This window comes from Artemia franciscana, chromosome 15 (genome assembly GCF_032884065.1).
Source record: "Artemia franciscana chromosome 15, ASM3288406v1, whole genome shotgun sequence".
NCBI classification, from domain to species: Eukaryota; Metazoa; Arthropoda; class Branchiopoda; order Anostraca; family Artemiidae; genus Artemia; species Artemia franciscana.
The window spans coordinates 39,677,157-39,821,335 of NC_088877.1; the positions used below are offsets into that span (position 1 = coordinate 39,677,157).

Below are 144,179 nucleotides of genomic sequence, written 5' to 3' on the forward strand. Positions count from 1 at the left end.
GGTTCTTTCAAAAAGAGAATAAAAAATTTTCTTGTTTTGAATTAGTTTAATTTGAATAAAGATTCTAAATAGAAAAGTGATTTTAACATTTATTGAGGTTTTTTGTGGGGATTGGGGTGGTTTCCTCCTGGATGAAGAGGTTGGGACTTGTAAGAATGGTTTTGTTGGTAGGGGCCATGGTTGTATCGAGGAGTGGAGGGAGAGCCATAGTGTGTATTTATTTTTGAGGTGATAAGAGACTCAGCATGCATTTTTTGCGTAGAGACGAGAGATTATGTATGTTATGACTGTTATAATTTTTTTAATAAACCCGAATGAAATGAACTGAACTGAAACTGATCCTTCACTAAGAGATTTTTTATTAACATTACAATTATGGTTCGGTGGAAGAATAATTCTAAAACTGATGAGTTCAATAATATGTCGACAAACAAAATGTAAAATAAGCAGAAAAGCTGCGAGAAAAGAGTGCGCTTTAATCAATTTTCTCTAGGCACCACCAAGCCTAGGAACGGCTCCGTATATTAGCATAGCATATAAATCTAAGTTTGAACTAGTTAATTGGAAATTTACAAAATGACGAGTATCTTCAAAAAAATAGAGAAAATCAAAAAATCTACCATTTGTTTAAAAAGACCTCCATATAAAGCTATGCAGTTTAATTTCGTAGCGACTGGCAAATTAGAAAAAAGAAACAGGGGTAAAAAAGTACCAAAAATAAGGTAAGAACATGTGGCGCCAGCAAGAGTATATCCAGGATTTTTGTTCGGGGACAGGGGTTATTTTTTTAGGGGGAAAATCATTTTTTTAAATACATCCAAAATTTGTTTATGCGCACTTTTTTTTTACTTTTTTATGGGTTGGGTAATTTTTTGGGGGGAGGGGGGTTCAAACCCTATATCCCCCTGGATACGGAATTGGGAATCAAACAGCTTAAGTTTTAAAAGGGTGGCTTTCCTTTGAAAGAGAAGTTTCTTTTGGGAATAAGCAGATTGCTAATTTTAATTTTTTACGAAATGCGTTGTCAGATTTGCCTAACTCGATTTACTTGTCTATTTTCACTGTCCAACGTGGCAGCAACGACGAAAATGTGTTACTGCCCTAAAAACTGTATAATTTTAAACAGACAAAATCAAAATCTTCGTAAAATCACTGCTTCACGACATGAAAAGACCTATAATGCGTCTAAGGGGTCAAAGTTTTCTTTTATTTATTTTGATGTCATTGGTCATTGTGGGTACTGTATTCGTCTCTATCTTCTTTACTTTAACACTGAGGTACTATAACATACATTAAATATTAATTCGAACCATCTCATTCCGTTCCAGCAATATATATATATATATATATATATATATATATATATATATATATATATACATATATACATATATATATATATATATATATATATATATATATATATATATATATATATATATATATATATATATATATATATATATATATATATATGTATATATTATGAAAAAAGAAACCACCAATGCAACAGCACAAACACATAAAAAAAAGACAGAACGAGAAAAGGAAGCCTGTTTTCCTACAGTAGTAATTAATATAGATCAGTACTTGAATGAGGCCTTAACCCTACTCATCCATCCAATTACATAGGTCAAACAGCATAGCCATACCCAATCAACCATAAAGAGTAATCCATGAACAGGCAGTCGTGTCGTAAGTAAGTATAGGTCGTCATTTACCAGATATTAAAAACAGTAAAAAAGACAAATAATTCAGAGGTGAAAACCCAACACAAGGGCTCATGAGGAGAATACACACTTGCCTATAGGGTTGCGGCCCTTTAAATTCCCTACCCAAACAAGTGGCGTGCCTACTATAAATTCCCCATGGCATCCCCGTGCTAGGTATCACCCCCAGAATATATGCCTATGAACAAACAAATGTAGAACAACCAAGTAACACCAAAACTAGCTTATAAAGCCATGGTTCTGGCCCTCGTGTATTTATGTTACCATTTCACAATCTATATTAATGCTAAACAATTATTAAAAGTATACTTATATATAATTTTAATTATTATAATTATAATATATATATATATATATATATATATATATATATATATATATATATATATATATATATATATATATATATATATATATATATATATATATATATATGGTAAATCTACCCATAAATATATGCCATAACTGAAATGACCATATAAACCAACTCGAAACAGCTCCGATTCCCCTGAAGTAGACAATTGTGGACTGAATGTTATAAAATTTAACATTCATTATTATTAAAAGTGAATTAAACACGGAAGTTTTTAATCAATAGAAAACAAAAAGAGAAGGCGGAGCTTATTTGCGTTGTTCTCCAGCGGTTTTTTCACATCTTGTCCAGCTAAAACAAGTTAGTTATCGTTTTGAACTGAAACTGGAAACATTTATTGCCTGGTGATAGGATTCAAAGCCTGGTTGTGACCGACTATGTATGTATTGAAACTTCGCTTTTATTATTGGGGGTAGACAGTGGAGTAATTTTTTCAAAATCTTGGGGGGCACAGTTGGAGCCAATTTCCCAAATCAAATGAAAATTGAGCCGTATAGTACCGAAAAGCCAAATATGTACTAAAAAAACTGACCTGTTTTTGAAGAAACTAAATTTCAGCTTATTTGGGCAAACTGGGGTCTTGTAGGAAAGTTGCCGCAACTTGTGAAAATATAATACATTATCAACAAAATTATGAAAACTATAGCAAAGAATCATGGAAGGGCGGTTGCCAAGACCGAATTATGTTAAATACGTAACCTAAACTATGCTAACCAAAACAAAATACCAACTAAATATTTAATTAAAATATCGGTCAATGTTCCTATTACCTGAATAATTGTTTAGGGTCATGAAACTATTGTTAATAGATGCATTTTGACTTTTGAACATCTTTTCTCTCTTGCAAAACTCACCGTTATGGAGTTATTCCGGTCCAAATACCCTGTATTTACACATATAGAATTGCAATCCTTTCCGTTTTCGTTGATCGGATATATGAAATCGCGAATCTGTAATAGTTTAGAAACAAATTTGGGCTATATATTTGCAAATTAGGGAGGTGGGGGTAAGGCATAGCATATATTAAATACGTAAACTAACCATTGCTATATTTAATATATGCTATGCTTTAACCCCCCCCCTAATGTGCAAATATATAATAACTCCATAACGGTGAGTTTGCGGTAGTTTTGCAAGAGAGAAAAGATGTTCAAAAAGTCAAAATGCATCTATTAACAATAGTTTAATGACCCTAAACGATTGTTAAGGTAATAGGAACATTGACCAAAATATCAAATCTGGGGTTTCTACAAGGAAAAATCCTTAGATTGCTCCAAGCTGAAATTTAAGGTAATAGTTACTATGTAGTATCCCACTGAGCCGAAGCTAAAATTGTAATGACAATGAAAACCGGTTATTGTCTCATCTTCCCAATAAAAAATCTTGAGTGTGGTGGCTATAAGACAAAGTACCAAAATTGAAATTACTTTAAAAAGCGTATAACAATTGAAGGTAGCGTGATTATCTGATTAATAGAAACATCCTGTATATTATAAATCACTTTAGTACTTTTTTATATATCCCACGGTTCTGTCTGGGAACATCAGGGGGGTGGGAGTTAGGGTGGGTACATTTAGAACACTGACCCTGATATTTGTAAAGAGCAAAAAAATACGGAATCTGAAAGTACTAACATTTTTGGCTGATTTCCTTCACAAGTGGCCAACTACTAAATATTTACCCGAAATTCCCCCATAGTAATCAAAAGTACTTAAATTTGAATTTGCGATAGAAGCGATTATTATATTCGTAAAAAACATAAAAAAAGGCCGAGCGGTATGTTCACTTTATTGGTAAGTCAGTTATATGAACTGTCATAATTTTACCAAATGTTTACACAAAATTCTCACTTAGCTTTTTCAAAATGTATTTTGACGTTCCCTAAGCACACACACACGTATTTCGTGAATTGACGTCACTGTACTGACCCAAATATCCCTTTAATATTCGTATTTAGGCTAATTTTAACCTGCAGCTTGCAATGGCTGTCGACCCATGCTCTAGAAGCTTTGGTTCAACATATTTCTATATATTTTTTTTAGATATTTATAGCAATTTAATTTTCCGAATACGTCGTTCCTCCTCTCTAGATTTTGAAGAACAAAATTTCTCCCCTCTAGATTTTGGAAAACACGTTTTGCCCCTCCCCCTCGTTCTCGTCAATTGATGTCCCTGGACATCTTTGCATCTTTTTAAGCCTTTCAGATTTATTCTCTCCTACCCTCAGACCTCGGACCTAATTACTTTTTTTTTCGCTAATGCTTCGAGCTTTCTAAAGACCCTGTTCTATATTACTAGACTACGGGTTAGGTTAGAATCTCTTACTTCTGGTTTGTTTATAAAGAAAATATTGGAAGTTGAGTTAAATTTTTCATTGAAAGAACAATAAAATTCCCTTGGAAGGATGGTAAAGAAACCACTGGAAAAACTGAACCAAAGATCTATTAAAATAGCATAATTCGATGTCCGTTAATTGAGAGGGCTTACTGTTCATTACCTGGTGTACATCTCAGTATCACTTCTTCTGCCACACATGGGAAACTACCACCATGAATGGTGGGGCCAAGTGAGTGAATTTATGAAAATGAAGGAGGGGTTAAAATGCATTTTTTTAAAACCGTAGGAGGAGGCAATTTAGTGGCTTTTTAGATTTTTTAAAATGAAAATACAAAAGTTGGATTTTGTTAATGAAAATACCAAGAAACGGTTATTTTAAAAATCCTGAGGGGGGGGACAATCCCCCATCCCATCTTCTGCTTTCCAATTGGCGTCTTTATGTCGTGCCAGACATGGCACACTTTCATGACATGAAACACGTGCCACCTTATTTTCACTAAAGTGCTAACACGTAGCTAGCATGTAAGTTATTTACCCCTACCCCTTTTTTTGTTCCTCGCACCTGTTGTTCTAAAGACACATAATCAGAAACAACGAATTATACAATTAGGAAGTATGTTGTTTATGCATACCTTAGCATGGTTATCAAGGCTGGTAACTTAAGTATAAACATGGAACCTGCTGCTCATTAACCTATTGCACTTAAAAAGAAAAAACATTTTAAAAAGGTATGGCCACGTACATGTTAAAAGGCGTATGGCCACGTACGAAGGAATTTTTCATTTAAGACCAACCAGAAATTGGTGTATTATGGGAATATGAGTTATAGGTAAAAATCGTTGATTTTTGGGAAGGAGAATGGGTACATACGCCCTCCTCCAGGTGTGTACTCGGCGATACTCGGAGATATTTAATCAGAAACAATTTATGCAATTAGGAAGTATGTAGTTTATGCACGCCTTAGCATAATTATCAAAACTGGTAATTAAAGCATAAACAAGGAACCTGTTGCTCATTAACCTATCAGAGGCAACGAACTAGTGATGTTTAAGCAAAGATTAATTAAAAGCACAAGTTTTTAATTAATGCACGAGTACGTGCTTGGCCACGTACGAAGTTGTTTTTTTTTTTTTTTTTTGTTTTTTTTTTAAGATCTATAGTCCTATAGGTTAAATTTGCCAAACCAAGAGAAACAGGACAAATAATTCCAGACCAGCAGAAACACGACAAAAACAAAAAGGGCGAATTGTGTGAGTTATAGTGACAATCGTGGATTTTGGGAAAAAGATTGAAACGTCCCTTCCCAGATAGTTACTCGACCGCACAAACATAAAGAGTGGACTGATCCATTGTTACGCGGCCTGAAAAAAAATACCAAAGTAATTGGCAAAAATAATGCCAATTCGGAATTTTTGGTGAAGTTAAGGCTGTTTCGGCTTATAATTACAATTACAAAAACAAAGATGACGAAAAAAAAAGTAAAAACCGAAGGAAATAAAAAATAAAGAGAAATAATTTAACTCTGTAACAGAAACATAGATTTTTTGCACAAAAGCATTTCTATATGTGAGAGCAGGTACGTACGCAGGAATTTTTTCGGGGGGGGGGAACCTTCGAAACAGCAGATATAAAGTAGCACTTTTCTATTTAGTAATGCAAAAAGCACGTATATCGGAAAATACAGATTAACTTTAATCTGTAGTATTGTAGTGGATGAGGGGGAAAATATTGAAGCCTCAAAAGTACGGTTTAGGCACAGGTTATGTTCATAGCGATTTAGAACCAGTGATTAATCTATTATATCCCACTGAAAGGGAAATTTTAGGGTTAACAGTGCAATATGGGTGCTGTGGGGGGGGGGTAGTTCTCCTATTGCAAAAACGTAGATTTTAATGAAAAATGATAGTTTCCAAGATTGATCCATTAAAAGCTGTACTTTATCCTGAAAAGGGTGGATAAACGCCCTAATAGCAAGGATAATACTATTTTGCTGTGGAAAGCAAACTCTCTTAAAAAAAAAATAACAGTACAATTGCTAATTACTTCAAAGAGGGTAAAAAGTTAGACAGAAAATGGGTTAATAATTTGGCAGTGACTTTGACCAGATAATTGCATGCTGTAAAATCCCCCCAAAAAGGCTTCACACATGTATCTAGATTCTTAGTAAAAGTCCTACTTTTGCCAGAAATCCAAGAAAATATGGGGAAATTAAACATTTCAGAAAATTTTGGGGGTGGGGGGGGCGGGCCCAAAGGCCCCCCCCCCCTGCGTACGTGCCAGTGTGAGAGCATTAAAAAATTACACTGAGTTTGAATATGTGGTTGAGATTCCAACGGATCCCAAAGGTTTGTGCCATATTCTAAGCTATTGTCTTTCTAACTATTCTAAGGTACTTTTTAAGGCATATTATTAGTCATTCTAAGCTATTTTTTCACTAGATGTGTGTTTCGGTTACAAACACATATTTAAAAAACTGGACTGTAGGTAAAATACAGGTGCGGTTATAGGATTTTTCCTGGTGGAGGAAGGAGGTATAATACTAAAAGATTTATGTGATAATTCAAAAACAGTTTTTTTTTATATTTGTCTGTATGAAAATCTGTCGGTGTTTAGGACTGGTTGTATACCTTTTAAGTCCGTAAACTGTCTATATTCCTTGTGCATATACTCTTTGATTGATAGCTCCATTATCTGTCTGTATTAGCTGTTTCTACATCTCTCACTTCCTCTTGGAAACTTAGGGAATTTTTCTCACTAACTAATTGAAACCATTTGTTTGTTCTTCCATTTCATGGGCTCATATTAATATTAATCGCTCAACAATAGGTGGCTAATTTCAGGCCATGCAGCTCTTTAAAGATTTGCCATCTGTTAGTGGAAATTCACCGAGACGGGTCGTGTCTTGCAAAAATTTTTAAATGTGGAAACACTGAGCAAGAGTATTTTTCACTTCTCTTCTGTTTTATAATGTTTTAGAGGTAAAAAAAAAGAGACTAGAAAAAAAAAATACTTGGCTAGAAAGAAAGAGAGAAGAATAAGAAAAGAATTGTCTTCCTTATCCAGCAATTGAGATACATGAACACTTGAACGAGGTCTTGGCCTTACTTATCTAGCCAATTACCTAGGACAAAACAGTATAACCAAACCGTCAACCAAATTGAAATGTCCAAATCCATACAAAGTCGTCATTAATAAATGTAAGCCGTTGAAAATTTACAAGCAAAAGCAACTTAAAGCTAACAAAATATTTTCAAGTGATAACCTCCCAATAGGGCTCCTCAGAGGAATACCACGTGCCTATATGAGTTTCAACGCTTTAATTTCCTTACCCGGCAAGGTGGAGCGTCTACCATAATGCTCTTTTATGGTATCCCTATGTTAGGTAAAACTTGTGAAATGCATGTGTACTAGTACAATTATTCAAAATATACCTACAAGATAAGATTATTTCTATACATATTAGAATCCCTTTCAAAACCTTTCTTTATTCGTAATTTCTAAACTCGGAAACGAATGGTGTTTCCTATGCTTAATAATGGAAAAGAACCTTGCAGTGGCTAAATTAGAAGGTAGACCTAGAGGGTCCAGAACCCCCTCCCCCTAGTGCCCCAATGTGAAATCTTATATTTAGTTTGTTTTTACTTCTGGCTAAAAATGGGTTGAAGAAGACCATTCATATGACTAGACACTACCCCAAGGATGAGTTTAACCCCTTACAAAATGGAAGTTGTATGCCCTTGTGTCTTTTTTCTTTTTATTCCCAAAATAAAAAGAATTTTCCAGAATAAAAAAAAGACGAATAATAATTCCGCTGTCTTGGGCGGAATTTTGAAGCTTAGAGACGTCTGACATTTCCCAAAAGTATCAATATATAGTAATGGAAAGGTATTTGGAAATTGTTCGCGAGAGACAGGGGCGAAATGAGAAGGTAGAGTTCTAAAGCCCCTGCCCCTCACCAATGTCAAACTTTAAAAGCTGTTTATGTTTTCGCTTCTGGATAAATGATGGCTTGAAAAAGGCCATTGCTGTGGCTAGACACTAACCCAAGGGTGAGTTAAAGCCCCTTCCAAAATAAAATTTGAAGATCTTACTTTTTTTTAATCATTTAAGATGGAAATGGGAGTTTTTGTATTTTTAGTTTCAAATATTATTTATAAGCGGGATTTTTAAACTCATAGACCTATGGGGCTATCCTAAAGTACCGATTTCTATTAAAACATACTCAGAAATTGTTCACGGGAGGCTGTAGTGCAGTTGGAAGGTATACAAAGTGGGTCAAGACCCTCTCCCCTGATCTGAATCTAAAACTGGAAAGATTTCTCTTAACTTCTGGCTAAGTAATGGCTTGGAAGCGACTATTTCCATGGCTAGACAATACCCCCAGAATGAGCTGCACCACTTCTATAACGGAATCCCAAATTTGGCTTCAATTCAGAATGCCTATAACTCTTAATATAATCATTTGCTATTAAGTTATAATATTTTATCTTTAGGTAGGTTTATTTTTTTATAAGAAAAATGAAAGAAGGGAATAAATATATTTAGCTGCCTCCCATCTAACCAAACTACATTTAAAATTAGGCCCTACAGAATGGCTAAATACTTCTCAAAATGGGATCTTAGCCCCGCTATTATAGGGGTGAGCAGATTTGTCCAAAAAGATGTATATTGCTACGATGGAAGAAAATTGAGATGGGCAAAGCCTGATATTGATGTATATAGTCTGGGAGGACTAAGCCAGGGGGTCTCTGTATATATCCCTCCTTGGCAACACGGAGCACACACATCAATTGAACATCAATTTTCTACTTTTTTGTAAGTATAGTGTTTCTGGGACGTTTGCTGTTAAAGAAAAAAAAAATCCATGATAACTTTCCTGCAGATAGGGAAGGGGATATAACGTGCCACCAAAAGGCGAAAGGACTTACCTATTAACATCTAGTGCCATAAACACAGTGTTTAGGCATCATATCCCCCCCTCTCAATTTTCCGGGGTCTTGCGTCTAGTCTCTCAGCTTTGTACCACCTCCTAGATTTTCTCCCTCCCCGTGGTTTTGAAAAAAATTCCTTTTTGGGGGTATTTTTGTTGGAAATGCTTTATTTTTGTGTTTTCATCGGAAAAAAGTAGCTTTACCCCTCCCCTCCTTAAATTTTGGAATATGTCTTGCCCCCCCCTAAATTCCACGAATTGACTCCACTGGTGTGTTCATCACGATCCTTATAACTTCATCCTTTTGAACTCTATTAATAAGGAGAAATCTGCCCGCAGAGACGACAGGGACACCTATGTTTGGCAACGCTTAATTTAGATTCCTCAAATGACTGGTCGTTTTTCTTCTCAATTTTTCTGATCCCGATGGTTCCTTTCAATTGCGGGTTCGTATGGAAATTAATCGTTCAACAATAGGTTGCTAATTTCCAGGGCATGTGCTCTTAGAAGATTTTCCATCTGTTCTTGGGAATTCTCTGAGACGTCTGGTGTTTTCCGAAAATCGAAAGAATATCTGCTAGACTTTTCTTATCTCATTAAGACCGATTTATGGTGTTGTTAGAGCGAACAGAAGAATTGGGGAAATAGACCTATTTTAAAGGGGAATCTCTAGTCATTTCCAATAGAAATAGGGGTGGTGCTGATAATAGATCCAGCTGATTCATTACTTAGGGAAAAAAGTTTTTAAAGAAGGGACTTCTACTGTTGACAGCTTGAGCAGAAAGAAAATTAAAGCTTATGTATTACTGCTGGTTAGAACATGTGCCAAATGGGACAAGGGGGGTTTATATTCCTCCCAATCGTGAAAAAAAATACCTTTTTTGGTATTTTCATTTTAAAAACAAGTCGTGAAAAACGAAAATGCACCCTCCTTATATTTCGACGAATATTTTTCCGCACCTTCATTATAACAAGATAAAACACACTCCCTGCTCCCCTCTACAGCTTGAGCAGAAAGTAAATTAAAACTTATGTGTTTTTGCTGGTTAGAACACGTGCCAAATGGGAAAAGGGGGAAATTCCTCCCAATCGTGAAAAAAACCTTTTCTGGCATTTTCATTTTTAAAAAAAGTCGCAAAAAACAAAAATACACTCCTCTTAGATTTTGACAAATGTTTTTTCTTAACCTTCATTATAACAAAATAAAATTATAACAAAAAATTATAACAAAATAGAAGAGGAAGATAAGAATACTCTTGCTCAGTGTTTCCACATTTTAAAATTTTTGCAAGACACAACACGTCTCGGTGAATTTCCAATAACAGATGGCAAATCTTTAAAGAGCTGCAAGGCCTGAAATTAGCCACCTATTGTTGAGCGATTAATATTAATATGAGCCCTGCTCCCCTTGTGTTTACGTAAATTGGTGCCAGTGAGGGTCTATAATAAACTGGCTTAAGAGAGTAAACTAAGTAACCCTATAATTGTGGATTTCTAATGCTCAGAATTACGAGGTTACTAGATGTTGGGGTGGCGCTTCGCGCCACCCCAACACCTAGTTGGTGGGGCGCTTCGCGCCCCCCAAGCCCCCCCGTGCGCGTAAGTCGTTACGCGCCATATTAATTACGCGCCATTGTAGTTGTGTCCCTGTGTCCCACCTGTGAATAGATATATATATATATATATATATATATATATATATATATATATATATATATATATATATATATATATATATATATATATGTTTTTAACTACGAATATACAACATTCTTCGCTGTCCCATTGTCTATGCATACAAATAGATTGTCATGTTTACTGACTCTTGAACATGCAACATATAATTGTCCATGGGAAAAACAATCCGTATTCAGATCTATACCTCATTATTCTAATGATGTGTCCCTGTGTCCCGGTCGTCATTTATATTCCCTGTGTCCCGGTCGTCATTTGTGTCCCGGTGTCCCGGTCTGTAATTTCTATTCGAACAACCCCTGTGTCCCGGTCGTCATTTATGTATCCCGCCTGTGCCCCCGGCGTCCCCCTTGTAGTTGTGTCCCTGTGTCCCGGTCGTCATTCAATTTGCTACGATCGGACAAGAAGAGCACCATCCCCATCATGCTTCTGTGGTCATATCGCCCAAAAGCCATCATTCGAAGAGCCAACCGAGTATTCCATATTTAACCTTGCTCTACCAATGAACTGTCTGTTATTCCGCTGTTCACTGAGTAGAATAGCCTGAGAGTTAGCTTAGTTTAGAAATGCCAAATATGGGTTTTTAGGTCCTTATTTTTTTAATTAAATAAAAAAAACTAATTTTTTTTTAGCTGAAAGTAAGGAGCGACATTAAAACTTAAAACGAACAGAAATTACTCCGTATATGAAATGGGTTGTCCCCTCGCAATCCCTCGCTCTTTACGCTAAAGCTTTTAATTGTTTTAAAAAGTAGAATTGTGGCAAAAAGTCAAACTTTAGCGTAAAGAGCGAGGGATTGCGAGGGGACAACCCATTTCATATACGGAGTAATTTCTGTTCGTTTTAAGTTTTAATGTCGCTCCTTACTTTCAGCTAAAAAAAATTAGTTTTTTTTTTATTTAATTTCTGAACGTTTTTGAATTAATGCATGTTTGGTTTTGGCTCTCCGCACATAAATTATTAAAATGAAATTTGCATATTAATTCCTTTTTTGGCTAAATGGCTTTCTCTTAGTTTTGATCAGACGATTTTGAGAAATATGGGGTGAGGAAGGAGGCCTAGTTGCCCTGTAATTTTTCGGTTACTTAAAAAGGCAACTAGAACTTCTAATTTTAAAGAACGTTTTTAGTGAAAAATATGCGTAACTTAAGAATTAACTTACGTAACAAACTTTCATAACCTTATATTTTTATTATGTATACGAGGGGGTTTGTACCCTCGTTAATACCTCGCTCTTTACACTAAATCGTAAGTTTTGTCCCAATTCTTTAAGAATGACCCCTGAATCAGAAAGGCCGTAGAATAAATGGTTGAAATTACTAAAAATACTTTAGCATAAAGAGCAAGGTATTTATCTCCTCCTAAATACCTCGCTCTTTATGCTAAAGTATTTTTAGAACCACTCATATGCGTAATAATCTCTGTTCGTTTTAAGTTTCAATGCTACTTCTTCCTTTCATTTGAAAAAAACGTTTTCATGTTTATTTTTCATTGTTTTCTTATAGTAATGCTAGAGAATCCTGCGCCCTTTTCATTGAATTTTTCTTCCCCCATGACAGATTCCTCCAAGGAAAGATCCTCCAACATAGCCCCCTCTCCTCAGCCCCACCCCCAAACAAAATAAAATCCCCCTGAAAACGTCTGTACACTTCCCAATAACCATTACTATATGTAAACAATGGTCAAAGTTTGTAACTTGCAGCCCCTCCCCCAGGGATTGTGGGGGAGTAACCCCAAAGACATAGTTATTATGGTTTTTGACTATGCTGAACAAAATGGCTATCTCAAAATTTTGATCCGCTGACTTCGGGAAAAAAATGAGCGTGGGAGGGGGCCTAGATGCCCTCCAATTTTCTGGGTCACTTAAAAAGGGCACTAGAACTTTTCATTTCCGTTAGAATGAGCCCTCTTGCGACATTCTAGGTCCATTTGGTCGATACGATGACCCCTGGGAAAAAAAAACAAACAAATAAACACGCACCCGTGATTTGTCTTCTGGCAAAAAATACAAAATTCAACATTTTTGTAGATAGGAGCTTGAAACTTCTACAGTAGGGTTCTCTGATACGCTGAATCTGATGGTGTCATTTTCGTTAAGATCCTACGACTTTTAGGGGGTGTCTCCCCCTATTTTCCTAAATAAGGCAAATTTTCTCAGGCTCGTAACTTTTGATGGGTAAGACTAAACTTGATGAAACTTATATATTTAAATCAGCATTAAAATGCGATTCTTTTGATGTAGCTATTGATATCTAAATTCAATTTTTTAGAGTTTTGGTTACTATTGAGCCGGGTCGCTCCTTACTACAGTTCGTTACCACGAACTGTTTGATAGTGGGTCTTCGCAAAAATCTTTTTTAGGGAGGGGGAATGGGTACCCTCATTTTTTCCATCTATATACAGATAAGCATATGAATGGAAATTCTTCTTTTCAAACGTAAAACATTTTTTATAAGAAGGATGATGGCAGGCGTTTAAACCCCAGCGTTAACCCCCCCCACCGTGAAAAATACTCGTCCCTGTAAAATATCCTTCGAAAAATACCCCCATCCGTGAAAAATACTCCCTATAAAATACCTCCCCCGTGGAATATAGCCCCCCATGGAAAATACCCCCCCTCCCCGATGAAAACACCCCTAGAAAATAACAAAATTTCTTCTCCCTACTTAAAATAAATAACAAAATTCAAATAAAATTTTCAAATTTAGAAAGCCTTATTTTCCGCGCGGGGGGGGGGTATTTTCCGGGAGGGTAACGCCTAGAACTAAGAAGGATATCTGTGTTGCACATTGTCCCCAAATACGCTCCTCAACTGATTGGGGTTAAGCGGCAAGGCTAAGTTTTTATGACAGGAAAGCTGAGGAGTATCTAGTGGTGGCTTAGAAATTAAGTTTATAAATTATTTATTAGATATTAGATATAAATTATTTATTATTATTATTTATTATTTAACATCTACCTGTCTTTCAATAGATATAAGCATGTCGAATGAGATTAAAAGACTATTCAAAAGCTGTATAAATACACTAGCTTTTAACGTAGCAGCCTTAAAAATGCTATTGCTTAAAAATAATTGAAAAAGAGCTACGGAAGAATATTCTAAGAAGCTTTTTTCTAAGGGGTCTGTTCCCTATATACAACGAAAAAGGTCTAAAGAATTTGATTTTTTAACAATGTAGTTTTGTTATGAATTTGGGAGTTAAAACCTTCCCCCTTTTTCCACCGGAAAAATGTGAAAATTCATGTAAAAATTTAATTTTTTACGTTTTAATGGAAAATAGTCAATCTTGTTTTCTTGGGTATTGAACCCCCAAAATACGAATTGACCTAATTAGCCCCCTCAGACCAAATCTTAGCTATGGTACAAATTAGTTTAATACTTTTCTGGATAAAAATTGTCTTATATCGAATCATGGAACATTTTCCTGCAATAAAATATTGGTTTCATCCTCCTCTTCCCTTTCCCCTCCAAGACCCGGCTTCCTGTTCAGCCCTGAATAGGGGTTTCGTGAATTTCTGGTGTTGGCTTTATGAAAATGCGTTACAAAGGGGTTGGTTTAAAGTCAATGGATTTTTTTAAGATCTATTCATAAGACAGTAGCTTATAATTTACTGTGCATTAATCTGTGCAATTTTGAATTCCTAAGCTGTCGCCTATAAAGATCATACTTTTCCACGTAACGTCTTGATATAATTGTCGTCCAGATTGAGATGTGTCTTTTTATCAAAGAAATAAATTTTTTTAAGCTATGATGGTGATACGATCTGGAATCGCTTTTATGTGAAAAGACAGCATGAGAGACTCGTCGTAAAAACTTGAAAGTAGGATTTTGGATGTTTTTCTCATGCCCCGTAAAACAGGCGTTATTATTTAATTTATTTGGGAACCAGTGTTGCCAGGTAGGAAGCATTTAAATAATTTAGGCATTATTTTGAAGCTTGGACTTTGGATGTTTTTCTCATGCCCCGTAAAACAGGCGGTTATTATTCAACTTATTAGGGGGAGGAGTTTTGCCAAATAATTAGCTGTTAAGTAATTTGGGCATTATTTCGAAGCTAGGAATTCGAATGTTTGTCTCATGCCCCGTGAAACAGGCATTTTTATTCAGGGAACCGGTGTTGCCGGATGGGGAGCATTTAAATAATTTTGGTATTTTAACTGAAGCTTGGATTCTAGACGGTTTTCCCATGTCACGTAAAACAAGTATTATTGTTCAATCTATTGCTCAATCAGTGTTGGCATGATGCCCCATTTATGTGGTTTTTTTTAGGTGGTCGCGCATTATGTTTTTAAAATATACATATAATACATATATACATATACATATACATATATACATATAAAAATATACAGATATGTTCATTTGAAAAATAGTACTTTCGGAACATCTTCGTTTTTACGGCTGTGCTGTTATGGAAAGTATATCTGGCAATACTATATGTAACTCGGAAAGATAAGATTTAATCTCGAAAATGAAAAACATTCATATATAATTTAGCTTTTGGGAGTAGCCGATTTGGATGAAACAGACCTGCTTTGAATATGTTAAGTTGATGTACTGATTCCCTTCTCTTGTTTGAGGAAAAGATGAAAGAAGCTAACAATAAGTTGCAAGTTATATGATGATAAATTATCATATAGGTGATCACTGCCAGCCAAGGGCGGGGATAGAACAAAATCTTGGGATGGGGTGGGGGCGATGTGAAAAGGGTACCAATAGGCAAAATTTTGTGGGGAGACAGTGTGACAAGGATGCCAATAATTGACCAAATTGAAAATTTTATTTTAAAAAATAATTGAAAAATAGAAAAAAAAAACAAAGAATGAGGGGCCAGAAAATCTTGGGGGCCTGGGGTCCCCTGGCCACCTTAGATCCACCAGTGGGCTAGACCGCTATTTTAATTATGCCCTCGTTCTTAGTATCTAATTTAAATTACCAAGGGCAGCAAAAGTGAAATCTGTTTGTTTGAATTGGGCAAGTGGAAAGTTTTACAACAATTTATATCTTAAAAATTTGGAAAAATCCAAAGGCCGATTTTTGACAAAAAATACCTCCACATACAGTTATGTATTTTTCGATAGTAGCAGATAAGGCCGTATCCACGGGAGTGTACCCTATCCCCTAAATCTTTGTCTGACTGGTCCGAGTGGAAAGTTTTACAACAATTTATATCTTAAGATTTTGGAAATATCCAAAGGCCGATTTTTGACAAAAAATACCTCCATATACAGTTATGTATTTTTCGGTAGTAGCAGGTAAGGCCGTATCCAGGGGAGTGTACCCTATCCCCTAAATCTTTGTCTGATCGGTCCAACTGGAAAGTTTTACAACAATTTATATGGTAAAAATCTTGAAAAATCCAAAGGCCGATTCTTGACAAGAATTAAATAAAAAAAACAAGTTTTTTTGAATGAAAGTAAGGAGCAATATTAAAACTTAAAAACGTACAGAAATTACTCCGTATATGAAAGGGGCTTTTCCTCCTCAACACCCCGCTCTTTACGCTGAAGTTTGACTCTTTCTCTTAATTCTATTTTTAAGACAGTAAGAAACTTTAGCGTCACCTATATTTTTATGGTCACCTAGCATATGGATCATAAAGCTATTAACCCAGGACATGTAATAAACGATATAGTTCAATTACGTGTTCTTTGACTAGATCTGTTTCAGTATATATTCTGAGCGTACTTTAGTTAGTTTGAGTCTAGTTTCATATCTGTTATAATGAAGATGTTCTGATTTGGTTGTGACTCAGAATCACAGTATTCTGGGGCTCTGATACTTGAGCTTGTATATTCCTGGACTTTGTCAATAAACAATTTTGTACAATTTCTGACTTTGCGTGAATAGCATTCGAATGGTTATTATATTGTGAGCACCATTTAATGAAGTAAGCCCACACCAAAGCAAGTCTCACACTACCCTAAAATTCCATAATTTTGAAACAACCAAAAGAAATATCATGGAAAATGTTGGTTTTCTGGTAGAAATAGACCTAAGATGAGCCAAAGGTTTTGATTAAGCGGGCGATATGTTTTTCAATATTTGGAAGGATTCGTACTTTTTCATTTTCATCAGTGAAAATATAAAAAATTATTTTTCAATGAAAGATCCCCACAAAAAAGCATTTCCAAAAATCGCCCTGCTCCCTAACCCCGAGTGGCGCCATTGCCCTGGGAAGGGGGGCGACGTTTTCATTAATCTCCTTGGTATTTTAAAAGGTAAAATGAATGTGTATATCTCTATTTTACGCGCAGTAGAGCCATGGGCTTGGAAGGTCGAACTCTTACAAGCAAGGGTACGTCCAGGAAAAAGATCAGCCTGGTATAGTAATTAAAATAATGAATATTTAAATTTTCCAAACTACAAGCTATTTAAAAAAGGTCTTTTTTAATATTTTAAAGAAGTAACACTTTTTTTAGGCTATGTTCAGTACATGGCGTCAATTCACGAAAATTTTGAGGGGAACAAAATGTATTTGTCAAAAACAAATTGGTCATTTGCTTCAATGAGAATACAACAACAAAAAATGGCATTTTAAAAATGTTGCCCAAAAAAGGTATTTTTTTTAAATCTAAGGGTTTTCTTGTTCTCCTTTACCAGCCCCCAATTGACCTCACTGGTCCAGTCTGCTGGCTGGAGTTTGCCAATTCCTCTTTCACCATTTGACATTTAGCCCTTGATTTATTGTACGTCTCTATAATATCTTTTCTTCAGTATTTTATTTCGTATCAGTTTCATAAGAACTGCTATATAAAAAAATTGTATTTTTCGATCTTAAAGGCTCACTGAAGATGTTTCGTATCTCATAGCTAAAATTTTCAGTTCATCGGCAACGCTGTCCTAAAAGTCACAGATTCACTGTTATAAAATGAATATATTGGATTACCAAAAAAAGTACGCGGTTTGTAAATATAAAATGAATTCAGCTGATAAATATCTAAGAACATTAAAAATGGTATTACAGTTTCAACAAAAATCTAAAAAAGTCAATAAATGAACTCAAATTATAAGAAAAAAAAAATAAACACTCATCTGTGATCTGTGAATTGCCAGCATATCTGGCAAAAAAAAATCCAAATTTCACTTTTTTATATACTAGCTTGAAGCCTCTACAGTTAGGTTCTCCGATATACTGAATCTGATGGTGTGATTTTGATTAAGATCACTTGATGTTTTGAGAGTGTTTTGCTTTTTTTCAAAAACTAGACAAATTCTCTCCGATTCGTAATTCTTTTGATGGATAGCAATAAACTGAATGGATTTTTTTATATTTTGAGTAAACATCAAAACTCAATTCTTTTGGTGTATCCATTGTTACCTAGACCCTGTTTCTTTAGAGTTTCGGTTACTATTGAGCCGCTTCGCTCCTTACCTACAATTCTTTACCACGAACCACGGAATAAATGTTTACTAACATGAGCAAAAAGTCTTATACTCTCCATTGAAGATTTTCGAAACTCATCTAAAACAACACAATCTAAACCCCACTTCATTTCTATATAAATTTATAATGTGCCACGAACTGTTTGAAAGAGAGAAAATTCTGTAATTAAATTCCAAAGTCCCAAGGAAAACTTTACACTTAATACAATCACTTTGTTTCAGTCCAACAACTTCGTCTCAAAGGGCGATTAAAAGTAAGGAGGTGAATAATTAATTATTCATGACCTGACGAAGGTTTGAAATTTATTATTCTGTTCACCAAAAGAATATTTGGTTTTAAGCAGCTTTCACACTATGTACGTAATTTTTAAGGCTAAGCGGTCATGTGATGTCACGTCGAGTATACCCTTTCACATCTTAACAAGTCCTTTTAAAGTGGGCTAATATGAAAATATGAAACACCATTATAATCATCGTCTAAAAACGTCAAAATAATCGTAAACAACATCAAAAATTTTAAATGTTGAATAGCGAATAGAGATGGAGAAGCCCTGGTCAAGCGTGAAAGGCACTCTAGGAAAAGTCTGGGAAAAATTCAGAAATTGCTTTTGTTGCTGCTGTTTCGACTTTTATGTAATATAACATCAACTTACTTGACTTAACACAGACTTAGTCTACACAACGAGACTGAAAAGAGACTTCTAAAAAGAGACTGAGTCTATACAATGACGTCAATCAACAAAAACTTAGTGTGGGGAGGCCAATAAATTTTTTCAAAGTCTAGGGGGCATGAATTTTTCTTTTTTCAATCTTCTCGGACGATACAAAAAAAAGAGTTTTTCATTGATTAAATGCTACCTAAAAGGTAGCTTTCAAAGTCTAGGGGAGGGAAAAAATATCTAGGGGGCACGTGCCCTCCCTTGCCACACTCCCTTAATTTACGCCATTGAATGTACATAACACTGCCTACTTTAAGGACAAAATTTGCTCTGTTAAGGACAAAATTTGCTCTGTAAGATTACATAACGTAGCATTAAGTCTTAAGGTATGCTAGCATGAAAGGCTCTATGTACGCCGTATGAGAGGGGACACTTTCCGCGGGTGCTGAAATTTTGGGGGAGCAAAATTTAAAATGAATAATATAACGGTTATAATCATTTTACAATTTTAGAAATTTTTATTTTTATTGAAATAAAGCAGAGAATGCAATTTATTAATGAAAATAGATAATATGTTATTGTAATTGATAAACAAATTCAAAATGATTTAATAATAATAATAAAATAATCAAACTAAAATAATTAATAGGAATTAAACAAATTATAGAATAAATTAGAAAATAATTAAACGATAAACTATTAATGAATTAATAGATTAAAAATGACTTTGTTGATAAATGAAAATTTTATTAGAATTTGGCCTGAACATTTTTTTTGGAGACGGGGAGAGGGCGCTAATTTTGTCTCGGGCGCAAGAGAGGCCAGAACCGCCACTGTGGCATACCATACTGTAAAAAATCATCAGAGAAAACTTTAGGTAGATAAGATACAAAAATATTTATTCTTAAAAGGCTATGACAAGCTCTAATAGAGCCGAATTCGCTTCTTGGGTTCAGTATAAGAAATTCAACCAATCAACCAATACATCAAGATAAAGTTAAAAATATCAGTCAAGCGTAATATGGCCAATAAAATTTTAACACAAATTAGTAAAATATAACAAAGAAGAGTCCTTGTTCAAGAACTGAATTGAATTTTGTGTGATTAATGGGTATAAAATGATCATACTTTATGACAAACAACTATCACAGGCTAAAAGCAAAATATAGTCTAATTTGTACTACAAGCCTAATACTGTAAAAAAAAAAAAAAAAAAAAAAAAAAAAAAAAAAAATGAAATCAAGATTTCAATTAAATGTTATTACAGTTAAAAAAATCACTTTGTCTAAGTCCAAGCACCTGGTCAAAAAAGGTAATTAAAACTATGGAGGTGAATAACTAATTATTTATGTAATATGGCAAAGGTTTCAAGTTTGCTATTGTACTCACCATAAGGGTATTTTATTTTAATCGTGGTTAGAATGACCTTTAGCTCTCAAAGTATGTTATCATTGATGCATATTTTCTTGATTTGTAATTTATAAGCGATTGAATCGGTAAAACTGTTTAGTAATGTTTTCAGCACTAACTCCAAGTTGTGAAAGACAATAGAGTCAAGTATAGTTACAAGCTGGGTAGTCAACTGGCGACGTCTAAAAAAGAGTGCAAATCGAGGCCGAAAAAGTGATTTTGCCCCAAAAGAGTGCAATTCATTAATTTTTCATGCACACGGCTGCCACTGCTTGCGCATCACCTCTGAGGATATATTTCAAACGAAAAGTGCAAGTTGACAACCGTGTTCCTTGGGTAAAATGCACTTCTGACGAAGTTGCCAATTACTGACGTTGAAAGTGAACGAAACCTGACACCCTAAAAGAGTGATTCTCACTCCTCTGCATCCCCTCTGATGTAAAAAACAATATATTTCATACGATAAGTGGGCAAGTTGGCAACCCTGGTTACAAGAAGAAGCATTGACACTCATGTAAAAAATTTTTAGAGGGGGAGGGGGTTAATGCTATAAAACTTTTATAGAATGGACAAAGATATGGGAAAAGTTTTTTCTCCGATAAGTTTCATTTTTCATTGAATAATCCATATTTTGCCCATTTGCTTGTTTCTGTCTTTGGTACTTGCGTGTTTTTGGTTCAAGTTCAAGTTCTCTATTATTCTTTAACTATACATATTTAAAACTATTCGCATAACATCCCCGGCATGGAGACTGGCTCGAAAGCCGGGCGACAATGCAAACAGTATAAACTAACAAACCCAGAAGAAACGGATGTCATCACACTTCTCACTCTATCTCACACCAAAAAATAAATGCCGAAAACTATTTCTTGAGATTAATTTGTGGTACTTACGTGTTATAGCCACCACACTTCGTTCTTGATATGGAATTAAATAAACAAAACTAGTTTTTTTAACTGAAAGTAAGGAGCGACATTAAAACTTAAAACGAACAGAAATTACTCCGTGTATGAAAGGGGCTGTTCCCTTCTCAACGCCCCTCTCTTTACGCTAAAGTTTGACTCTTTCTCTCGATTCTACTTTATTAAACAGTAAAAAACTTTAGCGTAAAGAGCGGGGGCTAGTTTTTTTTAATTTAATTTCTGAATGTTTTTGAATTAATACATGTTTGATTTTGGCTCTCCACACATAAATCATAAAAATGAAATTTGCATATCAATTCTTTTTTTTGGCTAAATGGCTTTCTCTTAGTTTTGATCAGACGATTTTGAGAAATAAGGGGTGGGGAAGGAGGCCAAGTTGCCCTCCAGTTTTTCGGCTACTTAAAAAGGCAACTAGAACTTTTAATTTTTAACGAACATTTTTATTAGTAAAAAACATACGTAACTTAACAATTAACTTAAGTAAAAAACTTCTATATTCTTATTTTTTTATTATGGGTATGAAGGGGTTTGTCCCCTCGTTAATACCTCGCTCTTTACACTAAATCTTAAGTTTTATCCCAATTCTTTAAGAATGACCCCTGAATCAGAAAGGCCGTAGAATAAATAGTTGAAATTACTAAAAATACTTTAGAGCGAGGTATTGATCTCCTCCTAAATACCTCGCTCTTTATGCTAAAGTATTTATAGAACCCCTCATATGCGTAATAATCTCTGTTCGTTTTAAGTTTTAATGCTGCTCCTTACTTTCAATTGAAAAAACTTTTTCATGTTTATTTTTTCATTGTTTTTTTTATAGTAATGCTAGAAAATCCCGCGCCCTTTTCATTGAATTTCTCTTCCCCCATGACATATTCCTCCCAGGAAAGATCCTCCCACATAGCCCCCTCCCCTCAACCCCCCCCCCAAAAAAAAATCCCCCTGAAAATGTCTGTACACTTCCCAATAACCATTACTGTATGTAAAAGTTTGTAACTTGCAGCCCCTCTCCCAGGGACTCTGGGGGAGTAAATCTTCCACAAAGACATAGTTATTATGGTTTTGACTATGTGGAACAAAATGGCTATCTCAAAATTTCGATCCGTTGGCTTTGGGAAAAAGAGCGTGGGAGGGGGTCTAGGTGCCCTCCAATTTTTTGGTCACTTAAAAAGGGCACTAGAAACTTTTATTTCCGTTAGAATGAGCCCTCTTGCGACATTCTAGGACCACTTGGTCGATACGATGACCCCTGAAAAAAAACAACAAATAAACACGCACCCGTCATCTGTGCTCTGGCAAAAAATACGAAATTCCACATTTTTGTAGATAGGAGCTTGAAATTTTTGCTTTAAAGTTCTCTGATACGCTGAATGCGATGGTGTGATTTTCGTTAAGATTCTATGACTTTTCGGGGCTGTTTCCCTATTTTTCAAAATAAGGCACATTTTCTCAGGCTCGTAATTTTGATGACAAAGACTATATTTGACGAAACTTATATATTTAAAATCAGCATGAAAATTTGATTCTTTTGATGTATCTTTTAGCATCAAAATTCCTTTTTTTGAGTTTCGTTTACTATTGAGCCGGGTCGCTCCTTACTACAGTTTGTTACCACGAACTGTTTGATTTAATATATAGAGATGGTTATGTTAGGTATTTAATATAATGCGTTCTGGGCAGCATGCTTTCCATAATTTTCTGTTGTAGTTTCTATAATTTTGTTACTAAAGCATTATATTTTCATCATATTTTGGTATATTTCATTAGGATTAACCGAAATTTCACCTTTTGAGTGTTGTCTCTATAACATGTGAGTATCCCGTTTTCCCAGGTAGGGGGTCAAAGATCATGTTTTGCTCCTTTTTTATATTATCGTCTTTAAAGTTATTGGTGCAGATGAAGAAGCGATAGGCACCTAAATAAGTTTTAAATGTTTAATAGTAACTCAAATTTTTTTTCAAAAGTTTGTTACGTAAGGTAATTCGTAAGTTACGTATATTTTTACTAATGAAAACGTTCGTAACAAAATAAAAGTTCTAGTTGCCTTTTTAAGGAATCAAAAATGGGACGGCAATTAACCCTCCTCCCTCGCTCCTTTTTTTCAAAATCTACCGAATAAAACTATGAGAGAGCCATTTAGCCAAAAAAAAAATTAATATGCAAATTTCGTTTTAATTTTTCATGTGCGGAGAGCCAAGATCAAAACATGCTTTAATTCAAAAACGTCCAGAAATTAAAATAAAAAACAGTTTTTTTAATGAAAGTAAGGAGCGACATTAAAACTTAGAACGAACAGAAATTACTCCTTATATGAAAGGGGCTTTTCCTCCTCAACGCCCCGCTCTTTACGCTAAAGTTTTTTTTACTGTTTTAAAAAGAAGAGTTAAGAGAAAGAATTAAACTTAGCGTAAAGAGTGGGGCGCGTTTCCAAGGGGAGGGCTACAAAAAAAACATTAAAAGACGCATAAAGTTCTTCTATTCATTTTTGTTAAGTTTTTACGAGCCTGACAAATATTGGGGGTTCAAACACCCTAACCCCTGGATAAGGCTTTGTCAAGAATCTACCTTTCTTGGACCATAAGCCAACTTTGCATAGGCCTACAGTGCAAGAAAGGTAAATACTGAAATCAACTTGATACTGATATTTTTTCCATGGCTAGGACGGATTTTCTTGAATCTTTCGGACCTTATAAGCTAGGAAGAAATGGAAGTATGAGGTTGAAAGACCTATATATCAAATTCGGGATATCATGAAAAGAGAAATCACCAATGCAACAGCACAACACATAAAAAAAAAGAGAGACAGAAGGAGAAAAGGAAGACTGTTTTCCTAAATTAGTGATTAGTATAGACAAGCACTTGAATGAGGCCTTAACCCTACTCATCCATACAATCACATAGATCAAACAGCATAGCCATACACAATCAACCATAAAGAATAATCCATGGACAGGCAGTCATGTCGTCAATAAGTATAAGTCGTCATTTACCAAACAATAGAAAAAATAATAAAGACAGATAATTCAGAGGCAACAACCCAACACAAGGGCTCATCAGGAGAATACACTTGCCTATAGGGTTTCGCCACTTTAAATTCTCTACCCAGCCAAGTGTTGTGGCTACCACAGAATGTCCATGGCATCCCCGTGTCAGGTATCACCCCCAAAATACATGCCTATGAAAAAAAAAACAGGAAATGTAAAACAACCAAGTAACACCAAAACAAACTTACCCTGTTAATATATCCTTCTTTTTAGCAACAATAGGTAAACTAAATATGATAAATTTTACCAAATCACAAATATTAACACATTGCAAAATAAGAAATTGAATGAAATAAACAATTATAGAATTCATCTTTACCATGTGGCTATTTTTTAAAAAAATCCGCTCTATTAGAAACACAATTCAAAATAAATGGCGCTGCATCATCATTTGTCGAACCTCCGAAATTAGTTGAAAATTTCTTTAAGTATTTCCAGATAATTCTTTTGATATTTATTTAAAAATTCATTATAATGAAAACTAAATTTTTTAAATTGCCAAGTTAATTTATTTGCAGAAAAACCTCTTGATATCAATTTTTAGCTTAAGATTTTACATCTATTTTTTAAATCAATATATTTACTACAAATCCTTGCATAATGAAGTAACTGTGAGAAAAACGCCGAATACGTGATATTTGAGTGTATATTACTTTCAGGGAATGGGAAACTAATCACTTCAAAATCAAAATCATCCGTTTTATTATACATTTTAAAACTTGATTTCTTATTATCACGAATATTAATATTTAAATCTAAGAAATGATCTTCATGACCAGCGCCATGACTAGGTTCAAGAGTAAGCTCTGATGGATATATATTTTTAGAAATATCAATGAAATCCTTACAATTTAAGACCAAAATATCATCTAAATATCTTTTATTATTTGACAAAACATGTTTTAAATTATTTGGATTATTCTTATCCATCATATATTTATATTCTAGTTGACTTAAAAACAAGTCAGCTATAAATGGGCTGGCATTCCCCCCCATGGGAATTCCCACGATTTGCTTGTACAAATCACCAAATTTTGTCCTAGCACAGAACTTGTTCAAGGTTCATGGCAAATCAGTGCCTTTAAAGGAGTAAGGTAGGAGGGTAGGAGCTTGAAAATTCCTTACCAGAACCTTATGAGGACTTTATTTATACCCACCCGAAACAATTGAAAAATCTAGCTCTGCAGCTTTTCGACGGAGGCTTTCAAGTGCTGTTCATCTCAAACTTCAACAAATTTTTTATTTTAGGATCTGAAAATCTGTATATTGGGGTTTTGAACACAATAAATCTATGGTAGTTTTTTCCGGCTTAACCCCGTCGTCGGGTGTATTTACTCCCAAGTTTGTCTCTACTGCAAATAATAAGGACTACTATAATAAATTTTTTCCTTATAATTGAAGTGGCAAATTGAAAGTAGAATAGAAACTCCCTGGGTTTTTGCTAATTACAACGTAAATTACCCATTTGGAATGTATAATAGGGTGCAATTACTCTGTAATTATGTGCCTAACTGATAATGTGTTACCTGGGCTTTAATTGACTGGTTTTCTATCTTAATGCATAATTTTTATTTTATTTTCTGTCTATTTTTGAAATTATATTTTATTTTTTATTGTTTATTTGTTAATTTGTGTGTAAAATATCTATTTATATCTTTATTTGAATCTTTATTGTTTACTTATATTTAATGGGTCTTTCATGAAATTCTAGAATATTCTTAAATCCATGATATTCTTCGAGAACTAAAATGGGAATATGTAGAATAGCGTAAACTATTGTTTAAAAATAGAAAAGGCCAACGCTCATTAGTCGTAAGGCTACGCGATCTATTGTTTAATTATCAGTTTCCTTATATATGTTTCCCTCTTTGCAAGCAATAGATATGGGTGTGGATTTACAAAAGTCTAGGAGGGGGCAAAATCTATTTTCCAAAATTTAGGAAGGTGATTTTTTTCAATGAAAACAGTAGGAGGTACTTTTCAATGAAAATAGCAAATATATCTGTCCTAGATTTTTATATAAATTTCTAAAATTCATCAACCATCTTTTCCATAAAAATCTTAAATACACCCGCGGCGCAACTTACAACTCTTGCCCCCAGAACTCTGTTGGTTTGTATCAGCTCCAAAAGCCTTATTATATGAATTTTGGACTATTTTGAATAACATGACTGTTTCAAATTTTCTATTGGATGGTTTTCAGGAAAAAGCAACGTATGGGGGGAGGGCAGCTGCCCTCTGATCACCTTGACTCTTAAAATGAGAAACTAGAAACTTTGGTTTCCATTCCTTGGAGTCCCCTCCAAAGTATATACGACTAACCTTTCTATAAAAACCTTATATGCCCCTTGGGCATAACTTACGACCCTTACCCTGAGAGCTGTGGGGACAGAGGCGTCTTCCTCAAATACCTAATTTTCGGACCCTTCAACAACAGTGAACAAAGTTGTTATCTCCAAATTTTGATTGGATATCTTTGGGGAATGTCGGGGGCTGGTTGCTTTTAAATCACTTTTGACTCTTAAAAAGAACGCTATAACTTCCAATTTCATATAAAACGAGCCCCACTTGCAGTGAATACGACCGCTGATTCCATAAAAATCTTATATAACCACGCGCCATTACTTTCAACCCTATCCCCAGAGTACGGGGGGATTGTGTCAACCCTAGAGGCATTGTTATATGTTCTTTGGACTATTTTGAGAAAAATCGCTATCTCATAATTTCAGTCATATTCGTTTGGTGAAAAGAAGGGCAGTTGAGGGGGGGATAGTTGCCCTCCACTTTTGACTCTTAAAAAGGAACTAGGCCTTTCAGTTTTCTATCAAGTGAGCCTCCTCTAAAGCTTATAAAACCATTCTTTCTATAAAAAACTTCCCCCAGCGAATAACTTACAACCCTTTCCCCCAGGTTATGGGGGTTTGCTTCAACCCCAAAAGCCTTCTTATACGATATTCGGACTATTTTAAATAAAATGGCTGTCTTAAAATTTTTATTAAATGCATTTCATTACAATATGACGTGTGTGTGGGGGTGGGTGGGGGCTAGATGCCCTCTCATGACTTTGACTCCTAAAAAGGACACTAGAACTTCTGATTACCATTCAAATGAGTCTCCTCAGAAGTTTATATGACCGCGCTTTCTATAAAAACCTTATATTCAGTTCAATTTATTTATAACCTGTCAAAACAAAAAGGGACGCAGGTCTAAATGACAGAATACAACATAAGGGAAAAAAAGAGAAAAGAGAAGAAAATTTGTAAACTGAAAAAAAAAAACAGTTTTTACAATCATAACAACATAATGATAAAATCCCCAGGGCATAATCATGCCCCCAGAGCATAACTTACAACTCTTGTCCTGGGGGCTGTGGGGGGTTGTCATCCTCAAAGACATGATTTCCTGACCCTTCAACTACTTTGAACAAAATGGCTATCTCAAAATTTTGATTGGAAGTGTTTGGGGAAATGATGGGAGTGGGGGTAGGACGTCTACCTGCCTCTCACTTTTCGACTTTCGACTCCAGGGCATGACTTACAACCCGTCCCCTGAAAGCTGTGGCGGGGGAATTTTCTTCCTCAAAGACATGATTTTCGGACCTTCCAATTGCGTTGAACAAAATGGCTATAACAAAATGTTGATCGGAAGTATTAGGGGAAATGATGGTGTGGAGGGGGGGGGGTCCCCGGATTAATCTCAACTATCAGAAAGGGCACTAGCCCTCTCAATTTCCAATCGAATGAGCCCTTTTTGAGGTTTTTACGACAACACTTTCTACAAAAACTTTATATGTCCCCAGGGCTCAACTTACAACCCTTACTTTGAGGGCTTTGGGGGGGACTGTCGCCCTAAAAGACATAATTTCCGAACCTTTCAACTACGTTCAATAAAATGGCTATCTCAAAATTTTGATTGGATGTGTTTGGGGAATTGGTGGGCGTGGGAGGGGGGTTAGTTATCCTCTAATCACTTTCGACTATTTGAAAGGGTACTAGCCTTTTCAATTTCAAATCGAATTAGTCCTTTTTTGAAATTTTTGCGACAACTCCTTAGATACGAAGTGCCCTGGTCTAAAACCAAAAAAAATAATAATAATACATTGTGCCCACATCGCTCTTTACTTAGGCAGCGCTATTGCACTGCCTATGATATGTGGCTTAATATTTTTTTTTCGCCTGTCCTTTCAGTTTGATGATCTTTTAATGATCACACGGTCTAATCAAAATAATATTCTTTCAGGTGGAAACTTGTTTAAATGGAAAAAGAGAGTCATTGAAGAAACGTTGAATATCTTGTTATTCATTTTTGCAGCTTTTAATAGAGGTATATATAACTTTATATGGTTTTAATAAAGCTATTTCGTTCAATAATTTTCACCCCTTATTTGGCTTTGAATTTTGAATCTGTTTTTGGAACATGCTATTTATTTTATATTTTAATATAAAGGAAGTAGTACATACATAAAAAAAAACGATCTCCTTTGTGACTGGCAAAAGAATCAAAGTGTTGATTAAATAAACATTGTTGTGTTGATTCAAATTTCCATCTTCCATTTTTTTTTAATTCCCTTTTGAAAAAAAGGAATGTATCCTTTTTTAATTTTTTTTCTTAAAGTCGAAATTTGGGAAGCGGAGATGTATTTCAAATGTTATGGGGTGGTTAATCGAGTATCCTGATTTGTTTTTTTTTTGATTGGTTTGGAGTGGCACCAATCCACAATACCGTAGGGAGGGGGAAATTTTTTTTTCACGAAGCTACAAAATTGTGGCTTCGTAAAATTTGGGGGTGGGAGATATTTCTACCGATTTCCATTAACGAAAAAAATGTTATCTTCAGAAAAAAGAATTGAATTGCCCCATTCTTTTGGTGCCCATTTTGCCCATTGGTGCCCATTTGAAGCAGTCTGATGCTGTAATAAGAAAATTGCTAGTCTGAATTTATGTATTTTTGTGTAATTATGCAGATTTTTGCCAAAGAAGATGGACAGATCGCACAGAAACAGACCCAGAATTTTTTGGGGGTGGAGGGGGGAATAATAAAATATTTTATTTTATAATTGGAGTAAGATGAGCCGAGAAAATCTTACGATTTTGGAATTTTGGAGCGGCGCAAGGCTACAGCCTTCTCTTGTCCATGTCCCAGCAGTTGCCGAAGGTTGAACATTTTTGGCCTTGTCCACAGTAAAATGCTATTCAGTGGTACATTTCTGTATGTAATTAAATTTTTAGTTTTTCAACTGAATGTAATAAAAAATAAGTTTTTTCAACTGAAAGTACGGAGCAATATTAACGAACAGAAATTATTACGTATATGAGGGGGTTCGCCCTCTCACTAACACCTCGTTCTTTACCCTAAAGTTTTTTTTTATAGTACTTTCAAAAGAGTTATTTATTCTAATAAGACGGCTTTTGTGATTCAGGGGTCATTCTTAAAGAATCGGACTTTGGCGCAAAGAGCGAGGTTTTGACGAGGGGATGAACTTCTTCACATACGTACTAATTTCTGTTCATTTTGAGATTTAATATTGCTCCTTATTTTCAGTTGAAAATTTTTTTTTTATTATCTAATCTCTGATCATTTTTTAAATAATGCTGGGAAATCCGGCCCCCCCCCCCTTCGTGGAAAAATCCTCCCATGAAAAATTCCTCCGTGGGAAAATCCTCCCATATAGCCCCCGATCCCCTCACCGAAATAATATCCCTGAAAATGTTTGTATACGTCCCCATAACCAATACTATATGTAAACAGTATGCAAAGTTTATAACTTGCAGTCCTTCCCCCAGGGACTGTGGGGGATTAAGTCATCCTCAAAGACATAGTTATTAGATTTTTTGACTATGCTGAACAAATTTCTATCGCAAAATTTTGATCTGGTGACTTTGGGGAAAAATGAGCATGGAAGGGGGCTGGGTTGCCCTCCGATTTTTTGGTCAGTAAAAAGGGGCACTAGAGCCTTTAATGTCCATTCAAATGAGCCTTCGTGCGACATTCTATGACCATCAAGTCAATACGATTACCCCTGGAAAAAACACAAACAAATGTCCCTGTCATGGAAATTCTCCCATCCCCATTACAAATTCCTCGATAGAAAGATCTCCCACGTAATCCTCTCTCCTCAACCCCTCCCCCAACCAAAAAATCCCCCTGACAACGTCTGCACACTTCCCAATAACCATTACTATATGTAAACACCGGTCAAATTTTGTAACTTGAAGCCCCTCCCACGGGGACTGTCGGGGAGTAAGTCGTCCCCAAAAACATAGTTATTAGGTTTTTCGACTATGTCCAAATTTGTTAATATCTCAAAATTTTGATCCGTTGACCTTGGTAAAAATGAGCGTGAGAGGGGGCCTAGGTGCCCTCCAATTTTTCGGTCACCTAAAATGGGCACTAGAACTTTTAATTTTCGTTAGAATGAGATCTCTCACGACATTTTAGGACCACTGGGTCGATACGATCACACCTGGAAAAACAAAACAAAGCAAAAAAAAAAAAAACAAATAAACACGCATCCGTGATCTATTTTCTGGTAAAAATACAAAATTCCACATATTTGCAGATAGGAGCCCGAAACCTCTAAAGTAGGGCTCTCTGATACGCTAAATCTGATGTTGCTATTTTCATTAAGATTTTACGACTTTCAGGGGGATGAAACTTACATATTTGAAAGCAGCATAAAAATCCGATTATTATGATGTGTCTATTGGTATCAAAATTCCGTTTTTTAGAGTTTCGGTTATTATTGAGCCTTGTTGCTCCCATTAACTATATAAACTACCACAAATCACTGTTAACTACCAGAAATCACTATCACTAAGTGAATTTAACTGAAAACGAACAGAAATTACAGCAAATAGCCGAGTCAAATCAAAACGATCAAAAATTAACATGAGTAGGGCTGATAACCTCACCAGAATAACTTACCTGATAACCAGAATAAAACTTGATGAAACTTAAATATTTGAAATCAGCATAAAAATCCAATTCTTTGGTGTATCTATTGGTATCAAATTTCCGTTTTTAGAGTTTCGGTTACTATTACAGTTCGTTACCACGAACTGTTTGACCATTAAACTTTTGGCAAATCGCTTAAGTCTTTCGACGAGAACTTTCTATGCCGAGAGAGTGCCATTTTAAGTGCCCACATCAACCGATGTTACTTGACTAAATCAAATCAGCAAAAATGTGTTTGATTATTGCCAAAATCCTAAAATATATAGTGATCCTACATGATTTTAAAAATTTAATAAACAAACTTAGATAATAATTTCGCAACTCCGAATATGCTTTCATCAAACCTTTAACAGGATCTTTTTTAAAGCAAGGGGGAGGGGCTAATAGTATGTTTTATATAAGCTTATTGTAATTCACTTTCCTCCTTAGCTTATGTTTTTCAATTGAAGATCTTTTAAGTATATTATACCTTAAGAACGTTTTAATACATGGCACACAATGCAATGTATTCATTTCTAAGCCGCTAGCGACCCTACAAAAATTTTTCTAGGGAAGCCTTCTAAGGAATCCTTGAGTAAAAATTTCCACTACATGTTGGATAGGAATTTCACTGCTTATAGTTGCACCATAAATAGAAACCCAAAATTCCTTAAGTAAGCCTTCGAGGATGGGGAAGTGGCTTGTATTATATCTTGTCTAAACTTACTGTATCTTTATTTTTGTTTTATATTAATATAAAACATTTTTATATGTTTTATATTTATTTTTGTTTATATTTATTTTGTCTTATTATATTATTCAGTTGAAGGTCTTTCAATGATTTAGTACAGGCACACACACGGGGAGCCTCGGGGCCCGGCCCCTGAAATTCTTATTCAAATTATTAAATACATTTTTCGTTATTACCCCTTACCCCTAAACAGCTCCTGCGTAATGAATATGTATCATCTCATACCTTAAGAATATTTGCGCTAATGAAAAAGAAAATTATTCAGTAAATGCTGAAAACGTTGCCATTTAGATGTCATGGCTTCAAATTTGCAAATTGGCAATTTGTGTGACACTTTACGACATCGGATACAATTAATGGCGCGAATTGTTTGCTTTATTCAATACGAAGAGGACAAGTAACTTGGCGCCATGAATTAATATTTTAGCAAATTAAGAAGACAAAAAAAAAATATAAAACAATTTCAAGTGACGCCAAAGATTTGATATTCATATATGGTCAGCATTATCGAATTGCGTACTTAAATTTACTTATTTGAAAACTAGTCTTTAAAAACGGAGTGGATGGAATATTGAAAAGAAGAAGAAAAAAAAGCGAAAAAAAAGCATTTACATTAGCAAAACAACGAAAAAGCAGAAAGAACAACTCACATGTAATTCAAGCAAGAATGCTGAACTACTGCTTAGGAATTAATTTCCCACTTTGTCCTAGTTCAGTAATTTCTGATAAAGTATTAAGGAAATATTTGAACAGATTTTTGTATTCAACTAGAAGACTGGTTTCATGTTAATATTTGATATTTATACCTGATTGTTGCCTTTGATTGTAGCATTTATTAGTTTCATTTATTCTAGTTTTTTTTTCATTCTTTGTAATGCTAGTTTGTAGACATTTAGCAGTGAAATACTTGTAAAGGTTTAATCACTTAATAAAATCATCATAATCATCATCATGCTGAACTACGAATAACAGGCTATTGCCTTTTTGTGTCTCAGAAAGTTTTGATTCTGCAATTTCTGGATTTGCAATGTTAATTCAATTGATCAATCTTAAAAGTACAATCTAAAAAGTGTTTTTAATCTAAACACTATTTTTAATCTTACACATTTTGCATATTAATTTACATATTAATTAACAAATACTAACAAACTTACATATTATTTTTGGCTGATTTATTTTGTTTATAAAGGTTTGCCCACTCCTCAATACCTTGCTTCTTACGCTGAAGCTGTAAGCACTTTTAAAACAGTTCCTATTCTAATTAAACTGGCCCCCGTGTTTCAGTAAACGCCCTTAATAAATTGGGACAAATAGACAAACTTTAGCGTACAGAGCAAAGTATTCTCCTTAACATACTTTAACATCCCTTAACATTCATTATAATAACATTTATAAGACTTTAATTTCTGACTGGTTTGTCGATCATGCCAGAAATGTCTATTTAAGTACAAATTATTTCCCGGAAATCAAAATACACCAATAAAACCCTCCGCCGGAACATCTTCATATGAAAAATTTGGCAATGAGAACATTTTCTCTGGAATATTCGCCCCCAGAAATTTCCCTCCCCAAGGAAGATTCTCCCGTTAGAAATCCACCCCAAGAAAATTATGTATGCTTCCCAATAACAAATACTATACGAAAACAATGGGCAAGTCTTATAAGCTTACAGGCGTCTCCCCGCAGACTGTGGGTGGTCATTTTACACCTAAAGACATAATTACTTCATCTTTCCACTAAACTGAATAAAATGACCATCTCAAAATTTCGATCAAATAATTTTGGGGAAGAAATGGGCGTGCAAGGGGGCTGAGTTGCCCTCCAATCTTTTAGTCACTCAAAAAGGAAACTAGAACTTTTAATTTCCGTTGGAATTCCGCTCTTCTAGGACTATTAATTTTATGTGACGATCCCTGGAAAAAAATTAACTAAACACACATCCGTGATTTGTCTTCTGGCAAAAGTAGCAAAATTCTATATTTTGAAGATAGGCCTGGCCAAGTGGATTGGTATTCTGGATTGAGAATCCTTTGTCTGAGACGGCGAGGGTTCAAATCCCAGTGTACCCAATTATTTAGTTTGGGTCAGTGGCGCGACTCTGTAAGCTCAGCTCGAGTCGACCCAGCTCTAAATGGACACGTGGAGAAATATGGGGAAGGTAAACAGGAAGAGATGCGAAAGCACAGGATGGTTGGCCCCCAACCCTTTATTGCACTTCCTGGCTGAAGGGCCAAGAAATAGAGATCAGCACCGCCGGTTGGGACTGTAAGTCTAATGACATATTCTTTACCTTTTTTTTTTGCAGATAGGAGCTTGAAACTTCTACTATATGGTTCTCTGGTACACTGAATCTGTTTGACTCTTTCTCTCAATTCTACTTTATTATATCGTAAAGAATTTTAGCGTAAAGAGCGGGGCGTGGAGAAGGGAACATCCCCTTTCATACACGGAGTAATTTCTGTTCATTTTGTGTTTGAATGTGGCTCCTTACTTTCAGTTAAAAAACTAATATTTTCTTATTTAATTTCTGAATTTCAATTAATGTATGTTTGATTTTGCTCTCCGCACATAAATTATTAAAATGAAATTAGCATATTAATTTTTTTGGCTAAATGGCTTTCTCTTAGTTTTGATCAGACGATTTTGAGAAAAAGGGGTGGGGGAGGAGGCCTAATTGCCCTCCAAATTTTTGGTTACTTGAACTACTAAAGGCAACTAGAACTTTTAATTTTTAACGAACTTTTTTATTAGTAAAAAATATACGTTTCTTAAGAATTAACTTACGTAACGGACTTTTATATTCTTATATTTTTATTATGTATATGAGGGGGTTTGTCCCTCGTTAATACCTCACTCTTTACAATAAAGCTTAAATTTTGTCCCAACTCTTTAAGAATGACCCCTGAATCAGAAAGGCCGTAAAATAAATATTTGAAATTGCTAAAAATACTTTAGCGTAAAGAGCGAGGTATTTAGGAGGAGATGAACCCCTCATATACGTAATAATCTCTGTTCGTTTTAAGTTTTAATCTACTCCTTACTTTCAGTTGAAAAAAGAAATTCCATATTTATTTTTGCATTGTTTTTTTTATAATAATGCTAGAAAATCCTGCGCCCCCTTCATTGAATTTCTCTTCCCCAATGACATATTCCTCCAAAGAAAGATCCTCCCACATATCACCCCTCCCCTCAACCCCTCTCCCCAACTCAAAATAATCCCCCTGAAAAGCATCTGTACACTTCCCAATAACCGTTACTATATATTAAATAAAAAACTGAAAACTTTTTTCAACTGAAAGTAAGGAGCGACATTAAAACTTAAAACGAACAAAAATTACTCCGCGTTTGAAAGGGGCTGTTCCCTTCTCAACGTCCCACTCTATACACTAAAGTTGAACTCTTTATCTAAATTCTACTTTATCAAACAGTAAAAAACTTTAGCGTAAAGAGCGGGGCGTTGAGAAGGAACAGCCCCTTTCATACACGGAGTAATCTCTGTTTGTTGTCGCTAATGTCGCTCCTTACTTTCAGTTAAAAAAAAGTTTTCAGTTTTTTTTTTTTTTTAATTTCTGAACGTTTTTGAATCAATGCATGTTTGAATTTTGCTCTCCGAACATAAATTATTAAAATGAAATTTGCATATTAATCCCTTTTTTGACTAAATGAATTTCTCTCAGTTTTGATCAGACGATTTTGAGAAATAAGGAGTGGGGAAGGAGGCCTAGTTGCCCTCCAATTTTTCAGTTACTTAAAAAGGCAACTAGAACTTTTAATTTTTGACGAACGTTTTTATTAGTAAAAAATATACGTAACTTAAGAATTAACTTATGAAACAAACTTCTATATTCTTATATTTTTATTATGTATATAAGGGGGTTTGTCCCCTCGTTAATACTTTGCTCTTTACACTAAAGCTTAAGTTTTGTCCCAACTCTTTAAGAATGACCCCTGAATCAGAAAGGCGGTAGAATAAATAGTTGAAATTACTAAAGATACTTTAGCATAAAGATTGAGGTATTTGGGAGGAGAAGAACCCCTCATATGCGTAATAATTTCTTTTCGTTTTAAGTATCAATGCTACTCCTTACTTTCAATTAAAAAAAATTTTTATGTTTTATTTTTCATTATTTCTTTAATAGCAATGCTAGAAAATCCTGCGCCCTTTTCATTGAATTTCTCTTTCCCCATGACATATTCCTCCAAGGAAAGATCCTCCCACATAGCCCCCTCCCCTCAACCCCCTAAAACCCAAAATCCCCCTGAAAACGTCTGTACACTTCCCAACAACCATTACTGTATGTAAACAACAGGCAAAGTTTGTAACTTGCAGCCCCTCCCCCGGGTACTGTGGGGGAGTAAGTAATCCACAAAGACATAGTTATTATGTTTTTTGACTATGGTGAACAAAATCGTATCTCAAAATTTTTATCTGTTGACTTTGGGAAAAAATGAGCGTGGGAGGGGGCCTAGGAGCCCTCCAATTTTTTTGTCACTTATAAAGGGCACTAGAACTTTTCATGTCTGTTAGAATGAGTCCTCTCGCGACATTCTAGGACCTCTTGGTTGATACGATGACCCCTGGAAAAAAAACAAAAAAAAAAAAACAAATAAACCCGCACCCGTGATCTGTCTTCTGGCAAAAAAAAACGAAATTCCAAATTTTTGTAGATAGGAGCTTGAAATTTTTGCAATAAAGTTCTCTGATACGCTGAATGCGATGGTGTGATTTTCGTTAAGATTCTTTGACTTTTAGGGGGTGTTTCCCCCTATTTTCCAAAATAAGGCAAATTTTCTCAGGCTCGTAACTTTTGATGACAAAGACTAAATTTGATGAAACTTATATATTTAGAATCAGCATAAAAATCCAATTCTTTTGATGCATCTTTTAGTATCGAAATTCCGTTTTTTAGAGTTTCGTTTATTCTTGAGCCGGGTCGCTCGTTACTACAGTTTGTTACCACGAGCTGTTTGATAAAAACTGGTCAAAGTTTGTAACTTGAAGCCCCTCCCCTGGGGACTGTAGGGAAATAAGTCATCTCAAAGACATATTTATTATGGTTTTCGACTAAAAAAATGAGCGTGCGAGGGGGTACCTCCAAAAATTGGAGGTGCCCTCCAATTTTTTGGTCACTTAAAAAAGGCACTAGAACTTTTCATTTCCGTTAGAATGAGCCCTTTTGCGACATTCTAGGACCACTCGGGTCGATACGATGACCCCTGTAAAAAATAAAAAATAAACACGCACCCGTGATTGGTCTTCTGGCAAAAAAATACGTAGTTCCACATTTTTGTAGATAGGAGCTTGAAACTTTTACAGTAGGGTTCTCTGATACGCTGAATGCGATGGTCTTTAAGATTCTATGACCTTTAGGGGGTGTTTCCCCCTATTTTCCAAAATAAGGCAAATTTTCTCAGGCTCGTAACTTTTGATGACAAAGACTAAATTTGATGAAACTTATATATTTAAAATCAGCACAAGAATCCGATTCTTTTAATGTATCTCTTAATATCAAAATTTTGTTTTTTTGAGTTTCTTTTATTATTGAGCCGGGTCGCTCCTTGCTACAGTTCGTTACCACGAACTGTTTGACTAAACCGGTATTCTGTTTGTACTCGGAGATAATCAGCTTAGCCTGAGTGAGATAAACTATTATGCAGATGTTTTTAGTGTAATATTTAATATATAAAGTTAGTTAAGTTTGGTTCGGTATTTAATATAATGTATTCTGGGCACCCTGCTTTCCATAATTCTGTTATAGTTTCCATAATTTGGTCACTAAAATATTATAATTTCATCATATTTTGGTATATTTCAATATGATTAACCTAACTTCACTTCTTGAGTGCGGTCGCTTAGGTTACAAGGTGTGGTGGGTATATCATACAAGTACCAAATTTTTTATCACGTAGGTCTATATTATGGTATAGAAAAGTCAATATAGCAGCACCAAAATTGAATTTCTGGAGGAGCTGTTAATAAATTTTGAAAATAAATTAAAAATCCTTTCATGCTTAATCAGAGCTTGAATGATTGCCTCCAGGGCCGTATCCCAGATTTTTTCGGGGGGGGGGGGTCAAAAACTCAAAAACACGTAAAAATTTATGTAAGCATTTTTCTTCCGTTTTTCTGAGTTCAACAAACATTTCGGGGGGAGGTGTTCAAACTCCCTAGAACCCCTGGATGCGGCCTTATCCATCTCTGTTCCACATTTTAATTTTGATTAGTTTTCTTATGATGATCGTGAGGATTTTAGACAATGAATAGAATGGTTTTATTGACTTTTTCTGTTAGTCAAGCGTAAAAAGACTTGTTTAAGTAAAAGGTTTATATAACGTAACTTAAATTTCCCATTTACTATAAAGATTCGTTACATAGTATGAAAGTTGCTTACAAATGCCGTCAGTACATCAGGCTGCTAAGCTCCCTCGTCTCCATACCACTTATACTCCGATGGTATGTTAATTTGCATGGTATTCTGAGGGTAGAATAAATAAATAATTGATTTTGCTATTTATTAAGAAAGGATCTCTTAATAGGTAGTAAAATTAATCCTTCTATTTCTATCCTTTTGTGAAATAGTAGGATTGAACGAGTAAAATCAAACATTACGTATTGGGGTATCAGAGATGCTTCGGGACGCTTCTTATTAATATTGTCAAATAATATTTTTTATCCCCCCTAAAAAAATTCATGTACGGGCTAAAAAAATCTCTTAGATCATACTCATGTAAAACCAAAAAAACTGTTAAATGCGTATATATTTAAGAAGTGATAATTATCACTTCTTAAAAGCAAAAGAATAAAAAAGAATACCAAGAGCATCGTTGAATAGCTACGAAAAGCTGTCCTGGTGGTCCTGGCAAAGGGAGGAGGGAAGGCAGCTGCTCCTCTTCAGAGACGAATCTCCAGTATTTTTTGGGGGGGAAGAGGGGACGAGAGGGGTTCACGTCCAGATAGTCAAGGGTAATGGTCTGTATAATTTTTTCCAACTTAATGGGGGGAGGCAACTACTCCTTCCCCAAATGCCACAGGGGCAACTGCTCCTCCTGCAAACACCCCTGTTTCTCTTGCTTTCTTCTATGGCTGCTTTTATTAATTTTTTTGATTGTTCCTTATTTCCTTATTTCCGATTTCGTTATTTTATTTTGACATTGTTCTATCAAACAGTTCGTGGTAACGAACCGTAATTAAGGAGGGATCCAGCTCCATAGTAATCGAAACTCTAAACAAAGGAATTTTGATACCAATAGATATATCAAAAGAATCGGGGTTTTATGCTAGTTTCAAATATATAAGTTTCAATAAGTTTAATCTTACCCATCAAAGGTCACAAGCCTGAGAAAATTAGCCCAATTTTTGAAAAAGGGCGAAACACCCCCTAAAAGTCATAGAATCTTAATGAATGTCACACTATCAGATTTAGCGTATCAGATAATCCTACTGTAGAAGTTTCAAACGCCTATAGGAAAAAATGTAAAATTTTAAATTTCTGCCAGAAGAAATATCACGGATGCGTATTTATTTGTTTGTTCTTCCCAGGGGTGATTGTATCAACCCACTGGTCCTAGAATATCTTGAGAGGGCTCATTCGAACGGAAATTAAAAGTTATAGTCCCCTTTTAAATAATCAAAAAAATTGGAGGGCAACTAGGTCCCCTCCCACGCCCCTTTTTTCTCAAAATCGTCTGATGAAAAAATTTGTAATATTTATTTTGTTCAGCATAGTTAAAAGGCCGGATAACTATGCCCTTAGGGATATCATGACCCTTCCACAGCCCCTGGGGATAGGTCTATAGGTTACAAAAATTGCATATTGTTTACGTATAGTATTTGTTATTGGGAAGAATGCATATGTTTTTCGGAAGGGGGATTTGCTGCTGGTGGGATTTTCCTCGGGGATAATTTTCCATGGATGTGGAGGTTTTCGGGGTGTTTTATATTGGAGGAATTTGTCAGAATTACTATGCGAAATTCATCTTATGCCTTGCTTTCTCTTTTCCGTCCCAATTTTACGCGTGAAGATGTTGAAAGCAATTGTCCGGGGTAATTTTTACCAAAATTGAATTGTCTAGAGAATACATCCTTGGGAGGAGGAATTTTCCTTAGAGAAGTAGCCAGATTTCCTGGCATTATTTAAAAAACGATCAGAAATCAAATAAAGAAAAAAAAAATTCCAACTGAAACTAGGGAGCAACATCAAAACTTAAAATAAACATAAATTATTACATATGATATAATTATATATTATATATTTTATATATATATATACATAATATATATTATATAATATATATAATTATATTAATTATATAATTAATAATATATATAATATATATATAATATATATATATATATATATATATATATATATATATATATATATATATATATATATATATATATATATATATATATATATATATATATATATATATATATAATATAATATAATATATATATATATATATAATATATAATATATATTATATATTATATATTATATATGAGGAAGGCTGCTCCTCCTCAACACCTTATTCTTTGCGCTAAAGTTTGAACTACCCCATATCCCAACCTTTTAAGAAGGACTTCTGAAACAATATGATCGTTTAACCAAAACAGCAAGAAGCTTTTTTTTAAGTACTAAAAACCTTTAGCGTAAAGAGCGAGGTGTTGTGGAGGAGTAACCCCCTCATATACGTAAAAGTTTCTGCTGGTTTTAAATTTTAATATTGCTCCATACTTTCAGTTGAAAAAACGTGTTATTTTTTTATTTAATCCCATTAGGGGACGATCTTCTTTTGGTTTGGCCTAGGGTTAATGGCCAAAAAGTACGACTTTTGGCAGTGCATCTTTCGCTAATAACACAAGTGGAGCCAATATAAGCGATTAGTGAAACGAAAAAGTTTGTCCGGAAACACCTTACTTTGTATAATTGGTAAATGTCCGTAACGCTTTACCAGTCACATGAGATGATACAACGGGTAGCTGGAAGACTTACAATCAGAGCCAGTGGGTTCTGGTCACCCCAGGAAATATATGTTCTGACTGCTGGAGATAGGATTGGGAATTCCAGGAAGCTTCATTCTTCTTGGGAGGGTGGAGGACACGAGAGGCTATTATTTTGTTTGTGAACCAACTGTGCAATGTTTTTTTCTCCAGTCCTCACAAAAGTGTATACACTGTTGGTTTTTTTTTTTCCTTTCGTCATTAGGTAGTATCGAAGACTTTTAATTTTAAATTTGCGGAAAACGCGCACGAAATTTGCCTTTCTTTTCCACCAGGAGCGTACTTTGCTATGGGAGATGGGGGCAACTGCTTCTCCCAGACCTCGGCTTGCCCCCACCCCTCAGCTTGCCCTCCCCCGACTGAAATTTAGTTTCTTCAAAATCATTGTCAAAACTAAAATCAACCTGCATAATTCAAGCATCAACAGATACAGATCAGTTTTTTAGTACATTTTTACCTTTATAGTACCAAAAGTTACCTTTATATAGTACTATAAAGTACCTTTATAGCACTAAATAGTACCTTTATGGTAGCAAAGGCTTATTTTTTAGTATTTACTGTCATTATCACTTTATTTGGGAAAATTGGCTGCAACTTTGCCTCCCCCCCCCAAGATTTTGACGAAATTACACCCTTGCTTTCTACGCAAAAGAGTATGCGCTGCATTTTCTGTATGAGTATACATTCGTTTTCTGACAAGCACTTTGAGTAGTATCTAATAAATTTCAGAAAAAGCATCAATCTTATCTTAGAGTAATGAACTAAGGAGACCATCCTTTATTTTCTGTAAGCCTACCTGCTAAGTACTTTCCTTCAAACACAGAGACAGTCATTAATATCTTAAACAAAAAGCTTAGCTGGAAACATGACATTAGAATGGCGTAATATATAACCATAAAAATCATCAGTCAAGAAAAGCTATAATTCAAAATTAAGCAGGATACACATAAACACTTTATGTCGGAATAATAGTTTAGTGCCTGGCAGTGGCGGTCCTGGCCTCTCTTACGCCAGGGTTAAAATCTTAATTAGCGCCCCCTCCTGTGTCCCACAAATTTTAAGGCCGAATTTTTACAAGTTTTATTTATTAAAGAAAATATGTTCAGTTAATTAGTTAATTCATCTCTTTTTATTATTATTTAAATTATCTAATTATAATTGATTATTTAATATACTTATTTCAATTACTGTTATCTACCTATTGTTAGTTTGTTTTTGCTTTATAAATTCCTTACTAATTTGTTAATCATTAACTATGCCCTCTACTTTATTTTAATAAATATAAAATCTCAAAAATTACAAAATAATTATAACCATTAAATTATTTATTTGGAATTTTGCACCCCTAGTATGTATGTGCCCTGGGCCAGTGCTCCTTCTGTCCTTCCCCTAAAATCGCCTCTGGTGCTTGAATATGGTTTTGTATCATCTACATCTTTTGGGCGTACTAGTCATTTTTTTTTCTTGTCAGCAAACAGTTGAAAATTTTGGAAGACTTGGAAATAAAGGCCGACAAGATTATAATATTTGAAGATTAAGATTAAAATATTAGAAGCCACGGTAATGACGGTGGTCATATATGGCATTGAAACGTGGCCACTTCACGAGACACATGAATACTTTTTTAAGAGAAAGGTTTTTTTTTTACCCCCAAAGTTCTATCGTTGGTAAATATAATGGACACTTCTTATATTTATTAAACAGTTGAAAATTTTGGAAGACTTGGAAATAAAGGCCGACAAGATTATAATATTTGAAGATTAAAATTAAGATTAAAATATTAGAAGCCCCGGTAATGACGGTGGTCATATATGGCATTGAAACGTGGCCACTTCACGAGACACATGAATACTTTTTTAAGAGAAAGGTTTTCTTTTTTTACAGCCAAAGTTCTATCGTTGGTAAATATAATGAACACTTCTTCTTTTTTCATCTTAAGAATTAAAATATCCGATTTATATAAAAAGAAAAATGTGGGTGACAAATTCGCAAAAAAAGCTAAAAATGTGTAAAAAAAATAAGCTAAATACAGTTTGAATTATGAGCTACACTTTTGTGCTTTCATTTATAATTCAATAGAAAAATGTATTTATTCTTTAATATTAATTTCTTGTTATTTGGAGTTTGAGTTGCTGTAGGTTTATATTTCCTCTGATCTTAAGTTTAACATGGCCTTTACTTTTTTTAAGCAACTTCCTTTCGTAGATTTTTTTTTTTTTTTATTAATCTTTTAAATACCGGCTATCGCAGAACATACTTCCATTGGCTATAGATAGATTAAATAAAAAACATGTTTTTTTAACCGAAAGTAAGGAGCGAGATTAAAACTTAAAACGAACAGAAATTACTCCGTATATGTAAGGGGATTTTCCTCCTCAACGCCCCGCTCTTTGCGCTAAAGTTTGACTCTTTCTTTTAACTCTACTTTTCAAAACAGTAAAAAACTTTAGAGTAAAATTTTTTCAGCTGGAAGTAGTGAACAGCATCCAAACTTAAAACGAACATAAAATATTACGTATAAAAGGGGGCTCTTCTTCTCCACAATACCTTGCTCTTTACGATAAAGTATTTTTAATAATTTCAACCGTTTATTATACGGCCTTTGTGATTCAGGAGTCATTCTTAAAGATTCGGGACACAATTCAAGCTTTACTGTAAAGAGCGAGGTATTGACGAGGGGGTGAACCCCTTAATATATGTAATAAAATACACAAATATAGAAGTTTGTTACGTAAGTTAATTCGTAAGGTACGTATTTTATTACTAACAAAAACGTTTGTAAAGAAAAATAAAAAAAATCTAGTTGCATTTTCAAATAACCAAAAATTGGAGGGCAAGTTTGCCTCCTCCCCCACCCCTTTTTCATCAAAATCGTCCAATCAAAACTACGAGAAAGCCATTTAGCAAAAAAAAAGAAAAATATGCAAATTTCGTTTTAATTAGTCATGTGCGCTGAGCCAAAATCAAAATATGCATTAATTCAAAAACGTTCAAGAACTAAATAAAAAACAAGTTTTTAAACTGCAAGTAAGGAGCAACATTGAAACTTGAAACGAACAGAAAATATTCCGTATATGAAAGGGGTTGTCCCCTCTTCAACGCCTCGCTCTTTACGCTAACGTTTTTTTTTATTGTTTTAAAAAGTAGAGTTGTGACAAAGAGTCAAATTTACATAACTTGACTCTTTGATTTGTATAAAATGTTTTGAGTAAAATCATTTTAGTTAAAACGCTCTGGACCACTAAGGGCTCCCCCCTTCCCAATAAAATGAGAAAAGAAGAAAAAACTCCATTTCCAAAGAAACATGAAATATAGTGGCGTCGATTCACGAAAATATAATACTTCAAAATCTTTGAGAGGGCCCTACCCCTGATTGTTCGAAATATACTCCTAAGAATATATTGCTCCGTAGTTTTGCATCTTGCAACGCAGTTTGTCTTCTTTGTTAACCTGTTTCCTCAAAATGGTGACTCGGTGAAATACATTTTCGTCTGGGTGATAGATTGCAATCAAACAGTTCGTGGTAACGAACCTTAAAGGAGTGACCCGCCTCAATAGTAACCAAACCTCTAAAAAATTGAATTTTGATATCAATAGCTACATCAAAAAAATCGCATTTTAATGCTGATTTTAAATATATAAGTTTCACCAAGTTTAGTCTTACGCATCAAAAGTTACGAGCCTGAGAAAATTTGCCTTATTTAGGAAAATAGGGGGAAACACCCCCTAAAAGTCGTAGGATCTTAACGAAAATGACACCGTCAGATTCAGCTTATCAGAGAACCCTACTGTAGAAGTTTCAAGCTCCTATCTACAAAAATGTGGAATTTTGTATTTTTTGCCAGAAGACAAATCACGGGTGCGTGTTTATTTGTTTGTTTTTGTTTTTTTTCCCAGGGGTCATCGTATCGACCAAGTGGTCCTAGAATGTCGCAAGAGGGCTCATTCTAACGGAAATGAAAAGTTCTAGTGCCCTTTTTAAGTGACCAAAAAATTGGAGGGCATCTAGGCCCCCTCCCACGCTCATTTTTTTCCCAAAGTCAACGGATCAAAATTTTGAGATAGCCATTTTGTTCAGTATAGTTGAAAACCATAATAACTATGTCTTTGGGGATGACTTACTCCCCCACAATCCCTGGGGGAGGGGCTGCAAGTTACAAACTTTGACCAGTGTTTGACCTATGTGATTGTATAGATGGGTAGGGTTAAGGCCTCATTCAGGTGCTGGTCTATATTAATCGCTAATTTAGGAAAACAGTCTTCCTTTTCTCCTTCTGTCTCTCTTTTTTTTTTTTTTTTTTTTTTGTGTGTTTGTGCTGTAGCATTGGTGATTTCTCTTTTCATGATATAGTAATGGTTATTGGGAAGTGTACACACGTTTTCAGGGGGATTTTATTTTGTTTGGGGGTGGGGCTGAGGAGAGGGGGCTATGTTGGAGGATCTTTCCTTGGAGGAATATGTCATGGGGGAAGAAAAATTCAATGACAAGGGCGCAGGATTCTCTAGCATTACTATAAGAAAACAATGAAAAATAAACATGAAAACGTTTTTTCAAATGAAAGGAAGAAGTAGCATTGAAACTTAAAACGAACAGAGATTTTTACGCATATGAGGGGTTCTAAAAATACTTTAGCATAAAGAGCGAGGTATTTAGGAGGAGATAAATACCTTGCTCTTTATGCTAAAGTATTTTAAATAATTTCAACTATTTATTCTACGGCCTTTCTGATTCAGGGGTCATTCTTAAAAAAATGGGACAAAACTTACGATTTAGTGTAAAGAGCGAGGTATTAACGAGGGTACAAACCCCCTCGTATACCTAATAAAAATATAAGGTTATGAAAGTTTGTTACGTAAATTAATTCTTAAGTTACGCATATTTTTTACTAATAAAAACGTTCGTTAAAATTAAAGTTCTAGTTGCCTTTTTAAGTAACCGAAAAATTACAGGGCAACTAGGCCTCCTTCCTCACCCCTTATTTCTCAAAATCGTCTGATCAAAACTAAGAGAAAGCCATTTAGCCAAAAAAGGAATTAATATGCAAATTTCATTTTAATAATTTATGTGCGGAGAGCCAAAACCAAACATGCATTAATTCAAAAACGTTCAGAAATTAAATAAAAAAAACTAATTTTTTTAGCTGAAAGTAAGGAGCGACATTAAAACTTAAAACGAACAGAAATTACTCCGTATATGAAATGGGTTGTCCCCTCCGCAATCCCTCGCTCTTTACGCTAAAGTTTGACTTTTTGCCACAATTCTACTTTTTAAAACAATTAAAAGCTTTAGCGTAAAGAGCGAGGGATTGCGGAGGGGACAACCCATTTTATATACGGAGTAATTTCTGTTCGTTTTAAGTTTTAATGTCGCTCCTTACTTTCAGCTAAAAAATTAGTTTTTTGTTTATTTATATTACATAAGAATGTTATATGAAATTAGGCTGTTATATGGGATATAAAATTATGGATGTTAAAAAATGCCAAAGAATGTTAAAATTAGTTGATTGTTATTGAATGCACAGCGGCATACAATCGTCAAAAAAGTGCACCTTAACTCCCAGATTGGCCTTGCGCAGTTGAGTCAAAAGAAGCAAATAGCAACAGTGGTATGGTGCTCCCAAACATTCTTTCAATAAGATAATCAAATTAAGGGTAGAAAAATAAGCAATAGTTATATAATGTAATTCATTGGGAGCTTTATCTACAAAGCCAATTGAAATTAAAAAGTTTTTTTTCAGTGTCATTTTAAAATTTTGACTCATTTCTATATATTTTTATTAGAATTGTAAATGAAAAGAGGTTCAGAAATTATTTGTATGTATGGTGAATAAACAAAATTTTTAAAGGAGGGGGAAGGGTTATTCTTTTAGGTAAGCTCTATACTAAAGCCGAAAACTAAGCAAAAAGGGAATTTGAAAAGCACGAGAAATGCAAGTAACAACCAAATCCACGTTAAATTCAGAAAGATATATCTCATTTTTGGATTGTTAAAAATGTCTTTGACTTAATTTGCTGTCTTACTTTGTCCTCTAAAAGAAGGTTCGTGAGCTCATAATATACAATGCTATATCGGGGGCGTAAAGGCTTTGAACCCCCTCCCCCACCCTGAATTTTTTTTTCGGATTCGTTTCGTGTTTCGTTGTTTAGAAATGACACTAGGTATAAAGTTTTACTTTCAAGTGAAAATACCTTTCAGTTTCTGAAACGTTTCATTTAACTAAGAATAATATTTGGAACTGTTAACGGAATTATCCGGGCGGGAAATACAAATAAGATATACAAAACAGAAGAATCATGGCCCGTCTAAATTGCCTAATCAAAATAAATAGGGCCTAAAGAATAAATTTTCAATTTACTTTAAAATATTATAAAAAATTAAAATATCAAATATTATTAATCAAATGATTTTATAAAGTATCAAATATAAAATAATTCCCTAAACAGTAAAGACATAGTGAATGTGCATTCGTGTTGACAAACTTTATCATTTCTTCAACAATTTTACAACTGGTAAAACCCTTCAAAATTTGTTTAACTTGTCATTAAGAAGAATTCTCTAAATCCTTGGAAATGAAGGTATACATTAACAGTTTTTGTATACCTAAAAAAGATACTGATGTAGAATAACCACAAAAAAAAAAAAAAAAAAAAGTATTTTCTGTCTCTTGAGCGAGAATAATTCCAATTCCGAGTTATAATGATATTAGTTTACTTATTCGAAGTTTTTTTAGATTTAATTTTAAGTTTGGAGCAGTTTGCTATGGTTATTATAATTTAGTTTTGACCAAACTATCAGCTAACTCAATAAAATTTTAAATAGATAAGGGAATAAGCTAGATTTATGAAGTCTTTCGGGTTAGCCAATAGTGTCGTTTCATCAACGACTTTACATTTGGTATAACCCTTCGAAAATTATTTTGAACATTTTAACACAATACTGAATTCTTTAAATACGAAGCTACTGATATTATATAGAAGTTCTGTTAAACTAAATAGGGTGTTTTTTATTCTTTTGTTTATAGCATAAACAATGTTAGGTATTTTTAAATCAAAATTTGATTTGTTGTCTATTAAATAGTAAATTTTTAATCATAAGAAATAGTTTTATCAAAATATTAAATAAAAAGTAAGTACAGGAATTCCAATGAAGAAAATCAGTAAAATAATAAACTCATTAAGGGGTAGACTACTCCCTAGTTGAAATTCATAAGTTCTTGCGTTTAAGTGTTTTTGAAGTTAAACAGGGCTCAACAGAATATAACATTTTAACCTTATGGCTAGCATATAAAATCGTAAAAACAAATATGAATTACGAGTAAATTATGCAGAAACCAACGTCAAGGATGTGTTTTGATTTGTTCGTTTCCCTAGGGATGATCGTATCGAACCATTGATCCTACATGATCGGAAGAGGGTCCCAATCATCTAGGATCATCTGTATGAAAGGGGCTGTTCCTTCCTCAACGCCCCGCTCTTTACGCTAAAGTTTTTACTGTTTTATAAAGTAGAATTGAGAGAAAGAGTCGAAATATAGCGTAAAGAGCGGGACGTTGCGGAGAGAATAACCCCTTTCATACACGGAGTAATTTCTGTTCGTTTTAATTTTTAATATCACTCCTTACTTTCAGTTAAAAAACTTGTTTTCTATATTTATTATCATTTAGGACTGTATTTTGGACCATCAGAAAGAGTGGGGTGCATTTTCAGGGTAAGGACTATTAAAACGTAAAGGGGCATAAAATAAGGAACGTACCTCTTTTATTCTCAACAGTCTTGTTAAGTAGTGGCAGGAAATGAGTTTAACTTTAGGGCCCATTTAAGGGCTTTAAATATGCATTGCAAAATAAATGAGTATTATAGTTTGAAAGAGTATAGAAAATAAGATCGAAAAGTGTGTTCACCTTGTCTCGACCAAAGTAACAAAATCGTCACTAAAATCACCATCCATTTTCTTGTTTTTAATTTACCAATATTCGACTGACAAAGCTAAACTAAAATTATGTTTAACGATAAAAAGTTTGTTGATGGGCATGGTCCATCGTTAATTCCCCTGGGCTCGACTCCTATCGATGACCGTTTTTTAGTAAATACCCATGTAAAAAGAAACACGGCTCACGAAGAAGGAATCAAAGTAATAAACTAAAGATATCAAACTGTCGATTGTGTTTAAACATTATTAATTAAAAAATTTCAACTTAAAGTAAGAAGCAACATTAAAAACCAAAACGAACAGATATTATTAAGTATATGAGGCGGTCGCACCCTCATAAATTCATAGCTCTTTACGCTAAAGTTCGAATTTCGTCTGAATTCCTTAAGAATGAGATTCTTCAGGAATTCTTTAAGAATCACAAAGGCCGTTTAATTAGAACAAAAAACTCTTTTAACGGTGTTGAAATCATTTTTAGCATAAAGAGGGAAGTACTACCAAGGGGGTGACCCCCCTATTATAAGCAATAGTTTCTGTTTGTTTTAAGTTTTATTCCCGCTCCTTTCTTTCAGTTGAAAAGACTTGTTTTGTTTTTTTATTTAGTTTCTGATCGTTTTTCTAAATAATGCTGGAAAATCTTGCTTTCCTTCTATAAAATTATTTTTTTCTCCCATGAAAAATACCACCTTGTAAAGATCCTCAGAAGTAGCCCCCCCCCCTCCTTCTACAAGAAAAATATCCTCTAAAACATCTGTATACTCCCCAGTAACCAATACTGTATGTAAGCAATGGACAAAGTTGACAGCCTGCAGCCCTTCCCCAAGGAACTGTAGGAGTTTAAGTTATCATCAGAGACATAATTAATAGATTTTTTTACTATGCTGAAAAAAGTATCCATCTAAAATTTTAATCGGGTTAACTAGAGAAAAATGAGCGTAGGATATGGGTTAGCTACCCTCCAATATTTTTGGTCACATAAAAAGGACACTAAAAATTTTAATTCCCGAAAAAAAATAAGCCTTCTACCGATCTACAATCTCTAATTCGATATGATTACCCCTGGGATAAAGAAACGAAAAAACAAACAAAAAATAAAATAAACACACATCCATAATCTTTCTTCTCGCAAGAAATACGAAATTCCACACTTTTTTTACATATTAGCTTGAAGCCTCTGAAGTAGAGTTGTCTGAGGGGCTGAATTTGATGGTTTGATTTTCATTAAGATCATTTGATATTTTGCGGGTGTTTCTCCTCTTTTTTAAAATTTGACAAATTTCCTTAGGCTCATAACTTTTGATTGGTACAATAAGTTTGATTAATTTTATATATTTTGAATAAGCATCAAAATTTAATTCTATTTGTGCATCTATTGTTATAGAGACTTTTCTTTAGAGTTTCAGTTACTATTGAGCTACATTGCTCCTTGCTTAAAGTTGGTTGTCACGAACTGTTTGTTCTGAGAAACTCACAAAAAATGTCTTATAAAAAACATTATCCATGGATTACAGTTTGACCCCCCCCCCTCATTTTTGTGTCATTAGCCTCTAAAAAAGAACAAGAAATAGAAAAACACATATCAAGCATCAAGGAGAAAGAATGAGTTACAGTTTTTATATGTTTTTACTCTCCGAAAGTACATAAGAAGCCCTAGCTGCAGTGGCGTGCTTTCGTCAAAATCCTGGTGCAATAAAGGGACTTTTTTTTTTTACTATAAAAGTGCTATAAAGGTACTTTTTGGTACTATAAAGGTAAAAGGTATAAAGGTGAGAAAGGTACTAAACAAACTGGCCTGTTTCAGTTGATGCTTGAATTATGAAGATTTATCTTAGTTTTGACAAGATTATGGAAGAATCTGAATTTCATTTGGGGGGGCAAGTTCGGGTCTGGATGGGGAGAAAACCGAAGTTTGGGAGGGGCAGTTGCCCCTCTCCTCTATTACAAAATACGCCCCTTTCTATCTGCTTAGCCCTATATCTGCTAAAGATTAGAGATTCACGTGGACATTTTTACAAACATTGATGCTCTCTTTGACATTTTTACATATAATGCAAACATTGACATTTTACATTACAAACATTGACATTTCAAACATTGACATTTTTACATATAATGCAGCTCTCCCCTGAAAGAGGTCTGATCAAGCACGGACACTGAAGTCCTTAGCTGTAGCCATTCTTCGCAGCCGTTTTGTTGAATGAGGTTGCCCAAAGCCATTGTAGCAATTAAGCACCATTAAGAAATATTTCTAAACTTCTACTTTAAGTTCTCCAGTAGAGGTCAATTAGGTGATAAAATATTTATCTTTTCATCTCCTTCAAAACCTAGAACGATATAGAATACACCCATGATATTGCATTTTTCTTCTTCCTAACTTTCGACCGGCGGGGTTGGTCGATGGCATCCCCTAATGGCATATGTTATGCCGCTGTACACAAAGTTATCATCCTCTAACGGCATCATTACAATATGTTCTATATGCCTTCATGTTTTTTGTAGTCCTCAGCAGTACCGGGGCGGGGTGTCACAAAAATTTTCTCGCTAGTGCTTGAGTGGTCGTCCTCTTGGGCGAAAGGCATTGATTCTACCTCTCTCAGGGGTATAGTCTTACGTAAAAGTCTTGTGGGGATGTCGGGAATTAATATTTATATCAAAAAAAGTCTAGAACTAGATCAAGCTACTTCACAAGAGATCAATTCCATCAGAAAGCATTACCCCCCATACTGACTACCCCCAACGTGTTACCCTAACTTCATTGATAGTTCAAGAGCGTGGAGCTTTCTTAAGTAAACAAGGGGCAAAAATAGGGGAGTGGAAGAGGAGGGAAATTATTGTCACTTGGAATTTTGAAAGTACGAATTTTAGTTAGGAAGTACTCTTTTTTAGTATTTTTAAATTATAATATGAAAAATAAATCTTCCTTAGATTCTGGGAAATTTAATCCTAATAAAAAATCGAGAAAAGATTTGCCCATTAATCATTTTCCACTATCTCACTCTTGAACATTCACAACGTAATAGTAAAAAGGTCGTATTTGAAATAGAATAAAATTTTGAGAAACAAATTAAAAATATTTTTTTTTGGAGCTGAATGTACAGTAGATAGAAAAACAGATGAAAAGCCAGTATAAAAATACTAGTTTTCGACCACTGATGGTAGACTTTTGGTCCCGCTAGATGAAATTAAATAGAAAAAGCAGATTTTTCAACTGAAAGTCAGAAGCAACATTAAAACTTAAAACAAAAAAAAATCATTACGAATATGAAGGGGATATCCCCCTCCTCAATACATCGCTCTTTATACTAATGTTTGACTTTTTGTTCCAATTATTTATGAATGACTACTGATACACAAAGACTGTTTAATAAGAATAGAAGTTTTTTAAAAAAAAAATTCAAAAAACACCTGCATTACTTGCAGCCCTTCCCCCAAAAAACGTGAGGGGTCAAGTCATCCTCAAAACTATAGTTATTAGACCTTTAGTCCATGCTGAACAAAATGGCTATCTCAAAATTTTGATTAGACACCATTGGGAAAAAAGGGGGTGGAAGAGGGGCTAGTTAACCTCCAATATTTTGTCACTTAAAAATGGGACTAGGAATTTCTATTTCCTACTAAATGAACCCTCTTCCGATCATCTAGGGTCAATGGTTCGATACGATCTTCCCTGGGGCAAAGAAACAAATCAACACGCATCCGTTACCTTGGTTTCTGCCAACTTAACTCGTAATTCAAAAATTAACATATTTGTTTTTTACGATTTTATATGCTAGCCTTAAGCTTAAAATATTATATTCTGTTGAGCCCCATTTAAATTCAAAAACACTTAAACGCAAGAACTTATAAATTTCAACTAGGGAGTACTCAAACCCTTAAGGAGTTCATTATTTTATTGATTCTTTCATTGGAAGTCCTTTACGTGCTTTTTATTTGATAAAATATTCTTATGATTAAAATTTTGCAATTAATAGAAAACAAATTAGATTTTGACTTATGAATATCAAACATTGTTTATGCTATAAAACAAAAGAATAAAAACACTCTATTCAGTTTAACAGAACTTCTATATAGTAACCGTAGCTTCACCTAATTTGGAGAAAGACAAAAATATTTTTACAAGTTATACAATTTTTGATGGATTATACCAAATGTAAGCCGTTGATGAAACGATACTATTGGCCAACCCGAAAGACTTCTTGAATCTACTTTATTTCATTAAACATTCTAAATTTTGCTGAAAGTAGCCGGTAGGTTGGTCAAAACTAAGTTATTGTAACTATAATAAATTATTTTGTTTGAATTTCCCGCCTGGATTATCTCATTAATAGTTCCAAATATCATTCCTTGTTAAATTAAATAAAAAAAACGAGTTTTTTTAACTGAAAGTAAGGAGCGACATTAAAACTTAAAACGCACAGAAATTACTTCGTATATGAAAGAGGCTGCTTCCTCATCAACGCCCCGCTCTTTACGCTAAAGTTTGACTCTTTCTCTCAATTCTTCTTTTTAAAACATTAAAAAACTTTAGCGTAAGGAGCGGGGCGTTGATGAGGAAGCAGCCTCTTTCATATACGAAGTAATTTCTGTGCGTTTTAAGTTTTAATGTCGCTCCTTACTTTCAGTTAAAAAAACTCGTTTTTTTTATTTAATTTCTGAATGTTTTTGAATCAATGCATGTTTTGATTTGGCTCTCCGCAGAGGAATAATCAAAACGAAATTTGCATATTTTTTTCGGGGGGGGCTAAATGGCTTTCTCATAATTTTGATCGAATGATTTTGAGAAAAAAAGAGCCGGGGCGAAGCCTAGTTGCCCTCCGATTTTTTGGTTAATTAAAAAGACAACTAGAACTTTTAATTTTTTACGAATCTTTTTATTGGTAAAAGATTTACGTAACTTATAAATTAGCTTACGTAAAGAACTTTTGTATTCTCATGTTTTTATTACATATATGAGGAGATTCGCCCCATCGTCAGTACCTCGCTCTTTACACTAAAGCTTAAATTTTATCCCAATTCATTAAGAATGACCCCTGAATCACAAAAGCCGTAGAATAAATAGTTGAAATTACTAAAAATACTTTAGCGTAAAGAGCTAGGTATCATAAGGAGGTGAGCCCCTTATATGGGTAATAATTTCTGTTTGTTTTAAGTTTTATTGCTGTTCCTTACTTCCAGCTGAAAAAGCTTTTTCACATTTATTTTTTAATTTTTATTTTAAATAATGCTAGTAAATCCTGCTCTCCCTTCATGGAAGTTTTCTTCTCCCATGACAAATTCTCGATGGAAAGTTCCTCCAGCATATCCCCCTCTTCTCAACCCCTCCCCCCAACCAAAAAAATCCTCCTGAAAACGCCTGTACTCTTCCCAATAACCATTACTATATGTAAGCACAGGTCAAAGTTTGTAACTTGTTGCCCCTCCCACGGGGACTGTGGGGGAGTAAGTCGTCCCCAAAGACATAGTTATAAGGTTTTTCGACTACGCTGAATAAAATGGCTATCTCAGAATTTTGATCCGTTGACTTTGGGAAAATAATTAGCGTGGGAGGGGGCCTAGGTGCCCTCCAATTTTTTTGGTCACTTAAAAAGGGCATTAGAACTTTTCATTTCCGTTAGAATGAGCCCTCTTGCAACATTCTAGGACAACTGGGTCGATACGATCACCCCTGGGGAAAAAAAACAAAAAAAAACAAAAAAACAAATAAACACGCATCCGTGATCTGCCTTCTGGCAAAAAATGCAAAATTCCACATTTTTGTAGATAGGAGCTCGAAACTTCTACAATAGGGTTCTCTGATACGCTGAATCTGATGGTGTGATTTTCGTTAAGATTCTATGACTTTTAGGGGGTGTTTCACCCTATTTTCTAAAATAACGCAAATTTTCTCAGGCTCGTAACTTTTGATGGGTAAGACTAAACTTGATGAAACTTATATATTTAAAACCAGCATTAAAATGCGATTCTTTTGATATAGCTATTGGTATCAAAATTCCATTTTTTAGAGTTTTGGTTACTATTGAGCCGGGTCGCTCCTTACTACAGTTCGTTACCACGAACTGTTTGATGAAACATTTCAGAAACTGAACGGTATTTTTACTTGTAAGTAAAACTTTGTACCTAGTGTCATTTCAAAATTTAAAAAGAGTCAAAATTTTAATATGATAGTGAAAAAAAATTTTTGATTTCCTTTTGACTTTGCAGAGAAAGCTCCTAGTGAGTTACACTATATAATGATTGCTTATTTTCTACCCTTAATTTGATTATCTTATTGAAAGAATGATTGGGAGCACCATACCACTGTTGCTATTTGCCTCTTTTGACTCAACTGAGCAAGGCAAATCTGGGAGTAAAGGTGCACTTTTTTGACGATTGTATGCCGCTTTGCATTCAATAACAATCAACTAATTTTTAACATTCTTTGGCATCTTTTAACATCCATAATTTTATATCATATATAACAGCCTAATTTCATATAACGATGGTGCTCGCGCCGTTGAGGCTCTAGACTATCTGCAAAGTTTAGTCCTATATATGTGTGAGATCAAAATCAAACACCCTAAGAAATTTATACACTGCTGAATGTAGTTGCTCACGGACTAGTAATTGGTGTGATGACCAACCAAGCAGGTATCAGCAGTTTGATGAAAACGCTCATTAAAATTAGACCCTATCCATTTTCACCACTAGTGCCATCCACCTTCATCAGTTTAAACGAACTTTGACTGCTGAAGGCTCTGCCAGGACGCGTTACTCTGCACGGACAGAAAAGATGAAGGCAGCACGGGAAAAGAGCCGGAATACGAGTTAAAACTAGATAAAGAGAGCACCCCAGTAAAGCGATTGAGACAATAGTCTCTGCCATAAAAACAAATAACCGACAACAAAAAGACAGGTTCTGCATAGATGTTAAAATTTCGAACCAGAACCCTCTGACCTTCCTCTGAAGATATGACGCAAACCCACGCCCTGAAAGCTCTAGACTACCCCCATCAACTCTGTCTCCCGTCGCATACAATGCAATGAAGCATTTTCCCACATTCCTGCTTTGTAACGCACGTTCTCTTTGCAATAAAATAGATGAGATCGATGTAAGATTACGGCAGAACAATGTTTCTGTTGCAGCCAAAACAGAAACTTGGAACCCTACTGAAGTGACAGGAAAACTCACCGGTCATGCCCTATATCTCAGAACAAGACAAGCTCTTGGTAACCAGAGACTAGGTGGTGGAGTAGCCCTTTACGTACGTGAAGATATACCTATGAAGGAGCTACGTGAACTCGAAAGCACTGAACATGAGGCTGTGTGGGTTTGGTGCAAACCTTCAGCCATGCCGCGTGCTTACTCATGCATCATCTTTGCTTCACTCTACTACCTTGAAAGTGCTAAAAACCGCCGTGATCTTGTCACATACCTCTAAAAGACTGTCGACCACCTTCTTGCTTTTTATGGAAACCCTGCTATTGTTCTGGCTGGGGACTTTAACCAAACCAACAAAAGCTGGTTAGCATCATGCCTTTCCCTCAAGCAGGCTATAAATTTCCCAACACATGAATCCGGCAGCATACTTGATTTAATCCTGACCAACTGTGAGACATATTACCAAAACCCTTAATCCCTTGGGCCGCTTGCCTGTTCTGATCACAACGTTGTGCTCTGGTCAGCTGCCGCTTCAATACCCAAGCCTAAAATTAAGCGTGTCAAGTATCGTCCGCTTATTGATTCAGCAATTTGCACCTATGGTCGATGGATAGCTACTTACCCTTTTCCAGAAGTCTATGGAGACGAACGCCTCGATAAAAAATGCCAACTGTTCAACGAAGTTCCCATGCCAAATACCTTGAGTTTTTTCCTGAAAAGACTTTCACTAGATGTGAAAGTGATAAACCCTGGATAACCCCCCCCCCAAATCAAGAAACTAGTCCGAAAAAAGTGCAACCTTTTCCAAGAAGGATATTTGCAAAACGCGAAAAATTGCGAAATCACATTACCACTCTCACGAGAAGTGCGAAGAAAGATTACGGGCGTGAGAAATTTTCGGACAGTCTTAGGCACACTAATCCCAGGAAATGGCACAGAGCTGTCAAGCAAATCACTGGCAAGTCCATTCATAACAGCATAAAAATAAGCCACCCTGACGGAACTTACACAACTGCTGATGCGGTTAATCAATATTTCACCCGCATCTGGACCTCATTTTCTTCTCCCACACAAGCCCAGAAGTCTGAAATACTTGACTCCTGCGCAGATGAAGGTGAAGTTGTTTTCGATGAGATGACAATCTTTAAGACCCTGATGAAGGTGAAAGTAAACTCTTCAGCTTATCCAGACGAACTTCCACCCAAACTGATTCGAGAATACGCCACTTTCATTGCAAAACCACTCTCAGTGCTGATAAACCTTTGCTTTCGTATAGGGATCTTTCCAGCTGTTTGGAAGAAAGCTTACGTTAGAATAATTCCGAAGGTTACCAACCCTAAGAGCTGTTACGAACTTAGACCTATTTCGCAAACACCATGCCTTGCAAAAATGGCCGAGACCTTTATCATAAGGGTCTTACTTGATCAAATTAAGGGATCTATCGACCAGAGACAATACGGCGGACTGAAAGACTGTAATACCTCAGTGTACCTAGTGCGGATGTACGATAGTCTCCTCAAGCTGGTCTAAAAAGATCACAGTTTTGTAGACCTTGGTGCCATAGATTTCCGAAAGGCATTTGATTTAATCAATCGCTTTGTAGCTGCCCTTAATCTCAAGCTGATGGGGGCTAAGAAAAAGACTCTTACGCTCGTGTTGGACTTTCTCAGTCAGAGGATGCATCGTGTGTTTGCTCTCTACGAAGGTAATTCCGAAGGGTCCTCATCCACCTGTAAAGCCCCTCAAGGCACTAAGCTTGCAGCTAGTGTATTCTTGTCTTTAATTAACTTCCTCATAGCTGACTATGACGATCGCTACAAGTTCGTCGACGACCTGTCATTTATCCTAAAATATTTAGTACAAAACGGAGTTGTGACGCCACAATTCAGTTCAAATTTTTTCTGTGTTTTCACAAAAGAGTGCGCGGAGCTAAATCTTGAGATTAGTGTGAACAAGTTGAAGATAGTGCGCTTTAACCCGCTAAAAAGTGATGCTATGGAGTCAAATGTTCCATTCCTTCTAACAAACAGTATCAAGATCCTTGGAGTTACTTTCTCCAATGACTTCAGCTTTGCCGCACATATTGAAAACGTGGCTAAAAGCGCAAACGCTAGTCTACATACTTTACACGGTATGTGTAGGTTCAGTGCGAACACAGAGAGTATTAAGTATGCATAAATAGCGTATGTCCCCCCCATTCTGGAATATGCGTGCCCTGTTTGGGTGCCCTCAGCACTTAGAACAGTGTATCTTTGTCAGGAGCTTGAATCGGTTCAGAAGCGAGCGGTATCGATCATCTTGGGCCGCCGTGACATCCCCTACGAAAAGGCTGTGGAAGTGCTTGGACTGCCGTCACTCCAAAACCGGTACGAAACTCTGATAATGAGTTTTGGATAGTTCTTGCTTTCTAAATCTCAGCACCGTGACATTCTACCTGATCAACCTCTACCATCAAGAACAAAAAAGCAAGATAAGTTAGTTCCCGTTAAAGCAAGAACAAACCGATATGGTAATTCTTTCGTCCCGGTTTTCGTCAAAATGTACAATAAGAGTTAATATTTTTAGTTTGATTTATATTTACAAGTGTAGTTTGATTTTGAATATGTTGTAAAGAAACACAAATCAGCGATAGCTGTCAAGTTTTTTCTATTAAACCTGTCTACTACTACTACATGTAATATTGCAATCTATCACCCACACGAAAATGTATTTCACCGGGTCACCATTTTGAGGAAACAGGTTAACAAAGAAAATAAACTGCGTTGCAAGAGGCAAAACTACGGAGCAATATATTCTTAGGGATATATTTGGAGCAATCAGAGGTAGGGCCCTCTCAAAGATTTTGAAGAATTATATTTTCGTGAATCGACGCCACTACATTTCATGTTTCTTTAGAAATGCAGTTTTTTCTTCTTTTCTCATTTTATTGGGAAGGGGGAAGCACTTAGTGGGTTCAGAGCGTTTTAACTAAAATGATTTTACTCGAAACATTTTATCCAAATCAAAGAGTCAAATTATATAAATGTGAATCTTTGTCACAGCTCTACTTTTTATAACAATAAAGAAAACTTTAGCGTATAGAGCGCCCCTCTCTTTACTCTAAAGTTGTTTTTACTGTTTTGAATAGTAGATTTAAGAGAAAGAGTTAAACTTTAGCGTAAAGAGCGGGGCGTTGAGGAGGAAAATACCCTTACATATACGGAGTAATTTCTGTTCGTTTTAAGTTTTATTGTCGCTCCATACTTTCAGTTAAAAAAAAACTTGTTTTTTTTTTATTTAATCTATGTCTAGCCAATGGAAGTATGTTCTGCAATAGCCGGTATTTAAGAGATTAATCAAAAAAAAAAATCTCCGAAAAGAAGTTTTTAAAAAAAAAAGTAAAGGCCATATTAAACTTAGGATCAGAGGAAATGTAAACTTATAACAACTCAAACTCCAAATAACAAGAAATTAATATTAAAGAAGAAATGTAACCCAAAAGGAACAGAAATTAAATATACAGTGAGAGTAAAAAAAACATACAAAAGGTACTAATAAAAAGGAATAAATAAATCTCAAAACGAGTAAAGCTTAAATTGAACATGAAAATCAAGCTTAAACATAAAGAAAGAAAACGACCAAAAATGGGGTTTTCAAAAGCATTTGAAAATACTGAAGAAAACACAGAAAGCGAATTCGAGAGAACAACCACCCCTCTTCTTCAGCGCGAACAAAATAATATGATCAAGGAAAAAGCGAAAACCCCAAAACAAACACGGAAAGTATAACAAAAATGAAAAAAAGACGAAAAATTAAATAAAAGACCAAAATTTAAAAAATTTAAATCAAATACGTAACAACAACAAGGTGAGCTATTCAGTATTTTCGTTTGGCCTTTAAAAACCCCATTTTTGGTCGTTTTCTTTCTTTATATTATGACAGGCCAATGTGGTTTGAAACATTATCTTCAAGCATAAAACGAACAAAATAGTTTTCTATTAAATTATAAATGAAAGCACAAAAGTGCAGTTCATAATTTAAACTGTATTTTGCTTATATTTTTTACATATATTTAGCTTTTTTTGTGAATTTGTCACCCACATTTTTCTTTTTATATAAATCGGATATTTAAATTCTTAAGATGAAAACGGAAGAAGTGTTCATCATATTTACCAACGATAGAACTTTGGCGATAAAAAAACTTTTCTCTTAAAAAAATATTAATTAATATTAACTAATTTATTAAAAAATATTAATTCTCTTAAAGGTGTCTCGTGAAGTGGCCACGTTTCATTGCCATATATGGCCACCGTCATTACCGTAGTTTCCAATACTTTGATCTTAATTCTTATCTTCAAATATTCTAATCTTTTCGGCCTTTTTTTCCTAGTTTTCCAAAATTTTCAACTGTCTGATGAGAAGAAAAAAATGACTAGTACGCACAATAGATGTAGATGAGACAGAACCATATTCAAGCACCAGAGGTGATTTTAGGGGAAGGACAGAGGGGGAACTAGCCCAGGGCGCATACATACTAGGGGTGCAAAATTTCAAATAAATAATTTAATGGTTATTATTATTTTTTAATTTTTGAGATTCTATATTTATTAAAATAGAGTAGAGGGTATAGTTAATGATTAATAAATTAGTAAGTAATTTATAAAGCAAAAATAAACTAACAATAGATAAATAATAGCAATTGAATAAATATATTAAAATAATCAATGATAATTAAATAGTTTAAATAATAATTAAAAAATGATTAATTAATTAATTAACTGAACATATTTTCTTTAATAAATAAAAATGTGTAAAAAATCGGCCTGAAAATTTTGTGGGAGACAGGAGGGCGCTAATCAAGATTTTAACCCTGGCTTAAGATAGGCCAGGACCGCCACTGCCAAGCACTAAACTATTATTTCCCCATAAAGTGTTTATGCGTATCCTGCTTAATTTTGAATTATAGCTTTTCTTGACTGATGATTTTTATGGTTATATATTACGCCATTCTAATGTCATGTTTCCAGCTAAGCTTTTTTGTTTAAGATATTAATGACTGTCTCTGTGTTTGAAGGAAAGTACTTAGCAGGTAGGCTTACAGAAAATGAAGGATGGTCTCCTATGTTCATTACTCTAAGATAAGATTCATGCGTTTTCTGATTAAATAAAAAAAAGTTTTTTTTTAGCTGAACGTAAGGAGCGACATTAAAACTTAAAACGAACAGAAATTACTCCATGTATGAAAGGGGCTGCTCCTTCCTCAACGTCCCGCTCTTTACGCTAAAGTTATTTACTGTCTAATAAAGTAGAATTGAGAGAAAGAATCAAACTGATGAGGAAATCTAAACTTAATGAAACTTATATATTTAAAAAAGCATTAAAATGCGATTCTTTTGATGTAACTATTGTTATAAAAATTCTGTTTTTTAGAGTTTCGGTTACTATTGAGCCTTGTCACTCCTTACTACAGTTCGTTACCACAAACTGTTTGAAATTTATTAGATACTACTCATAGTGCTTGTCAGAAAAGGAATGTATACTCATACAGAAAATGCAGCGCATACTCTTTTGCGTGGAAAGCAAGGGCGTAATTTCGTCAAAATCCTGGGGGGGGGGCAAAGTTGCAGCCAATTTTCCCAAATCAAGTGAAAGTACAGTAAATACTAAAAAATAAGCCTTTTGCTACCATAAAGGTACTATTTTGTACTATAAAGGGACTCTATAGTACTATATAAAGGTAACTTATGGTACTATAAAGGTAAAAATGCACTTAAAAAACTTATCTGTTTCTGTTGATGCTTATATTATGCAGGCTAATTTTAGTTTTGACAATATTTTGGAAGAAACTAAATTTCAGTCGGGGGAGGGCAAACTGAGGTCTGGGGGGCAAACCGAGATCTGGGAGAAGCAGTTGCCCCTATGTCCCATTGCAAATTACGCTCCTGGTGGAAAGGAAAGGCAAATATCGTGCGCCTTTTCCGCAAACATAAAATTAAAAGTCTTCGTACTCTCCTCCCCCCCCCAAAAAAATAAAGCTCTCCTGAAAGCTTCAACCTCACCCCCAGCAGACAAAACACTTTGTTTTTTTTTGTTTTTTTTTGTCGTGTTCAGGCATCCACTGATTGTAAAGTATCCAAAAAAAGTAGCTTCAGCTGTCCATTGTGATTGGCAGGTTAGGTTAGTATATAGTATATATGTATAGTGTTGAATAGTAGCAATGTTACCCAGTATATGTTTCCAGCGAAGCTTCTTTGTTTCAGATACATCAATGCTTGTCTCTGTGCTAGAAGGAAAGTACTTAGGAGGTAGGCTTACAAAAATGAAGGATAATCTCCTTAGTTCATTACTTTAAAATAAGGTTTAATATATATTCTGGAATTTATTCGATACTACCTAATGACGAAAGGCAAAAAAAAACATGGGATTAAATAAAAAAAAACAACACATTTTTGCAACTGAAAGTAAGGAGCAACATTAAAATTTAAAACCAACAGAAACTTTTACGTATATGAGGGGGTTACTCCTCCACAACAGCTTGCTCTTTACGCTAAAGGTTTTTAGTACTTTAGAAAAAAGCTTCTTATTGTTCTGATTAAACGATCATAGTGTTTCAGAAGTCCTTCTTAAAAGATTGGGACATAAAGCAAACTTTAGCGCAAAGAGTGAGGTGTTGAGGAGGAGCAACCCCGCTCGTATGCGTACTAATTTATGTTTATTTTAAGTTTTGATGTTGCTCCTTAGTTTCAGTTGAAAAAAAATGTTTTTTTTTTATTTAATTTCTCATCGTTTTTTAAATAATGCCAGGAAATCTGGCTACTTCTCTAAGGAAAATACCTCCTCCCAAGGATATATTCTCTAGACAATTCAATCTTGGTAAAAAATTTACCCCGGAAAATTGCTTTCAACATCTTTACGCGTAAAATTGGGACGGAAAAGAGAAAGCAAGGCGTAAGATGAATTTCGTATAGTAATTCTGACAAATTCCTTAGGTATAAAACCCCCTCGAAACTTCCACACCAATGGAAAATTATCTCGAGGAAAATCCCACCAGCAGAAAATCCCTCTTCTGAAAAATGTATGCATTCTTCCTAATAACAGATACTATATCTAAACAATAGGCAATTTTTGTAACGTAAAGACCTATCCCCAGGGGCTGTGGGAAGGTCATGATATTTCTAAGGGCATAATTATTGGGCCTTTTAGCTATGTTGAACAAAATAAATATTTCAAATTTTTTGATCAGACGACTTTGAGAAAAAACGGGGCGTGGGAGTGGACCTAGTTGCCCTCCATTGTTTTGATTATTTAAACCGGAGACTAGAACTTTTAATTTATGTTCGAATGATCCCTCTCAAGATATACTAGGACCAGTAGGTCGATACGATCACCCCTGGGAAGAACAAACAAATAAATACGCATCCGTGATATTTCTTCTGGCAGAAAATTGAAAATTTCACATTTTTTCAGATAGGCGCTTGAAACTTCTAAAGTAGGATTATCGGATACGTTGAATCTGATGGTGTGACATTCATTAATATTCTATGAGTTTTAGGGGGTGTTTCACCCTATTTTCTAAAATGAGGCAAATTTTCTCAGGCTCGTAACTTTCGGTTATTTAATCTTGACGAAACTTATATATTTAAAGTCAGAATTAAAGTGCGATTCTTTTGGTTTAACTATTGGTATCAAAATTCTATTTTTTAGAGTTTCGGTTACTATTGAGCCGGGTTGCTCCTTACTACAGTTCTTTACCACGAACTGTTTGATAGATCAGAGTGTTTTAAAAGTCCAAGGGCTATATGCACACAAATATTTATAAGAAAAAAGGAAATCACTAACAGAACTCTTTGTCTCTAATTTAGAGACAAAATAAATTAATTGTATAAATTTTTCCTTCTCTCTAAGCATTTATCTATGTGCAGACTAACTCGAAATATTGTGGTTGAGTTACTACTTTATAAAATACCAGGAAGAAACAAATCAATCCCATGTAAATATTTCCCCCTTAAATCGAAGAGGCTATGTTCATTCGCTATATTCATCTGGGAAATTAGAAAATAGCCATTATTTTCTTTTAAATGAATGGCGTCAGTATTTCCGATCATTATCAAATCTATTGTTTATTTATCGATCACTAAATGAGGCAGACGCTTAAGCTGTTTACTGACTGAGATGTTCTATGTAATTTATCTTAGAAGCACATAAATTTGAAGTAACATTACCTATGTTTCGTTTGTTAGATTTCTCACATATACCTATCACCAAGGGGTGTAAATAAAGTGAGCTGGGTGATAAATCTATCATTAAATTGCAAATATATGCGACAGTTCTCTCCTATGTGTCGCCTCTAGGCGCCTTGGAACTTAAAATATATTTCTTAGATTCTATAGAAATTGCAACTGTAATTGTAACCTATGGTAGCCTAGAAATTGTAACCTACAGGAATTTATTTATGCCTAAAACCCTTGGTAAGAATAACCAAGTCCGATATATATATATATATATATATATATATATATATATATATATATATATATATATATATATATATATATATATATAATATATATATATATATATATATATATATATATATATATATATATATATATATATATATATATATATATATATATATATATATATATATACACACACATATATATATATATATATATATATATATATATATATATATATATATATATATATATATATATATATATATGACACATTGGAGTTATGCACAACTAATGTTTACGAAAAGGTAAATATAGAAGATGAGAATTTGATTGAAAAGACTGAAGAAATACTTTTTAAAAATTTTAATATTAAAAAAAATGACAATGATAAAAAGTTCCCTTTCCTATATTGGACTGTAAAATTTCATAAGAATCCCCCTAAACCACGGTTTATTGCTGGAGCAGCTAAAAGTCCAACCCGGATTGCTGCTACTGACCTCTCTTTAATTTTAAAGGAAATTGTAAATAAACTTAAAACCTATTGTTCTGGTATTAAAAAGTTTTCGAATTTTAATCCATATTGGAGTGTTAATAATTCACTGCAGGTGATAGATTCTTTAACAATGGTTTCAGCTAAAAGAATTGAGTCTTTCGATTTTGCGACAATGTATACTAATTTATCACTTAATGTAGTGTTTGATAATTTAAAAACTGTTATCAAAAAATCTTTCCTCTTATCTAGTAAAAGGTTCTTAAAAATAGACACTTATAATAAAAAAGCTATATGGACAAATTGCTTTAATACTACAGTTAACTTGAGATGTTACAGCTTGGATATGATTTTTGAGTTATTAGAATTTGTTTTATACAATACTTATATAAGATTTGGGGGTGATTTGTATAAGCAAATTATGGGAATTCCCATGGGGGGGGGGGAATGCCAGCCCATTTATAGCTGACTTGTTTTTAAGTCAACTAGAATATAAATATATGATGGATAAGAATAATCCAATTAATTTAAAACATGTTTTGTCAAATAATAAAAGATATTTAGATGATATTTTGGTCTTAAATTGTAAGGACTTCATTGATATTTCTAAAAATATATATCCATCAGAGCTTATTCTTGAGCCTAGTCATGGCGTTGGTCATGAAGATCATTTCTTAGATTTAAATATTAATATTTGTGATAATAATAAATTAAGTTTTAAAATGTATAATAAAACGGATGATTTTGATTTTGAAGTGATTAGTTTCCCATTCCCTGAAAGTAATATACACTCAAATATCACATATTCAGCGTTTTTCTCACAGTTACTTCGTTATGCAAGGATTTGTAGTAATTATATTGATTTTAAAAATAAATGTAAAATCTTAAGCCAAAAATTGATATCAAGAGGTTTTTCTGCAAATAAATTAACTTGGCAATTTAAAAAATTTAGTTTTCATTATAACGAACTTTTAAATAAATATCAAAAGAATTATCTAGAAATACTTAAAGAAATTTTCAACTAATTTCGGAGGTTCGAGAAATGTTGTCGCAGCGCCATTTATTTTGAATTGTGTTTCTAATTGAGCGGATTGTTTTTAAAAATTAGCCACATGGTAAAGATGAATTCTATAATTGTTTAGTTCATTCAGGTTTTTTGCAATGTGTTAATATTTGTGATTTGGTAAATTTTATAAAATTTAGTTTACCTATTGTTGCTAAAAAGAGGGATATATTAACAGGATAAGCTTGTTTTGGTTTTACTTGGTTGTTTTACATTTGCTGTTTTTTTTTTCTTTCATAGGCATGTATTTTGGGGGTGATACCTGACACGGGGATGCCATGGATATTCTATGGTAGCCACAACACTGTGCTGGGTAGAGAATTTAAAGTGGCGAAACCCTATATAGGCCAGTGTATTCTCCTGATGAGCCCTTGTGTTGGGTTGTTGCCTCTGAATTATTTGTCTATATTATTTTTTCTATTGTTTGGTAAATGACGACTTATACTTATTGACGACATGACTGCCTGTCCATGGATTATTCTTTATGGTTGATTGTGTATGGCTGTGCTGTTTGACCTATGTGATTGTATGGATGAGTTGGGTTAAGGCCTCATTCAAGTGCTGGTCTATATTAATCACTAATTTAGGAAAACAGTCTTCCCTTTCTCCTTCTGTCTCTCTCTTTTTTTTTTTTTTTTTTTTTTTTTTGTGCTGTTGCATTGGTGATTTCTCTTTTCATGATATATATATATATATATATATATATATATATATATATATATATATATATATATATATATATATATATATATATATATATATATATATATATATATATATATATATATATATATATATATATATCGTATGTGACCAAACTCTTCTGACGAAAATAACAAAATTCCATTAAAAAATCACAGGAGATCAGTAGCATTTTTCTTCAATAAAGGTACGCATAAAGATGCTTCCAAAAATCGATGGGGGGGCATTTTTGTTCTATCTCTATCAATTTTTAAATGACAAAAAAAGTAGTACTTTTCGAAATCTAAGGGGCAATTTTCGAGTAAAGTTGGCTAGGCAATAAATCTACCATTTTGTAGCGAACACATGCTACAGTTCTCCTACTTGTCACCTGCAGGTGTTTCGAAGCCTTTGCACCATTTCTTAGAACCTTTGTAAATTTTCACCGTGTGATTTTGCTTTTATTTGATATCCTAGGTAAGAAAAACAAATTTTTATAAGAAATAGCTTTTATGGGGAGGGAGTAGGTACAGCCACATTAAATTCTTTCGGAGGGAATTGAAAAATTATAGGGACTTGTCTAAAATGAGAAATTATCACGGAGACAGGTTCTCAAAGCCCTCCAACCTCGTTTAATTTTGCCTCAAAGAGAGTGTTCTTGGGTTTACCATGATAGTTCCTTGGGATTCTTATGCAACTATTTTGTAATTAAGTAATGTTGTGGGATTTCCTTTAAAACTTTCATGGGGATAGGTCCTTAGATGGTTTTTTGGGACATGAGGGTCCAGTAATTTTTTATTCCGAAGAAGTTGTGATTTTACTAACAGCTCAATTGATATTGCTTGATTTGAAGTTGATTATTTAGTTTCTTTTTTTTTTGTTTTTTTTTAGTTTAGTTTTTTGGCTTTTTTAGACCCTTAAGATCTTTGCTGTTCCAGTCCTGAAAAGGATCGAATGAAAATAAAGATCTTCTGGATCCATTCACAGCGCATCGGGCATCAAATTGATGTTTGAGTTATCGGTTGTTGTTTTTTTTTAGAGTTTTTTATATGAATTAGCCTTCTTTCCCTTTTTGAACTATTTTCACCCCAAATAAGGGTCTCGTATTTGTGCCATAGTTGAGATTCAAACCTGCTTTTCGTCCAATTTCTGATTTCTATAAACGCGAACAGGAGGTATTGAGCCCCCCTCCCTCCCCTCATCTTGAAAAGCAGACTGAGCTCCGAATTTATTGATAAGACGTCAGCTGATAACAACACGAACACAGAAGCGATTATTAAAGTTTTTGACAGATCTTCAGCAGACGATGACGTTTTCAAGTAAAAAGTAAAACGGCTAGCCATAAAAGAATGGTGTTTTCTGCAACTCTAGCTGTTGGGGTGGCGCTTCGCGCCACCCCAACAGCTAGTATATATATATATATATATATACTACTACTAATAACTCACTGCAGCACCAAGCCGCCTGAGGCCAACACAGCTACGCACGCTCCTCCTCCAACCTAATCTATTTAAAGCCTCCCTCTTTACACCCTCCCAGGAAGCTCCCATTTCCTTTAAATCCTTATTTATGACATCCTCCCAACCCAGACAAGGACGACCTGCTTTCCGTGTAGCCCCAGACGGTTGGCCAAAAAGGACAATCTTCGGTAATCTGTCATCCTTCATCCGTAGAACGTGGCCTAGCCATCTCAACCTTTCTTTCATTATAGCCCCAGAAAGCGGGATTGAACCACACTTTTCGTACAACCTACTGTTTGAAATACGGTCAGTCAGCCGGGTACCCAGAACAATCCGTAGGCAATTTCTCTGGAAAACATCTAGTAAATTTTCATCTGCTTTTCGGAGTGTCCATGCTTCAGAGCCATATTTGACCACTGTCATCACTGTAGCTTCCAATATTCTAATCTTGGTTTGTAGGCTTATCTTTCTATTCTTCCAAACTTTTTTAACTGTGAAAAAACACCCTGAGCTTTAGCTATTCTACTTTTAACATCTTCACTGCTCCCACCATCTTTACTAATAATACTACCAAGGTAACTGAAGCTCCCAACCTGATCAATCTTTTCGTTACCTAAGGTCACCTGTTCATCTTCACTTATTCCTAACCTTAGTGACTTAGTCTTCTTAACATTAATTTTCAAGCCTATTTTAGCACCCTGAACTCGTAAAACCTCTAAAAATTCATTCATTTTGCTCACACTTTCATCTAATATGCTTAAATCATCAGCATAATCTAAGTCCAGGAGCGTTCTTCCTCCCCATTTGATTCCATGGTCTCCAATTGCCTTTCCTGTGCTCCTTAAGACGAAGTCCATCAAAATGATCCATATAAAGGGGGATAGAACACAACCCTGCTTAACTCCTGATTTAATACAAAACCAGTTGCTAACCTCATTTCCTACCTTAACCGCAGCAGTATTATTCTCGTACATAGCGCAAATCACTTTAATGTATTTTTCTGGTATACCATATAACGATAAGACCTTTGTTAACGCTGTTCTATCAACAGAATCGAAAGCTTGCTCATAATCGATAAAACTAAGGACCAAAGGTGTTTGACAACGAAGGGACTTCTCAATTATTAACCTAAGAGTGAAAACATGGTCGACACATCCTCTACCTTTTCTAAAACCGCATTGTTCTTCCCTTAAAACTTTGTCTACAGCATGTCTCAGTCTAAAAAGTATCATATTACTCAGTAATTTGCTACCTACAGAGACCAGACTAATGCCTCGATAATTCCGACATTCACTCTTGTCACCTTTCTTATACAGTGGTTTAATTAAGGTTTTCCTAAAATCATTGGGTACTTCCCCTTTTTCAAAAATCGTGTTCATAATCTTCAGTAGCTTATTCCTAACCTCAGAGCCACCATATTTAAGGAACTCATTAATCATACTATCAGCACCTGGGGCCTTATTATTTTTTAATCCTTCTAGTACTGTCGCTAATTCTTCCTCACTAAACAAATCTTCCTTCACATCCAAGGTATCACAAACTTTTTCATTTTCATCAATATCTTTTCCTGCAATTGTATCTCGGTTTAGCACATTCTCAAAATGTTCCACCCATCTTTCTTTAACTTTTTCCTTATCACTAATTGTGACCCCATTTCTATCTTTAACTGGGACTAGTCCGGATCGGCTACTCCCTTTCAATTTATTAACATGCCAGTATAATATTTTACTATTATGCCGTCTAGCCGCATCTTCCAGATCCTCAGCAATTTTATCCATCGCCTCCATTTCACATCTCCTTAGTTCATATTTTAATGCTTTCTCCACTTTCTTTACATTCCTTTTGTTTTCATACGACCTATCGCTCAGATAATTCTTATACAAACCCCTTCTACTCTCTATTAAACCTAAAGCTTTTTCACTAATATTCCTAGTTGCTGTCTTAGCACTCTTCCCTAGGACACCATCAGCAACTTCACAAATTGTTTTTCTGAACTTATTCCATCCATCTTCCACATTGTCAAATTTTAAACCCTCATATATATATATATATATATATATATATATATATATATATATATATATATATATATATATATATATATATATATATATATATATATATATATATATATATATATATATATATATATATATATATATATATATATATATATATATATATATATATATATATATATATATATATATATATATATATATATATATATATAAGTCTATATATATATATATATATATATATATATATATATATATATATATATATATATATATATATATATATATATATATATATATATATATATATATATATATATATATATATATATATATATATATATATATATATATATATATATATATATATATATATATATATATATATATATATATATATATATATATATATATATATATATATATATATATATATATATATATATATATATATATATATATATATATATATATATATATATATATATATATATATATATATATTTATATATATATATATATATATATTATTATATATATATATATATATATATATATATATATATATATATATATATATATATATATATATATATATATATATATATATATATATATATATATATATATATATATATATATATATATATATATATATATATATATATATATATATATAAAGTCACATTTAAATTTGAACATTAAAGCAGCCCTAGCATCCTTACTTCTACGAAGTTCAACCAGGACTGATAAATAAAATGATGTGAGATGATAAATTCATTCAAATGAAACAGAATAAAATAATTAAATACAAGCTTTCATAGCTAATCTTGCTTTTTTGCTAGCTAGCCTCAAAGGTCTTTTTGTAACGAGTTCAATATTATTGTAAATTCGGTTTAGTAAAATATTTTATTAGATCATTTTTAATCAAATTGAGCATAAAGAATTTAGTGGATATTCCCCAAGTCCTTATTTAAAGAAATATTTTTATTTATTTTGGGATTAAAATATTTTTGTTGATATGGAAAGGCAGTGTGGTCTTCGTCGCTATTTACGGAAAGATAAAGATGAAATTTCAGTTTGTGCGCTCTTTGGATAGGAAATATTCTATAAATATCCTCTATGTCGATGGTAATCCTTAGAATTTGTGTAATTGAATTTGTTAATTGAGTCGAGAAGCACCATCTAGATTGACGGTTAAACCATAAATTAAACAAAAATAATCTTGAATCAAGGCGGATTGCTGCAGGAGCAAAAAATGGGTGATATGCTTCTCCTCAATAAAAATGGATTAACTCCCACAAGGGTATAAAACAGGTAACTTGTGGATCATTCAATACTCGGAGGGCATTCGGGCTTGGACTTTTGTTGAACTACCCTCTGTAGTACTTTGACTGTTTTACCCTTGAACGCTAAGGTTCATTTACAACGAGATTTACTGATACTGAGGTTTAGCTAGCGGTAAATTGAACCAATCCGAGTTTTCCGTAGAAAATTCAGACAATCAGAACAATGCTGGCTCAAATATGTACTATCTAAATTTCAGTGGTGGTAATATTCTTTTTGAGAATGGGCTTTAATTGACTTTAATGGATCCTGTCACTGAGTAGAGTCAGGGTGAAATCACTTCAGGATGTTGGGATTTTCACTTTTGAAATGTAGAACTTTGACAAAGATGGGCTTTGGGTATTTAGAAGGGACTCTATCCAAGTTTGACGAATTGACAATTTTTGAAATTAGTATGACAATTACATTCAATTTTCAAACTCATTTTTAATTTCATTTTGTCAAACTGACAATGAAGTAAAGTTTCGGTGTTCGGACCTCTTCAAGGGTATATTCAGTACTGTGGATGACTTGACTAAAGTCGTGTCAACTACCGTAGTTCAGGGTAGTTCACTAGCTGTCTCTGCATACATGGTTTCCACCACGTATGTAACTAAAGGAGCCAGTCATTTGTCTATTAATTACGCTAATTAGATCATTTGCTAAAGTCTGTCAAGCCAAATATATAAAGTGGTTCGTCTTCTTTTTCACGTAGTTAAATTGCAGGTAATTTAATCAACATTTGGAAAGTAGGAGTTTACGACCACTTTTCTGGTTTAACGCTTGGTTTGTTGTTCAACCATATTGGCGGTTGGATATATAATTTTTTCTAAATTTGACTCCATTTAAGGATTTCTATCAGTAGGTTTTCAAGCCTGAGTCGTGGTGCTTTGAACTCTTGAATGAAAATATCTTAGGGGATAGGCGGTAGTTACTTCCTGTACACCACCAGCGTTACCAGGTTGATACAGTTGTACCGTTTTTGGTACAATTTAGAGGTTCTAGTATAACGCTGTATATTTAGAATTTGTTTGGTACGATCACATTTTTTGGTGCATTTTGGTTTTATTTAATCCTATCTGTTCAAGGTTTAGTTTATTAAAAGTTGTCTTCTTGTTGCGGCAAATTTTTAACCTCCTGTTTAAATGGTACATATCAATCTTTTGCGGTAGCGATTTTAGTCGAAAAACTGTCACGGTTCACTTCAAAGCGTTGGGAAACGCTGTACACCACAGGCACAGGGATAAAACCCTAACACGGATATAGAAAAGGGATAGGGTTGGAGTCTAAGACGGAATTTGCAAAATATTTTCATTTTCAACTGACAATTCGATGCTTGTGGGTGTGTTTGGCAGTGGTGATGGAGCGTTCATAAAGATGATACTGTTGAGAGGATCCAACACCTTAAAATTTATATTCCGAGCCTCAACGTCGGTTGACCATCTCAAAGACAAGAAGTCCATTAGCGAATCCTCCCAGATGAGATGTATTTATTATTGAAAGTTATTTGGGGTTTGTGGTTTGGCTATGAAATTTGATGGAAAAGATATTGAAACTGGGTCGGAATGTTTTAAGGGACTGCTGTTTCCTGAATTTTAAAGGAAAATTCTGCTCCATTTAATATAGAAAAAAAACATCATACTTTCTAATGATATAAGTTTCATCAAAACTGTTTTTAGAAAAATCTGGATATTTTGTGACAAGCCTTGTGATATTGCTTCCTTTTCCTCTCCCGTACTCCTGAAAATAAAATGAAAATCAATCACATTTCTTTCTTCTTCTTTGATATACTTTTCACTACATTTACATAATTAAAACAAATTAAAAAACATGACGCCAATTTTTTTTTATATACATCACATTTCATCATATTCTACTCTCTCTGGAACTTACATGGTGTATCCACATCAACCCTATAAAAAACATCACACTTTCTAATGATATAAGTTTCATCAAAACTGAATATCCGTATCTCCGACACAAAACGAGAGCAGTTGTTTTCTAAGAATCTAAGATATAAGGGAAAGCAGGTGTTGGCTTTTAGATGTAGGTCGCTTATTCGGCTCTCTTATTCAAGCTCCACAAGTTATGGCTGGACGCCCATTCAACTCTAAATAGTTTAGACGTGTATTGACAATTTCAACATCCCGCCCCGACCCAACCGCTCATTCAACTCTCAAGCTGACAAGAAGCTAGTTTAAAAAAAATAACAAAAAAACTATAATCTCTTACAAATTGTTCAGCAAAGCGTTGTCTGTTCAATGTACGTACAGCATAAATAATGTGTATCCCCCTGCATCGGCAAGGTCAAGGTGGTTAGCACAACAGAGAACTCGCAAAGCTGTCAAATTAATCAAATGATACTTCTTTTGAGCTGATTTTCTAAGCAGGTATGGTAGAACATTTTAAGGACTGCCTTTCCTGAACTTGAAAACAAAATCTACTCTGCTCAATCAAAAAACAAAATTCACACTTTCTAATGATTTAAGTTTCATAAATCTGAATATCTCTGTCTTCAACCGAAAGCGAAAGAAATATAATATTTTTTAGATTTCTGAGAAATCTAAACATATCTGTCTCCTGTACAAAACAGAAAAAAGTTAAATAGTTTTCCTAAGATGTCTAGGAAGTGGATGTCGCCTATCATCTAAGCTCTACAAATTGTCAAGACAGCCCAATTCTAATTAGTTTGACCACACAAGCTAAAAACGATTATAATGGATGAGATCCTTTAAGGTACCGAAGGTACTTTTAAGGTTTAAGGTACTTTTACTAAGGTACCTTAAACCGAAGGTACTTTTAAGGTTTTTAAGGCTTTTAAGGTACTTGTGAGGATTTAAGTGGAGTAGAAAATCTGTAAGGTCATTGTGAAAACCAGTTACTAAGAAGAAAAAATAACTGAAGTATTCTTTATAAATTATGACTAAATTACAAATGAAAAGATGAAATCTTTATTTCTTGTGCGAATTTAACCCAAGCTTTATGTCAATTGGCTAGGTATGTTGATAAAGCTACTAAAGGTACATTTTTTGGCGTTGTTAATAATCGTAAGTTCATTAAGTTATTTCTAATAACTAACGAGGACAAAAGCCCCTTTCAGCCCTAAGCGCAGAATCAGGGGATTTAGGGTCATATATCTTTCCTGTGTTGAAGTTTCCATGATTTCTCTATATGATATTATTGCTAATCTTCTATTGGTTGTTATAACTAATTTAGGCCACCAGATAGTTTTTTAATCGAAATGAATTCTGATGTATGGGCCTCGTCCTTTCTTCTTTTTTGTTTTCCCGGCTTTCTCTTCTTTCGTAAGTCAATCTATCAAAATAAATTTCAAAATAAGGAATTAATCCTCTGGAAAAAAGACGAAAAAGATATTAATTTCAATGTCAGTCTAGACTGATTTTACGGTTGTTATTACCACGAAATTTTAATCAAGCTTTTCCGTTACTTCGTTTTTATGTACAATCTCCTATTGCCAAATCATTATCATTTTCAACTTATGGTTTTCAGAACTTGTGGTCATCTGCAAATTGCTAAGACCTTGAGAACTGAAACTGGAACACAAGTAATTACTGAAAAGAACTCGCGTTCCTGATGTTCCGCAAGTTTCTAAAGGATTTCAGGAAACTGTAGGTGTCTGTAAATAGCAAATTAAGACGCTTTTTCGGCAATTCGCCCGGAAAGAAAAGAGAGGCAGGATGTCTTCGAGGTCGCCAAACTGTTTGCTACAGGCAACTTAGTGTTGCGGTGAGTTGTTGGAGGATGGTTCAACCTTTTTCTGAAATGGAATTTATGTTAGGCTCCCCGGGAAGGATGAAAAACTATTTATGATGTTCATCTAGTTTCCATAAGACTGAGCGTGATTTGTTCCTCTTTGTTGCAGTATCCCCTTCATCCACACACGCGGTAACGGTATTTTCGGGGGAGGAGGGAATAATAAAAAATATATTCGATAATTTGAAGAAGAAGTGCCGAGAAATGTGGGGAAACTTAGGATTTCAGGGGAGGGGGCGGGACCCAAGGTCCATCCCCTGGGATATGTCCTTGACCCCTCTGTTTACGCAGATACTAATTTCTTATTTATAATGAAAGAAAGGTCAAAGGCCGTGCTTTTTGGATGAAGAATGATAGACGGCATAAATTGTTCTTTATGATAATCTGTCTGGAACGGACGAAAAATAGAACGTCCTTGAGTGTTGAACTGTGATGGCCTTGAGCAGATGTGGTAGCAGTCGTAGAAAGTCAGGTAATTTTCATGTCAAACAGTCAAAGCGCTTCCGAAAGACATAATTGTTAGTATTTAACCACAAAGACCTTTAAATGTGAAATCCCAGATTTTAATTAGAAGCACAATGCCATCTATTAATACGAAGCCTATCATTACCAATAATTGAGTATTTTGTGTATATATAATTGAGTATCTTGTGTATTTTATCACAAAACTATAAACATGACAGCCCCACCCTTTCCTCTATTAGAGATACTGAGTTAAAGAGAAAACGAGACTTGAAAGACAGAATTAAAGCCACTTTTGAATCCATCTCAATTGTTAGACATGCATCCACTAGTGCCATGGTATTTTTAAAAGAAAGCAAGATCCCAAAGTCAAAATTCCCAGCGACTTTTCGGTCAACCAATATTTAACTAATCTTTTGTTTGAGCAACTGTCTGAGCTTGTGGATTGGTTCACTTGCCTGACACTCTAGATAGGCAGGAACCCCCTATTAGGATTTGGACACTTGTTTGCCTGTGAGTCAAAGCAAGTACGGTCCTCTGTTTTGCATACAAGTCCAGTGGACCGATCATCCATCCCTTAGCTCTATGACTATCTACCTTAGTTCTTCCCTAGGATGGAATGGATAAATGGATGATAGACTTATCTATCAACAAGTGAAATTACGTCCTTTTTATATAATTCTAAAAAAGGCTTATGCCAGTTTTGCCTCCCACTCAGACTGTCGGTCTTGGCTTTTTCTACAATTTGTCATGGCTTGATGTCAGCAGCTTGATTTTAATTCAAAAATTAGCGAAACTTTTTATATTTTATTGAGGCTTTTAAGTCACTTCTAAAATGAAATAAAAGTAACAAACCCTAATTATTTTTACTTTGAAGTTTAATTAAGTCGATTTGAAAGTAGAAAGTTGGAAATAAAACGGGAACTTATCTTTGAAATCTAATTTTAAAAAATCTTTCTAAATATTTTTAAATCTCTTTAAATAATTTTTTTGTTTTTACTAAAAGAAATTATTTTCACTTCATAAATAAATTTTAAAAAAGTATTTTAATAAATAAATAAATTTATAATAAAAATAAGTATATAGATTTCATGAACAATTTGTTTATTTTATTTTAAATAAACTATTTTAATGTTAACAATAAGCTTATTATAAAAATAAAATACATATTTTATAAGTATGTGTTATTTAAAAATTTAAAAATAAATGCATAGGCCTATTTATTTAAAAGATAGTTAAATCAACTATAATAGAATTAATATAATAAATACATTTATTTAAATTGATTTCGTTTACGTTTGGTTTTTTTTCACAAATTGCAACCACAAAGAAACAGAGAATCTACTTGTAAAAATATTGTGGCTAAAAACTTTGTTCTTTTTGCTTGCTATACTTCTCACTCAAGATAGCCGATCAGGTTTTTCTTTCTTTTTACTGGCTTAAATTATGGCATAGAATCAACGGGTGAATACATAGAGTAAAAGGGTAGATTCGGCCTTACCTTCTGACATAGGCTTAAGAAATAATTTGATTGGTTTGGAAAATATGCCAATTGACGTCACAAAAATAAACCAATGGAATTGAAGCGCATAAAAATATAGAAAATGGGTATTACTTTTCAACAAAGGAAAATGAAAATTACAAAAGTCTCTTCTCACAATAATAATAATTACAGACTATATATGTTATTAGTGAAAAAAGGACTTCTTCATTACTTTCTTCTGTCTTGTTTGAAATATTATACTTGTTTTTCTATATTTCTATTTCTTTTTATTTCCACATGAAAACGCCTAGAAATTATTTACGTGGAAGTGTAGGACAATACTCTCCTTTTCTCGCTTTTTTATAGCAATATAAAATATGAAATGTTATTCCCTTTAAAGAAATAATCATCTGTATGTTAAAATATTTAAATCAGCTATTATGAAAAAATGATTTCTTTGAAGTTTTTCAAGATAAACATGTCCCATTTTGAAATTTCTTTGTTAATAAGTCCACTTGGATTTTTCCGAGATTTTCTGGCTTCTAATCCGTATCATCCTCTAAAAGAAAGAAAATCCAATTAGAAAAAAAATCGATACGAAAGGAAGCCGCAGATAGAAGCATCAATGATACTTTTTGCAAACGAGCTGAGTCTGTGAAATTTGAGAATCAACCTTTTATTTTTGTTGTGGTAAGGCTTGGGTTTCATAGCTAATAATACGAATATATTATAATTAGCAGAAGGTGAATGGTAGAAATTGTTAATTATAAAATGTCAAAGGCTAGAAAAGAATTTGGGATGAAGAAGAAATTCAATAAAATTTAAACTAGGTTGTCATAGGTGAATTTCTGAGTATCTTTTGAAGCACAGCTAAAGTTTGTTACTATTTTAATTACTATTTTAATGTTACTAATTTATATCATTCCAAAAACACTTCAATTTTCTGTACCCCCAATCCCTCCTAATGAGCAGATAAATAGCTCAGATTACATATTTCCCAAGCATTTTGCCACAGGTAACCCCTGTTTCAACTTAATGCCCGTAAAAGACTATAAAAATATATTTTAAATAGTGGTATAGGATCCCTTTTTGTAATTACCCTTTATTCCTTTTTAAAATATATCTTTTGTAATATAGGTATTTATAAAGTTTGCCACCGTCGAAGTCTGACATTATCAGAATAAGAGCCCAATTTTTGAAAATAAAACAGAGCCAGACAGTATTTCAGAATTTCAAAATCCTAGCTATCTCCTTTTGTAACATCCTTCTGCGTAAATCAATGAATCTAAGATAGCTCTCTATACAAGAGGTTACAAAACTATCTTTCTCATAGGACCCTTTAAAAATTTTCATGGTTCGGATGGACCCCCTGCAGCTAAACTTCTACCATATTCCGAAAATTTGACAAATAATGTGAAAATTATGTCTAACTGTGGAAATATCTGTTGCGGCTGAGTTCCAACCACAAATTAAGGGTTTTCGAAAAAGAATTTGAGAATCGATAGGCTGATTAATTAATTGATTGTGATGTGAGTAGATTCAAAAGAGTGAAGTTGGCGAGTAAAAAAAATGATTGAAATCCAACTTTTTATATATATATATATATATATATATATATATATATATATATATATATATATATATATATATATATATATATTTACTCAAAGCACAAGAAACTAACCAAATTCCAATTATCTTATTTAGAAATCTCCCCATTCATCATGGTAAAAATAAAAATAATATATGTTCTTATGTAATTTTTCACATGCCTAATTATTACACTATTCATGATTTTTTTTTTATAGCATTGTAACATGATAACAGCCATAATAAAATACAAATTAAACATCAAAATAACTTCCACAATGACAGTTTCAAAACAATCATAATTTTTAATGGAGGGGGGGTACTTGATGAACATTACACTTATTTCAGAGTTTTCGGAACATTTAGGATATTCTGGTTAGGATGGAATCGTATGTTTATGGTTGTTTTTCTTTCTTTTTTTGTCTTTACACCACAGTTTTATCATTGTATATGTAATGGCCGCAATAAAAGTAAAATTGAATATCAATTGAGCGAAATAACTTCCATAATAACAGTCACAAAATAGTCATAATATATATTGAGGGGTGTAATAGATGAATATTACGCTTTGTTCATAGTTTTCCGAAAATATAGGCTATTATGGTACTAATGTTTATCTCCTAGGACTCATTTAGAATACATTTTTTATAATATATAAATATTTATTTGATAGTTTGTCTCAATCTTTTATTGTTTTGATTTGTTAAGGTTGTATCATAAAGCATGATGCTATCTGCAAAGTTTCTAAAAAACTTTCAATTTGAGACCAGGAATTCGTTCTCATGTCACTTTGTTTTCATCTAATTGTTTGAACTTTATTTTAAATAGATTTAAATTATCCTATTGAAATATTTCTATTTTTTCAGATGCTTGGTAGTAAATTTAAATCTTGGGTTGAGTCCCACCTACCCCGTCCACTTCGTCGAAAGCACAAGTCAAAGCATAAAAAGGATGCATGTGAACAGGAGGACCGGACCGAACGACATCGACTCACATCTCGAAGTAACGTTGAGCTAATATTTCGACTTCATCAAAATAATCCGATATATTCAGCAGAGACAATCTGTGGGAAAGGAAGATATGAAAGCAATCTAAGGTCTGAAGATTTTCTATCATCGCCTGAATCAGCGTACTCCACGGGGTATTCAACTGAAGGGTTGTCACCAGCGAGCGTCAATTCAAGTGGGCAAATTTCCGGACGCCATAAAGGTCAAGACAAATGCTCTGTTGTTGCAGCGTCAAGAAAAGTAAGAAATGCATCTTTAACATCAGTCTGTGTAACTTGCTATGAGCATCTTGCTGAAAACTGTTTTGTTAATCACTTGACACATACTTAAGACGCACAAATCCAAACAAACAAAGGCATGATATTGGTCGCGCTAAAATTGTAAAGGCTTATTGCATATAAATATGCGTAATGTTTTATCTCTAATTGTAAAGGTTTATTGCATATAAATATGCGTAATGTTTTATCTCTAATAACAATGATATGTATTTAAAAGTCAAGGAGAAACTTGATAAATTTTTCCACTGGAAATCATGTACTTGTAAGTTCTTTTTCCATGTCCATGAGTTTGAAGCTTAAAGTTCCAATTTGTAGCTGTAGTGGAGGCATTATTAAACTTCTTGAAATGACGTTGACATCACATCTCACATCTCGCACACATCTCACATCACGACTCATATCTCGAAATGACGTTGACCTAATCAAGCTAATCCTATATATCCAGCAGAGGGTGTCTGTAGGAAAACGAAAATATTAGGCTAATGTTTCCGTCACCACCTAATTCAGTGAAGTACATCGAAAGGATTTCTTAAACATAGAGACAGGTCTTGTTCCGAGGTGTACAAGGCAACAAAACCTTGAGGCGTCCAAGACGGCAACAGTAGACGTTCAATTCAGCCGATATTTGGCAGGACAGAGCTTGTTCAATGTGGTTCAAAGATTTGTTGCGTCACTCGCCAGAGACTAACCAATTGTATTGTGTTGTCGTTCTCTTCTTCGAGTACTGAGTAGGGTCCAACACCATACATCATGTCGGAGACGTCCTTAATTCATGCAGATCATATACCCTTAGTACCTTCATTTCCGCATTCTGATCTCGTTGGCCAACGGTGATTGCTCAGTATCTCCCCTTACCTGGGCATTCGTTACTCTGTCGGTCAAGTAGATCACAAGGATTCTACGTAAGCTTCTATGAAGGAATCTACGAATATACGATCGTAGAAAATTGGGAAAGGGCTCGTTCAATAGAAATTTAAAAGTTCCAATGCCCTTATTGAGGGCGTAATTGATTAGACGAAAACCAGTCCCCCTCCGGTTCCCTTTTTCACTTTTCAGCAGCAGAACGTGGACAAAATGTGCTTAGTTAAAGTAGTGTCAAGAAAAGCAGAAACTCCTCAGTAGTATGTCTTTAAAGACCAAATTGAAATTTGTAAAAAAAAATCATGAGGGGGGGGGTAGATTCTTTGTCAGTCTTGTGATTTTTGTCTTTCGACAAAGAATGGTTTAAAGCTTAGTTTACTTACATGACTTGTAACAAAGGCCTCTATGGCTCTATGGGGCTTCTTCTCTTCTCATTAGGCGTTAGATTCTGGCCATTGAAGCATTTTACCATTTCTTGCCAGTTCGGCTTTGAGGTCGTGTGCCCTGTACCCGTCCTTCAAATGTGATTGTTGGAAGTTGACTTGAGGCCATTCTTCGGGTATGATCAAGCCAGTGGAGCTGCTGACTACAAGGGCAAGACAAAAGGTATGAGTTAAAAAATAATTCAGAAAGCCGAAGTCCAGTGTCCCAGTCTGTAATTTCTCTTTGAGTGTCCCGGTCGTCATTTATATTCCCTGTGTCCCGGTGTCCTGCTCGTTATTTGTGTCCCGGTGTCCCGGTCTGTAATTTCTCTTTGAGTGTCCCGGTCGTCATTTATATTCCCTGTGTCCATTGATATTCCCTGTGTCCCGGTGTCCCGGTCGAAGCCTTATATACTTATATCTTGCGAATATACAACATTCTTCGCTGTCCCATTGACTGTGCATATAAATAGATTGTCAGGTTTACCGACCCTTGAACATGCAACACATAATTGTCCATGGGAAAAAAAAATCCGCATTCAGATCTATACCTCATTATTCTAATGATTGCCATTGAACATTCCCTGTGTCCCGGTCGTCATTTATATATCTCCCCTGTGCCCCCCCGGCCTCCCCGTTTTAGTTGTGTCCCTGTGTCCCGGTCGTTATTTATATTCCCTGTGTCCCGGTCGTTATTTGTGTCCCGGTGTCCCAGTCTGTAATTTCTCTTTGAGTGTCCCGGTCGTCATTTATATCCCCTGTGTCCCGGTCTTCATTTGTATATATATATATATATATATATACCGGTTTATATATATATATATATATATATATATATATATATATATATAATATAATATAATATATATATATGTATATGTATATGTGTGTGTGTATTTGTGTCCTGTGTTCATTACTACACTGTGCATCCAATCGCCAAAAACCTTAAGGGGGTTGTTAAGTGCATTCTTGCCAAAGTTTTGGGTACAAAATCCCTCCCTCCCCAAGTTAATGTTAATGCTTTTTGTGCAGCTGAAGTTAGAGAACTCCTAAAACAAATAATTGACAGTCCCTTCCGGTCAAATTATTCAAATTTTCTGGATATTCACTTAACGGGTTAGTTAATTTTTGAATTCTGTCATCCAAAATTATAACACGCTTCCGAAATTATAGAATTTCCTTTTCAATAAGTTCTCTGAATTTGGTATTCAATGGTTTCGTTTTAATACTTTTTAAACTTAAAATACTTATTTTTATAATTAATTTCGCTATTTTACACGTGTGGAAACATTTCAAGGAGTATTATCAAGGAATTTGGTCTGCACATTTTTTCCGATTCTCTGCATATATGATCAAAATAAATTAATTAACTAACGTATATAAATGTAAGGTAAATGGCAACTTTATTCAATCTAGGATTAAGTCTTCTGTGGAAAGTACGACCTTTAAAATTAGATCAATGTTCGTGTTTATCAGTTCACTGCATAATTGTATGTTCAATTTATGGATTCCATTCCCCAACGAAGAGGAACTGTCCTTGGGAGAATTTCCCGTGGGGGGATCCACATGGGAGGATTTTCTGGGAAGAATTTTTCAAGTAGACTACTTTTAAATTTTAAAATGCGATTGTTATTAATAAATGGGGGAATTCCCCGTCGGTTGGGGATTTTTCACGGGGGAGAATCTTCCAGGGAAAATTTTCCACTGAGGGGGAGTTTACCACTGGTGAATCTTCCAGGGAGGGACATTTCCTTTCTTTTGAGATCGCAGTAATGCGTGACAGCTGACGGGTATGCTAGTTCATTATAAATTTGAGGGAAATTCAAGGAAGTTCAGTCATATAAGATCTTTGTTAACTATTTAGAATGGTGGTTACAAAGACTATTGTCATACCTTTCGCCATTGTAATTGCCTCCCACAGGAAATCTAACTTGTTTTAGCTTTCTCAGTGCAAGGTCACCTGCTTTTAAAACATATTATTAAGCCTATATATTAGTTAAGGTCTTTTCACAAAGACTGATTTTAAAATAGTGTCTGTGTATGTTAAGTTTTCTACAGACATATAGACTTAACATTTGCATTGACAAGGCTGTTATACTCTTTCGTTTCTTTCGTCTTGTTAGATGCTAGCTGGTTCTCTACCTAATCGCTTATTGCAATGCTTTTTTCTATATTATATGATATCTATACAGTTATTATATCTATGATGAAATAAATGTATTAACAAGAGCAATATTTATAAGATCTTTCAGCAACCACTAAGGAACGAACCCATTTGGTTGTTTCCATTCTTAGAACCTAATAATATTCATAAATTACTTATAAATAAGAGAAAATTGAATTTCGCTCATTATTAACTTCCCAGCAGATAACGTTTCAACCAACTCTTGAACTGGCAGCAGTGGCGGATCCAGGTAGGGGGCGCCCCCCTAACGTAGTGGTGGTTTCGGGGTTGCTGGGACCGCTTGCTCTGGTGGGTATTGGGATGAAAATTATTTTTTTAAATTGGTTTTTAATAGTTGAATTACTAATGAGTTTTTAATTGATAAGCCTGTTTTGCAATTTCAATTACTTTGTGTGGTCTGTTAGATGTTAGTGATGACACATACCGCCTAGAAGTATTTAAATAAATGTAGATTTATCAAGGGAATCTGTAGGAAATGTATGAGAAGTGCAAACATATTATTGAATTACGTTTTGGATTTCGGTGAGCAAATGGTGGCCATTATACTGAGTATTTTCATCAAACAGTTCGTGATAACGAACTGTAGTTAGGAGCGATCCGGCTCAATAGTAACCGAAACTCTAAAAAGCGAAATTTTAATACCAATAGTTACATCAAAAGAATTGTATTTTAATGCTGATTTTAAATGTACAAGTTTCACCAAGTTTAGTCGTATCCATCAAAAGTTACGAACCTGAGAAAATTTACCTTCTTTTAGAAAATAGGGGGAAGCACCCCCTAAAAATCACAAAAGTTTTTTTATTGTTTGAAAAAGTAGAGGGGTGAGAAATCATCAAGCTTTAGCGTGAGGAGCGAGGCGTCGATGAGGGGACAATCCCTTTCATATACGGAATGATTTCTGTTCGTTTTAAGTTTTAATGTCGCTCCTTAGTTTCAGTTGAAAAAACTTATTTTTTTTTATTTAAATCTAATTAAAGCTCGGCATTAGGTCTATATGACATATCACCTCCTTTTCATTCTAAAACATTAAAATAAAGGCTAAACTGCTTAGAGATATCTGAACTTTAATAAAAGGTTTGTATAACCATATATTTAAAACTAAGTATATGAAGCGAAATAGTCCTTCAAAGGTAATCATTCAAGAAAAATAAATTTTTGAAATATTGCTTATCAAAAAAGGCAAATAATTGTGTGTTTATTTTTGTTCTAACCGGTATAGATGGGTCTCTGAATTCTCAGTTTGAATCAGTGGAAACATATCGATTTTATTTTCAAACATATACTAATGAAATATTGAAAAAAGTGGAAATTCACACCATTTGTTTTAACCACGGAAGGGGAATGCAACTGCAATGTTACTTCTGAAAGCTTTTTTTTATGGTGGGCAGTTTTTCTAATTTACTATTTTCTATATCAATATTTTTGTAACCATTTCAGTTCCAACAGATTTATTAGAACTTTAACCCTAACCATACTTTAGATTAAATTTACGACCATTTCCTCTACCTACCTACGACGCATAATTGTCGGGGTTCCCTTTAAATTGCTGGTATTTCTTTGTTCACAAGTTTATCGAAGCAAATAACTATGCGCCCCTCGCTAAGGAAAATCCTGGATCCTCCCCTGTGAACTGGCTAACATTTTCGATTCTTAAAACATACTAAAAATTCATATCTTTACTTATAAAAAATAAATAAATTAGTTGAATCATTATTAACCACCTAGAAGGTAGTGTTTCACAAGTCTTGAACTGGCTAAAACTTTCCCCCAGCCTTATATCCCCCACCTTAAAATTCCACATTTGTGTTCTTGCAAAAAGCGAAAACAAAGATGCTCGTTATGTACTTCGAGCTTCACACACTATCCCCAAAAAATTCCTAGTTTCATAACAATGATAAAACCATTTGGGTCTAAGTATTTTCCAAAAGTATTCAGGTGAATATCGATTCAGACATGGATTGAACAAAAATAGCTAGTTGATATTATCTCATAAACATTTAAAATCTAAACTTTATCGGCAAATCAAATTGATCTTGTGCCAAAATTTAATTCCGAATTGTTGTATTTTGTAGCCAAACTGCTTTTCTGTAGCATTGATTTATTCACTGGCATAGACCTATCAAATTGTATACACACATTAAATTCAATGAAACTAAGTAGTCTCACAGGGCACTGTCCTGGTTCCCGACTGTCTTGGCATGCATTTCTAACCAAATTTTCTGAATCCTTTCCAAACTATTTCTAAGCACTTTGACTTTGTATCCGGTTGTAATAGTTCATATTTTCGTAGGTTCATTTATCTCCGCCGTTAATTACCACACCTGGCTCGTATCATCTATCAAAAACTAGTTCCAGTTGCCCCGCCAGCTGCTCACCTCGCCCTCGACCTGCAATAAGGACCAACCCTTGGGTACCAATCCCAAACCGAAATTCATATGAAAGTAATACAACTGATTCCTCTGGGATTGGCAATTCTAGCATTCCTTCATCGTTAAAATCCCGAGTGAGTATTCAAACTAATCGGTATTTAACTCGGACAGCTGTGCAAAGAGGCGTGTCGGCAAAGTGTGATCCGAAATATTCAGACTCGTTAACAGATTCGCCATGCTCGACTATTAGTGTTGACAGAGAGACTGATATATTAAGCGATTATGAATCTCATGAAACGAAAGACTCCACTGAAGATGAAGCTCTTCAAAGGGGTTGTAAACAGAAAGTCTATACATATATAAAACAAGAAGATGAGGCTGAGAAAAGATATCAAGAGTTAATTAAAGAAACTCAAAGTATTTTGTCTTTCCTTCAAGACGAAAGACACAAGACTCCACTCAGAAAGCCGAAGACAGAACCACCTTCTAGACGTTTTCTTTGTCAGAAAATGTCAATAAGTAGTTCTTCTGAAGATGAAAGAGTCAATCTTGAAATTCCAAAAGAAGAGGGAGCTCTTGATAATCACCCTAAATTTAAATACTCCCCTCCCGCTAGCTATTGGTCGATCACAGAGAGTGGAAGAGACATTCCTGCACGCCTCAAAAGACGATTTAATAATCCCCTTATTAGCCCAAATGTTAGTGTAGATAGCTGTCCAAATACACCCTGTTTGAACAGAAATAGTGAAAGGGTGAATTTCAATGTGTCAAATAAGCTTTGTTCTTTTGAAGATAACACTTCGAATAGGAGTCACCCGTTACAAAACGGCATAAGTGCTCATGATAATATCAACACTAACTATATTCCCAATGGGGAAAGATTTAAGAAAGCTGTTACTAAAGAAGAAAATCACGAACCTAGTGTAGTTAAATATGGTAGATATGTTGCTGTTGTGTCTAAGAAGGCTAGTCTCAGTTGTCCTAGTTCACCTTTTATCAAGTATGGAGACAGTTTAAAAATGGAGCCTAGTCATGTACAGTGTCTGAGGGATGAACATGATGTACTTGCAACAACAAGAAAGATGCTCGAGGATGAAGTAAGTTCTTAAGCTAATTTTCACACAGTCCTAGACTCATATTAATTAGCCTAGAAGTATTTTTATGGAGCATGTTTGGTGTTCAAAATTTGGAGGTCGGCCAAATTTCTAAATCGTAATTTTTTTGTTATTCAGATAAGGCAGTAGTTCTTTTTCTGCCGAGTCCTAACTACTTTTATTTGTTCATTTGCTTTTTTTGTTGTACTTTTTACATTTACAAACAATTTACATTTTTTTTTTAGAATTTGTATAATTTTTGGCTGTCTTTTCTTGATTTTCGGTAAAAATATAAAGGTAAACAAATGTTTGTTTTAATCCTTAAAGTATGTGTTTGCAGCAGCGTCAATAATGGAAAAATGATTATATTTTCGTAAACTATATATATATATATATGCATGTATGTATATTATATGCGTTCACATAACAGGCCTATAAAAAACCTTGAACCTTTTTCTGTTGAGTAAGGAATTAGGGATTCACTCGGAGTCAAAATTCCTTAGGCCCGAGAAAAAAAAACGACTGCACAAACAAAGTGTTGTCCTCTTTCAAAAATCGTTTACAAACGTGTTGTGTGCCACACATAGTGGAAGTTCCCCATGTCTGTCGCGAAGAGACACAACGTGGTGTGACATAAGGCGCACAAAATGTAAAAAGAAATATTGTTACATCTAGTCACTAAACGCAAGAGACACAAAGACATCAAATCCAGCTCATCAACATAAATAAGCCTGGGAATGAAAATTTTAAATTCCAAAGGATATATTAAAACCTTTGCAGTGACAGGAAGCTGACAGCTAAACTGACAGCAAAAATCTAGTGTCTTTATTGTGCATATAATCTTTTCCTGTTTAGAATCTTTTAGAATTTTTAGAATTGTTTATAATCTTTTTTTGTCACATCAGGTATTCACTTGGGGTTTCAATTTTATTCTAGTCAAATCAGTTCAATAGACTAATGAGGGGCTGTCCATTTTTAGAGAATTATGTACATCAGGTGACAAATGCTACGAGTGGTAGAAGTGTGCTGTGCATGGCCCGATGAAGCATGGCGTGATGGAAGGGTACCACGTATGGCGAAAAGTCTTTTTTGGTACTTGTGTCTTATAGCCACCACACTCGAGTTCTGTCGAGAAGTGAACTTTGGTTAATGCTAATGAAATAAAACAAAATATGATGAAAACATAATGCTTCATCAACGAAATTATGAAAACAACAACAAAGAATTATGAAAGGGGGCCGCCCAGACCGCATTATATTAAGTACGTAACTTAAACTAACCTAACCAAAATACGTACTAAATATTTAATTAAAATATAGCTACAATGTAGTTTCCACCGAGCCGAAGCTAATATTGTACCGAGCCGATATGTTGTCTGGTATAAAGACCATGAAAACAGGTTATTGTCATATGTTCACGATACAAGATCTCGAGTGTGGTAGCTATAATACAAAAGTACCATCTTTTTTACTTTTTATACTAAGGAGCTCACGACAAGACTAAAATGTCTAAAGAATTTATTTGGATATCAAGAGCACTGTCTTAAAAAATTTCTCAGGGGGACTAGTACTACCAGGAGTTTAGTTTGTTTGCCAAGATCCAAAGGGTTCAAATGGGAATATTTCTAGCTTTACTTTTTTGAAACATTTTTTCAAATTTCCTCTCACTTCCAAGGGTGGAGAGCCATCGCCCATTCCTGGTGGCATTCTCGCTACATATTGAAGAAGAAAAAAGTAAAAAAAAATCGTCTAGGATTAGGTAGGTAAGAGGAAATATAATTCGGAGGTAATAGGGATTCCGAAAAAAGTATAAAAAAATATTATACTATATATTCAAAATTACTGGAACGTCGAGTTTTTGAGACTTAATCTTGAAGCTCCCTCGTCTTTCATATATGCCTTCTAGGGAGAGAAAAAAGAGTCTCTGAAAATAGTAATGAGTGTCTATGAATAACAACCTTGGCGCTAATCCTGAGAAAGAATGATAAAGAAAATCTTCAACTACTTATAAGAAAAATAAATACACGGCTTAGCCTTGTCAAATCTAATTAACGGTAATCAGTTGGTAATGAACAGTAGGTAATGAAATACCCTCCTTAACAGTAACCGAAACTGTAAAAAAAAATCAAGTTGGAAAACACTATATTTAAACCAAAAAAGTGGAGTTTTTTTGTTTTACCTAAGAACGGTAGCCATAGATTTTTTTTTGCCTGTGGTGGTCATATGGAAGAGGTGGTCGTGGGAAATAAGGAAGGCAATCTTTTGTCAGAAGTTCTTATCCCTCCCTGTCTATTTTAAGCAAGGGATTAGATGGTGTTTTCAGGCAATTTTTGTCGCAAAATAACAATCTAACAGGCCAAAAACCAAACAGGGCCAAAATTGTTGGTTTTATTACTCACCACGATGTGTTTCACCACGTTAACAACGACCTGTGTTTTGCGTTAACGTACGGGTATTTATTGCATTAGCCCTATTTTTCGTGTATTAACGCTAATTTTCGGGAATATTTCGGAAACAATAATATTCATTCAATATTACCTTGAAGAATCTGGGGATAGAGGGATATTTTGTAGTGTGTTCCGTTTTTCAATAGAATGTATTTTTCAAGTTCTAGGGTAGAGTATGAAATATAAGGAAGGGCAATTTTCCCCTTGTTTCACAATTGGTGCCCCTGAGAGCTTTCCTCCTATGTGAAATGTAAAAAAAAAAAATGTAAAAAGTGCTTTAATGCAAGAGAAATGAAATCAGGAGCCAATCAAATTGAAACTGTATCCGAAAGATGTTCAAGACTAGCTGCCAAAAGAGCAAATATCAAACAGTTCGTGGTAACGAATCAAACAGTTCGTGGTAACGAACTGTAGCAAGGTGCGACTCGGCTTAATAGTAACCAAAAGTCTAAAAATTAAGTTTTTATATCAACAGTTACATCAAAAGAATCGCATTTTGATGCTGATTTTAAATATATAAGTTTCATCAAGTTTAGTTTTATCGATCAAAAGTCACGAGCCTGAGAAAATTTGCCTTATTTTTGAAATTAGGGAGAAATACCCCCTAAAAGTCATAGAATCTTAACGAAAATTACACCATCAAATTTTGCGTGTCAGAGAACCCTACTGTAGAAGTTTTAAGCTTTTATCTACAAAAATGTGGAATTTTGTATTTTTTGCCAGAAGGCAGATCACGGATGCGTGTTTGTTTGTTTGTTTTTTGTTGTTTTTTTTTTCCCAGGGGTGATCGTATAGACCCAGTGGTCCTAGAATGTTGCGAGAGGGCTCAAAAATTTCTTGTGCCCTTTTTAAGTGACCAAAAAATTGGAGGGCACCTAGGCCCCCTCCTACGCTAATTATTTTTCAAAAATCAACGGATCAAATTCTGAGATAGCCATTTTATTCAGCGTAGCCAAAAAACCTTGTAACTATGTCTTTGGGGACGACTTACTCCCCCACAGTCCCCGGGGGAGGGGCTGCAAGTTACAAACTTTGACAAGTGCTTACATATAGTAATGGTTATTGGGAAGTGTACAGACGATTCTAGGTGGATTTTTTGGTTGGGGTGGGGCTGAGAAGAGAGGGATATGGTGGGGGAACTTTACATCGAGGAATTTGTCATGGGGGAAGAAAATTTCCATGAAGGGAGCGCAAGATTTTCTAGCATTATTAAAAAAACAATGAAAAAATAAATATGAAAAAGTTATTTCAACTGGGAGTAAGGAGCAGCATTAAAACTTAAAACGAACAGAAATTATTACGCATATGAGGGGCTCACCTCCTCCTAATACCTCGCTATTTACGCTAAAGTATTTTTAGTAATTTCAACTATTTATTCTACGGCTTTTGTGATTCAGGGGTCATTCTTAATGAATTGGGACAAAATTTAAGCTTTAATGTAAAGAGCGAGGTACTGACGAGGGGGTGAACCCCCTCATATATGTAATAAAAACACGAGAATACAAAAGTTCGTTACGTAAGCTAATTTATAAGTTACGTGTATATCTTACTAATAAAAACATTGATAAAAAATTGAAAGTTCTAATTGTCTTTTTAAGTAACCAAAAAATTGGAGGGCAACTATGCCTACTTCCCCGCTCTTTTTTTCTCAAAATCATTCGATCAAAACTATGAGAAAGCCATTTAGCCCAAAAAAATAAATATGCAAATTTGGTTTTAATTATTCCTCTGCGGAGAGCCAAAATCAAAATATGCATTGATTCAAAAACGTTCCGAAATTAAATAAAAAAAACAAGTTTTTTTAACTGAAAGTAAAGAGTCACATTAAAACTTAAAACGAACAGAAATTACTTCGTATATAAAAGGGGCTGCTTCCTCATCAACGCCCCGCTCTTTACGCTAAAGTTTTTTACTGTTTTAAAAAGAAGAGTTGCGAGAAAGAGTCAAACTTTAGCGTAAAGAGCGGGAAGCTGATGAGGAAGCAGCCACTTTCATATACGAAGTAATTTCTGTTCGTTTTAAGTTTTAATGTCGCTCCTTACTTTCAGTTTAAAAAAAAAACTTTTTTTTATTTAATTACAATAAGGAATTGTTCAAATTTTTAATGAAATTGTATGGCATTTGTCAGTGACATACCACTGACACTTTTTCAGTAGTACTGTGTGGCAAAACCTTTTTTTGTAAGTCTTGGCTGAGTCTTTATATGATAGTGAAGCTAAGGCCGTTTCCAATTTTTTTATATTTTCTCGTGGTTTTTAGTTCATTGCCATTTTAACAAGGAGGTCTTGAACAATTCCTATTGGTTTTTATATTTTTGTATTTAAAATTTTAATTTTGTGGTTTATTCATTTTTATATATAAAATGTTGTGGTGCTTGTCAGTTATCCCAACGACACTCGAGAAGTGAAGTTAGGTTAATTATACTAAAATATACCAAAATATGATGAAAATACAATACTTTAGTATCAAAATTATAGAAACTACAACAGAGAATAATGGAAAGCAGGATGACCAGAATACATTATGTTAAATACCTAACATAACTCAACCAACTCTATATATCAAATATTTGATTAAAATATACCTGCACAGTAGTTTATTTCACTGAAACTACGCTAACTATTTCCGAATATAGAACGCAGGCTCTCTTTGGGGGAGTTGGAGGGGGGGGGGTGATTCTGAAACATTAGAAAAAATGATATATTTTTAACTTACTAACGGGTGATTAAATCTAAATGAAATTTAATATTTAGAAGGACCTGGTGTTTCAGAGCTCTTATTTTAAATCCCGACTAGATCTGGCGAAATTGGGGTGAGTTGGAGCGAGAACCCGGAAATCTAGGAAAACGATTAAAGTATAGAGATCGGGATGAAACTTGATGGGAAGGATAAGCACATGTCCTAGATACGTTATTGACATAACCAGACTGGATCTGCTCTCTTTGGAGAGTTGGGGGGATTTGCTAGTTCGGGCACTACCAGATAAGCTAGGACGATGAAAGTTGGCAGGCGTATCAGGGACCAGACTAGATTAAATTAGAAATAGTTCCTTCCCCGATTCAACCATATGGGGGGGGGAGCGAGTGAACAACATAGTTGAGAAGAATTTTATTTGCCGATAAAACAAATGATTGTTCTTTTTAAGTATGGCTTGTGGTATAGGGGTATGATTCTCGCTTAGGGTGGGAGAGAAACCGGTTTTACTCAGATAAAGAGCCTGATTGTGGTTGGGATAACTGACAAGTACCAATGCTGTATTAAGCTCCATGTTACTCACAGCCTTCAAAAAATCCTCATTAATTTCATACATTTTGTAAAATAGACTGTTATTAAGCTAAAAAGAAACCTTTCGATAATTTACTTTGATCAGCTATTACTAAGCTTTGCCCTATTTTTTTAATCATCTATTTTGTTACATCTTAGCTACATGCCCAAAGAACATGTTTTTGACGTTTTGTGATCGATTCGAAGTTCGTAAATTGAACAGGAAGAGACTTATCTGAGCTTTGAACTGGAAAGAGACGGGAAAGCCATTAAATGAAAAAGTCCGGAGTCTCGAATTTATTTGAAAGCTTAAGTCAATGAAATTGAAGAGTTGTTTATCTTACTTGAGCTTAGTATACAAAAACAGTTGGGGCTAGGTCAAAGAAAAAAAAGAGAGATTATTATCCTATAGTCCTACAAGTCTTATATAGTCGGTTTTTAAAAAGGGTTCTTAAATTGCATTGGTTTATTTTTGTGGGATTTTTAAGCTTATCTCATTACTTTTCAAGCATATGCAAAGACAAAATCCAAGTAACCTCGTAAATTAAGTATGCGTAAATTATTACCTATGTAAAGTGGGTTGCCCCCTTCCTATCTAAGATCTTGAATGGGTAGAAATAAGTACATTGTATCCCTAGGGAGTGGGCATATTGTTTTTAAATGAAATTTAGACAAAAAATTGACATTTTCACGGAATTTACTTTCGTTATGAAACAAAAATTTCCTTTTTTTTTGGGGGGGGGGAAGGATTCTTGCTAGCTCTCCTATGTACAAATTGACTATATTTTGTTTTCTTTCCCTGGTCTCATTGAATTTTTTCAAAACAATCACTTGTCGCATCCCATTCCTCATGTTTGTTTTTCTTCCTTCCTTGTTTTCCCACAGTTTGATTCTGCGATGATTGACAACCAAAGAAATGGACTCCGAGAATGTATTGATACTAGATAAAGCATAATGATTAGTTTCTGTAAATACTCTGAAGCGGATAGGAAGTGAACATAAATACACCAAATTCAAGTGAGGAAATACTAGCAGTTCCAGCTTTAATAGGTTGAAAAGATCAAACCGTAATACCATCAAGACCGTTTCCAGGATTTTTGTTCAGAGGATGGGGGGGGGCAAAAAGCTCTAAAAACGCATCGAAAAATTTGTTTATACGCATTTTTATTACGTTTTATGAGTCAGGAAGAATTCGGGGGCAGGGGGGCTTAAACCCTCTAGTCCCCCTCTGGACATGGTCTTGGTGGGAATCAAAACAAAACACAGAAGAGGATATCTTAGGCTATTTTTTTTAAACCGTTTGAAGTAGTTATAGGGGGAGAGTTCGCCTGTGCATGCCTTTTAGCATTTTTTAAGTCTATAATAGCTTCTACAAAGTATATGCCATGACTTTATTTAAAATTATTTTATTCTGGGTAGATGACATTATAGAACAAGCATCTTCTTGTGGTTTTGTTTATAATTAGTTACCAATTGTTGATCTTATGCGAAATAGTGAAGGTCTCATCTTTGTTTGTAAACTTTGTTTTTTTTATGGGAATACAATAAATATGTTTGGTAGTTCTAATCTACACGATCGGTATTTGATTTTGATTGTATTTAGGTAAATTTAGAGTAGTTTCAATTACTGACCTAGGAATAAGAGGAACTCACAATTCAATTCCTTTTTTCTGCTCTTTCTGGATATAACAATTGTACAAATTCAATTTAAGCCCTTTACAGACCCTAAAGTTAATACCTTTTTGTCTTATTCTAGGTACGGCTTATATACCTTTGTTTAGGGTCACTCTTGTTTAAACCGGTTTAGGCTTTACGTAAATTGAATCTGACTTTGACGAAATCGAGAACCAGAAAACGCATGGTAAATATATATTTCGGGCTATATATTTGCAATTGCACTTGAGAGGGGTGTGTGTGTAAAGTATAGTGAAGCTGCGTTGGAATGTATTAGATACAATATTCTCCATTTGATGATTTAAGTTTGTTGTTTCTAACACTTTTATTAGGCTGAGATGGTTAGAGCACGTTCTGCGGATGAAGGTTGACAGATTGCTGAAGAATGTCATTTTTGGCCAACCGTCTAGGGCTAAACGAAAAGCAGGTCATCCTCGTCTGGGGTGGGAAGATGTCATAAAGAAAGATTTAAAGAAAATGTGAACTTCTTGGGAGGGTTAAAGAGCTTTGAATATGTTGGGATGGAGGAGGAGCATGCGTTGCTGTGTTGGCCTTAGGCGGCTTCGAACTGCGGTGAGTTGTTAGCAGTAGTAGTAGTAGTAGTAGTAGTAGTTTATATAGTTAAAAATAAGAGAAAAGGTATCATCTTTGAGGGTCCATAATAAGCTTAAAATTGAATTTGTGATTAAAGCAATTATTATATTCAGAAAAAGTATAAAACAGGTTTTGAGTGGTGTAATTTTATTCCTAGGTCAGTAATTTAAACTGCTCCAAATTTACCAATATTTATTCTCATTTGAGCAGTTTAAAAGGTAGAAATTTATTGCCCATTTTTATTTGGCAATTCAGAAAATATGTTGGTACTATTTCCTGTTTTTAAGATTCTTCTCAACTTCCCCCCTCCTTCACAAAAAACAGATATTTCTTGAGCTCATTGAAGAAGATGACAGCAAATAATTAAGGCAAAATTCGAAAAAGGAAAGAAACTTTCCTATTCTCTGACATAATGTGTTTCTTTGACGCTCAATCCTAATGAAATATACCGAAGTAAGATACAAATATTATAATTTAGAAACAAATTTGGGCTATATATTTACACATTATGGGGTTGGAGGTAAAGTATAGCGGGTCTACATACCTATGTTAGGCACAATTATATAAGTACCAAGAAAACTTCCATCTTCTAGAGCAGCATAAGTTATAAGCTTTGTTGTAAGCTTTTAACAATCCATCCAAGACAATCCAAAATCTATGATTGCAATTGGATGGTAGGACTTTTGAGTCCAAGCGAGGTTCTGATTGTCACATTTTGGAATAGAAATCAAAATCAGACCGTGAATATCCAGGATTTATTTTTCTTTCTTTTGGGGGGGGGTACAGAAAAAACTGCAAAATGTATCAACAATTCGTTTAAATGCATGTTTGTTATTTTTTATGAGTCAGACAAAAATTTCAGAAGGGGGTCAAACCCGAACCCCCCCCCCCCCTGAATACGGCCTAGCCATGCATATAAATTGAATTACCGGTGAAATCCTCAATTTGAGAATGCGGATCGTCAATCAGAAAGGCCTCTTTTTGGCACACTTTTGGACTCAATTTCGTCTCCGATTGCGAAATATATCGGCAATTAATGAAACTTGCTTAGTATTGCTCGCCTATTTTTCTATCTTTTTCTAATAAGAAAAAACAACGATTGGGGATCGTAAATCTCTTTTTATCTTCTTTTATAGGTTGTATCCATACGATTCTAGCTTGCACATCGAATCAATGCGTCTTTTGGCATGTTATTTTGGAATAACGTAGCCTGATTTCACTCAAATGTTTGTATAGTTAACAACTAAAAAAAAACTGATTGGCTCTAGTTCCTTTTAACTATGAATACCCTTAAATACGGCCAATTTTTGGGAGGGGGTATAGAAACTTGTTTTTCCGTGATCTAGAACATAAACACTTCTTATTAGTCCCATTGTATCGAAATTCTCCTGTTTTTAGAACATAATTTTGCAATTTGTTTAGATTTGAAAGAGGTTTTTGTCTTGGTTGTGCTAAAAAAAAATTAAGCTTTAGCGAAGCATCAAATTTCGTCAGTGTTGCCACGTTGAACCGCGAAAATGAATATGTAAAACTAATTTACTGAAATAAATAAGTAAAACTAACTAATTGAATTTTGGAACGTTTGGAACATTTTATGGACGTTTGCGTCCCTTGAAAATTCAAAACTTAACAATTTGTTGACTTCTAAAGACAAATACACCTTCAAAGGAAAATACAGGTTCTTAAGCTGTTTGGCCCCATTTGTTTTAGCTAATTTTTTGCTGATTTAACTCTCAAGTTTTTTTTTTTTTTTAATTGGCACTTGCTTCTAAGAAAAACTGTTCAACTGTAATATATGTGTAACTGAAAATATATTTCCTTAGAAGTTGAAGTCCTCATTTTTTCTAATTCTTCAAAATCTAATTTTTTCAAATTCCTAATTTTTCTAAAGGTACTCGAATGATATATGCCCTACCTAATTTCTTCTAATATGTTTCTCTGACACTCAATCCTAATGAAATATACCAAAGTAAGATCAACATCTAATACTTTACAAACGAATTTGGGCTATATATTTGCACATTAGGGGTGTGGGGGTAAAACATAGCGGGTCTGCATCCCTAATGTATTTATTTCAATTATTCTCCATATTATGTAGTATGAATTGTTTTCTAACTCCACGCTGTCCAAAAACTTTAGCCCCCCCCCTTCCCCCCTAATGTGGGTTATATAGCCCATATGTATGCTCAATTGCTGGCAAAATATTTCTAAGTCAGTGTTTGAACAAAATTTTGTGTATGGCAAATCTCTTGCCATTCAAGTTCGTGATACCTCCTAAAAAATAAATAAAAAATAAGCAATTTGAAATTGGCTGATGACTGGCAAAGCAAGAAAATGCAAAATAAAAATTCAGAAGTCTCATTCGTCTAGAGACGGGGCCGGCAGTCAAACTATGGACGTTTACGCTGTACTCAAATTTATGTATAAAATTTTACGCATTTCCTTTTCCAATGTTTTTGTTCTTACTGGAAATCTTCATCAAATTTCTTGATGTATAAAATAATTTTATTGACGCTCTCTATTCTTCTTTCGAATCGGGAGATTATTTGAGATTGCGGGTACTTAACTCGAAAGACTAAATTCGAAAATCTTGTAAGAACAAACATAAGCCTGCATAATTCAAGCATCCACAAAAACAGGTCAGTTTTCTTTAGTATATCTTCACCTTTTTTATTACTATATGGCTCATTTTTCAGTTTTCACTGTCATATTCACACGATTTGGGAAGATTACTCCAAATTTGCCCCCCCCCCCGCCAGGATTTTGACGAAATTACACCACTGACTTTTGGGTGGATCTGGTTGGTATATTAGGGTCTGTTTCTATCAATAGCATTCAATAAGTCATCGATGCCTCGCATGATGAATTCAAAATTTGACACTCAAGACTTTGAATTGAATAGATAATATATTCTATTGCACGATTTTGTAAATAATCATGGCTACAGAATTGGTTAACAATAAGTTTGATTGATTATACTCGTTGAAGAGGAAGTCAAGTGTCAGACGCCCTGGAGTAAGGTGAGGTCATAGTCGATATGGGCTCTGAGCTTTTATTAACTCAGTTGGCATCAACTGTGCAATTGAGTAAGCGCTCATTTTTTTTTTTTCGGAAAAGCTTCAATTTGCATTTGTAATTTTATGCCACCTGAACATGGTAGCAAGAAGTATTAGTAACCTAAATTACATGTTTTAAATTTCTGGTTTTTCAACATCTTAGAGAGGAGGCATTTGCCCTCCCTATGCCCCATCCCCCAATCTGCACTCTCGTTTTTTTTCATTGCAGTCATACATGTACATATATCTAGGATCCTTAACATTCTTATATATGCATGATCATATATAAACTGAAACTAAAAAACGAATTTTGACACAAATTGATCTATCAAAAGAATTTGCCTTTTATGCTGATTTCAAATATATAAATTTCATTAAGTTTCGTCTTACCCTTTAAAAGTTACGAGCCTTAGAACATTTGTCTTATTTTCCAAAAAAAGGGGAAATATCCCATAAAGGTCACAGAATATTAATGAAAATCATACCATGAGATTCTGCGTATCAGAGAACCAACTGTAGAGGTTTCAAGCTCCTATCTGCAAAAATGCAGAATTTTGTATTTGTTTTTTCCAGAAAAAAGATCACGGTTGCGTGTTTATTTGTTTTTTTTTCCCAGGGGTTATCTATCGACCCAGTCGGAAATCAAAAGTTCTGGTGCCCTTTTAAAGTGACCAACAAATTGGGGGTGTAGCTAGCCCCCCGTTTTTATGGCACTTGGTATTAACCAAGTGACATATAGCGATCGCAAATTCTGTCGGTCTGTCTGTCCCGGTTTTGCTACTTTAGGCACTTCCAGGTAAGCTAGGACGATAAAATTTGGCAGCCGTATCAGGAACCAGACCAGATTAAATTAGAAATTGTGGTTTCCCCAATTTGACCATCTGAGGGGGAGAGTGGGGGGACGGTTAAATCGGAAAAATTAGAAAAAAGAGGTATTTTTAACTTACGAACGGGTGATCGGATCTTGATGAAATTTGATGTTGAGAAGCATATCGTGTCTCAGAGCTCTTATTTTAAATCCCGACTGGATCAGGTGACATTGGGGGGAGTTGGGATGGGAAAACCTAAAATCTTCGGAAACGCTTGGAGTGGAGGAATCGGGATGAAACTTGGTGAGAAAAATAAGCACAAGTCATAGATACGTGATTGACATAACAGAAGGATCCAACATCTTTGGGGGAGTTGGGGGGAGGGTTAATTCTGGAAAATTAGAAAAAAATGAGGCATTTTTAACTTATGAAGGAGTGATCGGATCTTATTGAAATTTGATGTTTCGAAGGATGTGTCTCAGAGCTCTTATTTTAAATCCCGACCGCATCCGGTGACATTGGGGGGAGCCTAAAACCTTGGAAAACGCTTAGAGCCGAGGGATCGGTATGAAACTTGGTGGGAAAAATAATCACAAGTGCTAGATACGTCATTGACATAACTGGAACGAATCCTATCTCCTTGGGGGAGCTTTGGGGGAGGGTTAATTCTGAAAAATTAGAAAAATGAGGTATTTGTAACTTGCAAAAAAGTAATCGGATCTTAATGAAATTTGATGTTTGGAAGGAAATCGTGTCTTAGAGCTCTTATTTTAAATCCCAACCGGATCCGGTGACGTTGGGGGGAGTTTGAGGGGAAACCTAAAATTTTGGAAAACGCTTAGAGTGGAGGGATCGGAATGAAACTTGGTGGGAAAAATAAGTACAAGTCCTAGATACGTGATTGACATAACCGGAACGGATTCGCTCTCTTTGGGGGAGTCGGGAGGGGGGGGGGGTTAAGAGCTAATTCTAAAACATTAAAAAAATGAGGTATTTTTAACTTACGAAGAAATGATCAGATCTTTATGAAATTTCATATTTAGAAGGACCTCGTAACTCGGATCTCTTATTTCAAATCCCAATCGGATCCAGTGTCATTGGGGGGACCGGAAATCTTGGAAAACGCTTAAAGCGGAGAGATGAGGATGAAACTTGGTGGAAAGAATAATCACAAGCTCAAGATAAGTGACTGACATAACGGAACGTATCCCGTCTCTTTGGTGGAGTTGGGGGGGGGGGGGTAATTCGGAAAATTTAGAAAAAATGAGGTATTTGTAACTTACCAACGGATGATCAGATCTTAATGAAATTTCATGTTTAGAAGGAACTCGTGCTTTAGAAATCTCATTTTAAATCCCGACCAGATCCAGTGACATTGGGGGGAGTTGTAGGGGGAACTGGAAATCTTGGAAACCGGAAGTCTTGGAAAACGCTTAGAGTGGAGAGATCGGGATGAAACTTGATGGGAAGAATAAGCACAATTTATAGATACGTGATTGACATATTTGGAACGGATCTGTTTTCTTTGGGGGAGCTGCGGGTTGTTAATTTGTAAAAAATAGAAAAATTGAGGTATTATTAACTTACGAGTGGGTGACCGGATCTTAATGAAATTTAACATTTAGAAGGACTTCGTGACTCAGAGCTCTTATTTTTAATCCCGACCGGCATTAAGCCTCTGATTTTCCTTTTAAAGCAATCTAATTTATCCTTAAAATGGCTCTTCCGACCTCGTCACGAGTGGCATATGAGCTCATAGCTCTTGTTTATCCTAAATTGTCCGATCAAAATGAGATAGTCATTTTTTTCAGCATAGTTGAAAGACAGAATAGCTTTGCCTTTTGGATGATCCCGCACAACCCCTGAGGAAAGTTCTTTAAGTTACAAAACTTGCACATTGTTTACTTATAGTATTTTTAATAAGAAGTATGAATACATTTATCGGGTGGGATGGGGAATTTTCTGCTAGTAGGATTTTCCACGGGGATAGTCTATGGGAAGGGAAGTTTCCAGGGAGTGAATTTTTCAGGGGAAGTTTTATACTGGAGGAATTTGCAAGAATTCCATTACAAAATTCGTCTTCTGTCTTGCTTTCTTTTTGCCGACTCGATTTTACGCTTTGAGATGTTAAAGGTTATTTTCGAGGGTAAACTTTCACCTGGATTGAATTGTCTAGAGAATAAATCCGTGGGGAGGAGGAATTTTTCTGTGGAGGTTTCGCCAGATTTCTTGGCATTTTTTTAACAATCAGAAATTAACTATAGAAAAAAACAAGTTTTTTTCAACTGAAAGTAAGGAGCAACATTAAAACTTAAAACGAAGGGATATTATTAAGTATATGGGGGGTTACTCTTCCTCAACATCTCGCTCTTTACGCTAAAATTTGAACTCGGTCCCATTTCTTTAATAAAGAAGCTTGAAACACTATGTTCGTATAATTAGAAGAATAAGAAGCTTTTTTCGAAAGTACTAAAAAATTGATCGTATAGAGCGAAGTGTTGAAGAAGGGCAACCCCTCATATACGTAATAATTTCTATTTGTTTTTAGTTTTATTGTTGCTCCTTACTTTTTGTTAAAAAACTTCTTTTTTTATTTAATAAAAATAAAGGCCGAGTAAAACACAAGTGTTATTTCTTGGAATTTCTTCAAATCCCAGGTGAATAGTGGTAGAAATAGTAGCAATCTGATAAGGATCGCGGGATGCCTAAGAAGGCTGCCTAAAAAAACTTATATAATGATTTTTTCATGCATAAGAAAAATCAATTGGAAAGTTAGCAATTTTTATCATCGCAAAATTGTACTAGGCCAAAAAGTAAGGAACAATAACAACGACTGTGTTGTCTAGCCCATATTGACAAAAATCTTCATGAAGAATATATACTAAACGTGTCTATTCCCAGAATTTTCTCTATGAAAAAAAATTTAAAAGAATGGATAAAATAGGTAATAAATAAGTAAAAATACATACTAAATAAAATACGGAAATAATAAATCGCTGATCTATTAATTTTTAGAATTTATGACAAAGGCACACTAACCATAAGAATTCCAAGAATTTTTCTATGAAAAAGTTAAAAACGGATGAAATAAGTAATAAAACAATAACTAAGTAATAAATAAGTAATAAATACATGTAAGTAATAAAACTTTTGCTTGCAGAAGCACTGGCTTGCCACATCAAACAGTTCGTGGTAACGAACTGTAGTAAGGAGCGACCCGGCTCAATAGTAACCAAAACTCTAAAAAATGGAATATTGGTACCAATAGCTACATCGAAAGAATCGCATTTTAATGCTGATTTTAAATATATAAGTTTCATCAAGTTTAGTCTTACCCATCAAAAGTTACGAGCCTGAGAAAATTTGTGTTATTTTAGAAAATAGGGAGAAACAGCCCCTAAAAGTCATAGAATCTTAACGAAAATCACACCATCAGATTCAGCGTATCAGAGAACCCTACTGTAGAAGTTTCAAGCTCCTATCTACAAAAATGTGGAATTTTTAATTTTTTGCCAGAAGGCAGATCACGGATGCGTGTTTATTTGTTTGTTTGTTTTTGTTTTTTTTTTCCCAGGGGTGATCATATCGACCCAGTTGTCTTAGAATGTTGCGAGAGGGCTCATTCTAACGGAAATGAAAAGTTCTAGTGACCTTTTTAAGTGATCAAAAAATTGGAGGGCACCTAGGCCCCCTCCCACGCTAATTATTTTCCCAAAGTCAACGAATCAAAATTCAGAGATAGCCATTTTATTCAGCGTAGTCGAAAAACCTTATAACTATGTCTTTGGGGACGTCTTACTCCCCCACAGTCCCCGTGGAAGGGGTTACAAGTTCAAAACTTTGACCAGTGCTTACATATAGTAATTGTTATTGGGAAGTGTACAGGCGTTTTCAGGAGTATTTTTTGGTTGGAGGCAGGGGTTGAGAAGAGGGGGATATGCTGGGGGAACTTTCCATCGAGGAATTTGTCATGGGGGAAGAAAATTTCCATGAAGGGAGCGCCGGATTTACTAGCATTACTTAAAAAAAAACAATGAAAAATAAATATGAAAAAGTTTTTTTTCCAGCTGGAAGTAAGCAGCATTAAAACTTAAAACGAACAGAAATTATTACCCATATGAGGGGCTCACCTCCTCCTAATACCTCGCTCTTTACGCTAAAGTATTTTTAGTAATTTCAACTATTTATTCTGCGGCTTTTGTGATTCAGGGGTCGTTCTTAATGAATTGGGACAAAATTTAAGCTTTAGTGTAAAGAGCAAGGTACTGACGAGGGGGCGAACCCCCTCATATATGTAATACAAACATGAGAATACAAAAGTTCTTTACGTAAGCTAATTTATAAGTTACGTATATCTTTTACTTATAAAAAGATTCGTAAAAAATTAAAAGTTCTAGTTGCCTTTTTAATTAACCGAAAATCGGAGGGCAACTAGGCTTCCTCCCCGCTCTTTTTTCTCAAAATCATTCGATCAAAATTATGAGAAAGCCATTTAGCCAAAAAAAAAATAAATATACAAATTTCGTTTTAATTATTCCTCTGCGGAGAGCCAAAATCAAAACATGCATTGATTCAAAAACGTTCAGAAATTAAATAAAAAAAAAACAAGTTTTTTAAATGAAAGTAAGGAGCGACATTAAAACTTAAAACGAACAGAAGTTACTCCGTATAATTGGAAATAAGGATAATTGGAACTCCGTAAATTGGAATTAAGGCTGTCAGAGCTTGTGAAAAAATTATTTATGGAAATGAATCTTATCTAAAGTGCTGGGTTAGAAGGGTCTAAAATCCAGGCAATTCATTTAAAAAAGAAGATTGGAAGGAAAGAGAAAAACATTTAGTCTCAGGGATTCTGAGGGGTTACCCAATTTGAAGCCTTTCCCTCATACATTTTGTCCGACTCGCACAAAAGTAGCAAAACCAGATACAAATAAATTTGTTGGGGCTTATAAAAATCTTTTTGTTCTCCCCCCGGCTTGACGAGAATCCTGGATATGACCCTATTTAGTCTACAAAGTCAATATTTATTTCGATTGTTTATCGATCTTTCATTTATAATCTTTGGGCTATGTTCTGGATTTGAAATTTCATGGATTCTAGATTAATGCTTGCCATCACAAAGACTATTCAAGTTACTATAAAAGATTCTATGACTTTTAAGGGGTGTTTTCCCCTATTTTCCAAAATAAGGCAAATTATCTCAGGCTTGTAAATTTTGATAGTTAAGATTAAATTTGATAAAACTTACATTTTTAAAATCAACATAAAAATCTGATTCTTTTGAGAATTCCGTTTTTTAGAGTTTTGTTTACTGTTAAGCCGGGTCGCTCCTTACTACAGTTCGTTACCACGAACTGTTTGATGAAAATAGGACCCAACCATAGTAGTGCACTTCAATTAGGGCAGTTTTTGGGCTAACCAAGCTAGGCTGTATCCAGGGGGTTAGGGGGTTTGACTCCCATTTTAATGTTTGTTCGACGCGTGAAAACGTAAAAAAAGGCATAAAACACATTTTTTGGTGTGTTTTTTTCTAGTTTTTTTTACCCCCCCCCCCCCCGAGAAAAATACACAACCCGAACAAAAATCCTGGATTCGAATTTGTAACCAATCCTTTTTGGTCGTGTAGAACCATTGTTTCTGCGCTTCTTGTTCCTCGTTAACCATCGTTGTCGTGGTAACCGCCGCGCTGGTTTTAGCTTTAGTCGGACAAGTGGTTCTGGGAAATCTGGAACAATTCGTGGCACTTTTCTTTGTTTTGGTCAGTATCATATTCATCTACGTAAGCAAAAAAAAAATCTCTGAAAAAAACAAGTTTAATATTTGAGTTTTAATAGCCAAACTAACGAATACAAGTATTCTGCGATAAATTTAGCTAATGAATCAACTAGTCTTAAGCTCTTTCAGATTTCGGTGTTTTGACGCAAAAACACGCACCTGAACCTTTTAAAAGTTTACACGAAAGCGAAAATAAGGTTTCTAAAGATGTTGGCACCGCTGCTTTTTCGGAGAACTTTCAAATCCAGAGATTGAAAAATTGGTTTGCTCTCCGCTTCAAGCTTGTGAACCAGAAGTCATTTCATTCTTGACCAGTATTTTTGACCAGTGTTTTACCAGACTGTTTTTGACTGAATCTTTGGTCAGCGCGAAAATAGGCCCTCAGGGTTGCCAATCCGCTGTGTAACTGACTGAAGCTAACCACAGCAGCTCTCAAAATGAGTCTGCTAGTTTTTCGAAGTTTTGTTTTGTTAGAAAGACCTACTTCGGATGCGAGGTTCACCATGGGTGCCGAACATTGTCAGAATATTTCAGAGCCCCCTCGAAACATTAAAATATTATTTTTATTAACAAAATAATTCTTATCATGGGAATTACTAACTATTCAAGCTTTTTGTCATATTAATAATCGTACTTTATAGATGCTCGTAATTGGTAAGCCACTACACATCCAAAGTAAGTCACAAGGTAATTCACTCACATCCAATCACTGACATCACTGACAATCTCATGACATACGGCCAGTAACTGAGTATTTATCCTTTTTACAATCAGAGTCAGTAGGTTTACCGCACAAGATTACTATACTTTTTTCTTTTTGTTTTATTTATCTGTAAAACATGAACAGACTCCCTTCATTTTTGGAAATTTCAAATCTTAGAATCTGAATAAAATTGGCTGCACATGCAACATTTATGTAAGGTTTGAGAGCATATGAATAAGTTAAGTGCAAAATTCTTAAGTGTTTTTCTGTTGAAATTTTTATCGTTATAATTTATATTTTTAAACTCGGGAACTTCCGCATTGAAGTCTAGCCATATTCTTTTTACTATCTATGAAACACTGTTGTAAGCTATTATTGGATTCTATTGGCTCAAACGGCGAAAACCACTAGCTTTTTTTAGGCTAAAATATCCTTTTTTTTCTCCTTACTGGCCTAATTTTTTTTAAATTTCTTAAGCTCGAATTTTAATAGCTTGATTGGTATAAACTAGCCTGGCTTGGCAGCTATGCTTGCAAATGGGCTGGCAAAACTTTCGCTACAGTGTAGTTGATGTAGGAACAGGGGCTTCATCTAGGGGGAGATGGGGCAGTTACCCCCCAATAAAGTGGATAAAAAATATTATATAGTCCATGCCCCTTGACTATCCGAATACGGACCCCTCTTGCCCCCCTCCAATAAAAGTGCTGGAGATTCGCCCCTGTTAGGAAAATACTCACTAATAAGATAATCAGCTGAATGATTATATTATTTGGTTTTAAGATCTTCGTTTTATTATTTTGTTATTATTATTATTATTTATGTTACTGTTCCAAGATTATTATTTTTAGGATTTCCAAGACCGTGGGTATTTAATGTTTTTTATAGATAATGTTTAAGCATCAGCTGCTAAACTTTATTTGGATAAAGCTTCTTTTTTTACAGGATGGTATTGGAAGAAATGTGATTGGAACAGCTTTTTTTAGTGATTTTTTGAAGCCTCACAACAATATTGAGTGAAGTTGAGCCTTGTTTCTTTTTTTTTCATCTCCTATTTTATGAAAAAGTGTTTAGCCAAGCAAACATTTGCTTCTCGTAGTTGATATATTTTTTTAAGGTGATTAAAACCCTTATCAAGTTAGAAAAAAGTTAAGCTAGCAATATTTATGTAAAAAAAAGAAAATAAATGAAAGAGTGACGTTAAAGCTCAAAATTATCTAAAATTAGCTAACGTTTCACTTATACTTTATTAAAAACATGATAAAGATTTATGATAAACCGAAACTTTAGCGCAAAGAACGGGCAGTGGTAGCTTATTTATTCTTATTTACTGGGTTTTATTTTTAATAATTTTTTTGGTTGATAGCTATGGAAGAATTAGGGGTTTTTTCGAAAGAGTGTTTATCTACCATGCTAAGCTACCACAGGCGGTGGTAGCATATACTCTTATTTATTGGGTTTTATTTTTTTTTTTTGGGAGGGGGGGTTAATAGCTATGGTAGTATTGGGGGCTTTTCGAAAGAGTGTTTAGCTGAACTACCACAGACGGTGGTAGTTTATACTTTTATTTGTTGTTTTTTTATAGCTACTGGTAGTATTAGGGGTTTTTCGAAAGAGTGTTTAGCTACCATGCTAAGCTACCATAGGCAGTGGTATATATATATATATATATATATATATATATATATATATATATATATATATATATATATATAATATATATATATATATATATATATATATATATATATATATATATATATATATATATATATATATATATATATATATATATATATATATATTTATATATTATATATATATATATATATATATATATATATTATCCCGAGCATACTCAAGAATTGAAGTTAGATAAATCGTAACAAAATATACTTAAATATAATGGAAATACAACAGTTTAGTTACAGAATGAGGGAAATTACAACAAAGAATTATGGAAAGTAGGCTGCCCAGAACGAATTATATTAAATACCTAACCACCTATAAATATCAAATATTTAATTTAAAAAAAAACCTGCATCGTAGTTTATTTAACGAAAGAGTAAGCTAATTATAACCGAATACGAGAGAAAAACGGGTTTTGCCCCGATCAAACAAAGCAAACTTCTAGAGTGTGTTCGGGATAATACACAAGTTTAATATATATATATATATATATATAAGTTTATATATATATATATATATATATATATTATAATATATATATATATATATATATATATATATATATATATATATATATATATATAAATATATATATATATATATATATATATATATATATATAATATATATATATATATATATATTTATATATATATATATATATATATATATATAATATATATATATATATATATATATATATATATATATATATATATATATATATATATATATATATATATATATATATATATATATAAAGGATAAAGATCCTCCAGAGCCATTGCTGGCGCATAGGGCGTCGAATCGACGTTTCAGTTGCTGGGTGTTTTTTACAGGGACAAGTAACAAGCTTGTCACCCAACCTTGCTGCAGCGGGGATCGAACCCTGAGCCCCATATTCCCAAGGAAGAACATCAATCCACTGTGCTACAACAGGTTATATATATTATATATTATATATATATATATATATATATATATATATATATTAATTTTTTATTGAAATTTCGTTCTTCAGAGTTTCAGCATGTATTGATATGGTTTTTACCTAGTGTTGAATACCATGAACAGCTTGATAAACGGTGTATTCATTTTTAGTTCAATACAATTCCATCACTAACCTTATGGTGAATTAGTGTCAATATATTAAACGATCTTCCAATCGTTTACTATATCGTTACCATACGATTACTATAACTATACTATTACTATAACTATAACTATACTATAACTATTACTATAACTATTATCGATTACCATGCGATTACTATAACTTCCAGCAGCATGTCGTTAGCAGGGACATCATTTCACTTTTTCATTGATGGCACTAGTGCATAATACTTTTTAAATCACTGTTTATGATATGTGGCACGTGGTCACAAACCTGCCGAGGAATCTTTCTTGCATTTTATTTTTATCATTTATGACTTTCCACCCTATTGATAAACCCCAAATTGAAATTTTTTATTAGAAATTTCTAAATTATTTATCATGATTAAGCAGGTGATACGCCCCTTCTCCCCTGACAAACTCAAGATAAAAAAAACGAATTGAAAATAAACTTGGTTTTGCTATTCCCAACGATAATTGAAATTTGAATAGCAATTTTGTAATGTAGGAGAATTAATGGAAATAAATTCAAAGAAATTTCAAACAGTTCGTGACAGCGAACTGTAGTAAGGAGCGACCCGGCTCAAAAGTAACCAAAACTCTAAAAAACGGATTTTGCTAGCAATAGCTACATCAAAAGAATCGCATTTTAATGCTGATTTTAAATATATAAGTTTAATCAAGTTTAGTCTTACCCATCAAAAGTTATGAGCCTAAGAAAATTTGCCTTATTTTAGAAAATAGGGGGAAACACCCCCAAAAGTTACCCCGTAAAGTTAGCTCTTTACGCTAAAATTTTTTACTTTTTTAAAAGTAGAGTTGAGAGAAAGAGTCAAACTTTAGCGTAAAGAGCGGGGCGTTGAGGACAGACCAGCCCCTTTCATATCCAAAATAATTTCTGTTCATTTTAAGTTTTAATGTCGCTCCTTACTTTCAGTTAAAAAAACTTGTTTTTTTTATTTAATTCTTACAAAAATTTGTTTTCTATTCATGGAAAATGAAATTTCAACAACAGCAAATACATAAATCTTATGAATATTATATTAATCAGATTAATCAGATCTTATTAATAAGATATATATATATATATATATATATATATATATATATATATATATATATATATATATATATATATATATATATATATATATATATATATATATATAAATATATATATATATATATATATATATATATATATATATATATATATATAATATATATATAAATATATATATATATATATATATATATATATATATATATATATATATATATAACATTAATGCTATAATATTATATTAATTATTATAATATTATATATCTAATTAATATAAGGGTAAAGGTATAAGAAAACAATACTACAACTATCTTAATTGGGCCGTTTTTATGGCACTTAGTATTAACCAAGTGACATATAGCGATCGGAGATTCTGTCGGTCTGTCCCGTTTTTGCTACTTTAGGCACTTCCAGGTAAGCTAGGACGATGAAATTTGGCCGGCGTATCAGGGACCGAACCAGATCAAATTGGAAATAGTCATTTTTCTGATTTGACCATCTGGGGGGAGTGGGGGGACGGTTAAGTATTTTTAACGTACGAACGGGGGGTTACGCGGTTTTAATGAAATTTAATGTTTGGAAGGATATCGTGTCTCAGAGCTCTTATTTTAAATCCCGACCAGATCCGATTACATTGGGGGGAGTTGGAGGGGGAAACCTAAAATCTTGGAAAACGCTTAGAGTGGAGGGATCGGGATGAAACTTGGTGGGGAAAATAAGCAGAAGTCCTAGATACGTGATTGACATAACCGAAACGGATCTGTTCTGTTTGGGGGAGTCGGGGGGAGGGTTAATTCTGAAAAATAAGAAAAAATGACATATTTCTAACTTAGGAAGTAGTGATCGGATCTTCATGGAACTTAAAATTTAGAAGGATCTCGTAACTCAGACCTCTTATTTTAAATCCCGACCGCATCCAGCGTCATTGGAGGGGGGTCTTTGGGGGGGGGCGGAAATCTCGGAAAATACTTAAAGTGGAGAGATCAGGATGAAACTGGGTGGGAAGAATAAAAACAAGTCAAAGATGCGTAACTGACATAAACAGGCTGGATCTGCTCTCTTTGGTGGAGTTGGGGGGGGGGAATAATTCGGAAAAATTAGAAAAATGAGGTATTTGTAACTTACGAACGGGTGATCATACCTTAATGAAATTTGATGTTTTGAAGGATATTGTGCCTTAGAGCTCTTATTTTAAATTCCAGTCAGATTCTGTAACACTGGGGGAAGTTGGAGGGGGAAACCGGAATTCTTGGAAAACGCTTAGAGTGGAGAGATCGGGATGAAACTTGATGGGAAGAATAAGCACAAGCTCTAGATACGTGATTGACATAATTGGAACGGATCCGTTCTCTTTGGAGGGCTTGGGAGTGTTAATTTGGAAATTTTAGAAAATTCTAGGTATTTTTAACCTAAGAACGGGTGACCGAATCTTAATGGAATTTGATATTTAGAAGGAACTCATCACTCAGAGCTCTTATTTCAAATCCCGACCAGATCTGTTGACATTGAGGGAGTTGGAGGGGAAAATCGGAAATCTTGGAAAACGCTTAGAGTGAAGGAATCGGGATGAAGCTTGGTCGGTAGGATAAGGAAATGTCGTAGATACGTGATTGACGTAACCGTACTGGATTCATTCTCTTTGGGGGAGTTAGGGGGTGGGGTTCAGTGCTTTGGTGAGTTTGGTTCTTCTGGATGTGTTAGGAAGATGGAAATTGGTAGGCGTGTCAGAGAGCTGCACAAATTGACTTGATAAAGTCATTTTCCCGATTCGACCATCTGGGGGGCTGAAGGGATAGGAAAAATTAGAAAAAATTAGAAAAAATGAGGTATTTTTAAGTTACGAGTGGGTGATCGGATCTTAATGAATTTTGATATTTAGAAGGACATCGTTACTCAGAGCTCTTATTTTAAATCTCGACCGGCATTAAGCCTCTGATTTTCCTTTTAAATCAATCTATTGATTCTTAGAATTTTGCTAGAGCTCATACCATATGAGCTCTTGGCTCTTGGCTCTTCCGGCCTCGTCACAAGCGCCATATGAGCTTTTATCTCTTGTTTAACGTCATATTTTCTCTGGATTCAATTGTCTTTAATAATTTTCCGCACTTAGGATATAACTTGAAAAGGGTTTGATTATCATGTAATTCAAACATAATAACTTACTCTCATGAAGGGGTAAATTAGTGATTTCTCGGGCTTGGAGACATATCCTCAATTTTTTATTTCAACTCCCACAAACTAATTAGAAGAAGCCGTAAATTGCTATATTCCTCCGTCAAACTTTCTTCCAGTCGTTAAAGCACCAAACGGTACTGTTTAATACCGATAATCAGTATATACCTTTATATATAACTAAAGTATAGAACTGTTACAGTATATAACTTTTTGAATTTCAAAATCAGTACCATAAAGTACCAAAGGTACCAAAACAATGTACCAATAAAATCAGAACATTTTTTGCCCAGTAGAACCATTAAGTCTATTCATACCTGAAAACTACAATTTTCTAAGATTTGGATTATTTTAAATTATGAAGTTTTTAGCGAAGTACCATATTTTTGTCATTGTTTTCAAATTGACAGTGAAAATACATAAGTTATACTAATTGATTAATTTTTACAATGGTTTTCGTCTATAAAGATTCAAACGTTGAGAATTTCCTGGCTACCGGGAAAAATAAATGCTCAAAGGAAAGGGTATCTTCAAAGGGTATTAAGGGTATCTTCTTTATACCTATAAATGTATAAAGGGTATTAATGATATTAAGGGTATTAAGGGTATCTTCAAAGGGTATCTTCAAAGGGTATTCAAAGGGAATTAGAAGATTTCTAGAGGAGAGTTAGGGGAGGAGATCGTCAAAAAACAAAATTCATAACATAATACATTCATTATTATTAATAAATAATTACTTTTTGACCATTTGGATCCATTACTGCCATTTTCTATTCTTATATGTTTTCCTATACTCTCTTTTGTATTAAACAAAAGGGTAAACCTATGAGAAAAAACCCGATATCTATGTCTACTACTTAATTTTTTTTATTATGTCTTAACTTCTCTATATATAATTGTCGTCATTAACTTTCAGTCAAAAGGATTTACTTATAATTAACACCTGCAAAATTAGCAATTTCCCGAGCTTGGGAAAATTATCCTTAATTTTTATTTCAGCTCCTAAACTAATTAAGAGATTAAGAGAAGTCGTAAACTGTTAGACCTGTCTGTCGAACTTTTTTCTAGTCTTTAGATGTTTGATATTTGACATTTTTATCTTGTTTCGCAATTAAGTTTCGTATTAAATCAAGAGTTAATTTTTTAAGCAGTGATTTAGCCATAAATCTTGTATATTTAATGATGTTTTTTTTCGTTTCACGGAAAAAAAGATGACGAAACATATAATTTACAGTTGGCAATTACTGAGACTATTAGGAGGACTTGGGTTTCTACTTTCGGAGCTCCTTATTCTATTGATGATCTTAGATTTTTTTTTTTATGCGTACATTGTTTTCAAAATTCTGTTTTTAAAATTCCGGTTTCTTATTGCAAGGGTCCCCCATTCTTGACTACTTTACAAGGATCACTGGCGTAACGGGCTTGATTCGTCCTATTTGCTCGTATGTCTGGGGTACATACATAGCATCGGATAAAGCACAATCCTTTGATTAAAAATCGGACAAGGGCAAGACAGACCCAAGAAAATATTGCAGTTCGTCGTAAAAGTGTGCCTTAATTTCATTGTCATTGTTCGTTTTTGTGCCGTATTTCTGAAAGCCAATTACATTATTCCCATTCTGAAGAGAAAAATAGCCCCCCTTTTTGAAACCTGGTTAACTAATGCTTCGGGTTAACTAATGCCTAGTGACAAATCCCGACAGACGAGGAAACATATTTTCTGGAGAGACTAGTAACTCTGTCCTCTTAAAACATTTCCTTCGATTCCAATCGTCTATTATTGTGTGCTTTAATTTCATTATCTTATTTTTGTGAGGTATTTCTGAAAGCCAATTATATTATTCCTTATTTCTGTAGAGAAAAATAGACCCCCCCTTTTTTGTAACCAGGTTAACTAATTCTTTGGGTTAACTAATGCTTAGTGACAAATTCAGACAGACAAGGAAACATGGTTTCTGGAGAGACTAGTAACTCTGTCTTCTTAAAACATTTTCTTCAATTCCAATGGTCTATATTTATGTGCTTTAATTTTATTGTCTTATTTTTATGACGTATTTCTGAAAGTCTATTAAATTATTCCTTATTTCTTGTGAGAAAATAGCTTCCCTTTTTGTGTAACCAAGTTAACTAATGCTTTGGGGTAACTAATGGCAAATCTAGACAGACGTGGAACAGTAGTTTCTGGAGAGACTAGTAACTCAGCCCTCCTAAAATGTTTCCTTGAATTCCAGTGATCTATTTTTGTGTGCTTTAATTTCATTGTCTTATTTTCGTGACATCATCACATTATTCCTTATTTCTGGAGATAAAATAGCTCCCCCTTTTTTAAACCAGGTTAACTGATGCTTCGGATAAACTAACGCTTAGTGAGAATCCAGACAGAAAAGGAAACGTTCTTCTTTTTTTTCTTCTCCTCTTTACTCCTTCACTTATTTATTGTGCGCTTAATGAAGGAAGTGTGGTAATACTGTAGGGAAAATTGAGGGGTAATAGGGGTAATTTTACGACAGTTGCTTAATTGTGCCTTTTTGATATCTGTACTTTTTTGTTTCGTATTATTATTTTTAAATCAAAACTGCTGTATGCAAAGGCACCTTTAGGGGGGAGCAGAGAGGGTCATCTCCCCCCAAAAAACAAAATATCCAAAAATTACAAAATTCGGAAAAAGTGCCAGCTTTTCGGGCAAAAATATATTGGCACTTATCTGTAATAGCGACCACACTCAAGAAGTGAAGTTAGGTTAATCCCAATGAAATATGCCAAAAAAAGATGAAAATGTAATTCTTTAATGGGTTATATATTTGCACATTAGGGTTGGGGTAAAGCATAGCGCAAGGGGTAAGGTCTGCATGCAAAGTGTGTCAGCTACAATATTTCTGCATATCATGAAGTAAGAATTATTTTTTAACTCCACGCTGTCCAAATACTCTACCCCCCCCTAATGTACCAATATGTAGCCTAAAGCATTTAAGTCTAATGTATTCTGTCACCCGTCACTTGTTTTCTACTGTGCGTAAGCTAATTCTCTCTAAACACATACATATGAAACTGGTTTGTTCTTGAGTTTTACGCAGCGTAATACTTGAGTGGGGTTGCTGTAATAGATAAGTGCCAATACATTTTACCAAATTGTAGCCCCCCACCCTCAGAAAAATTTTCTGGCTCACCCTTTGAAAAAACCTCCGCGACCGCTATTGGCTGAATCTATACCTCTTTTAAGCATCAGATACCACTGTTTCTTTACGACCCTTTTTCGCTCTCCTCCTCTTATTCTCTTCTCTTTACTCCCTCAATTTTATGTTTGCAGTTCATGGTAGGAAATATACATTTGTACGTACCAGACCCATCTTGAAAACAAAACATGAGAATTTTTGAATAGCTTCTTGCGGATCTGGACGGCGTTTAAAAGCCTTCGGTGACAGGATTATGATGCATTTACTCGTTTCAAAATATTATATTTTCGATAAACATATTGAAGATTGTATTACCCACTGGATGTCTTTCCTATGAAAGAAAACTATAATAGATGGTGCTATCAATCAAAGAGAATAATAGAAAATTCGACTTTTCTTGCTTCCTGCTGATATTTGAATCAGTAATTTCTGAAATGTGATATTAAACAGTTTGAATACCAAGGATATAGACTTGAGAGTGTTCAGTGGTACGCCTGTGGTGGCACGATGGTTTGGTGGCACAGTGCTTGGCAGTAAGGGGTCCAGGATTCAATCCAAGCTGTTGAAGAGTCAGATTTAGAATCTGATGCTTTTTGTTCATACAGTTTTCTTAGAATGAGTTTCTTTATTCTCAATTCATCAGCTGAAAAATAATAGGGACTGTGCTGTGCAGATTGCTTTCATTATAGGAGTTGGCTGGGACTGGTAAGGCAATAAATATTTTTTACAGTTATCTGCTGTATGGCACATTTTTGGGTAAGAAATCACAGATAAGCCTCTCATTATTTAGTTGGTGGGTACTTCAAACACCAGGATATCTAGTGTGTATTGTTGTTTATCTTTGTAATCTGTGGTCAATTTTGTTGCATAAATCAAGTTGTTGATTAATTTCTGCTTTTTAGAATTTTTGTTGTCAAGACGCGTCGTTAATCTGTTGACTGACTATTATAAAATTCAGTGACAAAAAAGATAAGAAGCATTGTAGAGACCTAACTTTAAGAAGAGATGGCTGTGCAGGCCGTTAGGGCCATTGGCTCTTTGTTTAGTAATGATTTTTGTTTCAATTAAATATATATCCTTCACCATAAGAATAAAAAAACAAGTTTTCTCTTGGTCTTTTCTTTATTCTCAATTCATCAGCTGAAAAATAATAGGGACTGTGCTGTGCAGACTGCTTTCATTATAGGAGTTGGTTGGGACTGGTAAGGCAATGAATATTTTTTACAGTTATCTGCTCTATGGCACATTCTTTGGGTAAAAAATCACAGATAAGCCTCTCATTATTTAGTTGTGGGATACTCCAAACACCAGGATATCTAGTGTGCATTGTTGTTTATCTTTGTAATCTGTGGTCAATTTTCTTGCATAAATCAAGTTGTTGATTAATTTCTGCTTTTTAGAATATTTGTTGTCAAGACGCGTCGATAATCTGTTGACTGACTACTATAAAATTCAGTGACAAAAAAGATAAGAAGCATTGTAGAGACCTAACTTTAAGAAGAGATGGCTGTGCAGGCCGTTAGGGCCATTGGCTCTTTGTTTAGTAATGACTTTTGTTTCAATTAAATATATATCCTTCACTCTAAGAATAAAAAAACAAGTATTCTCTTTTAAAAAAGTTATCTGTAAATGAAAGTAATGAGCGTCATTAAAATTTAAAAAGAACAGTAAATAATTCCCATAAGACAAGGCTGTCCTCTTCTCAACGCCTCCACTCTTTGCGCTCAAGTTAGACCTTTTTGTCCCAATTCCTTAAGAGCGACTGTTCAAGCACTAGAGCCATTGAGTTGGAATATTCCCTATAAGACAAGGCTGTCCTCTTCTCAACGCCTCCACTCTTTGCGCACAAGTTGGACCTTTTTTTCCCAATTCCTTAAGAGCGACTGCTCAAACACTTGTGCCATTGGATTGGATTATTCCCTATAAGACAAGGCTGTCCCCTTCTCAACGCCTCCGCTGTTTGCGCTCAAGTTTGACCTTTTAAAGAGTGACTGCTCAAACACTAGAGCCATTGAGTCGGAATATTCCCTATAAGACAAGGCTGTCCTCCCCTCAACGCATCCACTCTTTGCGCTCAAGTTAGACCTTTTTGTCCCAATTCCTTAAGAGCGACTGTTCAAGCACTAGAGCCATTGAGTTGGAATATTCCCTATAAGACAAGGCTGTCCTCTTCTCAACGCCTCCACTCTTTGCGCACAAGTTGGACCTTTTTTTCCCAATTCCTTAAGAGCGACTGCTCAAACACTTGTGCCATTGGATTGGATTATTCCCTATAAGACAAGGCTGTCCCCTTCTCAACGCCTCCGCTGTTTGCGCTCAAGTTTGACCTTTTAAAGAGTGACTGCTCAAACACTAGAGCCATTGAGTCGGAATATTCCCTATAAGACAAGGCTGTCCTCCCCTCAACGCATCCACTCTTTGCGCTCAAGTTTGACCTTTTTGTCCCAATTCCCTAAGAGCGACTGCTCAAGCACTAGAGCCATTGAGTTGGAATATTCCCTAAAAGACAAGGCTGTCCCCTTCCTAACGCCTCCGCTCTTTGCGCTAAAGTTTGACCTTTTTGTCTCAATTCCTTAAGAGCGACTGCTCAAGCACTAGAGCCATTGAGTTGGAATATTCCCTATAAGACAAGTCTGTCCTCTCCTCAACGTCTCCACTCTTTGCGCTAAAGTTTGACCTTTTTGTCCCAATTCCTTAAGTGCGACTGCTCAAGCACTAGAGTCATTGAGTTGGATTATTCCCTATAAGACAAGGCCGTCCTCTCCTCAACATCTCCAATCTTTGCGCTAAAGCTTGACCTTTTTGTCCCAATTCCTTAAGAGTGACTGCTCAAGCACTAGAGCCATTGAGTTGGAATATTCCCTATAACACAAGGCTGTCCTCCCCTCAATGTCTCCACTCTGCTCTAAAGTTTGACCTTTTTGTTCAAATTTCTTAAGAGCGACTGCTCAAGCACGTGAGTCATTGAGTTGGGATATTCCCTATAATACAAGGCTGACCTCTTCTCAACGCCTTCACTCTTTGCGCTAAAGATTGACCTTTATGTCCCAATTCCTTAAGAGTGACTGCTCAAACTCTAGAGCCATTGAGTTGGAAAGAAGAGTTATTAAAGTACTATAAAACTTGTCTAAGCATGAATTTTCTATAAATCTCATCAATCGCTAAATCATATAGAATTATCATTAAATCTTATTAGTCTAGATCAGTGGCTCCTCACCAATTCTGAGCCATGCACCACCTAGAAATTTCTGAAACCCTAATGCTCCCCTCGAGATATTTAAATTTTGTTGCTCAAATTTTTAAGCCTGTTCGCGTTAAGGAAGCTTAAATCGCCATTAACTTGGTATCTTTTTTTGAGTCGCCTGCTAGACATATTTTATACTAATTGCTGTTTAACATAAATACTACCTATAATAACTTTTTGTCTGTATATAACACCTTTGTATAATGTGTGACGTCATTGTAAGAGAATCAATGAGTTTTTGCTTTTTGCTCATTCAATGCCTATGAATATGACTTCAATCAAATAATTTTTTTTTAACATTAAGGCTCTTGAGCATGGTCAGCCAACAGGTGCAAGTTCTGCACATGACCCACCAAAATATTGACATACCCCACTGGTGGGACATGTGCCCCACTTTCAGAATCAGACGTTTAGACAATAATTCCCACTAGTCTCTTTAAATTGTTCAGATCCCAATTATAGTCCAGATTTCTTATTCATGAACACTGCAAGGTTTCTTATCATTTCTCCTTTTTTGTTCCCTATTTTTACATTATTACATTTTTTACATTTTTAATATTATTCCATTTTTACATTGTTCCATTATTCCCTTTTCTGTGCATTGCTGTTTTAACATGAATACTGTACCATATTGCCAGCACCACTATTCAAATTCAAGAAACAATTTTACCAAAGTAAAATAAGCAGCTCGTCCTCAGATAGGGCGGGAGAAGGTCGTAAGGGAGGATTTAAAGGAAGCTTCGACTTCTTTGAAGGGTGTAAAGAGGAAGATTCTAAATATATTGGGATAAAGGAGGAGCACGTAGGCGTGCTAGCCTCAAGCGGCTCGGTGTTACAGCGAGTTGTTAGTGTTAGTAATAACTGAGCTTACGATCTGAAGTTACATAAGTGTTCCCCTAAAACGATACTCTTGAATGCTTTTTGAGCTCGAAAAAAAAATTGAGTTATTTTCAAATTTTCCTCTTTTTACAGATGTTGGCGCTTAGAAGACAACAGCTGCTTACAACACTTGAAGAATTGAAACAGAGTTTGGAGGAGCAGTCAGTAAGAATTCAAGAAGCCTTTAAAGAATCCTAAGAACAATAATAAGTGATGATTATTATAATTACTTCTCTGGAAATATGTGTTATTTGGTGATATTTCTTCGTATTTTTTTTTATTTTAAACCAGTTTTCAGTCTCATCAGTCAGAGCATCTATCTATATTATCGTTGATGTCGATAACTTCCATCTAATCAGTAATCTTCAGCTCTGAGAACAGTTGTGTGAGGTAATACCTCAGAAACCTTATGCCGAGTATCTATTTCTCATTATACTACCAGTAGGCTTATTAAAATTACGATGAATTTTACAATTAGTTATATTAGTTTGTCTCACAACCTTGTTTTGTTTCACTGGAATTGAATTGCAACTTTCACAATTTTTTCCTTTGGAGGAGGGGGGGGAAGAACTTCGATCCACTCAAAAGAGTGCATACAGCTATGTTTTTGTCTATCCTATGTACACAATCACTAATTTCTTTTATACTAATTTTAATAATAATTCATAAGCTATTAATAATTATTAATTAATAATTTTGATAATATAACAATTAATATTTTAATAAAATTAATAAACTAATTTTAATAAGCTAAACCATTAAATAGGCTCTAACATAGTCTAAAAAGGGTAGAAAACCTCAAATTCGTGAATTATAGTTATAGCTTGTCATTAAGTTTTACTCTGTGCGCGTTAAGCAAATATAATCTATAAAGATTTCCCTGAAAGATTTCTTTTAAGTAAATAGCTGTTCTATTGGGCTCCAGAATTTTTGAAGGAGGGGGGGGGGGGTAAAATCACAGTCAAATACATTCTGTGTGCCACTATTTTCAGGAGAGGAACCCCCAGACAATTAATTTCTCGGGTAGGAGGGGGGGGGGTAATTTCCTTCTCTACTATGTATAGGCATGGCCAATTCCTTCATAGAAATATGAAAGGTGATTTGCGTTATTAGTGATTCCTTGAATATTCCAAAGTCACATTTCAATTTTGAATAGCCTTTTCGTCAAGTTCGCAATGTTGAATCTCGGCAGAGGAAGGTTCCATGAGCCCGTCTGTGTTTAATGTTTTCTAATTCGTCTGTTCTTTGGGCTTGAGGAGGGTTGAGAGCCAGGAATTCTAGTTAGGTGACTGGGGCAGAACCGAAGGCGATCTATTTTGATCACATTTTCTAATCATTTCTCCGTTTTCGAGTTGTCCTGTTTTGAAATCGAGGTTTAAGCTAATATTACGCCCCAAACGATCACCCGAAGAAAATTATATTAGCGGAAACGCTCGTAAAAAGGAAAGAAAACGGAAATAAAACGAAAGAAAAAAAATGTAACACATACTCTTTTATGGCTTGTAGAGGGGGGGGGAGTATTTTTGCCCTTTTCCCCAAGTCCAAACGCAATGTTCCCTTAATTTCCCTCCTCCAAAAAAAGAAAAACAACTGAAAGTTCTAACCCCAATCCGTGAGAAAAATAATAGACTCACCAAAACTATTGACAGATTTCGCCACAATTTTAATTAAAACTATGGACTGTTGATAAATACTTGCTTGGCTTCAGGTACTTGTTATATAGAACACGACTGCTTTCAGATAAAAATTATCATTTGGACGGAACTTTCGGACACTTACCATATATATAGGTAGAGATTATCTCTCTCTTATTCTCTCTTTATTTCTTATATTCTTATTTATTTATTTCTTTTATCTTAGGCTCATCTAAATGAAAAATATTATTGACCTTAATTGTGGGAAAGATTTTTTTTCCAGGCTTTTCAATCATTCCATTAAGTCTAAAAGTCACTCTGATCTATCGTTGAATAACTTCTCAGAGTTATAGTATCTTGAAATTAACGTGTAAATTGTAACATCCAGGATATTTGTTTCAAAGACTTTTCTCAGGAATGGGCGGAGGGTTGGAAACACAAACCCTGACTTTCCAGGGAGTTATTAGAAATAATCTTGCAAGAGATTTCTCCTATTCTCCACGGATAAATAGCAGTTCGAAGAGGAATAAATCCTTTTATTAGACAGTGAAAAAAAACTGGATATTTCTATCACTGTACATGTAGTAGATATTCGAAATGTTATTTATCGTCATGGAAAGGCAATGTGATATTTATCAAAATTACCTACGTCCTATCCTTCGTTTCTCTGCTAATTCACAAAAATTTAGGGGAAGGGTCTAAATGTATTTTCCCCAATCTACGAGGGTTTTTTGGTTGTTTTTCAGTTTTTCCAATTAAAACACCATTTTACAATGAAACTACCCTTAAAAAACGTATTTTACAAAATCTAGTGTGTCCCCCACCCAATTGACACCTCTGACCACTGGGCTAATTTTTCAGTCATCTTGTGTTTTTCCCCACTGATATCTAATTATCCTAGGACAAATTCCCGTCACTATAACCTTTTCTGGTTTTAATATCATATATATCCAAAATTATCAAATATATTGTCAAAATATCAAATATATTAAAATCAAAATATCAAAATATATAAATATCAAAAAATCAAATATGCCAAAATATCAAATATATAAAATATCAAATTATCAAAAAACCAAAATATTTAAATATCAAAAAATCAAATATATCAAATATACAAAATGTCAAATTATCAAAATATCCAAATATATAAATATCAAAAAATCAAATATATCAAAATCTCAAATATATAAAATATCAAATTATCAAAATATCAAATATATACAAAATTCCAAGTGTCTCTTAGACCGTTTGTTTAATCCATCCCTGCACATAAAGGGTCCTCTTTGTGTGCAAAATCAATTTGAAGCCCAAAAATTTTTCTGAAAATTTCGTCTATTCTCACATTTAGGGTGGTTTCAACCCCTTCTCTGAAGAATGCACAATATACACCTCCTTTCCCCCTACAAAAGTCCTGTTGAAGTACTGAAAGCTGGCATTAGTATTAAGGTTATGTTTTGTTGTACTTTGTTTGGTATTGTCAATACTCTAATAATGAATATTAACTAGAAAAATTATTAGAGAACAAAAATTATTAGAGATATATATATATATATATATATATATATATATATATATATATATATATATATATATATATATATATATATATATATATATCAGTATTGCCATTAGACTAATTTTGTCTGTTGGCTGAAGTGTACTTGCGATGAGAAAGTGATTTGGCTCGAAAAGCTATTCATTATAATAATAATAATAATTTACACTCGTGGGTGAAGTAATTGGAAAAGAATAGAAACAGAAACTAGACATCAACATAAAACGAAAGATAAACTAATAAAACACTAACAACAATGATAAAAAAAAATGATAAGGCTAAACTCGAGTCCGCGTAGACTCTAGTCTACGTGAGAATCCTTTACAAGCGTTGCTTACAATAGTCCAAAGCATTGTCTAAGATGCTGCTAACCTAAGGAAGTTCAAGATTTTTTTCATTAGACTTCTGTCAACTAGGCTACAAAAGAGCTTCTGACTATTTCTCCCACGTGACAGAATTTGAACCGTTTGGGATTTGTATGGTTTTCAAGTGAAATTTTTGATTCCTAATCCACTGAAGTTTCCATTCAAAACTTCAGAAACTTTCCAAAGTTTTCAAAGTCGAAATTGCGAAGTGAGGAAAGCCTTTTACAAGAGTTTAACCCAATAAATCCCATAAACTTGAAGTAAAAAAAAATCAATTTAAGATTATCAGAATTGAAAGCAATACTTACAACCAGATTGTAATTTTATATTTAAATGGAGTCGTCTTCTTAATTTCCAGGGACTTTTTGTCTAATCTTGATCTTTAATTTTGTCAAGTTACATTAAAACGTGTAAGCTACGTAAAAAAGAGGAAGATAACCAATGGAAAGGCTCACTTTCAAGGCCGTATCCAGGGGATAGGGGGTTTAACCACCCTCCCTTCCCCAAAATATTTTTCCGACTCAATAAAAACATAAAAAAAAAAATAAGCAAATTTTGATGCATTTCTTAAAGTTTTTTTTTGTAAAAATGTTTCCCGATATGAAAAGAATATGGCGAAAGAACATGAGCTATACTGTAAATCTACCCCAAAGTACAAAGCTTATATCTGGATTTGTGAACATTACCATTTTATGGCAGTTTGGCCTTTTATGCCCCCCCTCCTTCGCAGCAAAATCTTGCAACTCCCCTGAAAAGTATTTTGTTATGTGTAATTTTATTACTCGGTCTTAGCTTGAAGATTAAGTCTATAAAGGAGCATTAAAACTTATAATCTATATAACAGAAAGAAGAAGAAAACCTATAGAAAGGGTAGTTGGTTTGGTAGTTAAAAACTACCGAAGGGCGTATTTGACATTTCCATAGTTCTATTGGAAGACAGTAACAGTATTTTGAAGTTTTACGAAGGTATTATATGAGACATATGGAATATATCTATGAAAAAAAAGTTTAACCTTAAGGTGTACATGGAAAATGTAGCTTCATTGTGGTATTCAACCCATTACATCGTACCAGCTTGTTTTCTTGTTTTGAGTTTTTCTTAAAACATTTTTCTTATAAAATATATACGGGTATGTATTTTTTATAATATGCTTATAATGTACAATATTTTGGCCTTTACTCACCTCTGCAAATCAAAAATGGTCCTGTCGAATCTTAGAAGCAAAGTTTCTTATAAAGGGAGTCAAATGCGCCGTTTCTCTTAGTCATTTGGAAATTGAGATATACTCTAATGTTACTCATTGAAATACTTTTAAGATACTTTAGATTCTAATAGTATACTTTTGTTGCTTTCATGATACTAATTGAGATACTTTAAGTGTTAAATACGTACCTTTCGGCACCATCATTTTAACAGCTTTATACTTTATGCCAAACATATTTGTGTAGCACTTTAGGTACTTTAGGCAGTGGCTTCTCTCAGTTCTTAAAAAATTGAGATTTAATGATCCCAACGACTTCTTACCCTTAATTCAAATTTTTCGAATCCAATTCTGCAACCTCTGGATAAAATCCCTCTCCTGAAATGAATTCCAACTTGCGTGACTGATTTCGCGTACTTTTAAATGCGTCGTATTAAAAAAATTCTAATATTTAACTGAGGTGCGGTATGTATTTGCAGCCAAAAGGTCAACTGACATCTTCTCTCCCATAATATAGAAAAAATAAATAGAGAAAAAGAGAGATAGATATAGTAAAAAGAATAAAAAGAAAAAAAATTATATGTCTCTTTGCCTAAATATTGCAGAAAACTCGTTCATATGAATTGTTAGTATTTATGTCTTTATAAATATTATCTTACATGACGGACTAATTTCATTCGTTGAGTATCAGACATGGTTGGAGATGAGATTTTACTTAGAGGGAAATTAAGTACCACAAGTTTTCTGAAAGAGGCGTATTCAACTATGAAACAAATACTTCTATGTGCATTTTCAAGGAAAAACTCTTTTGTTTTCAATTTTTTTTTAATTATTCCATTTTGCTTGAGGTATGGGCTATACCTTCTTGCCGTACCCATAAGATCAAATCTCCCTGTTATACATCGTGTATTAAGGTAAACAATCGCTTTTCAGACAAAATTTCCGTATTATTCTCAGGATCTGCAGTTCAGCTTGGAAATCAAACTTCCAGAGATGTTCTGGAACTGATATTTGAGCTACCTGCGGTAGGTTTTATTTAACTGTCTCTACTACTTTTTCTTAAATGCCAGAAAAGATTTTTCTGGAAGTTAATTGCTCATCCAAATTTTGCCCCAGTTTGGCACTTAGGTCAAGGCTCCATATTATCAATGCTCCGTTTTCGTAGAATTGGTAAATCCTAAATGGCGTGTGAATTTGTAATACTGTAATAACGTCGGACATTTCAATATTATCACTAAATATTCCCTAAATATTTCTAGATTATTCTACCATTTGATAGAATACACACTAATGCAGCTTTATATGTACATAATTATTTATTTATGAATAACTGTAATTTTTTTTTGCTCTTTGTTGTGTCACTCTAGTCTCTTTTTTTATTACTTTCTTTTACTCTTTCTCTTTTGTATTACTTAATAAAAGTGATTATTATTCGTTGTATGAATGTGGTCATTACACTTTATGACTTTGATTTTTGTTATATTTTTGTGTTATATAGTATGTTATGCGTTTGTACCTTTGACTGCGGTTAAACTTAGATAGTAAAAACAAAGAAAAGACTAGGAATGATTTAGTAGTAGTAGTAGTAATAGACATGTTTAATAGCAAAAACTTGACAGCTATCATTGATTTGCGTTTCTTTACAACATATTCAAAATCAAACTACACTTGTAAATATATATCAAACTATAAACATTAACTCTTATTGTATTTTGACGAAACCCGGGACGAAAGTATTACCATATCGGTTTGTTCTTGCTTTAACAGGAACTAACTTATCTTGCTTTCTCGTTCTTGATGGTAGAGGTAGAATGAGGTTGATACGTTAGAATGTAAGGGTGCTGAGATTTCGAAAGCAAGAACTTTCCAAAATTCATTATCATATTAGAAATTGTTTTCGTCAACAAATTTAACCTGATAGTTAAAATGAAGAAGGTGAAAAGTCAGTTTATGCGCTTTTGGCAATGGAGCATCTTTTTTAATGGGCAATAGCGTAATTTTTTGATTTTATCAAAAAAATTTTAAATTTAACCTGACACTTAAAATGGAAAAGATGAAAACTTAGTTTTCATTGCACAGTGGGCAATGGCACAATTTTTTTAATGGGATAATTAGCAAACTTGTCAATTCCTTGACTTCCTTGATGGATTCAAAGACGACAAGTAGAAGAAGACAAGTAGAAACTTGAAGACCAAGAGCTAATTTAAGATTCAACGATGGAATAGCTATTTCAAGGTCTGTTTACATACGCTATTCTAGCCGAAAGTAAAACAGTTCAAAATAGGGATGAAACCTTTTAATTGACAGTGAATAGATATAAAAATTATTTAACGGGATATATCTATTCACTGTCAATTAAAAGGTTTCATCCATATTTTGAACTGTTTTACTTTCGTCATGGAAAGACAGTGTGGTCTTCGAAGTTATCTATGCTATTCTAGCCTACTCTATTTTTAGAAACTACACACACTCCTGTTGATCTCTACGGATGAAGGATATTTATATTATATCCCCATCTTCGCCGGCATATCAATACTTCCTCGGAGAGTTCCCATGTTGTTTTTCGGAACTACTTAAACTAGTAAGGGAAGTAAATCCGTACACAAACACCAAAAACAAGAAGAACAATAGGGAATTTTTCAAGATGTGGGAAACAAATTGGAATGAATATTTTCAAAATATTCCTTATTGTTCTTCTTGTTTTTGGTGTTTGTGATGGAAAGGCAGTGTGGTCTTCGTCGCTATTTAAATCCATACACCGTTAATAACTGGAAGGACGTGATGATTCTGGCTACTCCCTGGGTTTAGTCAGATTTTGGTCTGTCCGTGACTGTGTGGCGGACTTGGAACTAGATTCCTGCTGAGATCCGGCAGTCTATTGCTTATTTATTGAAATAAATGGAAATTGAGCTTGAAAAACGGTGCTTTATGTAACAGAAATCAGATGGAAAATGAAACAGGCTATGCCGTCAGGGCCAGATATAGAGAAAAATCTTGGGGGGGGAGGCAATGTGACAAGGCCGCCAATGAGCAAAATCCTAGGGGTCTAATGTGACTAAGGTGCCAATAATTGGCTAAATTGATAAATTTATCCTAAAAAGAGTGAGAAAGAAGAAAAAAACAGGGAAAGAGGGTGCCAGAAAAATCTTGGGGGGCCTCCACCTGGATCCTCCAGTGATGTGGTTCTAATTCCAATCACACCCTAATTCTATTTCCATTAGATGGACTTGCGGTTCGTGTTTGTCCATGTGACATAAATTTTTTTTCTGTTTATGCATTTTGTTTATTTGATATAATTCCTTGCATTTTTTATAGAATGGAGAATCATTATCAATTTTGGATGACATTCTCAATAGGAGATTGGAAAATGGTTTCTTCTGAGTTTTGTAATTTAGCCCGTTTTAAATTCAAATCTTCCCTCTTTACACCCTCCCAAGAAGTTTCTAGTTTCCTTCAAATTCTTTCTTTCGACCACTTCCCACTCCATTCAGGGAAGACCTGAGTTTCATTTGGCCCTAGAAGGTTGGCTAACAAGGACCATATTTCGCAATCCTTCATCCGTTATGTATGTCCTAGCACTCCCAACCTTTCTCTCGTTGTAACCCTACAAAGCGGGATAGAACAACGCTTTTCATTCAGCTTATTGTTTAAAGTACGGTCACCCGAAAGAATCCGTAGACAATTCCTCTGGAAACGTTATAAATCCTCCTCCATTTTCAAAAGCATCTTCGCTTCGGAACTATTCTTGACCATTGGACGGCAATTTGCAAGGGGATGGCAAATTTTAGCGCCAGCGTATATCCAGAAAGATTTGACTCTCTTTTTGAGGCAACCAGAAAAAGCGACAGAAAGGGATGCTTAGTTTATCCAGAATTGAATCTACCAACACGGTAAAAAGCGCTTGACTGATTTTCGACCCGTCATGACGGTTTAGAGCTGCTGAAGGGCCAAGAAATGTACTTATATGTCTAAAAGGTGGTAAAGTGATTGAGCAGGCTATGGGATGATGATCAGACGATTGATAATCAGACATAACCTTTACTGTATTGGCTTATAAATCACTCGATACTGCAACATGAACTAAGTTGGAAGTTCGCAAGGACCTATAAGACACATAAAATCACACTTTTAATCCAAACAATCAAGAAATCACTCAACATACCCGTAACTAGCTTTGTACGTGGCAACGCTTGAAAATTTGGCAATGTTCATTTGAAGACCCACCAAGAATTAAAAACGTACTATTTGATGCTTAAGGCACACTTCTCTCCCAACCTACACAAGGAACCACCGACCCTAAGCCCCAATAGGTGATGCTCTATTATACACAACTGTACACAATTTTTTTCCAGCTTCAACCGAATCATCTACTCATATGGAGCGTTAAAATAAATGTCTATGTTGCTGTTTATTTTTTAGGACCACCCGCATCTTTAGAAACCCTCCGGCGAACATCCTAAGAAATCGTAGATTTTATTACAAAATACCTATTACAACAACAAAAAATAATTCTTATAAAACAAAAATACATCCTAAGAGACCACAAATTCTCATTACAAAACAAAAAGACTTCTTACAAAACTAATACATCCTAAAAAATCACAAATTCTGATTTCGAAACAAAAATACTTATTACAAAAAAAAAATAATTCTTACATAACAAAAAATCATCCTAAGAAATGGCAAATTTTTCTTATGAAGCAGAATTAATTCTTATAAAACGAAACTATATCCTAAACAATAACAAACGGTTCTTACAAAATGCAAAATACATCCTAAAAAATCAGAGATTGTTCTTACAAAATAAAAAATACTCCTTACAAAGCAAAAATAATTCTTGCAAAACAAAATACATCCACAATCACAAATTCTTCTTACAAAATACAAAATACTTCCTACAAAACAAAAATATCTCTTACAAAACAAAACTACATACTGAAAAAGATCAGAGATTCTTTTTACAAAATACTTATTACGAAACATAAATACATCCCAAAACATTACAAACTCTTCTTACAAAATAAAAAACACTTTTCACAAAACAAAACATAATTCTTACAAAAATTATGTAATTCCTACAAAACGAAAATACTTAAAACGAAAAAAAATTATGTAATTCCTACAAAACAAAAATACATCCTAAACAATCACATATGGTTCATACAAAATACAAATACATCCTTAAAATCAGAGGTTGTTCTTATAAAATAAAAAAATACTTACAAAACAAAAATACATCCTAAGAAATCGCAAATTATTCTTACAAAATACAAAATACTTCTTACAAAACGAAAGACAATTCTTACAAAACGAAAATACATCCTAAACAATCACAAACAGTTCTTACAAAATAAAAATACTTTTTACAAAACGAAAAAACACTTCTTACTAAGGAAAAAATAATTCTTAAAAACAAAGTACATCCTAAGAAATCACAAATTCTTCTTGCATCATACAAAATACCTTTTACGAAACAAAAACTTCTTACAAAACAAAAGTACATCCCAAAAGATCACAAATTCTTTTACAAAATACAAAATACTTCTTACAAAACAAAAAATTCTTACAAAATAAAAATACATCCTAAGCAATCACAAACGGTTCATACAACATACAAAATACATCCTAAAAAATAAGAAATTTTTTTTACAAAATACTTGTTACAAAACAAAAATACTTCTCACAAATGAAAAAATAATTCTTACAAAACCAAAATACGTCCTAGGAAATCGAAAATTTTTCTTATATTATACAAAATATTGCTCACGAAACAAAAATAATCAAACAGTTCGTGGTAACGAACTGTAGTAAGGAGCGACCCGGCTCAACAGTAACCAAAACTCTAAAAAATGGAATTTTGATACCAATAGCTATATCAAAAGAATTGCATTTTAATGCTGGTTTTAAATATATAAGTTTCATCAAGTTTAGTCTTACCCATCAAAAGTTACGAGCCTGAGAAAATTTGCGTTATTTTAGAAAATAGGGGGAAACACCCCCTAAAAGTCATAGAATCTTAACGAAAATCACACCATCAGATTCAGCGTATCAGAGAACCCTATTGTAGAAGTTTCGAGCTCCTATCTACAAAAATGTGGAATTTTGCATTTTTTGCCAGAAGGCAGATCACGGATGCGTGTTTATTTGTTTTTTTGTTTTTTTTTTTTTTTTTTTTTTTTTCCCAGGGGTGATCGTATCGACCCAGTTGTCCTAGAATGTTGCAAGAGGGCTCATTCTAACGGAAATGAAAAGTTCTAGTGCCCTTTTTAAGTGACCAAAGAAATTGGAGGGCACCTAGGCCCCCTCCCACGCTAATTATTTTCCCAAAGTCAACGGATCAAAATTCTGAGATAGCCATTTTATTCAACGTAGTCGAAAAACCTTATAACTATGTCTTTGGGGACGACTTACTCCCCCACAGTCCCCGTGGGAGGGGCAACAAGTTACAAACTTTGACCTGTGCTTACATATAGTAATGGTTATTGGGAAGTATACAGGCGTTTTCAGGAGGATTTTTTTGGTTGGGGGGAGGGGTTGAGAAGAGCGGGATATGCTGGGGGAACTTTCCATCGAGAATTTGTCATGGGAAAAGAAAACTTCTATGAAGGGAGAGCAGGATTTACTAGCATTATTTAAAAAAAAATTAAAAAATAAATGTGAAAAAGCTTTTTCAGCTGGAAGTAAGGAACAGCAATAAAACTTAAAACAAACATAAATTATTACCCATATAAGGGGCTCACCTCCTTATGATACCTAGCTCTTTACGCTAAAGTATTTTTAGTAATTTCAACTATTTATTCTACGGCTTTTGTGATTCAGGGGTCATTCTTAATGAATTGGGATAAAATTTAAGCTTTAGTGTAAAGAGCGAGGTACTGACGATGGGGCGAATCCCCTCATATATGTAATAAAAACATGAGAATACAAAAGTTCTTTACGTAAGCTAATTTATAAGTTACGTAAATCTTTTACCAATAAAAAGATTCGTAAAAAATTAAAAGTTCTAGTTGCCTTTTTAATTAACCAAAAAATCGGAGGGCAACTAGGCTTCGCCCCCGCTCTTTTTTTCTCAAAATCATTCGATCAAAATTATGAGAAAGCCATTTAGCCCCCCCCCCCCAAAAAAAAATATGTAAATTTCGTTTTGATTATTCCTCTGCGGAGAGCCAAAATCAAAACATGCATTGATTCAAAAACGTTCAGAAATTAAATAAAAAAACGAGTTTTTTTAACTGAAAGTAAGGAGCGACATTAAAACTTAAAACGCACAGAAATTACTTCGTATATGAAAGAGGCTGCTTCCTCATCAACGCCCCGCTCTTTACGCTAAAGTTTTTTACTGTTTTAAAAAGAAGAATTGAGAGAAAGAGTCAAACTTTAGCGTAAAGAGCGGGGCGTTGATGAGGAAGCAGCCTCTTTCATATACGAAGTAATTTCTGTGCGTTTTAAGTTTTAATGTCGCTCCTTACTTTCAGTTAAAAAAACTCGTTTTTTTATTTAATTCTTAAAAAAAATACATCCTAGAAAATCAAAGATTCTTCTTACAAAATACAAAATACTTCTGACAAAACAAAATATATCATAGAAATCACAAATTCTTTTTACAAAACACAAAATACTTCTTACGAAACGAAAATACATCCTAACAATCGCAAACTGTTCTTACAAAATACAAAATATTTGTTACAAAACAAAAAATACTTTTTACAAAACAAAAAGGATTCTTACAGAACTAACATACTTCCTAAAAGTTCACAAATTCTTCTTACAAAATACAATATACGTCTTACAAAACAAAACTAATTCTTACGAAACAAAATACATCCTAAACAATCACAAATTTTTATTACAAAACAAAAAATAGTTCTTACAAAACCAAAAATAATTCCTACAAAACAAAAATACATCCTAAAAAATCAGAGATTGTTCTGACAAAATGTTATGTTCCTGCTGATCCCATTCATTCACTCATAGATGACGACAATTATTGACCTTCTCAACTGTTTAGAGCTAGAGATTTATAAAGTGAGAATTTATCAAGATTCAAATATTGACAATCTAGCTAGGTTCATTTAGGTTACTTAGTGTAGCGGACAGTTGTCTCCCAATAATTTAAAAAAAAAATTATTATATAGCCGATGCTCCTTGAGTATCCGAATACGGACCCCTCTTGCCCCCCCCCATGAAAAGTATGGAGCTACGCTCCTGCAAACAAATAATATGAATGAACTTCTGTTTAATGCTTTCTAAAGCTTTCTAATTTTTGTGTAACTTTTATCCACTAGCAACAAACGAGCAGAAATTACAAGGAGTAATGAAAGAAAACCAAATAACAGTTTCACCAACTAGTATAGCAAAATCGATTTGATTTTTCATTCTGTTAGGTATTAACCTCCTTCAATGTATTAGCCTCTCAACCTCCCGTATAATACATAAAAACGTAGGAAGGGGGCAAGAATTTTTTCGATTTTCATAATAAAGGTACAAAAAATCTTTGATTCTTAACCAAGGGATGTAATTTTTTTTTCAGTGACGATACCAATAAAGAATCTTTCTCAAAATCTAGGGGGAACTCACCCACCACCCCCTGCACCATTGGCATCCCTGAAATTTAGACAATTAAAGTATAGGATATTAATGACAGGTTAAAATATAAATGATTAAAGACAAATTTAAACACGTACATATAAGACACTTTAAGGCACAGTAATATTCAAAATAGTACATTAAGAGTTCTACTTTGGAAGCTTAGAAACCTTGTGATTTCGCTTCCTTTCAATGTGCTGACCCCCTATGGAGTTCCCCCTCCTCTTGGAGTTCACCAACAACTACGTCTTCCTTGGCATTAACTTCTCCGCTATACGGCTCACTTATCCTTTTAATTCTCACTGCTCATAATTCTAGTGCTCTGCCAAGTAAGGGTGGGGGTGGTCAGTAACCTCTTCAGGCCTCACAATCTAGGAGGCAAGGAACCTTAATATGAGTAAAAATATAAAATAAAAGGATTCCCCCCTTCCGTTTAAACGAAATAATATACCCCAGTCACTTAGACACTGGAACATTTCAAGAAGAAGTTTGTGTGCTAGGCCACCGCCCTCCCACCGCAGACGCCTTTCATGAATCTATGACAAATGATAAATCTGCCACATCAAAGTGCACACAGAATGAGGGCAGGCGAGGGGCTCAGCCCCTGAAATTCTAAATTTTCATTAGTTTTTATTTTCTTTCTTTAAATTATCAAATAAAATGTATTTTTTATAATACTCCCCCCCCCGCGCCAAAAGACTATTACTGCCTCCTCCTCCAAAAAATTTCCTTCGCATGTGCCTGAAAGTGCATATTTAAAACGTGTTGTTTTTACGATAGAGGTGTATACATATAAATCCCTTCTCCTCCCTCGCGTTTGTTGGATTATTATCATAACAGAAGGGTGTCTTGATTTTAGCTCCCCTCGTGTCTTCTACAGATGTAATAAAGCCTCTTCAATGCTTAAATGTAAAAAGTGGCTACTAGTCTAGCAGAAAAGAAGTAACATTGGAGCTGTAGCTTTTCAACGCCCCTTGTTTTGAATTTAGTTTCCAAGATTGTCGCTGATCCCTGCTTGATAGTTTCAAGAATCCATACATCTGGGAAAGGGTGTATCTATTTAAATAATTTGGAAAGGGATTCCGTCTACGTATTCCAATTTGTAAGGGCTTAAGCTTGTTTCGACAGACAAGGATATTTTTCTTTATTATTTTTGGAGCTGAGATTCTTCTTACAAAATACAAAATACTTCTGACAAAACAAAATATATCATAGAAATCACAAATTCTTTTTACAAAACACAAAATACTTCTTACGAAACGAAAATACATCCTAACAATCGCAAACTGTTCTTACAAAATACAAAATATTTGTTACAAAACAAAAAATACTTTTTACAAAACAAAAAGGATTCTTACAGAACTAACATACTTCCTAAAAGTTCACAAATTCTTCTTACAAAATACAATATACGTCTTACAAAACAAAACTAATTCTTACGAAACAAAATACATCCTAAACAATCACAAATTTTTATTACAAAACAAAAAATAGTTCTTACAAAACCAAAAATAATTCCTACAAAACAAAAATACATCCTAAAAAATCAGAGATTGTTCTGACAAAATGTTATGTTCCTGCTGATCCCATTCATTCACTCATAGATGACGACAATTATTGACCTTCTCAACTGTTTAGAGCTAGAGATTTATAAAGTGAGAATTTATCAAGATTCAAATATTGACAATCTAGCTAGGTTCATTTAGGTTACTTAGTGTAGCGGACAGTTGTCTCCCAATAATTTAAAGAAAAATTATTATATAGCCGATGCTCCTTGAGTATCCGAATACGGACCCCTCTTGCCCCCCCCCCATGAAAAGTATGGAGCTACGCTCCTGCAAACAAATAATATGAATGAACTTCTGTTTAATGCTTTCTAAAGCTTTCTAATTTTTGTGTAACTTTTATCCACTTGCAACAAACGAGCAGAAATTACAAGGAGTAATGAAAGAAAACCAAATAACAGTTTCACCAACTAGTATAGCAAAATCGATTTGATTTTTCATTCTGTTAGGTATTAACCTCCTTCAATGTATTAGCCTCTCAACCTCCCGTATAATACATAAAAACGTAGGAAGGGGGCAAGAATTTTTTCGATTTTCATAATAAAGGTACAAAAAATCTTTGATTCTTAACCAAGGGATGTAATTTTTTTTTCAGTGACGATACCAATAAAGAATCTTTCTCAAAATCTAGGGGGAACTCACCCACCACCCCCTGCACCATTGGCATCCCTGAAATTTAGACAATTAAAGTATAGGATATTAATGACAGGTTAAAATATAAATGATTAAAGACAAATTTAAACACGTACATATAAGACACTTTAAGGCACAGTAATATTCAAAATAGTACATTAAGAGTTCTACTTTGGAAGCTTAGAAACCTTGTGATTTCGCTTCCTTTCAATGTGCTGACCCCCTATGGAGTTCCCCCTCCTCTTGGAGTTCACCAACAACTACGTCTTCCTTGGCATTAACTTCTCCGCTATACGGCTCACTTATCCTTTTAATTCTCACTGCTCATAATTCTAGTGCTCTGCCAAGTAAGGGTGGGGGTGGTCAGTAACCTCTTCAGGCCTCACAATCTAGGAGGCAAGGAACCTTAATATGAGTAAAAATATAAAATAAAAGGATTCCCCCCTTCCGTTTAAACGAAATAATATACCCCAGTCACTTAGACACTGGAACATTTCAAGAAGAAGTTTGTGTGCTAGGCCACCGCCCTCCCACCGCAGACGCCTTTCATGAATCTATGACAAATGATAAATCTGCCACATCAAAGTGCACACAGAATGAGGGCAGGCGAGGGGCTCAGCCCCTGAAATTCTAAATTTTCATTAGTTTTTATTTTCTTTCTTTAAATTATCAAATAAAATGTATTTTTTATAATACTCCCCCCCCCCCGCGCCAAAAGACTATTACTGCCTCCTCCTCCAAAAAATTTCCTTCGCATGTGCCTGAAAGTGCATATTTAAAACGTGTTGTTTTTACGATAGAGGTGTATACATATAAATCCCTTCTCCTCCCTCGCGTTTGTTGGATTATTATCATAACAGAAGGGTGTCTTGATTTTAGCTCCCCTCGTGTCTTCTACAGATGTAATAAAGCCTCTTCAATGCTTAAATGTAAAAAGGGGCTACTAGTCTAACAGAAAAGAAGTAACATTGGAGCTGTAGCTTTTCAACGCCCCTTGTTTTGAATTTAGTTTCCAAGATTGTCGCTGATCCCTGCTTGATAGTTTCAAGAATCCATACATCTGGGAAAGGGTGTATCTATTTAAATAATTTGGAAAGGGATTCCGTCTACGTATTCCAATTTGTAAGGGCTTAAGCTTGTTTCGACAGACAAGGATATTTTTCTTTATTATTTTTGGAGCTGTTTACTAAAAAATATTTGTTTTGCATTTTTGGGTTACGCGATAGAATTGGCTTTGTTTAATAGGAAGTTTCTGATTAAAGATGCCAGTGGACCCAAGTGTGTCAATTTGGGACATGGATGGTAACTATTCCTAGAATACTCCTTCACATTTCGAAAAAATATATTTTTAGTATTTTTATTAAAAGCTTAAAAATTATATATAATTGCCCGTCATCCTAGATTTTAAAAGTATATTTTACTCGTACCTTCATTTAAAAGAGGTGAAAATACATTTTTTTTAAATACCTTTTTCAAACAGTTCGTGGTAACGAACTGTAGTAAGGAGCGACCCGGCTCAATAGTAACCAAAACTCTAAAAAATGGAATTTTGATACCAATACCTACATCAAAAGAATCGCATTTTAATGCTGATTTTAGATATATAAGTTTCATCAAGTTTAGTCTTACCCATCAAAAGTTACGAGCCTGATAAAATTTGCGTTATTTTAGAAAATAGGGGGAAACGCCCCCTAGAAGTCATAGAATCTTAACGAAAATCACACCATCAGATTCATCGTATCAGAGAACCCTACTGTAGAAGTTTCAAGCTCCTATCTACAAAAATGTGGAATTTTGTATTTTTTGCCAGAAGGCAGATCACGGATGCGTGTTTATTTTTATTTTTTTTTTTTTTTTCAGGGGTGATCGTATCGACCCAGTTGTCCTAGAATGTTGCAAGAGGGCTCATTCTAACGGAAATAAAAAGTTCTAGTGCCCTTTTTAAGTGACCAAAAAAATTGGAGGGCACCTAGGCCCCCTTCCACGCTAATTATTTTACCAAAGTCAACGGATCAAAATTCTGAGATAGCCATTTTATTCAGCGTAGTCGAAAAACCTTATAACTATGTCTTTGGGGACGACTTACTCCCCCACAGTCCCCATGGGAGGGGCAACAAGTTACAAACTTTGACCAATGCTTACATATAGTAATGGTTATTGGGAAGTATACAGGCGTTTTCAGGAGGACTTTTTTGGTTGGGGGAGGGGTTGAGAAGAGGGGGATAATTGTTTTAAAAAGTAGAATTATGGCAAAGAGTCAAACTTTAGCGTAAAGAGCGAGGGATTGCGGAGGGGACAACCCATTTCATATACGGAGTAATCTCTGTTCGTTTTAAGTTTTAATGTCGCTCCTTACTTTCAGCTAAAAAAATTAGTTTTTTTTTATTTAATTTCTGAACTTTTTGAATTAATGCATGTTTGGTTTTGGCTCTCCGCACATAAATTATTAAAATGAAATGTGTATATTAATTCTTTTTTGGCTAAATGGCTTTCTCTTAGTTTTGATCAGACGATTTTGAGAAATAAAGGGTGGAGAAGGAGGCCTAGTTGCCCTCCATTTTTTCGGTTACTTAAAAAGGCAACTAGAACTTTTAATTTTTAACCAACGTTTTTATTAGTAAAAAATATACGTAACTTAGGAATTAACTTACGTAACAAACTTTCATAACCTTATATTTTTATTATGTATACGAGGGGGTTTGTACCCTCGTTAATACCTCGCTCTTTACACTAAATCTTAAGTTTTGTCCCAATTCTTTATGAATGACCCCTGAATCAGAAAGGCCGTAGAATAAATAGTTGAAATTACTAAAAATACTTTAGCATAAAGAGCGAGTTATTTATCTCCTCCTAAATACCTCGCTCTTTCTGCTAAAGTATTATTAGAACCCCTCATATTCGTAATTATATCTGTTCGTTTTAAGTTTCAATGCTACTCCTTCCTTTCATTTGAAAAAAGTTTTCATGTTTATTTTTCATTGTTTTCTTATAGTAATGCTAGAAAATCCTGCGCTCTTTTCATTGAATTTTTCTTCCCCCATGACAGATTCCTCCAAGGAAAGATCCTCCAACATAGCCCCTTCTCCTCAGCCCCACTCCCAAACAAAATAAAATCCCCCTAAAAACGTCTGTACACTTCCCAATAACCATTACTATATGTAAACACTGGTCAAAGTTTGTAACTTGCAGCCCCTCCCCCAGAGATTGTGGGGGAGTAAATCATCCCCAAAGACATAGTTATTATGGTTTTCGACTATGCTGAACAAAAGGGCTATCTCAAAATTTTGATCCGTTGACTTTGGGGAAAAAATAAGCGTGGGAGGGGGCCTAGATGCCCTCCAATTTTTTTGGTCACTTAAAAAGGGCACTAGAACTTTTCATTTCCGTTAGAATGAGCCCTCTTGCAACATTCTAGGACCACTTGGTCGATACGATGTCCCCTGGGAAAAAGAAAAAAAAACAAAAAAACAAACAAATAAACACGCACCCGTGATTTGTCTTCTGGCAAAAAATACAAAATTCCACATTTTTGTAGATAGGAGCTTGAACTTCTACAGTAGGGTTCTCTGATACGCTGAATCTGATGGTGTCATTTTCGTTAAGATCCTACGACTTTTAGAGAGTGTTTTCTCCTATTTTCTTAAATAAGGCAAATTTTCTCAGGCTCGTAACTTTTGATGGGTAAGACTAAACTTGATGAAACTTATATATTTAAAATCAGCATTAAAATGCGATTCTTTTTATGTAGCTATTGATATCAAAATTCAATTTTTTAGAGTTTTGGTTACTATTGAGCCGGGTCGCTCCTTACTACAGTTCGTTACCACGAACTGTTTGATGACTGCAATAACTCAAGAGCCAGTACGTCAACATAGATACCTGAGTATGGGGAAATTATCCTTCTATGATTTCAATATCTTGAAAAGCACGCGCACTAAAATTCAGTTGTCTCTAGAGGAACAATTGATCAATTTATTGTCAAAATATACTAAAAAACACACTTCAAATTTCTCGCCCCACAAAAGGCTCTTTGGCCTGTATATGTATCCATTCCACGTTAAGAGAAATTAAAATTGAACATTATTCATCTAGACATTAAACATTTTTTTTAAATGTTTTTGAAGGTATTAAAAAAGTCAGACTCTCGAACTGACTAGGGTAGGGTATTCCAAACGATATAACAAGAGGATAACGGATTGAAATCAAGCTTCACTCGAACTCACCAATAAAGTAAATGAAATGTCAATGTTCCTTGAATTCCGAATAAGATGCATAGATCAATCAGTAACGAGAGATGGACTAGCATCACCAGTCTCTAAAGCATCGACAGAACGTTTCTTGTCCATTTTAGTTAACGTTATAGCTTAGCTAAGGACGTTTTTTTGTCCGTTTTATTTTAGTCTATTTCCAAAGTTACGTGGGCTCACTAGATTGCTTGACAATTAATTTAAATTCAAGTTTAGGTAAATTTATTAACAAAAAATTGCCATTTTTTGCTATTTCTCCAGAGAAATTACCTACAGATTGTTCTGGGTACCCGGCTGACTGACTGTATTTCAAACAGTAGGTTGTACGAAAAATGTGGTTCAATCCTGCTTTCTAGGGCTATAATGAAAGAAACTTTGAGATGGCTAGGCCACATTCTGCGGATGAAAGATGATAGATTGCCGAAAATTGTCCATTTTGGCCAACCGTCTAGGGTTACACGGAAAGCAGGTCGTCCTCGTCCGGGTTGGGAGGCTGTCATATATAAAGATTTAAAGGAAATGGGAACTTTCTGGGAGGGTTTAAAGAGGGAGGCCTTGAATAGATTAGGCTGGAGGAGGAGCGTACGTAGCTGTGTTGGCCTCAGGCGTCTTGATGCTGCAGTGAGTTATTAGTAGTAGTAGTAGCAGTAGTAAAATATTGCCATTCACGTCAAGTTTATGAATTATTACCAAAATAGCCAAAAATTTTCGATTCAAGTCAAGTAACTGTAAATTCAAAATTCAACAGTTTTGGAAGTGAAGATTCGTCAATTGACAATAGGACACTGTCTAAAGAGGTTGTCGGATCTCATGTATAAAAAAAAAAAATAAGAAACCATTGCATATGCTGCTCTATGAGAAAAGCATGAAAATATTTTGCCTTCTCCTCCCAATCCCATTTCTATCTATAAAATAATACAGAGAAAGCATCGCAATACGCGAACGAGTAGGTAAAGAGTCACCAGACACCTGGTAAGGATGTTGGTAATTAGCCAAGTAATAGACAGGAAGACTTAAATGACCAGTTGCGCCAACTTAAAACATATTAGAAGCCTTTTACTGGTGACATAAAAAAACGCAAGTAGGTCGTCAAAGCACATGCTGTCTGTGGTTAATTCTAATGTTTTTAATTCTACCGATTTTTCCGAAGATCTATCGAATTACCAATCCATCTCCCGACAAAAATTAGATACCGAAAATTTCCTCTGGATCTCTGGAATATTTTACTTTGTGGTCATTTTTTACCATTTGAGGTGGTTTTATAACAATTGGTCAAAGAAACTCAGCTTTTCTTTCCAGAATCAGATCTGATTTCTGAAGGTCTGTTCACTGAATTTTCAGATGTGGAACTTCATTCTCAAACTCCAAGAAAAACTCCAAAATCGTTATATAAGATTAAAACTGTCCTGCTGAAAATGCTGCGAAAGCATGAGAGCCATCTAGTGATTTTTTTAAAACCCCGTGGGTTTACAGCATATTTGAAAATAAAATGGAAACACTGAGTTTAACACTTTTATTTATATTAAATCTTTTAGTAGAGCAGACAGAAATTTACTTCGTTCTTTTATCTAATGAATTTTTTTTGAATTTTATTGGGTAATAGCAATATATAAGATGCTAACTGAATAAACATGAAGATCCATTAATATCGAACCAGTTTCTTCCAATGACAGCTGTTTTTGTGTGTAAGAAATTGCACAAGCGATTTTCAAAAACTAATATTTCCCAACTTTCTTTGCTCATGAGAAACAGGACAAAACACGTTTTTTGAAAATGGTTTTGTCCGCGAGAAAACAAGATACAATACATTTTTTTAGAGACACAAAACTACTTCAGATCTTGAGAGCAATTCAAGACAATTTGAAGCAATATAGAAATAGACTTAACCAATCGGTAAAACTTGCTCAGTTTACAGTGACACCCTAGCTCGGCAAAAAATGTCAAATAAAAAATTTTAATCACCCGTCCTGATGTATCAGAAAACGACGAAAACTTTCCTTGGTCTCGGCGTAGAGAGAAGCGACCTAGACTCATTTGAGTTTCATTAAAAAAAAACGTCCGTGAAAACCTACTAAACCTCTTTAGTTTTGTTCCCATTTAGAGTAATATTCAGGATATTTCCGAGAGGGGGGAAGAATACAAAAGAATATGTCAGGGGGGTTACAAAAAAGCTTTAAAAAACTCATAAAATTAGTTTTAAATTCATTTCTGTTAAGTTTTTACGAGTCGAATAACATTTCATGGAGGGGATTTGAACCATCTAATCCCCTTGGATACGGCCTTGTCCCTGTTAAATATGTTTTAAGATTTGTAGTAATTGCTTGAATTCTCTCATAAACACCTAAATATATCAGAAGGATTAACTCTAATAGTTTCAGCAATTTGCGCAAGAAGGGAAAATTATCCAATAACATAGCCCAAATCTGGAAATACCATTAGGCCTTGCCTGACTAATTCCTAGCTTAGAGCTGTACAAAAACATGTTTGCATGATATAAGCTACTTGGAGGTCAAGACATGGAAGCAAAATACAAGAAATCAAGGCACTTGACACGAATAGAAGTTCTGAAAAATTGTAAAAACAGTATAATATAAAATCGTTTCTCACTCAAGCATATAACAAGACTTTCTTTGCTTAGCAAAATGTCCAATTCGAGTTTGTAAGAAAGCCTAATATTTTCCTTAGTATTCCCTAAGCTAAATCTTATTTGTAGCTACGAATGGATAGAATCTCTACCAAAATTCGGAAAAAGTTAACAACCAATTAAATGACAAATATTAAATAGACTCGAAGGCTCCCTTTCCATCTGAATATTCAATGGCTTACTGAAACCTCTTTGAGATCGTTGAAGGTCCATAAGAAGTTTTTGTAATGTGACAAACATTTTGGTCAAAATTGTGTCAAATTTCTCGGAAGTTTCAAAATTTAGTACTTTTTGTATATTTTAATCTTTCAAGAGAAGTTATTTATAACGTGCCATCCCTTACATTTTGCTTATTACAGTTGATAATAAGCTTTTCAGTAAAAACTTTGAATGAACTTTTCTGGCCAAGAATTATTTTGTTATTAAATTTCCTTCTCAACAGGTAAAACTTTGCACTGATACCTAAATAATTAGTCGCTTCTTTCTTGTTTAGAACTTATTTAGGACTCTTATTCAACTTATTTTGATCACTTAAAACAGAGGTTTCAAACTAATTTTGGGCTATATCCCACAAAGCCATGTCTTCAGTAAAGTAGATTTACCTGAAGAAAACTTGAAAGGCCATTGACTCTGCATTTTCGGGGGGTCATTCTCATAGCACATTTTATGTTAATGAAAAATATTGTCTATACAAAGTATCTTTTACATAATGCATGACGTCATTTCAATGCCATTATGTTTTTTTCTCTTTAAATCCATATGAAAGTGATGTTAATCATACGAAAAGTTTTTTCTTTTTTTTCAAAATCAAGGGTCTAAAATTTTGTCAACTGAAAGGTATACCCCCTGCCCAAGGTCAACCAAAACATTGCTTTTGCCAAACGATGGGGCCTAAGCTCCACGTGAGCTATTCTGACTGTAAATTCTTATGAGGTGAAGAGCACCAAGAATGTTAAAATAAAAACATTTCTTGGACCCCTCGACCCACTTAAGGTCTATTCATACCTGAAAACCGTGATTTTCGACAATTTTTCTTTTGATTATTCAGAACTATGAAATTTGTGTGGTAGTACCGCATTTTTATCGGTGTTGCCGTGCCGTGTTGAACAATCACAATTAATAATTATACTACTTAGGTAAATTCGAAAACCCGTTTTATTCTGAAAAAAATCTTTTTTCTGAAAAAGCTGTCTTTTGATTCCAAATTATAGCTACACCGTCAAAGGAAAGCTATACCTAATTAAGCGGTTGGTACTATATATCTTAGCTGGACTTTTTTATTTTGAATTCCTGTTTATTTGTCCATGGCCCGCTCCCATCAAAAATACATAGCTACATATGGAAGTGTTTTTATTGAAAATCGAATCTGCAATTTTTTTTATAATTTTGTAAGATGTTTATAACTTCTTAAGTCTAGGGCCCGCTCCAACCACAAACCAGATATCTGAATATGGAGGGTTATTGTATTAGAAATTCAATCTACAATTTTTTTTTATAATTTTGTAATATGTTTATAACTTCTTAAGTCCAGGACCCGCTCCTACCAAAAACCACATATCTGAACATTGAGGTTTCTTTTATTAAAAATTGAATATGCAATTTTCTTATAATTTTGTAAGATGTTTATAATTTCTTAAGTCCAGTATCCGCTCCTACCAAGAACCACATATCTGAACATTGAGGTTTCTTTTATTAAGAATTGAATATGCAATTCTTTTATAATTTTGTAAGATGTTTATAACTTCTTAAGCCCAGGGCCCACTCCCGCTCCTACCAAAAATCACATTTCTGAATATTGAGTTTTTGTGTTAAAAATTGAATTTGTAATTTGTTTTTATAATCTTGTAAGATGTTTATAACTTTATACAATCTGAAGGATTTTATTTTCTTAAATTCAAAGTTCTCAGTTGATTTGAAAATGAATTAAATATGTTGCATGGGCAACTTGAGGTGTTTCGGCAACCTTTGTTCGGCTTCGCCCAGTAATATGTTGCGAGAGCAACACTTTGGTTTTGTTTCCTCACTTTGATTGAACGCTGAAGCTGTTAATCTGTAAGGATCTTAAAATGAATACTAGGTGCACCAACTCGGAAAAAGTTGCAAACCCCTCATTGCAACTAGCAAAAGTTGCAAATCCCTCATCGCTGAATATAATTTTAGCCTAACTGCTGATTATTACTTGCAAGTCCCCTACATGCCTTACCACTGGAACCAAATTTGTCTTACCATCAAATACACTGGAAACAAATAATAGGTACACCAACTAGACGAAATTGCGAGCCCCTCGTTTCCAAAGATGAATATGAGCTAACAGCCGATTGTTGCTTAAAACTCCTCTATAGGGCATATCGGCAATTGGTATCGGCCTATTTTTGGTTTCAGTGTGTACCTTACTATTGAAGCTGTTAACCCTTTAAACTTTCAAACTGGTATGTCTCATGAAAGAATTTTTTTTACCAAAAAATGGATCACATATACTTTGATCAGCTCATCAAAAGCTATCGACTGCCATCGAAAAAAGAATCTATCTGTCTTAATTCAAAAATTGCCTTTATTGCCGTAGGCCAAGTTTCTGAAGTCAACACTCAGGAAGGAGCAAAGGATATACCCTAACTTCTTTATCAATGAGAGAAATTTAAAGTCAAAAAAACTATCTGTCTTTTTTTTCAAACGTTGACTTTTTTACCGTAGACCAAGTTTCTAACGTCATCACTTAGAAAGGAGCAAAGGATAAACTCTATTTCCTTAGCAACGGAATGACTTTTGAAGTTTAATAGGAACATCTGATACTATTTCTCTACCGCAATTCCAAGTGCAAAAAACCGAATGATAAACTCATCCAAAA

The 144,179-nt window shown here is 34.3% G+C and overlaps 1 protein-coding gene across 3 annotated transcripts; it reads left to right on the plus strand.

Moving 5' to 3' along the window:
* Positions 1 to 2,406: 2,406 nt before the first annotated feature.
* LOC136036461 (uncharacterized) lies at positions 2,407 to 121,065 on the plus strand. Of its 3 annotated transcripts, XM_065718704.1 has the most exons (6): positions 2,416 to 2,482; positions 17,490 to 17,626; positions 28,726 to 28,809; positions 79,900 to 80,280; positions 86,077 to 87,252; positions 118,994 to 121,065. In XM_065718704.1, the coding sequence occupies exons 4-6, from the start codon at positions 79,900 to 79,902 to the stop codon at positions 119,096 to 119,098; spliced, it is 1,662 nt and encodes a 553-aa protein (XP_065574776.1). In that variant the 5' UTR covers positions 2,416 to 2,482; positions 17,490 to 17,626; positions 28,726 to 28,809; the 3' UTR covers positions 119,099 to 121,065. The 3 variants fall into 3 exon arrangements, with proteins under 3 accessions (XP_065574775.1, XP_065574777.1, XP_065574776.1); XM_065718703.1 differs by lacking the exon at positions 17,490 to 17,626 and having other exon boundaries at positions 2,407 to 2,482; XM_065718705.1 differs by lacking the exons at positions 17,490 to 17,626; positions 118,994 to 121,065 and adding an exon at positions 106,513 to 106,602 and having other exon boundaries at positions 2,407 to 2,482.
* The last annotated feature ends 23,114 nt before the right edge of the window (positions 121,066 to 144,179 follow it).

Excerpts from the sequence above, each read along its gene's own strand:
- LOC136036461 (XM_065718703.1), top strand. The coding sequence starts at position 79,900 with ATGCTTGGTAGTAAATTTAAATCTTGGGTTGAGTCCCACCTACCCCGT. Across the intron at positions 80,281-86,076 it reads TTGTTGCAGCGTCAAGAAAA|GTTCATTTATCTCCGCCGTT; the intron begins GTAAGAAATGCA and ends ATATTTTCGTAG. Across the intron at positions 87,253-118,993 it reads GAAAGATGCTCGAGGATGAA|ATGTTGGCGCTTAGAAGACA; the intron begins GTAAGTTCTTAA and ends CTCTTTTTACAG.